Source organism: Amblyraja radiata, chromosome 12, assembly GCF_010909765.2.
Source record: "Amblyraja radiata isolate CabotCenter1 chromosome 12, sAmbRad1.1.pri, whole genome shotgun sequence".
Taxonomy (NCBI): Eukaryota; Metazoa; Chordata; class Chondrichthyes; order Rajiformes; family Rajidae; genus Amblyraja; species Amblyraja radiata.
This window is the reverse complement of record NC_045967.1, coordinates 33,921,072-34,065,250: the sequence shown is the minus strand read 5'-3', so window position 1 is coordinate 34,065,250 and position 144,179 is coordinate 33,921,072. Positions and strand designations below refer to the sequence as shown.

At 42.6% G+C, this 144,179-nt stretch overlaps 5 protein-coding genes across 7 annotated transcripts; 2 read left to right on the top strand and 3 right to left on the bottom strand.

The window, feature by feature from the left end:
* Positions 1–31,634: 31,634 nt before the first annotated feature.
* LOC116979295 (type-2 ice-structuring protein-like) lies at positions 31,635–56,960 on the bottom strand. The gene is made up of 8 exons (XM_033030905.1): positions 56,930–56,960; positions 54,728–54,841; positions 52,780–52,893; positions 50,833–50,946; positions 38,118–38,281; positions 35,031–35,168; positions 34,804–34,921; positions 31,635–33,020 (listed from the first exon to the last, which is right to left on the bottom strand). The coding sequence occupies exons 1-8, from the start codon at positions 56,958–56,960 to the stop codon at positions 32,944–32,946; spliced, it is 870 nt and encodes a 289-aa protein (XP_032886796.1). The 3' UTR covers positions 31,635–32,943.
* Positions 56,961–72,543: 15,583 nt separating this feature from the next.
* LOC116979392 (probable G-protein coupled receptor 34) lies at positions 72,544–77,518 on the top strand. Its single transcript, XM_033030968.1, has 2 exons — positions 72,544–72,634; positions 75,511–77,518. Exon 2 carries the CDS (start codon positions 75,511–75,513, stop codon positions 76,561–76,563), a length of 1,053 nt encoding a protein of 350 aa, XP_032886859.1. The 5' UTR covers positions 72,544–72,634; the 3' UTR covers positions 76,564–77,518.
* Positions 77,519–80,547: 3,029 nt separating this feature from the next.
* Positions 80,548–118,652, bottom strand: LOC116979050 (amine oxidase [flavin-containing]-like). Its single transcript, XM_033030462.1, has 16 exons — positions 118,518–118,652; positions 112,703–112,797; positions 110,442–110,579; positions 106,579–106,683; positions 104,915–105,006; positions 104,181–104,322; positions 103,010–103,159; positions 100,904–101,063; positions 98,529–98,625; positions 96,462–96,515; positions 92,175–92,232; positions 90,577–90,674; positions 89,051–89,162; positions 88,270–88,332; positions 87,019–87,161; positions 80,548–80,839 (listed from the first exon to the last, which is right to left on the bottom strand). The coding sequence occupies exons 1-16, from the start codon at positions 118,564–118,566 to the stop codon at positions 80,836–80,838; spliced, it is 1,560 nt and encodes a 519-aa protein (XP_032886353.1). The 5' UTR covers positions 118,567–118,652; the 3' UTR covers positions 80,548–80,835.
* Positions 118,653–124,784: 6,132 nt separating this feature from the next.
* Positions 124,785–138,006, bottom strand: brcc3 (BRCA1/BRCA2-containing complex subunit 3). Its single transcript, XM_033030456.1, has 8 exons — positions 137,762–138,006; positions 134,674–134,793; positions 133,779–133,866; positions 131,427–131,515; positions 130,283–130,338; positions 129,788–129,919; positions 127,915–127,958; positions 124,785–125,373 (listed from the first exon to the last, which is right to left on the bottom strand). The coding sequence occupies exons 1-8, from the start codon at positions 137,864–137,866 to the stop codon at positions 125,222–125,224; spliced, it is 786 nt and encodes a 261-aa protein (XP_032886347.1). The 5' UTR covers positions 137,867–138,006; the 3' UTR covers positions 124,785–125,221.
* cmc4 (C-X9-C motif containing 4) lies at positions 137,991–143,911 on the top strand. 3 transcript variants are annotated; one of them, XM_033030460.1, is made up of 3 exons: positions 137,991–138,222; positions 140,549–140,613; positions 143,477–143,911. In XM_033030460.1, exons 2-3 carry the CDS (start codon positions 140,556–140,558, stop codon positions 143,587–143,589), a joined length of 171 nt encoding a protein of 56 aa, XP_032886351.1. In that variant the 5' UTR covers positions 137,991–138,222; positions 140,549–140,555; the 3' UTR covers positions 143,590–143,911. The 3 variants fall into 3 exon arrangements, with proteins under 3 accessions (XP_032886351.1, XP_032886352.1, XP_032886350.1); XM_033030461.1 differs by having other exon boundaries at positions 138,050–138,178; XM_033030459.1 differs by having other exon boundaries at positions 138,054–138,162.
* The last annotated feature ends 268 nt before the right edge of the window (positions 143,912–144,179 follow it).

Below are 144,179 nucleotides of genomic sequence, written 5' to 3'. Positions count from 1 at the left end.
TCTCCCTGTGACCACATGGAATTCCTCCCACATGCCAAAAATATGGTGGATTATAGATTTATTGTTAACTGTAATGTCATTCAGTGGCAGGAAAATATGGGGATGGAATTTAAAGGGAATATGAGAGAAAAATTGGGATTCGTGTTCATGGGTGTGTTATCACCATCCAGATTAACACCCATTAACACCCATATCGAGGGGCCTGTTTCCATCCTGTCTGCCTCAATGCCCTTTTCCAGCTTTCTCCCTCCATACTGCAATCAGTCTGAAGTCAGTTCCGATCCAAAATGTTATCTATCCATTCCCTACACAGATGCTCTCTGACCCGTTGACTTGCTCCATCACTTTGTGTTTTATGCCTCAATAACTTTATTATTTAATTGTAGCTACACGTATTCAATCCTCTGCCTAACACTCAAACATTTACGTTATTAATTCAACAGCAACGTAACACATCTCTGCAAACCCCAGGCCACATGAAATGGGAAATTCACGCCCAGTGATGAGGCATTTGCTCTCCTCTGCACCGTGGGATGAAGAGTAGTAAATAATGTACAGGCAGAATTGAAAAACTGGTGACACCACACAGGGGTGAGGGGAGCCTTATTCTTCAGCAGTCATTTTGGAAAATTACAGGAAATGTACAGCTCTCACTGTTGAAGTAAAGTAGATGTCAGCACTTTCATCATGTTTGTTCCGTCTCCAATCATTCTGCAGTGCAGCACACCCATTTGGTTAATGATTACGTTAATTTAATTAATCAAATGGCCACATCACGCAGTAGAATGATCTGAGAAGCAACAAACATACAGTAAAAGTGCTGACACTGATATTACCTCAACACAGAAAGGGCAACAACTGTCATGAGTCCTGCCTGTCGCAAATCACTGTGTTCACAATATCTGCAGTTATCTTCCACTCTGGTAGGGAAGAAACCTAATCCCATAATTGGCTGTAATACATCAGAGAGACAAGTAAAATACATTTGTATGATGATTCGTTCTCCTAACTGAATTAAGTGCCATGTCTTGTCACACTAAAACTATTACAAGTGGGTGAGGGGAGGTAACGTGGCATTAGAATGGTGCTGTGGCAAGCTACTTCAAATTGGATCATTGAAGGAAGTATGTGACCTGTGCTCACCCTCCAGTCTCCAGTGATTAAAGATTTGCCTGTTGGTTCCTGCAGGGGGCAAACTCGCAACATAGACTAGCGGCATCAAAAATAAAAGTATTTTCTTTGAACCCTTCCAGTTATTGCATTTGTAAATAAGGCTGTTTGGCCTGTGCAGCTGGAGATGAAACCTCCCCAGATAAATCCATTGAGTGTTGACGACCGTAGTCTGGGGCTGAAACTTGTTTGTAGAAGTTCATCCATGGTCAGTAGTCAATTGAGCCAAACATCAGAAGCAGAGTAGGTTTTGTTGCTGCTATTGGTGCTGTGTGTTCAGTGCTACCACCTGGAGGTGAACCCTTCATAGTTCTCAGCATTTAAAAAAACAGCCTTGTCCTTCTTCCCATCCTTGACATAAATGTAGTTAAATGCTCAACATAAGGTGTTTTAAATAAAGATGCATTGAGGTAGTGTTTCAGGCTGAAGTGTCATGGAATCTCCCGTGTTCACAATATGCCTGTTTTTTGCTCAGTCCATTGATGGAACACACCAAGTTCCGTTGAGAGAAACAGGTCGAGCAGTGAGAAAGAAAAATATAGAGGTGGAGGTAGGAGAGGAGGGGAAGTTGACTCGGAAACACATCACTGCAATGCTTAGGTGAGGACATTCCAGGGGAGATGCCCAGTGCGGCTGCATGGGCAAAATTTAGAAAAAGAACGGGGTGATCACTTCATGGGGTGATCACAGTCAGCATGAATTGAAGAAGCAACTACAATACCATACAATAATACTTTATTAGCCAAGTATGTTTTGCAACATTTTGAGGAATTATGAGAAATATGAGGATATGCAACATACGAGGAACATACTACATAGGGAAACCATACATCCTACATCCATTAAGGAATAATAGGGTCCTAACGAGATGTGGTTTTAACTTCCTTAATATTTATTTGGACTGCCCTAGTGTTGAGGGATTAGATGGGGCAGAATTAGTAAGAGTGTCCAGGAACGATTCCTGATGAAATATATAAGTGGCCTAACCCTAGAAGGGACTACACTCAACCTCCTCGTGAGAACCGTGGCTGAGCAAGTGGCTGATGTGTCAATAGGGAAACATTTTGGGACCAGGGACTATAATTGTATTAATTTAAAAATAGTTAAGGAAAGAAGTAGAACTGGTCTACGTTAAATTCCTAAAGGAGAAGTAATTTTGATGGTATAAATCAGGAACATGGAGCTGCACGGTGGCACAGCAGTAGAATTACTACCTTACAGCGCCAGAGACCTGGATTCGATCCTGACTACGGGTGCTGTCTGTACGGAGTTTGCATGTTCTTCCTGAGTGTGTGGGTTTTCCCCAGGAGCACTGGTTTCCTCCCACACTCCAAAGACATGTAGGTTTTTAGGTTAATTGGCTTTGGTAAAGATGGTAAATTGCTCCTAGTGTGTAGGATATTGCTAGTGTAAAGGGATCGCTGATCGGCGCGGACTCAGTGGGCCAAAGGCCTGGCTTCCATGCTGTATCTCTAAACTAAACTATAAACTAAACTTTCAAAGGTTGATTCGGAGAGGTGTTCACAGTTGAAGGGACGTCAGGGATAAGTGGAAGGTTTTCGAAAGAGAAGAGAGCAGGGCAGAACATTATCAACATGGACTTTAACAAAGCCATTGACAAGGTCCTGCATGGAAGGTTCATCCACAGAAGCTGAGATCTAGAAGAGTGAGCTAGCCGACTTGGTGGTTTTAGGCAGAGGGTGGTAGAAAAATATTGTTTTTCAGATCAGAATCCTGTGACCAATGGTGTGCCACAGGGATTGGTGCTAGTTGTTTGTCATATATATTTGTGATTTAGATAATAATATAGGTGTAATTATAAATACATTTGCAGATAGTGCCAAAATTAGTGGTGTAATTTTAGAAGTTAAAGACGGGCAGGACATACACTGAAAGAAAAGACTCAAGGAGGGGGGTTGCTGAATAGGCTTAGGGGCACAAGTACATAGTTCCCAGTAAGTGGCAACACAAGTAGTCAGGGTGGTGGAGGAGGCCTCCCTTGGTCATGACATTGAGTACAACAGTGGGAACATCATGTTATAGTTGTATAAAATGTTAGTTAGAACTGACTTGTATTATTGTGTGTGCAGTTCTGGTCACTATGCGAAAGGATGTAATTAACCTGTTCACTGCCAAGTTTTGTTTTCACTATTGACCATGACACAAGTGTACTTGGAGGTGGCACTGAACAGGTTAAGTTAGAGGGGGTGCAGAAAACGTACAACAGATGGTGCCTGGATTGAAGAGTTTGTGTAACAAGGAAAGATTTGATAGGGTGGGAGTGTTTTCCCTGGAGCAAAGTATGCTGAGGGGTGACTTTATAGAGGTTTATAAAATCATGAGAAACATAGATAATGCGAACAGTTGCAGTCTTGTTCCTCAGGGCAAGAGGATCTGGTGAGCCATGGTGAGAGGGGAAAGATTTAAGGGGATCTAAGGGGCAAGTTTTTACACAGAGGGTAGGGAGTACGTGGAATGCATGTGGAAGTGGTAAAAGCAGGCACAATACAATGTTTGGAAGCCATTTCTAGCGGTATATGGATCGGAAAGGTTTAGAGGGATATCGGCCAAATACAGGCAAATAGCTTGGAAAGGCATCTTGGTTGGCATGGGCTGAAGGGCCTATTTCCATGCTGCATAAGTATAACTCTCTCAGTGACTATGACTCCATGTGTAGTCTTGGCTTCCTTTATATAGATCTTATGTAATTTTATATAGATTTTGGATCTTAAGGGATCCAAATTCTTAAGGGATTGGACAGGCTAGATACAGGAAAAATATTCCCGATGTTGGGGTAGTCCAGAATCAGGGGTCACAGTTTAAGAATATGGGGTAGGCCATTTAGGACTGAGATGAGGAAAAACCTTTTTACCCAGAGAGTTGTGAATCTGTGGAACTCTCAGCCACAGAAGGCAGTGAGCTATTTTCTGTGTTTCTATGTGTAGCGCTTCTTTGCCCTCTACATGAGATGCGCCCCAGGTTCGTAAACTTTAATTCCATTATAGGTGTTTTACTGGTGTTTCTCACACAGATATTCAAAAAAAAACAACACTCAATAAATCAATCTTTTATAGTACAGGTGCACAACCTTTTATCCGAAAGCCTTGGGACCAGACACTTCTCGGATTTCGGAATTTTTCGGATTTCCGAATGGAAGATTTTTAGCGTAGATTAGGTAGGAAGCGCGGGCGGCTTGAAAAGTCTGGAGTGGCTGCCTCCTCCCCGGAGACCGGGGAATCATTGTAAATCATTGCTTAAATGTTAGTCAGTTAGCTTGGAGGGATTTTATGTGGTGGTGGGGGGGGGGGGGGGGGGGGGGGTGAGGGGGGAAACTTTAATTCTTAGTCCCCTACCTGGTCGGAGAGGCGGGGAGCAGGCAATGCCTTACCGGGTCGCCGTGCAGTAAGCTCCGGAGCGCTGTGGCCGCCGACTCCCAACATCGCGGAGCCGGGGGGAGCTCCAACCCCGGCAACTCTACCCCGGACGTCCGCAGCCCCAGCTCCGCGATGTTGGGAGTCGGCGGTGTCGCAGCGCTGGGATACCAGCGGGGAGCGGGCAATGCCTTACCGGGTCGCCGTGCGGTAAGCCCCGGAGCGCTGTGGCTGCCGACACACAACATCGCGGAGCTGGGGCTGCAGGCGTCCGGCCGCGGGCGGCGCTGGATTTGGAGCGCCGCGCAGCCAGGGGTAGAGTTGCGGGGTCGGAGCTACAACCGGCACCGCCCGCGGCCGGACGCCCGCAGCCCCAGCTCCGCGATGTTGGGAGTCGGCGGCCACAGCGCTCCGGAGCTAACTGCACGGCGACCCGGTAAGGCATTGCCCGCTCCCCGCCTCTCCGACCAGGTAGGGGACTAAGAATTAAAGTTTCCCCCTTCACTCCCCACCCCCCATTCACATAAATGCCCTCCAAACTAACTGACTAACATTTAAGCAATGATTTACAGATGTTTAAGAGTCTCCCCGGTCTCCGGGGAGGAGGCAGCCGCTACAGTAGTACAGACCTGGGTTGACAGTGGGTCGTTTCGGGTCAAGTTTGGCGCCAAACGCGAGCTTTGGTGTGCAGACGACATCCTGGAAAAAATGTCCGGTTTTCGGAGCTTTTCGGTTTCCGGAACTCCGGATAAAAGGTTATGCACCTGTATCTTTAAGTATTAATTACTATGTGGGCCCACACACTCACTCACACAAGCCGGCAACATTAAAAACAAAACAAGAATAACCCCACGTTGCAGGCCTGGTCGAAGCTGGAGAGCGTCGCGGCCAAATACAGTGGAAGCCGACAAGTGCACAGTGCAGAAGCTCACAAGATGGCGGGGAGTTGGCTGACCAGAGAGGACCCCATGTGGCAGAAATCTTCCTTCTCCCTCGTTGTCTCCAGGGCTCAGCTAACCGCTGCTCTCACTCTCCTCGTAATCACAAAGTCCAAACAGCGACAGTCTTTAATCCACCCCTCCGAGCTGAAGGGGTAGCAGTTAGCCTAGGCTTCTTCTGTCTTCTTCTGGACTTCTTCTCTCTCTCCCCTGGACTTCGATTACCCACAATTCCCAGCTCCCGCCCCCAAACCAATCACCACACAGGAAAAATGATCTAACTCATTATCAACAAATCAAAATGCAGAACACATATTCACAGCAAAACTTATATAAATCTCTTAATAAGAAAAACTAATATGAAGTTACACAGGGCTACACCCTCCCCCTGCTAAACGTCTGATGTCCCTATCAGGCTAACCTACTGTGCACTAAACACATCTGCTTACTTGGGCTCTTTAGATGGATTCTGAACTTAACGTTAATCTTGGTTCACTAGTGTCTGTGGTCTCTGTGTCACAGCATATTTGAATAATCAGGCCTCTATAAACTATCGTCACAGGTCTGTCAGTCGGCTGTCCAAGTTTGTCATAACTGAGGCGTAGGACAGGTTTCACAAGCCGTTTGGCACAGGGTGTCTGGGAGGACTCAGCAACCACAGCCGAGGTGCTAGGGGTAGGGACGTCTCCCTCCCCCAGCTCTGTGTCCACCACAGAGTCTTGGTGTGGCTGTAAGGGTTCTTCCAGAGCTTCTGTTGCTACTGGCAGTTCATCCACTTGATCCTCCTCTTCAGGTGAGTCATGATCATTGGAACAGACGCTGATAGCTGTATCTATCATGACCGGACCATGTCTGTGTTCAGCCTCCAGGCCTTGGGTTTGCGGACGTAGACAGAGCTTTAGCTGGGGTAAGTAGTAATTACTATCCTCTTCAGACTCTGAAGTCTGGTCCTCTTGACTCACATGTTCTGGGTTTTGGGCTTGACACTTTACTTTCTGTGCTCTGGTTACTGGTTTCTTTGGTTGTGTTTTCCTCTCTGCAGGAGTAGGCAGTCTTACCAAGTAACCAATGGGAAGCAAGTGATCTCTGTGCATTGTTTTCACTGTGCCTGTTCCTCTCTCTGGTTTCACACGATACACCGGAAGATTGGGCAACTGTGCTATCACCACATAGGGCAAGGGGTTCCATCTGTCCTGTAGATTGTGTTTTCCAGTGATGCCAAGATTGCGAACCAGGACACGGTCTCCTTCTTGCAGTGTCTGATTTCTCACTCTTGCATCATAGAGTCTTTTGTTCCGTTTATGGTTTTTGGAAGCTGCTTCAGCTGCCAGCTGGTAACCATCCCGCAACTCTTTTTTCATTTTGGCCACATATTGGTGATGCTTAAGACCATCCTCTTCCTCCCAACCAATGCCAAAACAAAGATCCACTGGTAGCCGCGCCTCTCTCCCGAACATTAAAAAGTAGGGTGAGTACCCTGTTGCATCATTTCGGGTGCTGTTATAAGCATGCACTAGCTGGCTTTAGAGCTGGATCAAGGGTGCCAAGCATGGACAGGAGAGTACGATTGAATCTCTCAGGTTGGGGGTCTCCCTGAGGGTGGTACGGAGAGGTTCTCGACTTGCGAATGCCCAGCATGGTCAGGAGCTCTTTGATAATTTTGCTCTCAAAGTCGCGACCCTGATCTGAGTGGATGCGTGCTGGCAGTCCATAGTGAACAAAGAACTTTTCAAAGAGGACTTTAGCCACGGTGAGGGCCTTTTGATCTTTGGTCGGGAATGCCTGAGCATACCTTGTGTAATGATCTGTGATGACCAGCACATTGGCAATGCCTTTGGAGTCGGGCTCAATAGAAAGGAAATCCATGCAGACCAAGTCCAACGGTCCATTACTCGTGATCTGTTGCATAGGGGCAGCTCTGTGTGGAAGGGACTTCCGGGCCACACATCTCCCACAGTTCTGGATGTAGGTTGCAATCTCAGAGGCCATTTTGGGCCAGTAAAATCGGTTTCTGACAAGCAGTGTGGTTCTTTCAATGCCGAGGTGACCAATGTCGTCGTGCATGGACTTCAGAACCATTGATTTGTACTGAGCAGGTAAGATAAGCTGACTCACCTCTCTTCCAGAGGGTCTCTTAATGACTCTGTACAGGAGGTCACACTTTATCCGAAGCTTGGAACTTTCTCGCTGCAGCAAGGCGACATCAGCATTTGGATGTTTAGGAGCTGGGTCACATTTGCCTAGCTTCACTTGAGACATTACCACACTGATGACAGGGTCTAATCTCTGGGCCTCTATCAGTTCTTTACGGCTCAACTGCTCAAGCTCATTTCCCTCCACTTGAGTGAGGTTGGAATAAACAGCAGGAATAGCATCGGGGGAAGCACCTAGTTGGTCGACACATCTAGTGGTGCTTTCGCCGGGACCACATGCAGTGATTCTTCGGCAGAGAGCTTTCATCCCAGAAGTAGGAACATCCACCCATCCATCCTCTGTCTCCTGATGATTTCTGGAAAGCAAGTCCGCATCAATGTTTTCACGACCAGGCTTATACTGAACGTTGAAGTCATAGGTGGAGAGGGCAGCTAGCCACCTGTGGCCTGTGGCGTTAAGCCTGGCAGTGGTTAAGACATACGTGAGCGGATTATTATCCGTTCTCACAGTGAATTTGGTGCCATACAAATAATCATGGAACTTATCGACTACCGCCCACTTCAAAGCTAGAAATTCTAGCTGGTGGATGGGATAATTCCGCTCTGACTGGCTGAGCTTGCGACTGGCAAAAGCAACTGGACGGAGTCCTTCAGGATGCTCTTGATTCAATACAGCTCCCAAGCCATTCAGGCTTGCGTCTACATGCAATATGTAGGGCCTTGTCGGGTCCGCGAAAGCCAACACAGGGGCATGCGTGAGCTTGTGGATGATGGTGTAAAAGGCGTCATCACAAGCTGAGGTCCAACGGTCGCTGAACGGCTCTGAGACTTTCAAGTAGTCTATCTTGTCCTTGAAGGTGGCTTTGTTTTTGCGTTGAGCTGGAGGGTACCCTTTAGTTAGGTCTGTGAGAGGGCGGACAGTGGCAGAGTAGTTCTCAATGAACCGCCGATAGTACCCACAAAATCCTAGAAACGACCTCAGGGACTTTAGGTCAATGGGTTTCTTCCAATTGGTGACGGCAATAACTTTCTCCCGGTCGGTTACGATGCCGGCGGCGGAGACAATGTGCCCCAGGAATTTCACTTTTGGTAGACAGAATTGGCATTTGTCAATGGAGATCTTGAGTCCACATTCCTCCAGCCGATCCAAAACTTTGAGGAGACGTTCTTCGTGTTCCTCTAGTGTTTTTCCAAACAATATGATATCATCAAGATACACAAGAACTTGGATCAGGTTCATGTCTCCTACAGCCTTCTCCATTAATCTTTGAAAGGTTGCAGGAGCACCTGTGATGCCTTGGGGCATCCGCTCAAACTGGAAAAAACCAAGAGGGCAAATAAAGGCTGTCTTTTCTTTGTCTGCCTCAGACATTTCCACTTGGTAATATCTGCTTCTCAAATCCAGCACAGAGAACCATTTACTGCCAGTCAGACAATCAAGTGCATCATCTATGCGCGGCATGGTGTACTGGTCTGGGATGGTTCTGGAGTTCAGCAGACGATAGTCAATGCACATTCTCACTTTGCCATTCCTCTTCCTCACTATGACAATGGGAGAGGCATACGGACTTCGGGATTCTTTGATTATTCCGGCTGCCAGCAGTTGTTGGAGATGGCGCCGAACATCCTCAATGTCTGCAGGTGCGATTCTGCGGGATCTCTCTCTGAATGGTCTAGAGTCTCTGAGTCTTATGTGGTGTGTCACACCTCTCGCTAGACCCACATCCCATTCCTCCAATGAGAATACATCAGCTCTCTCTGACAACTTGTTGGCTAACCTAGCTCTCCATGCTTCGGGAATGGGTGAATCCCCAAAATTGAAGAGCTCAGGATCAATTGACATTGTTTTCGGAGACTTCTTTGGCTCAATGACAGAGTCAACCAGGTACACTTGGGCTAGCACTGTACCCGCAGGAAGAGCAGTTTCTTTTTGAGATTCATTTCTCAGCATGAGTGTGAAGCCATTGGTATCCATAGCTGAGGGTGGCAGGACTACTGGCGGAACCAGCACACCAGCAGGAAGGTTGGTACTTTCATCAGCCTCCACCATTAGGATGCTTTTATCCATAGGTTGCTGCTTCTCCACTTCACAGACAGCATAGTGTGCTCCTCCAGGTGGGATTCTTAGAGTCCCAGGGCCCTGCCATTTCACTTGGCCGACCACATCCATTGGTGGATTACAAGGTGATGGGGATTGTTCAGAACGAACAGTGTTTATTCTCAGAGAGTGAACCTCATAGTTGCCTTTGAGTTCCTCACATTGGTACAGCAGGGAGCGCAATGTTGTTGTATTAGTGCCAATGACAACAGGAACTGGGTCAGGACTTGGCGAATCAGGGCATATTAGAGCCACCACGGGAACTATTTCTTCAACTCCCTTGGAATTAGGAGGCAGTCCCAGCTCAACTGCCACATAGCCTGTATATGGATAGCTAGTGTCACTCAGTCCCCATATGGCAAGGTCTTTGAGTGGGTGAATGGGCACATTGGGAAGGAATCTGGTGTGCCAACTCTCAAAGATGATAGTGACTCTGGAGCCGCTGTCTAAAATGGCTCTACAGGGTTGACCATCAATTTTCACATCAGCCATCATGGATGGGCCAACCAGTCCTTGTGGCAGGTTACGAGACTGCTGTGTGTAGACTGGACCAACCTGCTCCGACTCAGCAAACCTTTTGTGTGATGCTTTATCTTCCTTACTTTTGCGCAGAGCACCGAGTAATTTTTGGATTACTTTTGGGCTGTTCTCTGGGGCTGTGCAGTGTGTGGCAATATGACCATTTTCTCCGCATCTGTAACAGAAGAAGCTCTCTGAGTCTTTGGCATTATGTGGTTTAGCTGCTGGGCTGGGTCTGGCCTTCCCATCCCTCTTTTTAGGGTCTGCAGTCACAGGACTGTGAGATACAGACATCACAGTTAGCTGATGTTGTAGCTGCAGCACCTGTTGCCTCAACATTTGAACTTCGTTTTCTTTTTCAGTGTCTATAGTTTTCTTGGTGGGTTTGAATTTTGGCTCAGTGTGTGTGTCTTGCTGCTTTTCCCTTAGCTCACCAAGCTCTGCACGAAGCTCTTGAATCTCTGCCTTCAACTTTTGGTCTTCTGTAGCTTTGGTATTGGCTTGGTCTCTGACTTGTACTTGTCTTACTGTTGTAGTTAATTTTCGTCGAGCTGTCTCATATTCCTCCTCTTCACGAATCTCATTTAGGAGCTTTAAGAAGGTAGGAGGTTTCTCTTTTCTTTCTCTCAATCTCAACTGTAACAGCATCATATCAGAGTCAGTAGCACCTCTAATGAGTTGGTGAATTCGAGCATGATCGGCTCTGTGGCTGAGAAGGCCTCCTTTCTGCACTACTTTGATCAACGAGCGTTCCAGCCTCCTTAAAAAGTCAGAGAGCTTTTCACCAGACTGTTGGTGAAGGCTCCTGAAGGCAAAATATAAGTCTTCTCCTGACACAGGCGTGCCAAAGGCACTTTCCAAGGCCTTTACATAGCAGTCAGGGCCAGCATCTGGGTCGTTTAGTCGTACAGCCTGAATTATTTCCAGGGCTGGCCCCTTTAAGCTCTCGACTATTCTCTTTCGTTTCTCATGTTCAGAGCAGTCACATTCTTCAATCATTAGATAGGCTTGTTCGAGCCAATGGTCAAGGCTCTCCTCTCCTGGCGGTGTGGGAAGGTTTCCAGAGAACATCCGCAGACGTCGAAATGCATTGTTCTCACTGGTAGGTCTCATCGTTTTCCCCAACAGGTCTCCCACTGCTCGGATGATGGACTCTGGGGAGCTTCCTTGTGGAGTCTCTGTAGTCAGCGTGGCTTGAACATCATTTACTGATTTTCCTTCATCAGTCATTAGTTTGTTTAGCTTAGCTAAAAAATCTTCAGCTGGGCTCACAGGTTCATTGAAGAGGAACATTTTCCATTCTGAGCCTCCCTTCACTGGCTGCAGTTGGGGGGGAATGCGATCTGGCTGTACAACTTCATGGCATTCACAGAGTACCAGGTTGCTGCCAGTCTGAATGTCACTTTGGACGTCCCGTACCTTTACTCTCCCAAGTGCCTTTACTGTCTGAACAGTCTCTTCAATGTCTGCTTGGTCAGTATTAGTCAGCACGTCAAACAGGACATGGTTTGGGTCTAAGCATGCTTCACTACACCAGCTATGAAGCTTAGTTGCTAACTGAGAGTCTGCTTGAGTAGCCATTATACTACAACTGCTATAGGCACTTTAATACAAAAGTCGGGAAACAAAATCACTTCTTAAAGGCAAAAACTAACAGTAAATGAAATGGGAATTAATCTCAGCGGTGCCTCCATTTAGTGTAGCGCTTCTTTGCCCTCTACATGAGCTGCGCCCCAGGTTCGTAAACTTTAATTCCCTTATAGGTGTTTTACTGGTGTTTCTCACACAGATATTCAAAAAAAAAACAACACTCAATAAATCAATATTTTATAGTACCTTTAAGTATTAATTACTATGTGGGCCCACACACTCACTCACACAAGCCGGCAACATTAAAAACAAAACAAGAATAACCCCACGTTGCAGGCCTGGTCGAAGCTGGAGAGCGTCGCGGCCAAATACAGTGGAAGCCGACAAGTGCACAGTGCAGAAGCTCACAAGATGGCGGGGAGTTGGCTGACCAGAGAGGACCCCATGTGGCAGAAATCTTCCTTCTCCCTCGTTGTCTCCAGGGCTCAGCTAACCGCTGCTCTCACTCTCCTCGTAATCCCAAAGTCCAAACAGCGACAGTCTTTAATCCACACCTCCGAGCTGAAGGGGTAGCAGTTAGCCTAGGCTTCTTCTGTCTTCTTCTGGACTTCTTCTCTCTCTCTCCTGGACTTCGATTACCCACAATTCCCAGCTCCCACCCCCAAACCAATCACCACACAGGAAAAATGATCTAACTCATTAACAACAAATCAAAATGCAGAACACATAATCACAGCAAAACTTATATAAATCTCTTAATAAGAAAAACTAATATGAAGTTACACAGGGCTCCATATGTTTACTGCTAAATATGGATCTTCACGCCGCACTTACCTTGCAGCACAATATTTGAGCATCAGCCCAAGCTTCATGTGGCTAGATGAAAGCGGCAATGCTATTGCCTCTGCTGGGGTGTGCATACCACACCTGTTTTTTTTACCAGTATCCTTGGCATCACTGGCTGCCAATTTTTGAGCATTCAGCTTATCCGTAGGCTGGCAATGGTGTTTCATGCTTTCCGGCTCATTTTCATAGTTTTACTGGTCCGAATCCCTCAACCCGCTGCCCTGTTTGTTCCCCTTCCGCATTGAGTTGTATTCCAGCTCCAGTAAATGCCCTTACAGCAGAAAACAAGCTTGTGCATCTCTCATCATGAATATGGTGTCATAACTCACTTGTTCCTCAGGACTGTGACACTGCTGTGCCTATATAGAGCACAGTATCTGCAGCAGCACTGCATTCCTGGACAATTGTAAAGGAACAATTCTCTCTGTTATGCAACAGAAGCAATAGCAAAAAATTGATGGAGCCCCGATATGATGCCTTCATCATCAACAATAACAACATCTTGCATTTATGTTGTCTTTCACAGAGAAAACTAAATTTGGCATTAAACCAAATGTTTAGACTGGTCACCAAAAAAAAAGATCTATAGGATTTTTAAGGAACAAGTAAAAGGACCGAGAGGTAGTGTAGCAGAGAGTTTGCGGAGAGAATTTCCGAGGATAGGGTCAGGGCAGTTGAAGCCAGTGCTCGAATGATTAAAACTGGGGATGCATTGCAGGCCCATATGGAGGACCATAACTAACTCAGAGGGTTGTAGGACTGGAGGAGGTTGCAGAGTTAGAGAGATATGCCACAGAAAGCAAGGGTGAGAATTGAAAAAATAATACTTTGTCAAATCTATAGGTGGGGCAGCAAACTAGAGGTGAATGCATATAAGGGAGAAAATCGACAAGCAAGGCAAGCAGCATTACTGGCAGAGTAAAAAATAGCTACTTACATGAAACATATTAATTTGGATAGTTGTGAGCAAAATGTAGCCCACAGCCGCCCTGTAAACTGCAGCTTAGCTATAGAGCATCTCCTTTAACAAGGCTAATTATTCAGTCTCCAAATGACCTCCCCGTTCCCTTACAATGCACCATCTCAATAAACACTGTCATCAATCGACAAGGGGAGGGGTGGTGGAGGGTCAGATAAATTATTCACGCTGACAAAAATGGAGACACTGAGCAAGCAGCAAGCTGCTCCTCTGTGATAACAGACAAACTCCCTCCCTGGGAGTAGCTGAGTCAGCGCCACACATGCTCAGGAAGCACAGCATTGCACCAAGGCTGAGCTACTATCATTATGGCTGATCTGAAACACTGATCTATCTACACCAGGCATAAGCTTATCAACAGAGCCCAGGGGAAATGTAACCCTTCTATTGAGAGTGGGTGCAGAGTAACTAAGATTGAAACAGTAAATATTTTATCATAGTTATAATGAATTATGAACATATTAATTGTGTTAACAGCAACCTGGCACTAGAGAGCACGCACTCTGATTGGGGGGCAATTAGGGATTAGCTGGCAATCAATGCCAACTTTCACAGTGACATACATGTCCCAGGTCCTATTTAATACTACATTTCCTGTTTCTCTTCAACAATTACACGGCCAACAATTGATCGGTGCTTGATTTAAAAAATAAAATAATAAAGAGACTCAATGGTCCTGAAATTACCAGCACTCTCCCAGCACTGATCCTTCATACTCCACAGTTCACAATGATGTATTCTTCTTGGGTTCACACCATTCCAAGCCAACAATTGGCACATCAGGGAACCACCCTGCCTGAAGTCATCTGTTGCCGGCCCCGATTTGGCCTGGTCTTTTATTGCTCGCAGTTTCACCCCCCCCCCCCCCCCCCCCCCCCAACCCCCGAACTGACCCAAATCGTCACCTATCTATTTTCTCCAGTACCTGCCTTAACTCCCTCCTCTAGCAGTTTGTTCCATATACGTGCCATCTTCTGAGTGAAAAAAATGCCCCTCAGATTCCTATTAACTCTTGCCCTTCTCACCTTAAACCCTATGTCCTCTGGTTTTTGATTCCCCTTCTTTGGGTAAAATATTCTGTGCATTCACGCTATCCTGTCCGGGTTTGACTTCCCAGAACACAACACCTCACACTTATCCGTGTTAAGCTCCATTAGCTATTCCTCTGCCCACTTGCCCGGCTGATCAAGATCCCGCTGTAATTCCCAATAACCATCTTCGCTGTCGACCATACCAGCTACTTAGAGTCACAGATTCATAGAGTGATCCAGTGTGGAAACAGGCCCTTCGGTCCAACTTGCCCACACCACCCAATGTGTCCCAGCTACACTAGGCTCACCTGCCTGCGTTTGGTCCATATCCCTCCAAACCTGTCCTATCCATGTACCCACTTTAGTGCCAAATGCAGACTTCTAGTCATGCCTTGTACATTCTCATCCCAATCATTGATATAAACAACAGTGGGCCCTGCACTGATCGCTAAGGCGCACTACTAGTCACAGGAATTTGCGGAAAACAAAGACTGTCTTTTCGAAACATCAAAATAATTTCTTGAGGTATTTGGACTAACTGTCCAAAATTTCTTGGTGACACATACAAATGTTGAACTGTCTATTCCAAACCAGTCAGCTTTTGTTAAATTACTGCTATCACAACTGCCGAGACAAAATAGTATTTCTATTGGTGCCATGTCTTTTCATTTTTAAGTCAGTTGCAAAAAACCTCCATCTTGGCCTCCAATGTCCTACTATTCACAGATGGTAAAGTCGGTACTGTGAGTAATGATAGATTTGAATAGCTCCCTGTCCCATAGTAACTATCCCTCACTCTCTGTGTAAAGGTCCACAATTACCCAACTGACAAGTGAGCTGAATGAATGGTATGAAGCAAGCAGACAGCTTTGAACTTCAACTTCTAATTAATTACAATAATAGGGCTGATTCGGTGGCTTACTTTAACAATCCCAACATTGGCAGAGGATAGTGAGCTAAAAATGAATGAACGTTTTACAGCCCTTCCGTCCTGCACATCACTCATTGACTTCCACTTAAGAAACAACACAGTGGCGGAAGTTAGCAGAGCTTCTGCCTCACAGCTCCGGTCACCTGGGTTCAATCCTGGCCTGCAGTGGAATCTGCACGTTCTCCCTATGACTGCATGAATTTCCACTGCATGCTAGAGTTTGCTTCCACATCTCAAAAATGCAGGGATCGTAGGTCACTTGGCTGCTGTAAATTGCTCCTCATGTGGAGATGAGAGGGAAAATCTGGGGAGGAATGTGCGGAGGATAAAATTGGTTAATATAAAATCAATGTAAAAATGGGTAGTTGGTGGTCAGCACACTCTCAGAGGGCCAAAGGGCCTGTCTGTATTCTGTAACTCTATGACTCTATGAAATCTACATTTGTATAGAGGAGTGGTGAGGTTAACATCAGTTAACCCCTTAATCACTTCAGTTTGTTATTCCTGCTGCAATTTAATAATCTATTGGCATTGTCTGAAGCTGGGAATTATAGACCAGTAAGCCCAACATCTATGGTAGGAAAATTACTAAAGACGATTCCAAGGGATAAAATAGGCATGCATTTGGAAAGACTGGTGTTGATTACGGGTAGTCAGCATGGTTTTGTGCATGGGAGATGGTGTCTCATGAATTTGATTGAATTTTTTGAAGAAAAATAACCAAAAAGGTTGATGTGGGCCGGGCTGTAGGCAGAGTGTATAAGGATTTCAGCAAGGCTGATAAAGATACTTCTCTGGAAGGTTGGATCTCAAGGGATCCAGGGAGACTTAACTAACTGGATACAGAATTGGGTTTGTGGTAGAAAGCAAAGTGGTGGTGGAAAGTTGTTTATCGGACTAGAGGCCTGTGACTAGTGGAGGATCTTAGGGATCAGTGCTATTTATCATCTCTATCAACAATTGCAAGGCATGATCAGCAAGTTTGCAGATGACATTAAAATAGGTGGTTTCATAAACAAGAAATTGTAATCAAGAATTAGAGTGAAATCTTAATCAGCTTGGCAAATGGGCCGAGAAATAACTAGAAATAACATAGGGTAGGGGAATCAAGAACTAGAAGGCATATGCTTAGGGTGATGGGAGAAGGATTTAATGGAAAATTGAGGGACAGCTTTTTCACATCAAGGATGATAGCTATATGGAATGAGCTGCCAGATGAGATGGTTGAAGAAGGTACAATAATAACATTTGAAAAACATTGGACAGGTAAATGGATAGAAAAGGTTTAAGTGGATATGGGCCAAACATTGTCAAATAGGACTTGCTTAGATGGGGCCTCTTGGTTGGAATGGATGCGTTGGGCCCAAAGGCCTGTTTCTGTGTGGTAATGACTCCATGACTCATGTTGACTGTGGATCCAGCCCCTGGCGAGTTGCAATGCAAGATAGACCCACGTCTTCAGAACATAACAGAAACCAGAGGGAAGTGGACTGACCAGAGTCATCCTCATATCAGATGGACAGAAGTGCAGGCTACAGAAACAAAAGTGATGGATAACTCTGTTCATCCTCAGCTGAAGTTTGGCTGCCTGTCCCATTAATTCACATTAAGCCATGGAGTGAAGCAGTAATTTCCTGTTGGACTTATACCAGAATTTATTTAAAACATTTGCAAACCTAATGAAAGAGGGAGCATTGACTAGATTAGATAGGACAGATCATCGGGTGCTTTGGGACGGTTTCTGTATGAATGCAATTTGCTAAATTCTATTTTACTTCGGAGTCACGTGAGTGACTACGTGAAGAACCCCGCTAGGACGCATGCGTGTCATATCGCTACACGCATTGCAACGAATCACAGCAGGGGGAAGGACGTTCCAATTTAGCGACAGAATTTAAAAGCCGGGAACAGCAGGTAAGGAGACTGCGTTTTCCCACTTACCTTGCAGGTGGAAAGATGAACAGATCCACGAGACAGAAGGCTGAGAAAAAGCTGGCGGGGAGAACCGCGGAGTTGCGGACAGCCAGCAGCAACCGACGGCACGCCAATCTCCCGAAATGGGAACAGCTGTGCCAGACTTCGCTCCCGCACAGGCGAAGCCGGGCGGGAAAGCGAAGCAAAAAACGGACCGAATGCCAGACTCCGATGAGTCTGACTTTGAGCAGCCACGAGTGGCCAGTGCCCGTGAGCACCGGGGCCGGTTGGAGCGGCTGCAGGATGACGAGCAGCCGCAAGCGGCCAGTGCCCGTGAGCACCGGGGCCGGTTGGAGCGGCTGCAGGATGGGGAGCAGCCACGAGCGGCCAGTGCCCGTGAGCATTGGAGCCGGTTGGAGCGGCTGCAGGATCATGAGCAGCCGCGAATGGCCTATGCCCGAGAGCATAAGAGCCAGTTGGAGCAGCTGCTGGAGGAAATACTCCAGGCTCCGGGGAGATGGAGGCTAGCCACAGTGGGCAATTAGTAAGCCCCACAGCAGTACCCCTTGTGGGGCTGCACAGTGTCTCTCCCTTATCAGAGGAGAGCATGGAGGATCCATGAAGAGGACAGTGAACGACATACCCCCAGTATGCCTGGGGTGACAGAAAACATGCTGGACATGGTGTCCCAGTTTATCCAACCAGACCAAACTGGCCAAGACCTGGAGCCGAAAATAGCGGCAAGCATTGACTATATGTCATTTAACCAACTACAGGCACACGCACTATCAGACACCATGGCACGACATTTACCTCCAGGGAACTGCAAGTCGCTAAATGTTCCCAGTGTAAACCAGTGCATCTGGAAACATGTGGGGACATTAATTAGAACCAGGGACTTGAAAATTCAGAAAGTTCTAAAAGTCCTAACGGCAGGAATTACAGCTTTTGCCCACACATTGAAGGAGCAAAACATGACCCAAGACCACCAAGATGCACTGGCTTTACTCTGCAACTCACAATATGAGTTGAACAACATCAGGAAAAGTACTATCCAACCAGCTTTAGACCCCAAATTTGCCGGCCTCTGTAAACCTGGAACCTCCAAACTGCCAATACTACTATTTGGAGGGGATTTACCAAAACAAGTCAAAGAACTTGATGAAGAGGCAAAAACACTGGGGCTCATAAAACCAGCAACCAAAAGCTACTACGGCCAAAAATATCACCCCTACGGACCCCCCAGTCGGCCATTACAAACCGGAGCTAGCGCAAAAACCAGGAACACCCAACATCGGCATTTTTTTGGCCATAGCCCAGACCGACTGTCCTGGAAAATGTGCAAACCTTCAATACAAACCCAACAACAGACCCAGACAACGGCGCCTCAACGTCCACGGAGGATGCCGAAGAAATAACACACCTACCACTGGTAACCATGAAGGTAGGTGGGTCTGGTTCCTTAAGAATTAAAGGGAGCATGAAAGTTGGTGGGAGATTACGATATTATTTGGATGCATGGAATAAGATAACTACCGACACTTACATTCTAAGCAGTATCCAGGGTTATACCATAGAATTTATACAAAAACATAACCCTTCAGTACAGCATGTACCGAACCGAATGTTCGTGCTCACAGGTATAGAAAAATCTAAAGCACATGCTGAACTACAGCGGCTATATAAAAAAGGAGTAATTGAACACACCCAACACGAATCACAGGAATCCGTGTCCAATATCTTTATAAAAAACAAGAAAGATGGTGGTTGCTGCATCATCATCGATTTGACTACTTTAAATACCTTTGTACAATATATTCATTTCAAGATGGAAACCTTTGTTACTGCTAAGCAATTGATTTCCGAAGGCTACTACATGGCAAGCATCGATCTAAAAGATGCTTACTATACAGTACCCATAAGAGGTGACCACAGATGTTATTTAAAATTCAACTGGATGGGTCAGCTTTGGCAATACAGTGCACTACCTAATGGTCTGACATCAGCCCCCAGGTTATTCACAAAAATTTTGATACCAGCCCTAGCGTTACTGCGAAAACAAAAACACTTGGTAATGGCATATCTAGATGACATATTTATTATTGGCAAAATTTTGGAATTGACTGAACAAGCAGTAACAGCCACAAAACAATTGTTTGAAGAACTGGGCTTTATCATCCATCCAGTTAAGTCTAAATTAACACCTTCAACAAAAATGGATTAACTGGGGTTCACCATTAACTCAGTTCTCATGTCAGTGACTTTGCCGAAAGAAAAGGTAACAGCCTTAAAAGAGGCTTGCAGCGAAATCATTGACATCACCAAACCATCCATTAGACTGGTAGCTAGAATAATTGGGAAAATAGTGGCTGCATTTCCAGCCACACAATTTGGACCTTTACACTATCGAAATTTACAGAGAGCAAAAATAAGAGCACTCAAAATTAATGGTGGCCATTTTGACAGACCAATGAAGCTACCAATAGAGGCCATAATGGAACTAAAATGGTGGGAACACAACATCAAGTATTGTTCCAATCCACTAATTATCAGCAACCCGTCTATGGTACTACAAACTGATGCCAGTGCACTTGGTTGGGGAGCTACCAATTCCATCTCCAGCTGTGGAGGGAGTTGGAATGCACAGGAGGCATCATTATTAAAAACACTGGGCATAAACTACCTGGAAATGTTAAGTGCATTCCATGGCCTTAAGTCATATTGTTCTGGGTTAAATCACCAGCATGTTAGACTACAAATTGACAACACCACCGTGGTAGCATATATCAACCATATGGGTGGAAATAAATCGACATCATGTGACAATCTGGCCAACACAATTTGGCAATGGTGTATCCAGAGAAATATTTGGATATCAGCTACCTACTTACCAGGTAAACTAAATTTAGTGGCAGACACCAGGTCACGCAAATTCAATGAAAACACGGAATGGATGTTGGATAAAAATGTATTTGCTGAAATTACAGCACGGTATGGAACACCAGATATCGATCTTTTCGCATCCAGGCTCAATCACCAGTTCTCAAATTATGTTTCATGGGAACCAGACCCTGGGGCAGCAGCAACAGATGCATTTTCGCTGCATTGGGGGAAATTGTTTATTTATGCATTCCCTCCTTTCTGCCTCATCAGTCGGGTATTAAGGAAAATACAACAAGACTCTGCATCTAGTATTTAGATAGTACCCGATTGGCCTACTCAACCATGGTTCCCGGTGATACTAGACATGGTATTAGAACCATGCATCACCATCCATCATAGACCAAGTTTACTGGTCCATCCGGTAACACAGGAAAGTCACCCCTGTCATAAACATACAAACCTATTAATTTGTAGAATTTGAAAGCGCCACTACAACACCTGGGACTGACGGACCGAACAATGGATATGATTGCATCGGCCCACAGACAGTCCACCAAAAAACAATACTTGGTGCACATCAAGAAATGGGGGAAGTACTGTCACGACAACAACCTCAACCACAGATCAAACAACATTCCGTCTGTTCTGGAATTTCTGGCAAGCCTCCACTGTGATGAGGGCCTCAGCTATAGTGCCATCAACTGCGCCAGGAGTGCTCTGTCAAACTACCTGTGGCAAGGAACAGAGCGGCATTCTGTAGGGACACCCCCCCTGGTAACCAAACTCATGAGGGGCATTTTCAATACTAATCCCCCAAGAACCAGGTACACCCAAATTTGGGATGTGAGCATTGTATTGACCATGTTGAGGAACTGGTCTCCACCTACAGCTCTGTCCCTACAGACACTAACGATGAAAACGGTCATGCTGATGGCTTTGGTCACGACACAAAGGGTCCAGTCACTACAAAAACTAAGGCTGGACAACTTGACTATTTAATCTGGGAATTTGACTTTTCATATCCATGAATTAATTAAACAGAACAGACAGGGATCAGCAGGGCAAAAAATAGAGTTCCGGGCCTACCCGACGGACGATCGTCTCTGCATAGTAACTCACTTACTATTATATATGGAACATACAAGAATCATCAGAGGCAAAGAAATGGCACTGTTAATCAGCCACAAACAGCCACACAAAAAAGTGACAGTCCAGACCATCTCAAGATGGCTAAAACAGGTCCTAAAAAAGGCGGGAGTAGATACTAACATTTTTAAATCTCACTCTACCAGGGCTGCAGCTACATCAGCAGCAATACAGTTGGATGTTCCTATGGGCCAAATCCTCAAGACTGCAGGATGGTCAACGGAAAGAACGTTCCAACGATTTTATAATAAACCAGTTATTGAACCTGGAACATTTGCAGAAACACTTTTAAGTTCTGTAATATGATTTTACCCCATAAATAGGGACTATGATTTGGTGTTAATAAAATTTTGTTATTTTAATATCTTATTGATATCTAATGATGTTAACACTATTCTCCCCATAATCAAGGCAGATGTGATGCATGGACTCGTTTCCACGGCATGAAATCACAGAGCTTTAAAATCTTCACGTAGTCACTCACGTGACTCCGAAGTAAAATAGTAAGATTAAACGAGAACTTACCAGTTTGAAGTTTGATCTTTATTTTATGAGGAGTAACGTTGAGGGAATACGTGCCCTCCGCTCCCACCCTTGATCATATACTCAACTGGTATCTCTTCTCTAATCTTACTATGTTTAGTCATTACAGTTATCTGTGATTTCACACCGCTGCTTTGAAGAATGACACGCATGCGTCCTAGCGGGGTTCTTCACGTATTCCCTCAACGTTACTCCTCATAAAATAAAGATCAAACTTCAAACTGGTAAGTTCTCGTTTAATCTTACTATTGTCCAATTTAAGGTTTCCCTCCAATAGTGTCAAGAAGGTTGTATTGTCATATGACCTGAAGCAGGACAATGAAATTCTTACTTGCAGCAGCAGCATAACAAGTTTGTAAACACCGAGCTCAGTAGATTATATAATAAACTAACAATAAAAGAAGTTCAATAAATAATTAAAAAATATATAGTGTAAAAACAAATCACACCCCAAAGTCCTTCGTGCAGCCCAGGCAGTTTGTAGTTGGGAGTTTAGTTGTACTGTTCGATACAAAGTGTGCAATTAAATTTATCTTGGTGTCAGACCCCTATTAGATTTACATCCCAACCTAACCTACTGCTACTTTGTACAAATCATTGTTTCAGGACTGTTCAAAAGGGGACTGCAGATGCTGGAATATCGAAGGTACACACAATTGCTGGGGAAACTCAGCGGGTGCAGCAGCATCTATGGAGATCGCAGTGGAGTAGACAAAGTGTTCAAAAGGGGTGTTTCAGTTTCAGGACTGTTGTGAGGTTGCCTTCCTCCGTTAGTGGGACATTTACACTTGGCCTACTTCCAATGTGTACTCAAATGAACATTTATTTGGTCACTGGAGGTGGGTGTCACCAATTAGTTTGTATCTATTGCCCACCACTAATTGCTGTCTCACAGCATATTAAACTGCAAACCTGCCAGATTAGGTCAGAATGGTTTTTTATAGCATCATGCAGCACAGAAACAGCCCCTTCAGTCCACCATATTCTTACAGATATTCACGCACCCATACGAATCCCATTTACCCGCACATGGCCTTCTTTACGTAGGCAAGTCAAGAGCTCATCCAGATACTTTTAAAATGTTGTGAGAGATTCAGGTTCCACCATCTTTTTACCTCCGGGCACTCTGCAGAGGAGGAGGAGAAGTCACCTTGTTATTGGCCCTGACACCACAAACCCCAGACCAGATCGTGATACCTTGAGGGATGAACCATAGAAACATGTTTCACAGTGAATGGCACCTGCCCCAGAATGCAGCAGTTAGCCCTGGGAGAGGCGATTTCGCAGTCAGTCGGGGAAGAAACGGAGGGCTTTAACACGGAAACCTGAATCCAATTTCTAGGCAAATATTTTGCAGATCTTGATTACAACCCTTGACTTGGTACAGCTGGAATGTTCAGTATTCAATTCTGGTCACTATAGAAAAGATGGGAAACTTTTGGATAGGGCACAGGCAAGATTTACTAGGAAGAGGGATTCCAGATATAAAGCTAGACTGGGGAAGCTGGGGTCGATCTCTTTGGAAAAAGGAAAGCAGAGAGATTAGATAGATGAATAAATATGAGGATAGATTTATGAAAGCAAAAATTGAGGGAAACAGTTTCTGTTAGTAGAAGATCTAAAGACCAGAGGTATAGGTTTAACATTTTGAGCATTTTGAACAAGGGGGCATGAGGATAAGCTTTTTTACTCAGAAGTCACAGAGAGATGCATCATGGTAACTGGTCCTTCAGCCCACTGAGTTCCAGATGACCATCAACCACCCATTTACATCAATCCATTTTTAAGTCTTTCCACATCAATACCTCCAGATTCTGGAAGTGGCGGCGCTGTTGAACGGCTGCGGCTCGCCTGCAGTCCGTCTGTTTTTACTTTTTTGTGTTGTTTTTTTTGTCTTGTTTAGTTAAATTTTTGGTTATTAGGTTGTGTTATGTGTGGGGGGGGGGGGGAGGGGCTGAAACAGGGCTTTCTGTCTCTCCCTTCGGGGGAATGCAACTTTTTCTTGTCGTATCCCCCTTCTCTGCCTCCGTCTGCGCTGAGGCCTAATGGCGGAGCTGGCGGCCTCCAACCTGCGACCGACCTTGAGGCTACGGAGGTAGAGCCAGCCAGGACTCACCAACTGTGTCGTCTTCGAGCTGTGGCGGAGTTCGAGCAGCAGCACGACTCGGCGCTCCGGTGAGGGCGGCCCGGCGCGGGGCTGGAACGGCGCTCCGTGAGGGCGGCCCGGCTCGGGGCTGGAACGGCGCTCCGGTGGCTGTGGCGGCCCGGCTCGGGGCTGGAATGGAGCTCCCGTGAGGCGGCCCGGCTCGGGGCTGGAATGGAGCTCCCGTGAGGCGGCCCGGCTCGGGGTTGGAATGGAGCTCCCGTGAGGGCGGCCCGGCGCAGGGCTGAGACGGCGCTCCCGTGAGGGCGGCCCGGCACGGGGCGGAGACGGTGCTCCGGTGGCTGAGGCGGCATTCTGGCAGCGGCGACCTGAATCCGGGGCTCGGCCGCGGGCCAGTAGGCGACATCGTTGGGAGCTCGCAGGTCACAGGCTGGTGCCTGTTTTCCGGAGCTCCCGCGGCAACAGCTGCGTCCGCTGGACTGGAGGGCGGCAGCTTCGACCACCCCACGCCGTGGAGCTTGAACCGGCCCGTTCGCGGAGCTCGGTGAGCCGCGGGACTAACTTACCATCGCCCGGTGGGGTATCGCCTCAGCGCAGAGGGAGAAGAGGAGGGAAGAGACAGTAACCCTAAGATTTTTGCCTCCATCACAGTGAGGAGGTGCAATGTGAACTCACTGTGATGGATGTTAATTTGTGTTTATTGTGTGTTTTGTTGTTTATTATTACATGTATGTCTGCAGGCAATGACATTTCGTTCAGACCGAAAGGTCTGAATGACAAATAAAGGATCTAATTCTAAGTATCTAATCTAAGACTTAGACTTAGACTAAGATCTAAGTCTAAGATTCTACCACTCATCTGTACACAGGGGGGAATTTACAGTAGCCAGTTAACCAACAACCTGCGCACATTTGGGATGTGGGAGGAAACCGGAGCCGTGAAAGGAAACCCACTTAGTCTCAAGAAGAACGTGCAGAACGTGAGGTTAGGATTGAACCCAGATCTTGGGTGCCTTGAAGCAGCAGCTCTATTTACTGCACTACTGTAAGTTCATCACCTGCAGGGAGGTGGAAACAGAGTTAATCGGGGCTTTCAAGAGAGAATTAGATAGGAAATTTGCAGGGCTAAGGGAAGAAAATGGGGAATTTAATTGACTGAACTGCTCTGAAAAGAGACATCATGCACTAAATAAATCAAATATTATCCTCTCGTGCTGCCGTGATTCTATGACTTACATGTCTATATTTAATGAAGCATACATGACTACTGTATTTCTCAGTCTTTACTGCAATGCAGACATTTAGTGCTGTGACTATTTGGGGAGATAAATTAAGGGGGTTCAACTGTCTTGCAGCGCTGCTCGTTTTTTATGTCATCCGTGCATCATTGTACTGAAACGTCTCCATGCATTTTGCTCTCCAATACTTGTTGGATGATTTCTAGGTTTGGATGTGATCTGTATTAAATGATAGGAGGCCTGCCATGTAATTATACATAGTGCAAACTGAGAAGTGTGAAAGCTGCACATTTGAAATTGTAAGGAAGGGGATTCTGCAGAAGGTGTGTTCTCAGAGTGTCACTGCATTACAGTCTTGGCTGCAATCCAACTCTTGCCTCACTGATTTCTGATTTCAAGCCTTGTCCATTTACTCCGAGTCCTTGTTGCTGTTAGTGGCAGTGTGCTATTTCTAGTGTATTGTTAAAGACCCCAAAAAAACTGCAGTATGAAACATATATGAATATCTTTGAAGCAGGCAGCCATTTAAAATGTTATGATTTCAAGTGTCATTGCTGTAAAATAAAATTACTATAATCATACAGGGTGGATGACATTAAAGCTAAGTGTGTAAAACCAATCACCTGAATTCCAGTGTGATATTGACTGCCAAGTAAAGAATATTTAATTATTAAAGAACACCAAGAAAATAGATTCAAATTCCCATTCGTATCCATCTCCCTGAATTTCATATTTGCTTCTCCCCGCCTCCCCCCACCCCCTATCAGTCTGAAGAAGAATTTTGGCCCGAAACGTTGCCTATCTCCTTCGCTCCATAGATGCTGCTGCACCCGCTGAGTTTCTCCAGTATTTTTGTCTACCTAAAGAATATTTAAGTCTGAAAAAAAAAGGGAAGCTACACAAGTTCTGGGCATCATTTTGCACAATTCTGCATCTGGTCATAATCTTATTATTACAGTCCAGCAACAGAACCCACACATGGAGTATTGTAGACCGAAATGCATGGAGACTGTTCAGTGCAATGATGCATGGACGATATGAAAAACGAGCAGCGCTGCAACAAGACATTTGAACGCTTTTAATTCATCTCCTTTGTCACGGCACTAAATGTCTGCATTGCAGTGAAGACTGAGAAATACAGTAGTCATGCATGCTTCTATTTCAGCAGCACATTTATTAACGTAATATAATAGTAATTAAGTAATTACACAAATCAGTCATATAAAACAAGCAGGATTGTTCCTGTGGAATGAAATAGTGATGTGATCATTTGTTTCCCTCATTTTGCAGGTTTGGGTGTCACATTATTAAAGTCCATACCTTATAGTACCGAGGATGGAAGTGGAGAGGTGTGGAAAAGTTGGACAAAAGCATTCGATTCCTTGCACAAAGCAAGGTCAACGTTAGAACACCGAGGAAATAGATTCAAATTCCCATTCGTATACATTTCCCTGAATTTCATTACAATCCCACTCATCATTCAGCACATTTCAAATCTTCAAGAAACCCTGTTCACCCTGCAATCTCTAAGCCAAAGGTACACAAAATTGCTGGGGAAACTCAGCGGGTGCAGCAGCATCTATGGAGCGAAGGAAATAGGCGACGTTTCGGGCCGAAACCCTTCTTCAGACTGAGCCAAATCTTGCTTCTGGAAAAGCAAAACCCTGCAGATATAAGAAAAATGAAACAAAGTCTGAAAAAGCAGGAAGTAGAAGAAAATGTCAAATTTTGTATCCAAATAAAGGATACAAACAACAAATGGAGTTCTTCATGATTACAAAATCTATACTTGTTCATTATAAGAAACATAGAAAAGTACAGCATACGAACAGGCCTTCATGCCCACTAGGTTTGCTCTGAGCATGATACCAACCTAAGAACATCTGCATCCACGTGGTCCATATCCCTCTAACCCCTGCCTGTTTGATGTGTGCATCTAAATGCCTTTTAAATTTATTATCATATCCCTTTCTATCACCTTGCAACACATTCCAGGCACCAACCATTCTCTGGCTTTGCAAATCTTCTTTAAACTTTCCCATCTCATTTAAACAAATCCTCTCTAATATTTGACATTTCTATGCTGGGAAAGAAAAGATTTACCTGACTCATCCACTGTATATGTTCCCCAGATTATTATGAGGTCTAGGAATGGACAATAAATATTAGCATTGCCAGTGAAGTCCAAATGCTATACAAAAGAATTCCAATTGAATATTTCCTAAAACTTTGATATAAAGCAATTTTCTCTAGAATCCCCAAAATGGTCAGGATAGGTTATGAAAAGGAAATTTAGTTTCCCCGCAATCAATGCAAGATACCACTTGACTAATGCATTGAAGCACACCCTAGGAATGGATAATTATGGAGGTGGTTGGTATTTATTAAATTGCTGGTAAGCATTGATTAAGGAGGTGCTACAGCAATTTGATAATTAATTCTTATTCTTGGCTTTTTGAATCAGCAGATTGTTGATGAGGATTTTGACCACTAAATGTAGATCAATATTTCCAGTTCATGTTGGCTCCAACATTGCATTTGAAGTGTTTCAATTTACTTTGAGATATTTTGTCAAGACTGTCTCAGTCTGTCAATGCTTCTTTCAGAAATTTCCTCAGCAACTCATCAAGGTGTGGCACAGTGGAGCAGCAGTGGGTTTGCTGCCTTACAGCGCCAGACACCTGACTACGGGTGCTGTCTGTACGGCGTTTGTTCGTTCGCTCTGTGACCACGTGAGTTTTCATCAGGTGTGGTTTCCCCCCACACTCCAGGAAGTACAGGTTCGTAGGTTAATTGACTTTGGTAAAAATTGTAAATTGTCCCAAGGTTGTGTGTGTGTGTAGGATAGTGTCAGTGTGCAGGAATTGCTGGTCGGCGAGGACTTGGTGGGACGAAGAGCCTGTTTCCGCGCTGTACCTCTAAACTTAACTAAAAAGAGAGAGTGACTGTGTTGCTATTATATCTTATCTTATAGAGGTTACCAAAATGAAGGGCGTTTTCAGTTTTGGGTATCTTGCTTGGAGTTTGACACAAAATGCTGGAGTAACTCTGTGGGTCAGGTAGCATCTCTGGAGAAGAGGAATAAGTGATGTTTCAAGTCGCGACCCTTCTCCTTAAGTCTATTTTGGCTTCTCCATTGATGCTTCTTAAATCTCATCTAAACAACATACACACAGCTGCATACAATTGAGTGAGAATCCCACTTTTGTCATCAATCCCGCAGAGGGTCATGGGCTTTTCACCACAGCAGCTCAGAGCACCATCCATTCACTTGGGCCAGTAGAGAAGGTGAAGCTGGTGGGATTTATGAGGGGAGTGGGTAAAAGATCTCTGATACCATAACGATGGAAATAATTATACTTGATAAACTGTATCTAATAATAGGATTTTAGAACAATAGTGCAATGGGGAATGGGGAAACGGGAGGGCAGAATGGGGGAATCCTGGTGGAGAGCCTCATCATGAAACATTTCGACCGCACTGGACAATCTTACTGTCGACATGAGCAGATACAAACAGATACATGGCTGGCAATCCAAACGTGACAATACTGTAGAGGCCTTCCATTATGCATCTAATCCTGTATCCTGAACCAATGAGCAATTATTTCACAATGAAGGCTCATCGTTTAGCTCCAATTTTTCAAAAATGAACATCCTGAAAATCCAGCTTAACTTCCAGAAAATAGGTTCCTCTTCAGCTGGACATTATATTGACCTAGCAATCTCCTGTTGGACGCCAAGCACAAGCAACATTCAGATGAAGAAAAACAGAGAGCAGAGTCACTGAGTCAGTAGCCACAATTTTGATTGATCTTCCCCTTTCCAATGAATGGAGACTGATGCTAACTTCAGCTGCTTCAGCTCCTGTTCAACGAGAAACAGATACAAAATGGAAATCACTGCAAAATGTGTACAGGGTGTTAAGGAGACAAATCATATGTTAAACAATTATTGCTGGTATCATAGCATGATTATTGAAAACCCCTTTATTTCACCTCAGCTGAATAGACTGTGACAGCTTAGTATATTTTTTGTACATAGTGGGAGGACATCAGCAGCCTCTTTGCAAAACCATGTGACAGAATGACCTAGAATGGCAAAGACATCACAAATTCTTTATTTTCCTGTCAGCATTATCCAAAAGTGGGTTTTGTTTCAGCTGATGGAAATGGCGGCGGAAGAAAGAAGCAGAAATTTCTCACTAATAAACTTATATATTTTTATTGCAATCCACTTCATTCACACCAAAGATGGTTACCAGCCAATAGAGAGTCCAGTTACCACTGTCCACAATTGATAACATTGCATAAGAACTATGAACACAGATTGATGCTGAAGACCAAAATAGCTTGAGACAGTTCATTCTATGGTATCAGATTCAGTCTTTGCCTTTGCACAAGCCGCAAATAATTCCAGCTGACTTCCTGTAGGGCCGCAGTTCTAACTTATCCTTTCCACTTCTGTCCGGTCAGCCAAACATTCCATCCACTTCAACACCCCAATCCATGGACTGTCACCGACCTCTCTCTGTATTTGAGGTATTGTTGAGAACTCATTTATGAGATAGGAATTGTCCCTAAACTGCTTAAAAAAGGTACTGTTTTCAATTGAGCTCATTTCCAGCTGATTGCTTTAATTTGTTTGAATTACTTTTTAAATGCACCAGCCTAATGAAAGGCACAATTTCAAACGATGTCTGGATTTATAACATTGCCAAAAATATTGTAGATTTTAGCATAAATTGAAACCAGGAAAGAAGAAACTTGAAAATTGGATGTGATTGCAACGAGTCATATTTATTTTAATTGCAGTACAACGAAATTAACACATTTTTTAAATATATGGGAACGTGTATGAACATTGTGAGATTAATGCTTCGTGTTAACCCAGATGCTAAGATGTGTTTGGTTATGTCAGAAACTTACGTTCCACAGGCACCAGACTTGGCCTGGGTTTCTGTCAATAGCCACCCTTTCTTCCTTGTGTATAGTTGTAGCGCAGTGATAATGCTTGTGAACAAGAGATCAGCTTTCACAATACGCCAATACGACCATTGTGCTATTCAAAGCTTAATCAGACATCGTCAATGGCAAGGGTTTTCTTCCAATAATAATTGACCTTTTATTGACAAATTTGGACCAGTTTCTGAATTAAAGTGCTTTGAGGTGGGGCTTTCTCATAAGTCACCCGGGCTGTGTAAAGAGTTCTCATGACACTGACAAAAGGATGGATCTGAGCCAGTCCTGATAAGTTTGCTTAATGAAAGATTTTAGTGGCTGAGATTTAAGTTCATTCCAATTCAATTCCAGCCAAAAAAGTTCATTCTCCTGGGTGGTTACCCTGATGAAATCAAATCATTACTTCTGATTGAAAACATCCCTCTATTGGTCACTTTCCCACCTGACTCTGGGGAAAACAATTGTTTCATTATCCTCACCCTCCCACTTCCATATTACACTCACAGTATCCCACGTTACTCTCAACCAATTTTCAGCTAAAGTCTCTCTATTTTACTTATGAATCTCTGACTTGTCCGTAGATGCCAACCCAATAGCATACGGAATCCTTTGGCAGTTTACCAAGAAGGCTCATGCATCAAGATTCAGATTCAGATTCAATCTTTATTGTCATTGTGCAGTGTACAGTACAGAGACAACGAAATGCAGTTAGCATCTCACCCAGATGAGCGAACATAGAATAATGGAACAGTAAAATATATATGTACATACAGTAGCAGTAGTGCAGAGAGCAGTCCTTGACGATGCTGCGCGCCCTTCGCAGACAACGCTTGCTTTGGACAGACTCAATGGAGGGGAGTGAGGAACCGGTGATGCGTTGGGCAGTTTTCACCACCCTCTGCAGTGCTTTCCGGTCGGAGACAGAGCAGTTGCCATACCATACTGTGATACAGTTGGTAAGGATGCTCTCGATGGTGCAGAGGTAGAAGTTCACCAGAATCTGAGGAGACAGATGGACCTTCTTTAGTCTCCTCAGGAAGAAGAGAAGCTGGTGAGCCTTCTTGACCAGTGTTGAGGTATTGTGGGTCCAAGAGAGGTCATCAGAGATGTTGATCCCCAGAAACCTGAAGCTGGAAACACGTTCCACCTCCGTCTCGTTAATATAGATAGGGGTGTGCGTGCCACCCCTAGACCTTCTGTAGACCACAATGAGCTCCTTGGTCTTCTTGGAGTTAAGGACCAGGTTGTTGTCAGCGCACCATGCTGCTAGAAGCTGGATCTCCTCCCTATAGGTCGACTCATCGTTGTGCTGCAGGCATGTGCATATCCATTGCAACATGATTTGTCAACAGGGGATGCATGCACGGTGATCAAGAGGTTATTGTCCTGCCTCAACTACATCCTCTGGCAGTTTGTTTCATATATCCACTACCCTCTTTTGCCAACCAAAATGCTACATCTATGCAAATGCTACCTGTCCACACAGCCCATATCTCCCTGAACCTTTCCTGTCTACATACATGTCCAATTGTCTTTTATATGTTGTTATAGTATCCGCCTCAAATGCCTCCTCTGGGAGCTCACGTACCATGTGGGGCAACTTTTTCCTCACAGAGGGTAGCGGATATATGAAACAAACTGCCACAGGATGTAGTTGAGGCAGGACAATAACAACATTTAAAGGATAATTGAACAGGTACACGGAGAGGAAAAGTTTAGAGGGACATGGAGCAAATGCAGGCAAATGGGAGTAGCTTTGATTGGGTGTCTTGGTCAACATGGATGAGTTGGTCGAAGGGTCTGTTACTGTGCGGATGACTCCATGATTTTATGTGAATGCAAGAGCATCAACATGCATCATCTGTCTTTCTATGGTTTAATTCATGTTGTATTATACTCCATCAGGGCTCTCATCCTCTCACTGCCATTGACGGTCAGGATCTGAGATGAAAGGGCCTGTAGGGGTTTATCATCTACTTTCTGTTTGCTTCTGATTTTATTCAAAAATTGGAAGTAGCATATAATACGCTGTAGCATATAAGATCTCTGAAGCTGTGCAACAACATTGGACAGGTTTTGAAGCCTGACAGCAGAATAGTCCAAAACATGTTAGTACAATAAAAGCTCCTTATAAATGCAACGTGCTGTTATGGTATTGAAAGATCTTTAGCTTTCTCTTGAGTGTTGGTATCTGTCCTGCTCCTGGTTGATTATTGGAGTATTTTCACTGTCTGGTAGTGAAAGGGCAGGTGGATACAGCATTAACGTTTTGCAGCAGTCTAGTGAGTCGTGGCCTTGGAGCTTATGATTTCTGCACTGGCCTTGGCAGTAGTACATGACAAGAGTCATCCTTGCCTTAGCTGCTGTACATTTTGTTACTTCTGACCCAATCTTGTTTCAGATAGCAGAGTGCCTTTAAATGGTTCAGATTGTCCTGAGAGAGTCAACTACAACTGAAAAAACAGTGGCTAGTTTTTGTTCTGAGATTTGCTCGGCAAGCAGAGATTTGGTTTGTGATTAGAAAGGTAGACTAATCAAACTCCGGCTTGTACTCACAAACGGCTGCAAAGCCTTGTGAACAATCCGTATTGCTCATAGAATAGGCATCTAAATAAGGGCAAGAGTACAAAAGACATAGCATTAGTCAGTCTGTTTATGAACTTGCTTACTTATTTGGTATGTTGTTATCAACTAGACATCTATGCAAAGAAATGAGCGAGCATATTTGTGTAGGTACTGTATGTGTAAATGAAATGCTATAGAAACAGATGCAACCGCAGATAATATATGCAGGCACACTCAGGCAAAAGCATACACACTGACACATTGACAAAAGGGGAGAGCTGTATATAAGTGTGATTGAAAAGGTGGATTTTGCCAAGGATTGCGACGGTGAAGGAGGATAAAGAATGTCAAAACTTCAGGGATTTATGGGATGTAAAGGCAGCTGCCTGAAGAAGTGAAGAAATTCAGACCGGCTAACACAAAATCTCATTCAAAGGCCCAAAAACTGGAAGGAAATTCTCACTAGAAGATCCGAAGGGAATGGAAGAAATACATAGATAACTAGATGCTTTGGCATGGGATATTTGAGACAAGGGTTAAATAGTTTAAATATAAAAGGGATCTGAGGCAATAATGCAATAAGATAGAGAACCATAATCTCCCAGCATACTATAACGTATCATTCTGAGAGAATCTCTCTTTACTGAGGGTCTATGACTGGTGGGGATATGGTCTCTGAAGGTGGTGAACACCAAAGGATGGTGATGTGGATATTGTACAAATAGAGCAGGAAGATGTCATACCTATACTTGGAAGCAGCACAGTAGAACAGGTAGGAAAGATAAAGGTACTTCATGCTAGGTTTGTGAAGATTGTTTTCACTCAGTTAAGAGGTTCATTCACTCAGCTCAATGAGGAACTAGGAAACTGGAAGGGCAGAAAGATGTAGCTTGACAACTGGAAGACAGACATGTTATCAAGAGATGTCAAGGAAGTGCAACAATTTGTGTTGGAGACAATATCAAGATGAAGATCAGATTAGACAACCCCAGCCATGAAAGAGGACAAAAGCCAGTTCAGTGTGAGAACTGAACGTGAGACTAATATTAGCAACATTGTATTGCAAAACCAGATGAGGAAGGAGACAGAACCTGGGAATGTTCCACATTTCTCACAATGAGACAAACACAACTTAGATCCCAATGGTTCTCAGAGCAACATTATTTACGTGGAGGAAATGGATGAACTCGAAGGAGAAGTGAGTGGTTGTGGGCGGCTATGTGGGCTTCTTATCAAGAGAGAAGTGTAGTCCTCACAATCCAAGTGTAGAGGGATTGAGCTGTAGAAAATCTGTAAACACCATTGTTCTCTCTCTACTGATCCATAACTTCCTTGTTTCGCTACTCTTCCACACCTCTTTGGGCTTACTTTCAATCCAACAGATTTTCTAAATTGTGTTTGTCTCATTGAGAGAAATATGGAACATTCCCAGGTTCTGTCTCCTCCCTCATCTGGTTTTGCAATACAATGTTGCTAATATTAGTCTCACATCCTGTTCTCACACTGAACTGGCTTTTGACCTCTGTCATGGCTGGGGTTGTCTAATCTGATCTTCATCTTGATACTGTCTCCAACACAACTTGTTGTACTTCCTTGACATCTCTTGATAACATGTCTGTCTTCCAGTTGTCGTGCTACACCTTTCGGCCCTTCCAGCTGATGCAAGTTATTGTTCTGGCACATATTTTATGAATTAACACTACTTCCTATTATAGGTGGCAATTTGTGAGAGAATGACAACAATGCTTCCCACCAATGCTGAACATTCATAACTTGGACCTTACCACAACATCCAAGTTCTCATATTTCAAAAAAGAAAGCATACCTAGTCCAACACATTGGAGTAGAACACAATGGTGATTTAATAGTCCTACAGTAGGATAGTTACTTTGCCAGAGGAAATAATCCCACTGAGATCCATCTGTCCAGAAAAAGATCTCTGCCTAAATTAGGCGGAACAACAAGGAGAGAAAGATGTTAAGTATTACACATATGTATGAATTGAGAAACAAATGATTGTGCTGTATTAAGCCATGTAGTCATTACATTTACCTTGTACCTGTCAGAGGCACCAACCCAAACAATATTGGAATTCAATGTATTCAAAGATAGATCTGCAAGAAACTCACTCGTCTCCAAACTGTGAAGTGAGGCAAGATGACCACCTGGTACCATATTCTGACAATACACCTGAAAAAGGAGAGATATCAGCTTACCCTGAGGAATGTGTTGGGGGGTGGGGGGGGGGGGGGGGGGGGGGGGGGGGCAGGGGGAGAGATGGGTGGTGAAAAGAAGCCAGAACTATTCACTGGCTCCACTACTCACCAACAATTTGGGCAAACATAGAAACAGAAAAATAGGTGCAGGAGTAGGCCATTTAGCCATTCAGCCCTTCGAGCCAGCACCGCCATTCAATATGACCATGGCTGATCATCTAAAATCAGTACCCCGTTCCTGCTTTTTCCCCATATCCCTTGATTCCTTTAGCCCTAAGAGCTAAATCTAACTCTCTCTTGAAAACGTCCAGTGAATTGGCCTCCACTGCCTTCTGCGGCAGAGAATTCAACAGATTCACAACTCTCTGGGTGAAGTAATGTTTCCTCATCTTAATCCTAAATGGCCTGCCCCTTATTCATTCACTGTGACCCCTGGTTCTGGACTCCTCCAATATTGGGAATGTTTTTTCCTGCATCTAGCCTGTCCAATCCCTTAAGAATTGTATATGTTTCTATAGGATTCCCTCTCATCCATCTAAATTCCTGTGAATACAAGTCCAGTCGCCCCATTCTTTCAAGTATCTCAAGGTATTCGGTAATCTGCCAGGCTGATTTCCGTTGGACCCAGATCTCACATGGTAGTGTTTCTCCTTGGGAAAATACAGACCGCACATAATTGGACACCTTCTCAACACCATCAACACTGATCCTTGTGCAAAATGAAATACACTTTTCCTTAAATCCCACACCACCTGGTTCAGGAACAGCTACTTCTCTACACCCATCAGGTTCTTCAACTGACCTGTAGAACCCTACTCCTACCTCAGCAACCCTACTCATCCCTCACCATTGATTTATTTCCAAACAAGATACAAAGTGCTGGAGTAACTCAATGGGTCATGCAGCATCCCTGGAGACAATGGACAGCACAGGTGATGTTTCGGGTCAGGATCCTTCTATCCTTCTTCAGACAGATTGTGAGTGTGTGTGTGGGGGTGGGGGAGGGGAGGGGGAGGAGTGAGGGGTAGAAAGCTGGAAGATAGGAGGGCAGGACAAAGCATGATAGGTAATAGGGGAAGACAGATGAAGGGGGATTTTGATGGGCAGATGGTTGGACAAAGGGCAGAGATGATAAAAAAAAAGTGTGAGACAAGGTTTGAAGAATTGCAAATTGTGAAGCCGGAAGAAGGAATGCATTTGGAGGGAGAGGAGGAGAGAAATAGATGCAAGTCCAGGTGTAGTATAGTGAAGGGAGGAGGAGGAAGAAGGGGGGGGGGGGGGGGGTTAGAAAAGGCAGGGGGGTGGGTTTTATAGAGATTACCAAAAAATGGAGAATTCATTGATAATACCATTGGGTTATAAACTACCCAAGCTGAATATGAGGCACAGTTCCTTCAGCTTGTGTGTGGCCTCCCTCTGGCAATGGAGGAGGCCCAGGATAGATAGGTCAGTATGGGAATGGGAAGGGGAGTTAAAATCGTTAGCAACTGGCCTTATCTATATTACTAAAAGTCTGATCTTGACCGCTTTTGGCCCACTGTGCTGCGATTTCCAAGAGAACGCCGCCACCTACGGCCGTCATTTTTGACCACCTCGCTCAGAGCCCATGTCTGCCTTCCTGGACCAGAGGATTTTTCCCATCGATGAAAAATCAGAGACATATAATGTTTTTTTTTTAAATCACCATTCTCTCTGCTGCCCCTGCTGGAGGGAGGGGGAGGGACTATAAAACTAGGAAGTGGTGTGCCTCACTCAGTCTCTGTAAGATGGGGGTCATGTTTCTCTGAAATCTGAATAACACTGAACACATGTCTACTCAACTGTGAGTGCCCTTTATGTGGTTTGAAAATGATAAATATGGTTGGTTTGAAGTAAAAAGGCACTGCCTGCAAATGGTTGTTTGGGGTGGTTGGGTTGAAGTAAAAAGACACTCTCTCTCGTCGCCCCACTCCCCATCACCAATATACCTCTTTCGCGAGCGACACAGGGAGAGAAAAAGGGAGATAGCGCAGACAAGAGAGAGGACGAAGAGAGAAAAAGAGAGAGGCAAAAAACCAAGAGGAGCGAGAACAGAAAAAAAAGAGAGGGAGAAAAGAGGGCGAGAAAAGAGGGAGAAAACCCAGAACCCTAAACACACATCCTAGCCGAAAAACCCAAACATAAACACCCAGGAAACACCGTCCACCAACCTCACAACAAACCCTCTACTAACAAGCCCCCTCCTCTCGCCTCATACCTCCCCCACCTTACCCCCTCACCTACCCTTCCTCTTCTCGTCCCCTCCACCCCCCTCTCCCTCTTGCTCCCCTCTCTCTGTCTCTGCCTCTCTCTGTCTTGGCCCCTTCTCTCTCTGCCCTCACTCTCTACCCCGCCCCCCTCTCTAAATGCGACTGCAAGTTGGGGGCTATGCGTCAGTAGATAGGGTGGTTATGGGGTAAATGGAGCAAATTAATAATATTAATATAATATCAAGGGGGGTAATTAGCATGTGTGCGGGGGGGGGGATAGTTAGTGTGTGTGACGTGCATGCCGCCTCACCCCCCCCCCCCCACCCACACACAACCGCACGTTGGGGGAACAGACCCAACGGGTCTGCACTTGGTCTAGTTTCTATTGTATTTTTGCACTAATGTTTGTGAACAGCCTTTTTTCTTTTCACTGTTTTATGGAATGTTTTTGTTATCATGTTCTGTGCGTTACCTGAGTCCATGTGCTTCTGATGCTGCTGCAAGCAAGCTTCTCGTTGTACTTGTAACTTACATGAGTCATGACAATATACTTGACCTGACGTGACTTTACTTGAAATGTGGGTGGCTGTAAATTTTGCACTTCTCCTTGGCTAGAACTTGTTTCTACCTCATCCACACACCCCACTATCTTTGCTTATACAAGAGGACAATTGTAATTCTGCAGCCTGCCCTACCTCAGCGTCAACCCATGTACGAAGTCCGGGTAAAACTCGGTAACAGGTGTAATTGTACAGAGCCCAGTTTGGAAGACACCACACGTCACAGAACTGTTCTCGTTTTCGGCGTTTGTGCTCCCTCCGTTCCGTGATCTTCGACTCAGCCACATCTTCCTCAGCTGCTGTATAAACGAGTAAGAACATCTCTTTGAAGTTTCTTATAAATTTAACCGAGCATAGCAGAATAATCAAATGTACAATTTTCAATTATCTTTGACTTACTTCGATTATTTTGGTCAATTAATATTTAAACAACAGTAGTGAGTGTCACTTCTGATAATATCTGTTTTCAGAGTTTTAAGAAATGCAGTTGATTATGTACAATACTCCCGTGTAGAGCACAGTATCTTTGTGGCCATATTTTCAAATTTATGGAATATTTCCGGAGAAGGTCAAGGGTGAAATACTGAAGAGAAGTCATAGAACAGAAGAAAAAGGAGCAGTAAATTGCCCATTTGGTCCTTCAAGTCTGCTCCTTCGTTTTTCAAGATCATGGATGATTTTCAATCTCAACACCACTTTTCTCCACGATCCCTATGTCCCTTGATTTCTATAATTTCCAAAATGCTATCAATCTCTCTTTTAAATAAACTCAACGGCTGAGCCCTTGACAGACCTCTGGGTGAGAAGTCCAAAGATTCACCATCCTTTCTGGAAATAAATTTCTTCTTACCTCAGTTTGAAATGGTCTGCCCCTTACCAGAGTCTCTGACCCTGAGAGACACTACTCATTGAATCCTCAGCCAGGGTAAACATCCTCTCTCCATCCATTAAGCTGTATGAGACTTTTCAATGAGATTTCCTCTTATTTTCCTAAGTTCTAGAAAATTCAGGCCCATGTACTCAATATTCCCTCAAATGCTGACACTGGCATCTCTGGAACCAATATAGTGAACCGGCATTGCAATTCCACTCTGACAAATGTATTCCTTTTTGGGTGTTTTTGTGTTTCGAGAAGTACAATTGATTATGTGTAATATCCCCCGTTGTAAAATAATGTGACTTACAAAGCAGTGGCTCTCTCCACATATGCTGAAAAATATATGAAAAGATGCTCCCCCTCAATCTCTTTCACTTGTCTCTTTTTCAGAGAGGGAACGAAAGGAGAGCAATAAGAAAATCTACAGAATGGTAGAAGTGTGTGAACATAAAGCAATAAAAGTAAGTGTGTGTGTGTGTGTGTGTGTGTGTGTGTGTGTGTGTGTGTGTGTGTGTGTGTGTGTGTGTGTGTGTGTGTGTGTGTGTGTGTGTGTGTGTGTGTGTGTGTGTGTGCGTGGGGGGGGGGGGGGTGTTGGAGATGGAATAACGGTCAGAAGGGAATGAGAAAAGGGATGAAACAGTGAGTGTGAAAATAAGGTCAGTTTTGAATTGAAACTGTATGCGTACCTTGCAGATCACAGCAACAGAGTGCGGCAAAAAACAGCAAGAGTTTTGTTCCTAGGTCCATTGCAGAGAAAATGGTGCAGTTACAGGCCAGCAATTCGCACCCTCCAGGATGTTCCAGGCAAGTGCTTGTAATTGCATGCTGAGGGCATTTATATACAGTGAGGCTGATGAACAAACACCTCTTTGTGAGTAGTTGGAAATTGGTGAAAAGAGCTGTTATTTGCTCAAGAGATTAGTAAACGAAAATATAATTGAGAACTAATAGGAGATAATGTGGTCAGTATGCAGCTGCTTCTTGTGTTGTCCACACGCCCTGTATGGGAACAATCACAGTTCCCAATAGCTTACACATATGTGCTCCACCCCCCCCCCCCCAACACAGGGAACCTCAGTGGTTGTTCCACTGGGACTTCCCCTTCCCCCTCAAACCATGTGACCCCAGCTCTTCCCCACCCACACTATAGTCCTCATACCCCCCTCCACCCTGCCCACCCACCACCCCCCTACCAGACATCACCTCGGCCTCAGTCCACTCACCTGCCTTCCTCCGGCCCCAACCCCCATTCTTGCCATGTGTTCACCATCCCCCCTGACCTCCCCCTCTCGGATACCGAACGGTCTGTCCTCAACAGAGGCCTCACCTTTGTCCCCCTCCGTCCCCACCTAAATTAGTTCCGTGTCCGCCACGATGTGGACCTCTTCTCCCGTCACCTACACATCCAAGCGTTTCTCCATGGGAAGGCGTTCTCGCCCCCCCAGTGATGACCCCTTCTCCCATCTCCAATGGACCCCCTCCTCTTGGACCCCCCCCTCATGGCCATCTACCGGCTTTAGACCTTTTTATTTTAAACTGCCGGCGGGACATCAACCGCATCAACTTCTCCACTCCCCTTTCTAACTCTCTCCCCCCCTGAACATACAGTGCTTCACTCACTTAACAACCCAGACTAGGTGATCAAACCCGCCGACAAGGGAGGTGCCGTGGTAGTCTGGCGCGCTGATCTCTACAAGGCTGAGGCCACGCGCCAACTCTCAGACACCTCCTCATACTTATCCTTGGACAATGACCCCACAGACGAGCACCAGGCCATGATCTCTAACACTATCACTGACTTCATCACTTCCGGCTCCCTGCCCTCTCAAGCCTCCAACCTCATCATTCCCCAGCCCCGCACGGCCCGATTTTACCTTCTCCCCAAAATCCACAAACCTGACTGTCCTGGCAGACAAAATTGCTGGGGAAACTCAGCGGATGCAGCAGCATCTATGGAGCGAAGGAAATAGGCGACGTTTCGGGCCGAAACCCTTCTTCAGACTGTCCTGGCAGACCCATTGTTTCTGCCAGTTCGTGCCCCACCGAACTTATTTCCACATAGCTCAACTCCATCCTATCCCCCCCACCCCCGGTTAAATCCCTCCCTACCTATGTTCAAGACACCTCACACGCTCTTCGTCTACTCCATGACTTCCATTTTCTAGGCCCCCATTCCCTCATCTTCTCCATGGATGTCCAGCCACTCTACACCTCCATCCCCCACCAGGAGGGTCTTAAAGCCCTCCGTTTCTTCCTTGACTGCAGAACCAACCAATCCCCTACTGATACTCTCCTCCCGCCTAGCGGAGCTGATCCTTACCCTTAACAACTTTTCGTTTGACTCCTCCCATTTCCTCCAAATCCAAGGCGTAACTATGGGCACGCGCATGGGCCCCAGCTATGCCTGCCTCCTTGTAGGGTACGTCGAACAATCCTTGTTCGAGGCGTACTGTGGCCCTATCCCCGAACTCTACCTCAGCTACATCGATGACTGCATTGGTGCTACCTCCTGCACCCACACACAACTCACTGACTTCATCCATTTCACCAGTAACTTCCATCCAGCACTCAAATACACCTGGACCATTTCCGACATCTCCCAACCGTTTCTAGACCTCACTATCTCCGTCGCAGGTGACAGACTACTGACCGACATCTACTATAAACCCACTGATTCCCATGGCTATCTGGACTACACTTCTTCCCACCCTGCTTCCTGTAAGGACTCCATCCTCTACTCCCAATTCCTCCATCTGCGCCGCATCTGCACCCAGGATGAGGTGTTCCAAGCCAGGGCATCGGAGATGTCCTCATTCTTTAGGGAACGGGGGTTCCCCTCTTCTAGATGAGGCTCTCACCAGGGTCTCTTCTATACCCTGTAACTCTGCTCTCACTCCACATCCCCCCCACAAGTGTAACAAGAGTAGAGTCCCCCTTTTCCTCACCTTCCACCCTACCAGCCATCACATACAACAAATAATCCTCCGACATTTTCGCCACCTCCAACAGGATCCCACCACTAGCCACATCTTCCCATCTCCTCCCTTTTCGGCTTTCCGCAGAGACCACTCCCTCCGTAACTCCCTGATCAATTCGTCCCTTCCCACCCAAACCACCCCCTCTCCTGGCACTTTCCCTTGCAGGAAATGCTACACTTGTCGCTTTACCTCCCCCCTTGACTCCATCCAAGGACCCAAGCAGTCTTTCCAGGTGTGGCAGAGGTTCACCTGCACCTCCTCCAACCTCATCTATTGCATCCGCTGCTCTAGGTGTCAGCTGCTCTACATCGGTGAGACCAAGCGTAGGCTTGGCAATCGCTTCGCCCAACACCTCCGCTCGGTTCGTAATAACCAGCCTAATCTCCCGGTGGCTCAGTACTTCAACTCCCCCCCCCACCATTCCGAATCCGACCTTTCTTTCCTGGGCCTCCTCCATGGCCAGAGTGGGGCCCACTGTAAATTGGAGGAGCAGCACCTCATATTTTGCTTGGGTAGTTTACACCCCAGCGGTATGAACATTGACTTCCCCAATTTTAGGTAGTCACTGCTTTCTCCTTCTTTCCCCTCCCCTTCCCAACTCTCCCACAGCCCACTGTCTCCGCCTCGTCCTTTCTTCTTCCCTCCCCTCCCCCCCACCCCCACATCAGTCTGAAGAAGGGTCTCGACCCGAAACGTCGCCTATTTTCTTCGCTCCATAGATGCTCCCTCACCCGCTGAGTTTCTCCAGCATTTTTGTCTACCTTCGATTTTCCAGCATCTGCAGTTCCGTCTTAAACACCACACACTCAGTATATGTCATCTTCATTCATCTCTTTCTTCTGTAGTCTTTCAGTCTGGAATGTAGCTCTATTTAATTAAATACAAAACAGGTGGCCCTGCAGACCAGCTCTCTAACACATCATGAGATTTGCCAGTTACATTTGCACTTCATGGCACAAGGGGTTCGGACTGTTGAAGTGTTTGCACAAGTTCTGCAGTGTATTGAAGGCAAACCCACACCTTGAGGCATCTTATCATTGAAGGCATAAAGAACTGCAGATCTCTGGTGAACACAGATAGGCAATGCTTCAGAAATGTTGCATGCCCATGCTCTCTTCTTCTTCTTGCGTATGGCGCGCACAGCCTAAAATTGTAGGACAACTTGTTCTAAATGATCTTATTTGATTGTAGGCCATGCTCTCCAGAGATGCAGACTGACCCGCACTTATTCTAGCATTTGTGATGTTTGGCTCCTGATCATTAATGTGTCTCGAGTGCTTTTACATCATGATCCAAGACTTGTAACTAGAAATATAAACCTTGGGCAATTGTAACTTTTCCAGCCAAATCCTATTTATTATTAACCATCTTGGAACTTTATTTTTTCAGATTTCTACTTTATGATTGCAGTGATAATAATTGCTGGTAACATCTGGAAGAGCCTAAAAACTTCACATCAAAACTCGAGATACAGCGCTGAAACAGCCCTTTGACCCACCGAGCCGCGCTGATCAGAGATCACACTATCCTGCACACTCAGGACAATTTTACCAAAACCACTTAACCTACAAACCTGCCCGTATTTAGACTGTGGGAGGAAACCGAAGCACCCAGAGAAAGGATTTTCAGTCATATTTGTATCATGACAACAGACATGATGCATAGGAAACAGGGTCATGATCCAGTCAAAGAGAGCGCAGAAACTGGGACTGGTGAGCTGCAAGGGAGAGCAGGGAACAGCCCCAATAAGTTGGAAGGGTCCCCAGCAAACATCACCTGGTGTGGCAGTGTCGAGATATCATTGGGATTTCAGAATATTTGGTTCACACATCATCAGAGTTTTACTGCATTTAGGAAACTTTTCCCATTAGAAATAAGAGAATCAAGCATCATATGTTTGTCATAGCCATGTTACAAATGTGACTGAAAGCCCTTTCAACGCAATATATTTCAATGCACGCTTGTGCAAGTAAAATAATACCCAATCCATATTTATTTTATGCAGAAGAAAATAATGAACCGTTCAGTTGATATCAAGTGTGAAATTGAATTTTGCCAATTTTTGCAGTTTGGATTTAATGAAGAGTTTTCGTTGCTTTCCTTTGTGTCAATCACATTTCCTTAACCCAAGCACACAGTTCAGGAACTCCAAATTTAAAAAAAGCTCCAGTTCCAAATGTAAAAAAAGCTCTGGTTCCAAGTTTAAAAAAAGCCTCCATCTTCTACCTCGGATTCTTGTTCCGGTTCCAAATAATTTAAAAAAAAAACCCTCCATCTTCTACCTCAGGAATTCCAGCTCCAGTTCCAAAAAAAAAAAAGAACATTGACTTCTTTAACTTCAAATAGCCCTTGCTTTCCCTCTCTCTCCATCCCCTTCCCTTCCCAGTTCTCCCACCAGTCTTACTGTCTCCGACTACATTCTATCTCTGTCCCGCGCACTCCCCTGACATCAGTTTGAAGAAGGGCCTCGATCTGAAACATCACCCATTCCTTCTCTCCAGAGATGCTGCATGTCCAGCATTTTGTGTCTGCACACAGTACAGGAAACTGCATTTTGAACGGAGGAGAAAAGCTGCAAAAGTTAACCACATTAATAGCATCGGTTTATTCAGAGAAGAAAGGATGAGGTTAATTTATTTTTGTTTTCTTTTTACATTGTGGTTAAATTTAACAAAAAGCATTGACTTACTGGCAAATTCGACGCACCTTTTCTCCTGAAAAAGGGTTTTGAACAGGAAACATTGACTGCTTCTCTTTCCACAGATGCTATCTGACTTGCTGAGTATTTCCAGCATTTTCTATTTTTATCCCTCGTTCCAATTGACAACCTCGGATTGAACCCTGCAATCATTCCTTGCATACCAGTAATTTATTTTAATAATTTCTTTCAGCCATTTGATCTGTTCAGGTTAATTCCGACTTTCAGAAATTCCCATCAATGCCATTCTTCTGCATCTGCTCTTAAATCCCTATCAACTTCACCGTGTTTCTCCTACGAGCCATCTACATATGGATTATTGACTGTAGCCAATTTCCCAACCAATCAATATATCTATTGGATATGGAAAGAGCTAGAGCACTCATGGTAGACCCACATGATTACAGATGGAATTTAGTTTCACAAAGGCAGCACTGGAGGTTAGGATCAAATCTGGTGCACGCGAACTGGGGCAGCAGTGCAATCTGATGCATCATTGTGCTTTTGACAAATACAGTTCATTGGGACCGGTAGACACCAAGGCACGGGAAGAAAAAGTATAATGCAAGTAGGACGATTACTGATTAAATTCAAATTGCAAAGATACAAAGTAAAGCATAAGAATAGAAAATAACCTGATTGTAGTGGGGTGTCTCAGAACTAATTTCTATACGATTGACACCCAAGACAGAAGGGGATGGTGTATTTTTTGTGGAATGTCTCCAGGAAGACAAAAGGAAAATGTAGCCGGTGTTGGTTTATGAAGGATAAATGTGGAACAGTCTCAGGTGTCCTTGTAGATTTTATGGTAAATTTTCACAACCCATCAACAACGCTATTAGGATGTTGATCTTCAAAGTCAAAACTGTGGTATATCAGTGAGGTCAGTGATGGACGTCAATCTCTCTGGCGTTTACTGATCATGGTAAGCTTGATTATCACTTGAGACCTGCTCCTCCCAATCTTCTGAAGTTGTTCAAATGGACAGAAAACTTCCACGCCCAATGTGAACTGATTTTGACATACGGTTCAGTGAGGTCAAACCCTCGAATAACATCTCATTCTGGTTTCCAATAAACAAGATTCAACTTCAGAAGCAAATGCAGGGAAGACAGGTCAATAGACAATTGGCAATAGACAATAGACAATAGGTGCAGGAGTGGGCCATTCGGCCCTTCAAGCCAGCACCGCCATTCAATGTGATCATGGCTGATCATCCCCAATCAGTACCCCGTTCCTGCCTTCTCCCCATATCCCCTAACTCTGCTATTTTTAAGAGCCCTATCTAGCCCTCTCTTGAAAGCATCCAGAGAACCCACCGCCACTGCCCTCTGAGGCAGAGAATTCCACAGACTCACCACTCTCTGTGAGAAAAAGTGTTTCCTCGTCTCCGTTCTAAATGGCTTACTCCTTATTCTTAAACTGTGGTCCCTGGTTCTGGACTCCCCCAACATCGGGAACATGTTTCCTGCCTCTAGCGTGTCCAAGCCCTTAACAATCTTATATGTTTCAATGAGATATCCTCTCATCCTTCTAAACTCCAGAGTGTACAAGCCCAGCTGCTCCATTTTCTCAGCAAATGACAGTCCCGCCATCCCAGGTATTAACCTTGTAAACCTACGCTGCACTCCCTCAATAGCAAGAACGTCCTTCCTCAAATTAGGGGACGAAAACTGCACACAATACTCCAGGTGTGGTCTCACTAGGGCTCTGTACAACTGCAGAAGGACCTCTTTGCTCCTATATTCGATTCCTCTTGTTATAAAGGCCAACATGCCATTCACTTTCTTCACTGCCTGCTGTACAAATGGTCCAAATGACAGAAAGACTATTTTAGGACATATAGTATGAAAATCTAATTTGATTGGCCTTTGCAATACAAGGTTTGATTAGAATACAAAAAGACATGGGGAGTTCTAACAAGACCCATCATTGGTCACCGCAGGTTATCACAAAGTGCACCCCTTGTTAAAGAGGCAAGCACCAGTAATAACAATCTTGCTGCATAAGCAGCGCTTTTGATCCATCAGACTGCATCTGAACAGATTTTAACAATGGTAAATGAATTAAAAATCCCAATGTTAAATATGAAAAATCATAATTAAAATCTGAAAACAAGACTTTTGTGAATTGAATCCTGGGCGGCAGGTTACATATTGAAAGATCACTGCTTTAATTAGATCGTATATTGATGAAAGCTACTCCTTTAGGATCTGATTTGCTTTGAATTGATGAAAGTCAGTCGCTCTCAGATGATAATATTTCCCTTTTAATCATTGCACCATGATGTTCTGCATCACTGAATAGACTTCAATTGGAACCTAAGTTCAGCTAAACTTTATTTAACAAGAGCAAATAAAAGGAGATTGAGTCAGACTGATCAAACTAGCCCAAGCCAAACAACACACAGATATTAACTGCACTCAAAAGCATCAAATGAATGTTCTCCAGCCCCCAGCAGTGTGAATGCACAAAGCAACGAGATGCACTCCAGGCAACACTATGATTGGAAGGGTGAAATTGGAGAACTTTACAATAAAGAGGATGGCAACCAGGTTACAGCCTGACAGGAAAGATGAATTCTGGAAACAGAAAAAGTAAACCCTGGGAACAAGTGGAGAGGGAGCAGGAATTCTGGAACAGCTTGACAAAACCCAAGCATCAACCTAAAGGGAACAGGAACCCTGGAAACAGAGAGAATGAACCTTGAGGACCAGCCAGGTGGGGGGTCTTTGGAAACTGGCAGGTAGAGAGATAGCGAATGCTTGGAATATGTGTGCAGAGTGTAAATGTTAGAGAAAGCCTGATAGAGTGATCCCTGCAAACACACTCTGAAAGAAAAACATTAACCTTGGGGCCATTCTGACAGAGTGAGTGAACCTGGGTGGGAATGCAGTGGCCTTGATATTTATAGGAAATATCCTGCAGTCCAGGTATGTACCTTCTCTTAGAGCTACCAGCAGCAGTTTGGCTGCAGTGAGATCAGTTTAGTTTAGGTTATCAACATGTCTACCGAGCTACAGTGAAAAGCTTTAGTTGCGTGCTAACCAGTCAGTGGAAAGACAATACAGGATTACAATCGAGCCATTCACAGTGTATTGGCCACAGGCTGCACCGCAGGTCTCATTGAGCTGAGCATTTAGCGTCTCAAATAATGATGATGTGGTCTGTAATAACTCATCGTATTACAACCCATGTTTTCTTTATGATTATGAAAGTGCAAGAAGTTGGAGAAGGTTGATAACAGCTAATTGGATTGCAAATATGTAAAGGGGGAAAAGAGGAAAGGTTCGATCTACAATTAGATATTAGAAGTGATTCTTTCGAGGCTTGTCAGCACTGGAGTCAGGACCTGTCAGTGGAATTACAAGAACAAAGTGTAGTAGAGACATAGGCAGTATTAAGACTATCACAAGGTTAACAGCAGGAAAGAGGACAGTGATGATACAAGATAAAAGGAGTGAATTGAGACTGTTAAATAGCTGTGGAAGGTTTGGGTTTAGTTTATTGTCACGTGTACCGAGGTACAGTGAAAAGCTTTTGTGGCGGGCTAACCAGTCAGCGGAAAGACAATGGTCGACACAAAATGCTGGAGTAACTCAGCGGGACAGGCGCCATCTCTGGAGAGAAGGAATGGGTGACATTTCGGGTCTCGATACGAAAGGTCGCCCATTCCTTCTCTCCAGAGATGCTGCCTGTCCCGCTGAGTTACTCCAGCATTTTGTGTCTACCTTCCATTTAAACCAGCATCTGCAGTTCTTTCCTACATGTGATTACATGTATTGGATGATGTTTCTGGTCAAACCCTGCAGAAATATTTTAAATGATCTAACTTGTCTCAGTGGTTTTCAGCACAAGCTTCATGTCACATCAAAGTGGTTTTGACGTGAGGTGTGACGTGCTGGACCTTGATCTGATGTCAGATGAGTCCTCAGGAAAAGGGTATTGCCATGGGGTGGTTCACAGGTAGAGTGAGCCACGTCTGTCTTGTGTTGACAAGGCACCTGTAAGGTTGTAGGAGCAGCAAGGTAATAATCCCAACTCAGACATGGTCGAGAGGAAGGAGAGACGAGCAGTGTTTCCAACAGCAGTAAGTAGGGACACAGTTAGGTTCTGCAAGGTGGACAACTTTGAGGTTAGAATTAAAGGAACAGTGACATGAATATCCTGTTAACCAAAGATCTGGTGAAATTTGCTTAAGAGTAAAGAAGCCATAATGACAAAGCCCTGGTCAAGCAGGACATTTGGGTCAATTGGTAAAAGATTATTGTTTGCAAGAACTGCAAGCAGAAGGGCCGCCAGACCTGTGTGAGGAAGCTGGCCATCTCTACAGAGCCTGTTCTAAACACACCATACTTACACGGGGACAAAACACGAGGAGCAGCCAAAAACCCTCCCAGGAATACAAACACCTTCCTCTCCCGCTGAGACTCAATCAGAGAATGAGGGGAAAATCCGACCACCTGCAGTTTACACACCTCAGCTGGCATTGCGGGGCTGTGATGAGCAGTCTCCCTGCTCACTGGTTAAGAGGATCATGACAAATTAGTGACTTTCATCCTCACCTGCCATTAAACCATTGACTGAACGTCATAGTCAAACCAAATGAAACTTCTCTACATACGAAGGAACTGCAGATGCTGGTTTACACTGAAGATAGACACAAAATGCTGGAGTAAGTGTCTCAACCAGAAATGTCACCCATTCCTTCTATCCGGATATGCTGCCAGTCCCGTTGTGTTACTCCAGATAATTCTCTACTCTGGCTATTCAATGCACAGCAAGCGGCTGTCTGGTCTTCAGTAGCTCCTATGTAGTGCAGTTTAGTTTATTTTAGTTTAGTTTAGGTATACAGCGCAGAAACAGGCTCTTCAGCCCACCGAGTCCATGACAACCAACAATCACCATACACTAACGCTATCCTACACACTAGGGACAATTTACAATCTTTACCGAAGCTAATTAACCTATAAATCTGTATGAGTTTGGAATGTGAGGAAGGGCCACAACATAAGATTCTGCCACTCTTAGGGATTGTTAACGTAAGATATCCTTCAGGAATTATGTGGAGAACAGGCATAAATAAAAATGAGAGCTTGGCTTAAAACAAACACATTCAAATGAAAAAATATAAGCGTTAATAAGCATTTGTAAGCTATCAGTGTTGGCTGCGGAGCAATGTCTATTCACCCACAGCATCAGGCCACTTAATAGATGCGGTTTGCAATCATATTCTCGATCACATCCGTTATACTAATTGGACTACATTGAACCAGATATCAGATATCTTCGGTTAAGCTGTTTTCCGCCATTGCGATAGAGATATGTATAAAATGATGAGGGAATTGATAGGGTGAACCCACAGTCTTATTACCCAGGGTAGAGGAATCAAGAACTAGAGGTCGTTGGTTTAAGGTGAGAGGGGAAACATTTAATAGGAACTTAAGGGGCAACCTTTTCACTCAGAGAGTGGTGGGTGGGTATATGTAAAGTGTTGCCAGAAGAAGTAGTTGAGGAAAGTACAATATTTGTGTCACTGGAGAGTCAGACCTCACCGGCTGAGGGCACCAGTGTACCTTTGGGTATCTTGGAATTCTGTCCTCAAAAGCTTTGAGAATATTTATGTGAATTACTTTGCAACCAAGATGTTTGAATATTCAGAGGTGTCTTGTCAGTTACAATGTGCTCCCATTGTAAGTATGTAATTTAATGGAATCTTTTGCTGCATTCAAAAGTAAGAGAGCCATGATGGACAAGTGCAAAAGGAGAATATTCAGTGGAGATATCAAAGCATCACATGCAAAGTAAACTGAAAGACCCGGCAAGGGGAAACCATATTACATAATGGGTATGGTCTGGTGTGGTTGTGTCTAAAGCATTGAGCAATCAAACATAGATATGGTAGCCAGTCGGAACCTTTTTCCTCAGGGCAAAAATATCAAAGACTGGAGAGCAAAATTTTAAGGTGAGAGGGGCAACTTTAAAGGAGATGGGCATGGCAACTTTTTTGTTTGCACAGCGGGGGGGGGGGGGGGGGGGGGGGGGTGGTTAGGGGAGTAGAAAGGAGAAAGGAAGAGGAGGAGCCCGAGGGCTGAGGGAGAGCTGAGAAATTCTTTGTGTTGGTGACCAAAAGATCAATGAGAATTCTGCAACATCTTCAGCTGCCCCATGTTAAATGATTTAGATTTATGAAGGAGTTTTAGAAACTTTCAAAGATTTCCATCGGGGTGCCGCAAAGAATTTTGGAAGGAAACAGCAGGCTAACAAAATACCACTGAAACCAAGAGTTCAACTGACCTGATGGGATAGTGATGAGAATGGGCAGGAGATGGATGATAGAGAAGGCATTTGGGGGAATGATAATCACCTCCATCTCCTGCAGCAGCTTCCCAGACACGTAGGCTTGATGATCTGGAAGACAAGGCGCAAAGGGATCATCTCTTGGAGTTTGATTCAAACTCTGGGAATGTCCGTAGCGACTCCGTAGGAGTCCGTAGCTGGTCCGTAGGATTCCGTAGATATTTCGTAGCGGCTCGTAATGTCAGTCGTAGGTACTCGGGGCATCAGGTAAGTCGGGACATTTTTTTCAGAATGTTGAAAAATGTCCACGAGTAACAAAAATAGCCCCGAGTACCTACTGCTGGCTATTACCATAATTCTCAGAGTTTGAATCAAGGGGAAAACTCGGGAGAATTTGTGAGAAACTTGGAAAAGTGGGACAGGGGCTTAACTCATCAGGTCAGGCTGCATCTCTGGAGAACACGGATCGGTGACTTTTCGGGTTAGGAACCTGTTTTGGGATTCAGGATCCCATTTTGGATTCTCAATCTGTAACATTACCTATCCTTGTTCTCCAGAGCTACTGCCTGACCCGCTGAGTTACTTCAGCACTTTGTGTGTTTTTGAATTAAAGGGATGTGTGAAGTGAATAGGTCATAGGAAAATAAAGTTGGTGAATGTGATTACATAGGATTGTTCTGAAAGCTGGCAGAGACTCAATGGGCTGAATGGGCTTCTTTATCATAAGGAAAATGGAAACCCTGTCTAAAGAGTGAGTCTTTTTTATGGATGGATCAATGTATAATTGTAGAAAAAAAGGTCAGAATGTGAAATAATTGATCCACAAGAAGGAGTAAGGTTGTGTTTACGTCTGCCAATTCCTACGAATACCAAAGAGGCTGATCCAGCAATGGTAACGTATACTGTTCCACGCATAAGTGAATTTTATTCCCTGCTTCTGTGTTGCAATTCTTGCACTGAATATCTAATTTAATGGTCGTGTAGGGAATTGAAATCAGAAGACAGGAAGTCCTTAGTAATTACTCATATTTTGCGAAAAAATATCATGAGATGCAAGAAATGTTGTGGACAGTTTATTTATAATGTTGAGATCTTTCAAAAGCTGGACCAAGGTGGTGAAAGGAAGAAAATAATGCAGATGAATGAACTAAAAATGGAGCAAAGGAAGTAGTCCCTTGAATCCTCTCATGGAGCTCAAGTAATATATTATTCTGCTAGTTTTTACTTTACCTGAGGATTTGAAGGAAGATTTGACCAAAAGATCTAGTGGTTAGGATGGCTATTAAGTGTAAAAAGATTGGGGAAACAATTGGAAGGACCTCTTAATAAACCTGCATTGGAACAGCTAAAAGCATGATATTTAGGCCAATAGTGTTTAAGAAGGAACTGCAGATGGTAGACAAAAGTGTTGGAGAAACTCAGCGGGTGCAGAAGAATCTATGGAGCGAAGGAAATAGGCAACGTTTCGGGCCGAAACTCTTCTTTAGACTGATGGAGGGGGAGGTGGGGGGGGGGGGGGGTTCGGGGAGAAGAAAGGAGAAAGGAAGAGGAGGAGCCCGAGGGCTGAGGGAGAGCTGAGAAATTCTTTGTGTTGGTGACCAAAAGATCAATGAGAATTCTGCAACATCTTCAGCTGCCCCATGTTAAATGATTTAGATTTATGAAGGAGTTTTAGAAACTTTCAAAGATTTCCATCGGGGCGCCGCAAAGAATTCTGGAAGGAAACAGCAGGCTAACAAAATACCACTGAAACCAAGAGTGGTGCAAGAATGGGAAATTAGAGAGCAAGTGTGTAATAATGCCAGGAGTTGGTGTGCTCAAAAAGTCAGTCCAATGTTCACTTATTGTTCAAAAGGTCAGTCCTATGGCCTGTACGCGACCATTGCTTGAGTAAGTGGCATCATATTAATCAGATAACGTGTATAAACCTGGTTCAACACTGACCTGATGGGATAGTGATGAGAATGGGCAGGAGATGGATGATAGAGAAGGCATTTGGTGGAATGATAATCACCTCCATCTCCTGCAGCAGCTTCCCAGACACGTAGGCTTGATGATCTGGAAGACAAGGCGCAAAGGGATCATCTCTTGGAGTTTAATTCAAACTCTGGGAATGTCCGTAGCGACTCCGTAGGAGTCCGTAGCTGGTCCGTAGGATTCCGTAGATATTTCGTAGCGGCTCGTAATGTCAGCCGTAGGTACTCGGGGCATCAGGTAAGTCGGGACATTTTTTTCAGAATGTTGAAAAATGTCCACGAGTAACAAAAATAGCCCCGAGTACCTACTGCTGGCTATTACCATAATTCTCAGAGTTTGAATCAAGGGGAAAACTCGGGAGAATTTGTGAGAAACTTGGAAAAGTGGGACAGGGGCTTAACTCATCAGGTCAGGCTGCATCTCTGGAGAACACGGATCGGTGACTTTTCGGGTTAGGAACCTGTTTTGGGATTCAGGATCCCATTTTGGATTCTCAATCTGTAACATTACCTATCCTTGTTCTCCAGAGCTACTGCCTGACCTGCTGAGTTACTTCAGCACTTTGTGTGTTTTTGAATTAAAGGGATGTGTGAAGTGAATAGGTCATAGGAAAATAAAGTTGGTGAATGTGATTACATAGGATTGTTCTGAAAGCTGGCAGAGACTCAATGGGCTGAATGGGCTTCTTTATCATAAGGAAAATGGAAACCCTGTCTAAAGAGTGAGTCTTTTTTATGGATGGATCAATGTATAATTGTAGAAAAAAAGGTCAGAATGTGAAATAATTGAACCACAAGAAGGAGTAAGGTTGTGTTTACGTCTGCCAATTCCTACGAATACCAAAGAGGCTGATCCAGCAATGGTAACGTATACTGTTCCACGCATAAGTGAATTTTATTCCCTGCTTCTGTGTTGCAATTCTTGCACTGAATATCTAATTTAATGGTCGTGTAGGGAATTGAAATCAGAAGACAGGAAGTCCTTAGTAATTACTCATATTTTGCGAAAAAATATCATGAGATGCAAGAAATGTTGTGGACAGTTTATTTATAATGTTGAGATCTTTCAAAAGCTGGACCAAGGTGGTGAAAGGAAGAAAATAATGCAGATGAATGAACTAAAAATGGAGCAAAGGAAGTAGTCCCTTGAATCCTCTCATGGAGCTCAAGTAATATATTATTCTGCTAGTTTTTACTTTACCTGAGGATTTGAAGGAAGATTTGACCAAAAGATCTAGTGGTTAGGATGGCTATTAAGTGTAAAAAGATTGGGGAAACAATTGGAAGGACCTCTTAATAAACCTGCATTGGAACAGCTAAAAGCATGATATTTAGGCCAATAGTGTTTAAGAAGGAACTGCAGATGGTAGACAAAAGTGTTGGAGAAACTCAGCGGGTGCAGAAGGATCTATGGAGCGAAGGAAATAGGCAACGTTTCGGGCCGAAACTCTTCTTCAGACTGATGGAGGGGGAGGTGGGGGGGGGGGGGGGGTTCGGGGAGAAGAAAGGAGAAAGGAAGAGGAGGAGCCCGAGGGCTGAGGGAGAGCTGAGAAATTCTTTGTGTTGGTGACCAAAAGATCAATGAGAATTCTGCAACATCTTCAGCTGCCCCATGTTAAATGATTTAGATTTATGAAGGAGTTTTAGAAACTTTCAAAAATTTCCATCGGGGCGCCGCAAAAAATTTTGGAAGGAATCAGCAGGCTAACAAAATACCACTGAAACCAAGAGTGGTGCAAGAATGGGAAATTAGAGAGCAAATGTGTAATAATGCCAGGAGTTGGTATGCTCAAAAAGTCAGTCCAATGTTCACTTATTGTTCAAAAGGTCAGTCCTATGGCCTGTACGCGACCATTGCTTGAGTAAGTGGCATCATATTAATCAGATAACGTGTATAAACCTGGTTCAACACTGACCTGATGGGATAGTGATGAGAATGGGCAGGAGATGGATGATAGAGAAGGCATTTGGGGGAATGATAATCACCTCCATCTCCTGCAGCAGCTTCCCAGACACGTAGGCTTGATGATCTGGAAGACAAGGCGCAAAGGGATCATCTCCTGGAGGTGGCACAGGATCTCAGCCATTTACATCTATCATCAGAAAGATATTTCATGTCTGAAATAGTTGTGCAAGTAACATCGCCCCAAGGCCTGCTCACAGAATGGAAATCATATAGTGACTGTAGAACCACACTTACGATGTACTTTGCGGATATCGTCTCCCCATGGTAACACTCTTGCTCTGCGGTAGCCTGTGTTGCTTTGATGAACCAGCAGCTAATGCCAACACTCCACGCTACGCTTCATCACTGCAAAAGATTTGAAACTGATGAGTTCAACCAATCTTGCACAATGTCCGTGCCTGCACCACAACAAAGCAAACCAATGTATGGAACTGAGGAAGGAAGTTAGGTACCAACTTTAAACAAGGTGCTTGAACATTGGACCTGTGCAAGGCAATATTTCACCCAAGTCTGTAGGATCTACAATTGAATTAAATAAATAAAATCAAGAGGTAGAAACAAAGAACTGCAGATGCTGGATTACAAAAAGGACACAAAGTGCTGGAGTAACTCATCGGGACAGGCAGCATCTCTGGAGATAGACACAAAAACCTGGAATAACTCAGCGGGCCAGACAGCATCTTGTTTAAAGAAGGAATGGGTGACGTTTCGGGTCGAGACCCTTCTTGGGACTGGTTAGGAATAAGGAAAACGAGAGATATAGACGGTGGTGTGGAGAGATAAAGAACAATGATGAAAGATAGGCAAAAAAGTAAAGATTATACAGGAAACAGGCCATTGTTAGCAGTTTGTAGGGTGAATATGAGAAGCTAGTGCGACTTGGGTGGGGGAGGGATAGAGAAATAGGGAATGTCGGGGCAACCTGAAGCGAGAGAAGTCAATATTCATACCACTGGGCTGTAAGCTAACCAAGTGAAATATGAAATGCTGTTCCTCCAATTTGCGTTTAACCTCCATCTCTCTGGAGAACAGGGATAGATGACGTTTCGGATCAGGACCCTTGGTTGAGGTGCTGAGTTACTCCAGCACTTTGTGGATAAATAAAATCAATCCTATTTAAAAGCATTTTGAAGAATTGCTTTCTCATTCGCAGCAATTATTTAATTCCACAACCAGCAGGGCACAACAATAATCCTGCTGTCAAATATGTGAGAACGGGGATTGGTCAGGTGTTATTTTCTATATTTAAATGCAAAGGCAGGTTATCTCATTTAGCAAAGCTCTCTCTGACTTTTGTCAAGCCAGGCCAGAGCCAGTGATGGCTGCAGCAGATGGAGACGTGGATCATACAGAGAATATAGGGTGGTGTATAGTTATGCATGAAGGCAGAGAATCAGTCTTCGGTCTGGTGTAGCATTCAGCAGTTAGCTAAACTGCACTGCAGCGCTGTTCTGCAGCAAAGCCTCACCACTTCCACAACAGCAGCAGCTTATTTTACTGTTTACCGACACACATGTTTGACTTTGTAACTTCTTAATGGCAGAGTGATAGGAAGTAGTTTGTATCTGAAATATTTCTGCAAGTTTCAATTCTGTCCTATGAAGAAGGTAGAGTTTCCAGACAAAAGAAACATTTTGATTTTGTAAAACTTATAGACCATTATCAATATGGCAGAAAAGATAGATCAATTAGTAATAATCTAAATGGGAGAGGAGTAATCAAGCTGGGTAGTAGGCGTTGTCTACTGTATATGGATTTTAGTAAGGCAATTGGCCAGATCCCACAGGGTGAGCTGGGGAAGTTTTATTTTACACAGAGAGAAGTTAGTGTTTGCAACTCATTGCCAGAGGATGTGGTGGTCAGACACAATCACTACATTCAAGAGACATTTGGCCAGGCACTTAGTTTGGCAAGGCATAAATAAATGCATGTGTAGTGTAGGGAAATGGAATTAGTGCAGGTGGGCAAAAAGGCTGGCACAGACATGGTGGGTGAAGTGGCTCTTGATACATCTATGATGGGCAGCATAAGCTCAGTGGGCTGAATGGCCTGTTTCCATACTGTACTACACCACAACCTCTGCCTCAGAGCTCCTCCATAGTCTTTGCCTCTGTGCTCTCCCGTGGTCTCCGCCTCAGAGCTCCCCTGTTACCTCCGCCTTGGAGATTCCAGGTGGTCTTCATCTCGGTCTCTTAAATAGGAAGAGGTTGTACAAACATGGATTGTTTTCTTTGATGTGTTGGGGGCTGAGGGGGTGAACTGATGGAGATTTATGAAATTATGAAAGGCACAGAAAGTATAGACAGTCAGAATCGTAGTCCCATGTTGCAAATGTTAAAGACTGGAGGGCATAGCTTTAAGGTGAGAGAGGGCAAGTTTGAGGGAGAAGTGCAAGGCAATTATTTGTTATACAGAGTGGTAGGTGCCTGGAACAAGCTTGGTGCAGTGTTGTTCTAGAAGCTGAAGGTTGATGGTAAGAAGCTGTTCTGCAACCTGGAGATCACAGTTCTCAGCCTCCAGTACATTCTTCCCAGTGGTAGTAGTAAGATGAGAGCATAGCCAGGTCGGCGTGAGTCTTTGATGATATTTGATGATATGAGACAGCAATTCCAGTAGAATCTGCTACCAAGGGTTGTGCTGGAAGCAGATACAATTGTAACATTTGACCCTGTCCCACTTAGGAAACCTGAATGGAAACCTCTGGAGACTTTGCGCCCCACCCAAGTATCCGTGCGGTTCCCGGAGGTTTTTGTCAGGGGAGACCATTAGGGAGACTGACAAAAACCTCCGGTGGGGTGCAAAGTCTCCAGAGGTTTCCGTTCAGGTTTCCTAAGTGGGACAGGGGCTTTAAGAAGCTTTCAGATAGGCACATGAATATGCAGAGAATGGAAGGCTAACGGCCATGTGCAGAGATGGGATTATTTTTAATTAGCATCAAGGCTGGCATGGACTTTTAGCTTACTTAGTGGTCGGTGTGGGCTGGAAACAGTGTGGAAACAGGCCCTTCAGCCCATTGATTCCGCACCGACCAGCGATCACTCATACACTAACTCTGTCCTACACACTAGGGCCAATTAAAAGACACCAATTAACCTATAAATCTGCACGTCTTTGGAAAGTGGGAGGAAACCGGTGAGCACCCAAAGGAATCCCACATGGTCACAGGGAGAACATGCAAACTCTGTACAGACAGCACCCATAGTCAGAATCGAACCCGGGTCTCTGGCACTGTAAGGCACTGCGCCACTGTGCCACCCCAGCGTGGGCCAAAGGGCCTGCTCTGTGCGGTACAGTTCTATGCTCTATATTCTATGTTCTAGAATTAGTGGGTAAATGAGGAATGCATAATGTGGTGGAAGCTGATTTAACAGCGAAAAATAACCCAGGTAAATATTTCAAAAATACCCAGGGTTATAGAAAATCAGAAGAGGCGGGGGATTTATTGGAAAGCATTTAAAATTAGTTAGAAGAAGATGGTATGGTTGTTCTGTACAATACCTGATTCTAATCCTAAATTACCAATGAGTCACAACTTCTCCAAGTGGCTAAAAATAAAATTAACCACACGATCACAGGGAAAATGCACAAAATCCATACAGACTGCACCTGTAGCCAGGATTGAACCTGGGTTTCTGGTGCTGTAAGGAACCAGCTCCACTGCTATGCCACTGTCCCGCCCAACGTGTTCTTATGTTCTTGTTACATTCTTATTATCCAAGTGGTCCAGTGCAGAGCCTGTGCAATCGCATCCACTGTTGATCTGTGGTAGAGGTAGAATTGTAGTGGGTCCAGGTCCTCACTCAGGCAGTTGATATGGTTTCTAACCAACCTCTCAAAGCACTTGAGCGTCTGAAGAAGGGTTTCGGCCCGAAGCGTTACCTATTTCCTTCGCTCCATAGATGCTGCTGCACCCGCTGAGTTTCTCCAGCATTTTTGTGTACTCTCAAAGCACTTCATCTCCATGACTTCAGTGTCATTGGTCAGTAGTCATTGAGGCACATCACCTTGCTCCTCATGGACACTGGTAGTATGGATGTCCAATTATAGCAGGTGGGGACTTCAGAACGTCGAAGTGAAAGTTTGAAGATGCCCGCAAAAGACTCCAGACTGTAGTTCCACACAGATTTTAGGAACGTATTAGGTACATCAACAGAACTGCACACTTTCCTAGGGCTCTCCCTCATGAAGGAACCTTCAGAGGATCGGTCAGAAGAACCTTCTGCCTTATATCATCCTTGCCGGAATACAGAAAGAAGCAAAGATTTGTGAATTGACTGCTCGAGTAACAAATGCAACAAATTCCTTTATTTGAAATCGTTACTGCAGAATTCAGGTTGGCAAGAGTCATGCCCTTGAATAAGATGGATGCCTTCAATTTTAACCTTAAACTGTATTCTGTGGGGATTCTGATGAAATTGTCAGGAATAGAGAAAAATGCTCTGTAATAATTTCCGCACCATCAGTTCTGTGCTATATTACCATCTGGGGAATGCAAACTTGAACTGCTTTTAGAGAGGCACTTCATTATGACTTTCATTATGAAGCTGCATGTGTATAAGTGTGTACTTATATGTTTAACAATGATTAGGGGGAGTCTCTACTGGCCTGCTTCTGTCCCATGGCATGTACCACTGAAGCTCCTTGCTCTTTTACATTCTCCTCACATCCAATTCAAAGTGGACAATACATACGTTGCAGACATCTTTCCTCTGGGATCAACATACCAATTCCACATCTACTGAATGAATGGGAAGACCTTCCTTTTCGAGGGGCTTTATATGGACATTAAATGAATGAGGTTTGGAAAATGTTCTGTCAGCTCCTAACAAGTATGGCCCATAACCCTTAAACTTAGTGTGTAGGAAGAAACTGCAGATATTGGTTTAAACCGAAGATAGACACAAAATGCTGGAGTAACTCAGCGGGACAGTCGACATCTCTGGAGAGAAGGAATGGGTGACATTTCGGGTCGAACCCTTCTTCAGACTGGTTAGGGATAAGGGAAATGAGATATACAGACGATAATGCAGAGAGATGCAAAGAAAGTAATGATGATAAAGGAAACAGGCAATAGTTAGCTGTTTGATGGGTCTTCAACTTAGTTGTTTGATGAAAATTTCACGAAGAAGCACAGGCATATTTTCTCTAGATTCAGTCCATATTTCCACCCTTCCAAAACTGATGAAGCTAAATGAGAATAATATTCAGTTCACTCAAATTCAACACCGACATCTCTAAATAAAAAACTCCCTGCAAAACAAGAGAGCCGTGAATATTTCCTAAAGGGGATTCTACTGTCTTGGGAAATACCAGTGGTTTGACCCTTACTATGTGTCCAGTAATGGCAGGTCCTTACCATCAACCCAGAGAAGTACCTGGGTCAGATAAGAAGTGAAATCATTCATTAAAGTTCTCACTTCCCAATTTCTCGGGAACGAATTCTGAAAGTTTCATTTCAATTGTGCGGCATTCAAAGCCGAGGACCATAAGAAGGATTTGGTTACTGAGAAACAAAATTAATTTTGGAGAAGTTTCTTAATTTAGTGTCATGGGACTGTGAAACTAGTCATTGCAAGAGGAAGATAAAAGCACTTCAGGAATAGAGAAGTGAATGAACACATAAATAAGTGAGAGACTAGGAGCCTCACATCAAGCATAAGAATTACTTTAGTTTAGTTTAGAGATTCAGCATGGAAACAGGCCCTTCGGCCCACCGGGACCGCGGCAACCAGCAATTCCCGCACATTAACACTATCATACACACACTAGGGACAATATTTACATTTACCAAGCCAATTAACCTACAAACCTGTATGTCTTTGGAGTGTGGAAGGAAACTGAAGATCTCGGAGAAAACGCACACGGTCACGGGGAGAACGTACAAACTCCATACAGACAGCACCCGTAGTCGGGATTGACCCCGCGTCTCTGACTCTGCAATCGCTGTAAGGCAGCAACTCTACCGTTGCGCCATCGTGTTGCCCGGATGTTCTCAGATGTTGACTCTGGATCCCATCATGTCTGAAACCTCCCTTTGATTATTGTTCTCCACTAAATGAGTGAATACATTGTCATCTCTACCTGACATGCCCGAAAATGAGGTGCGAACCTGGTGAAGCTACATACTAAATGTTCACATGCTGAACCGGAAAAAAATGGTATGCTGTTGGTAACATTTCAATAATCAACGTGTATGAGAAAACTTTCACAGAAGTGTCGCATATGGTGCGAAACACAGACAGTTAAACCACTACGAGCAAGAGGTTTCATCAAGCCAAGTCGCCAAATTTATTATCAAATGCACAAGGATGGTGAGTTGCAGAATCAAATGCAAATTTTGCTTGCAGCAGCATCACAAGCACATAGAATCAGACAACACACGAAAAAGTATAAACGATCCATACATTTCACAGAAATTATGGAAGGCAGTAAAAAAAAGTGTGCATGAAACAAGATATTAGTGCAAACCACAAATAGAAAAATATACATCCATGGTAGTATAAGAGGTGGTCTGTAGTGTAACTGTGCCCTGGCTGGATTAGGGATGTATAGGTCGGTTCAAGAAGCTGACACTTGTAGGATTGCAGCTGTTTCTGAACCTGGTGGCACTTCAGGTATCTGCACCTCCTGCTCAACACACTGGTGCACTCTAGTAACTAGGCACCAAAGACAGTGTGGTGTTTGGTGTTTGCACCCACCTTTAGTCAGAATTACAGCACAGGTGATGTTCAGAGGGATTGAGATGATCTTTGGACTTTGGTGATACAGCGCGGAATAGGTCGTTCAGCCAACGGAGTCCCTGCCGACCAGCAATCACCCCATCACTCGCACTATCCTACACACTAGGGACAATTTACAATTTCCAGAAGGCAGTTAACCTACAAACCTGTAAGTCTTTGGAGTGTGGGAGGAAACCGGAGCATCTGGAGAAAACCCACGTGCTCACAGGGAGATTGTGCAAACTCCATACAGACAGCACATATAGTCAGGATTGAAACCGGGTCTCTGGTGCTGTAAGGCAGCAACCCTACCGCTGTGCCACTGTGCCGCCCTAGTGATGTGTCTTGGCCACATTCTGAGGTGTTTCCCATTGCAGAAACTGATCTTCAACCATTTTGATTCATTCCAAGCAATGCCAAGAGGCAGCCAAATGAACCAGACGCAGCAAAGAATATGAGTCCCAACAACATCCCAGATATAGTGCTGAAAACTTGCACCTTGTACTTCAGACAGGCCACCAGTTCTGCAACATGAAGCAGTTGCCTGCAACACCAAATATTTCTACAACTGTGGCAAAGATCCAGAAAAAAAGAGCAAATTAACCACCAACTGATCTGTGAGCCATTGATGACCCTCTTATATGGTACTGCTATATATGCGTTCAGTTGCGTGTTTAATTATGCTGGACAGCTGAGTTCCAAAATTAGTGTTACTCATGGAGTTGCCTGTTTACTTGTTTTCTGTGGGTGCCGTAACTTCCTGTTGGAATTATGCACATCTATCCTGAAGGACTGATAACTAAACAATGACATTTTTACTTGCTCCAGCTTAACAAGCCCATAAAATGCAACAGGGCACGGATAACATATCATATCATATCTTATCTATCTATTATATAAAAGTCTGTGCCTGTCGCCTGCCGTCCGTCTGGCTGCCTTTCTGCCTTTTGATTAGTTTCCATCGTGTGATGTCACAATGCCCAATGCTCGCAGATGTCTAATCACAATGCCCAATGCTCGCAGATGTCCAATCGGAATGGATCCATTTACATGTACGGCTTCCGGCTGCATTTCTTCCTTTGATTCACTGCAACTCCGAAACCAGACGCAGAATCGTCGACATCTTTTCCATTTCGGTAGAGATTTCACTTTTCTTTCTAAGTATCCGCTCCTCATTACATTTCGTCGTGTTTAAGTACACGTTTTTAATCAAATCCTTCCCCCCCCCCCCCCCCAATATTTCAAAAATAAACTGGCTTCACACCCATAGAATCAGCACCAGCCCCAGCCCCTAATGAACGTTCCATCGTGTGATGTCACAATGCCCGATGCTCACAGATGTCCAATCGGAATGGATTCATTTACATATGCCTTTGCAGGAGCCCCAGCCCCTGGTGAACGTTCCATCGTGTGATGTCACAATGCCCAATGCTCAAATACATTGTTGCCATAGAGGGAGTACAGAGAAGGTTCACCAGACTGATTCCTGGAATGTCAGGATTTTCATATGAAGAAAGACTGGATAGACTCGCCTTGTACTCGCTAGATTTTAGAAGATTGAGGGGGTATCTTATAGAAACGTATAAAATTCTTAAGGGGTTGGACAGGCTAGATGCAGGAAGATTGTTCCGGATGTTGGGGAAGACCAGAACAAGGGGTCACAGTTTAAGGATAAGGGGGAAATCCTTTAGTACTGAGATGAGGAAAACATTTTTCACACAGAGAGTGAAATTCTGGAATTTTCCCCCTCTCCCCCTCCCTCCTCCCTCCCCTCTCTTCCACTTCTCTCTCCCCCCACCCCTCTCCCCCTACAATCCCACTCTCCCCCTCCCTCCACACTCTTCCCCCTCTCCCTCCTCATTCCCTTACCGTGCACAGTCTCTGTCTTTAAGAAGGAACTACAGATGCTGGAAAATCGAAGGCAGACATAAAAAAAGCTGGATAAACTCAGCGGGTGCGGCAGCATCTATGGAGCGAATTGAATGGTCAACGTTTTTGGCCGAAACCCGGAAGAAGGGTTTCGGCCAAATACGTTGCCCTTTTCCTTCGGTCCATAGATGCTGCTGCACCCGCTGAGTTTATCCAGCTTTTTTGTTGTTGTACCAGCCTCTCTCTCTCTCTCTCTGCCCTTTTCTCTTCTCTCGACTGATGCACGCCCGCTCCAACCCCTCCCCCCCCCCCCTTCACCTCTCTCCCCATCCTAATCGCCTTATCTGAAAATTTCATGCATTATTTCCCGAGTTATTTATGAAAAAGTTCAAAAAATTCAAATAACTTGGAAAATAAACGAGATGGTCTCGCTGTCAATGTCATAAGGAATAGTAGAATTAAGGCATTCGGCCCATCAAGTCATGGCTGATCTATCTCTTCCTTCTCACCCCATTCTCCTGCCTTCTCCCCTGAACCTCTGACCTATACTAATGTCTGCAAGCAATATCAAAACCAGCCAGTCAGTGAACAACATTGCTGTCATTATGAAACTCAGTTCACCGGCTCAGATCTTCTCAAAGTTGCACAACTGAACACGAGTTGTTTATCAAGTGATATGATCAGAAGTCATATCACATGGTGCACATGTTTATTCCAGCTACATGCGATTTGAATCTTAGATTCATTTATCTGATATAACTAAACATCATAGTCAAAATTATTTAAAGTTTGGCACCATCCTGTAGCCCGTAAGAACTATATGTGGAAGCTGAATATCAGCATCTGCCAGATTGGTGCTCTGTTACTCTCCTGGGAGATGGTCAGAGAATGCAAACAAGGCAATTGACTGGGCATCTCCTGCAGCTAACATGTTTACAATGCTAAGGAATGAAACTAAATCTTGCCATTTTACAAGTTGATCTTTTGGGCCTTATAAAGCAATCAGCAATTATTTTACTCTTAAGGTGCCTTACATACATGGATATTTCTCTATAAATTAGGATCAACAGCTAACAAGGAGAGGTTTATGGAGTTTAGTTTAGTTTAGTTTAAAGATACAGCGCAGAAACAGGCCCTTTCGGCCCACCTGGTCCGTGCCGACAAGCGATCCCCGCACATTAGCCCACTAGGGACATTTTTTACTTTTACCAAGCCAATTATCCTACAAACCTGTATGTCTGGAGTGTGGGAGTAAACCGAAGATCTCGGAGAAAACCCACGCAAGTCACGGGGAGAATGTACAAACTCCGTACAGACAGCACCCATAGTCAGGATCGAACCCGGGTCACCGACGTTGCATTCGCTGTAGTGCAGCAACTCTACCACTGCACCACTGTGTGCAGTGGAATGCAATGAGATCTCAAATAACATCACAACTATAATATCCTAATATGGCAGTTTAATGATTCAAGCAACAAGTATACATGGTGTGTCAAAGGTCATGTCACTGGTACGCATATTTCTTTAACGTCCTTGCTTCCCGTTGAAACCATTAATAAATCTACTATAGTAACAACTGTCTGCATGTATTAATTAATACTATCACTTCACTGTTTACATTTATATAAGACCACCTTCGGTGGCTTCATCACTCTCAATGCATCCACTCAACAATAATTCAGAGAAATTACCTTACTCTCCACCTCCAACCACCATGGGATGTGTGTTATCTACTTAAGGCTGTGTCTCTAGGTCCTCCTGACTGTCCTGTCCAGTAATGGTTGCCTCATAGAACCAGTTCTATATTCAACCCCAAGGTTCATTCTGTTAATCATGTTCTCAATCACCATCCTCGCAGGCATCAAATGTGTGATTAACATCCACGTGTAACTCCTTTCACTTCCTTCACCTTATCATTCCTGCATTCTAATACTTTGGCAATCTCCAATGTCTCCATCTAGACAATTCTCCATGGATTGGTGGTCAGATCACTCCCACTGTGTCCCGTACCTGAAGCTGTCCTGTGTCTAGGCCCACCCTGTGTCTAGGGGCACCTCTTCTGACTTCTGTCTGTGAACCGATTTCTACAGTCAGAAACATTTGTTTTCCATAATTATTCATATCCTGAATCTTCACATACACTTCCTATAATTATTTTATTTCATCGAATTTCTTCTATGTTCACTCGAACACTACCCAGAATTAAATCAAAGGTGTGTGAACAGCATCCAGTTGTTAACAAATAGCACAAATCATTTGATTATTATTATTGCCAGCTTGGAAAACTTCTTTAAAAATGAATGGGAGAATTTACATGAAGTTGGGTTTTCATAGGTCAGGTCTTCCATAAGCCAGGGAGTCGCTGTATCTTATCAGAAACAATACCCGCTGTTTTGTTCACCATGCCTATGAGATGCTATGCGGTATAAGGATGTTAAAATGTGTTGGCTTCCATCTGAACAGGGCATTGTGACAAACTAAGTCAACTGGAGCCACTGACCAATATTCCCAGGTAGGCAAGGGATATCTTTTTTATATCGTTTGCATATCTTTCATTCATTGTTCTTTATTTTCTATATCTCTCGTTTCCCTTTCCCATGACATTCAGTCTGATGAAGGGCCTCGACCCGAAACGTCACCCATTCCTACATAGAACTAGTGTGAACGGGCGATTGATGGTCAGTATCGACTTGGTGGGCCGAAGGGCCTGTTTTCATGCTGTATCTCTAAACTAAGAGTCCACTGTCCTTAGGTCATGGGTTGTTTACATTACATAGATCATGACTCTACCCTCACCCCATAGCTGGGGGTAATACTTGACTCCTGCAAAGATCTCCATAAATTGTAATAGACTCAGGTGGATCCACTATTAAGCTTTGCTCTACACAACTGATGAACCCAATGGTGCTCTTTGTCTTACAGCCAAAGCTCTTATTTGTGTAACAAATTGCGAAGGGACTCAATGTGTTTGAAAAACCTTGTAAAAAATTGAGTAGTACTGTGGCATTACGAGGAAAGATTAGATTAGATTAGTTATTGTCATATACACCAGGGTGCAATGAAATTCCTGTTTGCTTGAAGTTCATATAGTAAATAGTATAAGGTAATGATAAATACTACAATAATTACATACAACAAGTGCAAAACAATGGAATGGTGCCAAGATTGTAGTGCAATCTGACGTAGTGCAAAATGAAAACCCACAGTGCAAGAACAAAAGAACCAAATGTGATAGAGTTAAGAGTTATTGTATGTGGCAGCACTTTCAATGGGTTGTGAAAGGGGCAAATGGTTCAGGAATCTGATAGCTATGGGGAAGAAGTTGGATGTCTGTGCTTTCAAGCTCCTGTACCTTCTCCCAGTAGGAAAGCTTTCTAATATTAGTCAGTTCTCTAGAATCTATATGGCTGCCAACTAGTCTTGGCCAAGTTCAAATGGAAAAAAAACAACTCTTGAAGCACTTAATAGTCAGGTAGTTGCAGTTCCTGAAATCCATTCAACTATCCATAGACATGAAGCAAGTCTAACATTGAGGTATTGAGAACCTAACAACTCCGTTACAATATCTTGGGATGTTGGCCATGGATGCAGCTCATTATCAACAGTTCTGTTCAGTTCCATCTGCATTGGGGATGACCAGCATTGTAATTACCCAGTCACTGCGCCTGCCCTCCTACAGCATTACTCTTCCATCTTCAGCTACCAATCCACCTATGGTTTAAGGGTCCGAGGAGTTGGTAGTAGCTGGCAGTCAATGGGGTTGACTGGTGGACAAGTGCAAAGATGGTCTTGTATTCCACAATACACTACACTTATCAGTGAAAAGTTGCTCTCATGCACAGATGATTCAGCAGACTCATGGTTGCCTTTACAACACTACTGATTTCCACCCACGCAAGATGCCGTGGTTGGAGCAAGCATTTGCCCATCAGTACAGGGTGGCTTGTTTAATTGGCCACAGTTATTCTAGGCATCCTCAGCATGTTTTCTTCCTGGATAGTGCACAATAAATCTCTGCAGGACCTTCCTGGAGAACCACATAAAGTGGTGCTGCAGCTTCCCACTGAAGTCATGATGAAAAACTGCTTCAACTCACTTATCTGTAATCTGCACCATCTTAATCATCATCCACCTCGAACAACAACTCATAATTTCCATTAAGGCCGTGCAGCTCCTTCCCACCACATCGTTTAAGATTTTTTTGCCAAAGACACTTTCAGTGAACCCAGGTTTGCAGTTCTGGTCTCACTCACCATTACAGGAAATATGTAGAGGCTTTAGAGAGGGTACAGAGGAGGTTTACTAGAATGATGCCTGTATTAGAGGGGTTCAAAGACAGGGAGAGGTTGGAGAGACAAATTATTTTCTTTGCACTGTTGACCTAATATATAAAATTATGAGAGGCATTGATAGTCAGAACCCTTTTCCGAGGGTGGAAATGTGCAACAGTATAGGGTATAGCTAAAATGGTAAGAGGGTGAAAGTTCATTGGAGGTGTGTGGGACAAGTTTTTTTTTTTTTTACACACAGTGTGGTGGGGGCCTGAAACACATGGTGGCAGTGGTGATGGAGGCAGATATGATAGTGGTGTTTCAGAGGCTTTTAGATAGACATACAGATGTTGAGGAAATGGAAGGATATGGATCATGTACGGGCAGATGAGATCAGTTTCACTAGGCATCATATTTGGCACAAACATTGTGAAAAAGGCCCATCCCTGTGCTGTACTGTTCTATGTTCTATGTTCTATGAAGGAGCCTCCTGCTTTTCAATGTCATTCCAGGTCAGAAACTATATCCAGTGTCCCTTCAAACATTGAATCCTTTGTCCAACCAGATCCAGTTAAATCCTGCTTTTGATCAGACCATCGGCCTCATCTACAAAAATATTTCTATAGAGACACTGCAGAGATACTCTAACGCAATGCGTCAAGGGTAAGAACTTTAACATGGGAAAGGCAGAACAAACTGGTGACTACAAGCCCAGGGTAGCGAGATAAAGGTGCAGTTTCAAGAGCTTTTTAGATTGTGGTTTGCGGTTTCAGCAAGCTCCCATACATAGCTCATGTCTGTCTCTGCCACCACTAGTAACATTTCCTTCCTCTTTCCACAGGTAACTACGTATCTCTGTTCTGAGTTCTACCCTGGGACTTTTATGATATTGTTTCCTCTTAATGAACAAATTAACTTGCTCCATTCAGAAAGCAACTAAACTAAACAGCACCTTGATGCAAACACAATGAGAGCTCACTTATGCCTCTACTAACTCAGAAATTTGAGGAGATTTGACATGTCACCAAACACTCTATCAAAATCTACAAGTATATGGTGGAGAGCATATAGATTGGTTGCATCATGGCCTGATTTGGAAATTTGAACAATTGAGAATGAAGGTCTGCACTGAACATTGTACTGGACATTGCTTCGTTCATCATAGACACTGACTGTCCCACCATCAAAGGGATTTACATGAAGGGATGCCTCAAGAAGGCAGCGAATAACATCAGTCCCACGGCACCTTGGCCTCGTTCCCTTCTCACTGATGCCAGAAAGAAGGTAAAGGAGCCTGATAGCTATTGCCTCCAGGTTTAAGAACAGCTTCTTCCCATCGATCATCAAGTTCTTGAACCACCCTGCATAACCCTAACCACAACCCTACCTGAACTACCTTAATCCTACCAAACCATAATGGACTTTGAAGTGGACAGAGTCTGAAGAAGGGATCTGACCCGAAACATCACCTAATCCTTTTCTCCAGAGATGCTGCCTGACCCATTGAGTTACTCACAGCATTTTGTCTCTATGTTAACTATGGACTTTGCTCTAATATGGTTGCTCTGCATACTTTGGTTTTTGCACTATCGTGGTCTAGTTAGTTTAGAATAACTGCTAACTTATTGTACATTCATTGATGTTATGAACACCTTGAGATTGCAAATCCTCTAATTTGTCAGATTTAACACGCAACAAAACAGGTTGCACAAAATCAGCAATGTGGCAGTTACACAGGAGGTGTGGACATAATTCCTCATCCGCAGAAAAAAAGTAACATTGGTTGCTAAATTGTAGAATTAACTGGAGAGTAAGTTCTTGAATATTAATCCTTATGGGGTAATTTCCTCGCTGTTCTCTATCTGATTGGAATAAGGCACATTAAAAAATATTTTTCATGATGTATTGGAACACTGATTTGATTCATTTGATTTTGACTAAAAATGTTGAAGCAACAACTTATATTTATTCAGGATCTTCAATGACAACCAATACTAAATTCCTTCACTACCAACCTCACGAAGGTAACCAATGATCTAGCTGACAAACAACATAGAAAGACAATGAGGCAAGAGGTGGGATTAGGAGGTGGGGAGTAGAGGGTAATAAGCTTGGTTTTTGGATGGAAGGAGATTTCAGACAGTACAAATAGATGTAGAAAATGAAAACCCGATCAATCAATATACTGTAACTGGAAGCAATTGAAACTGCAAATTCCTAAATATCTCTGGGACAATTTCTTCTGCAACTTGCGATGCTTCCACTTGGCATTGAACCAACATCACTACACAGGCTGAAGGCTTCAACGTACAGGGAGCCCTTTTGAAGTCTATTAAGTGATAATGAACACAACTGTTCTGGTAATTTTTCAAAACTCTTTAGATTCTGGAGTAGTTCCTGAGGATTGGAGGGTAGCTAATGTAACCCCACTTTTTAAGAAGGGAGGGAGAGAGAAAACGGGGAATTACAGACCAGTTAGTCTAACAATGGTAGTGGGGAAACTGCTAGAGTCAGTTATTAAAGATGGGATAGCAGCACATTTGGAAAGTGGTGAAATCATTGGACAAAGTCAGCATGGATTTATGAAAGGTAAATCATGTCTGACGAATCTTATAGAATTTTTCGAGGATGTAACTAGTAGAGTGGATAAGGGAGAACCAGTGGATGTGTTATATCTGGACTTTCAGAAGGCTTTCGACAAGGTCCCACATAAGAGATTTGTATACAAACTTAAAGCACACGGTATTGGGAGTTCAGTATTGATGTGGATAGAGAACTGGCTGCAGACATGAAGCAAAGAGTAGGAGTAAACGGGTCCTTTTCACAATGACAGGCAGTGACTAGTGGGGTACCGCAAGGCTCAGTGCTGGGACCCCAGCTATTTATAATATATATTAATGATTTGGACAAGGGAATTGAATGCAACATCTCCAAGTTTGCGGATGACACGAAGCTGGGGGGCAGTGTTAGCTGTGAGGAGGATGCTAGGAGGCTGCAAGGTGACTTGGATAGGCTGGGTGAGTGGGCAAATGCATGGCAGATGCAGTATAATATGGATAAATGTGAGGTTATACACTTTGGTGGCAAAAACAGGAAAGTAGACTATTATCTGAATGGTGGCCGATTAGGAAAAGGGGAGATGCAACGAGACCTGGGTGTCATGGTACACCAGTCATTGAAAGTAGGCATGCAGGTGCAGCAGGCAGTGAAGAAAGCCAATGGTATATTAGCATTCATAGCAAAAGGATTTGAGTGTAGGAGCAGGGAGGTTCTACTGCAGTTGTACAGGGTCTTGGTGAGACCACACCTGGAGTATTGCGTACAGTTTTGGTCTCCTAATCTGATAAAATACATTCTTGCCATAGAGGGAGTACAGAGAAGGTTCACCAGACTGATTCCTGGGATGTCAGGACTTTCATATGAAGAAAGACTGGATAGACTCGGCTTGTACTCGCTAGAATTTAGAAGATTGAGGGGGGATCTTATAGAAACTTACAAAATTCTTAAGGGATTGGACAGGCTAGATGCAGAAAGATTGTTCCCGATGTTGGGGAAGTCCAGAACAAGGGGTCACAGTTTTCGGATAAGGGGGAAATCTTTTAGGACCGAGATGAGAAAAACATTTTTCACACAGAGAGTGGTGAAACTGTGGAATTCTCTGCCACAGAAGGTAGTTGAGGCCAGTTCATTGGCTATATTTAAGAGGGAGTTAGATGTGGCCCTTGTGGTTAAAGGGATCAGGGGGTATGGAGAGAAGGCAGGTACAGGATACTGAGTTGGATGATCAGCCATGATCATATTGAATGGCGGTGCAGGCTCAAAGGGCCAAATGGCCTACTCCTGCACTTAATTTCTATGTTTCTATGATGGGACAATTTTGTGTCGCAGACCAGCAAGAGAAAGCTTTCCATGTTTGCGATGTCTTCACGAACTTTTATATGTAAAGTCATAAATGATGCGATTTCTACTCTTTCCCTATCATAAGGCAGGCCTTGTGCTGCTGAGTAAAAATGCAACTGAACAAAACCCAGCCACATGTTGATGATGTGTAATAGCCAGACTCTGAGACTTAAAGGCCAGCACATGGCTTTGCTAGAATGCAGAAGTGTTTAAGAGGGAACTGCAGATGCTGGAAAATCGAAGGTAGACAAAAGTGCTGGGGAAACTCAGCGGGTGCAGCAGCATCTATGGAGCGAAGGAAATAGGCTGAGTTTCCGCAGAGTTTCTCCAGCACTTTTGTCTACCTTAGTAATGCAGAAGGCTGGGCTCAAATTACACAATGGTAGCTGAAGGTTTGAATTCTGCTAAGAAGCAACTAACTTTAGAGCAAAACTATTAGATTGTTTTAAAAACACACTCAATTCACTAATGTTGATATGAAATACAAACTGCCGAAAAAATTAAATAAAAATAAAAAGTCTGGAAATATTTAGCAGATCAGGCAGTTCCTGTGGAAAAGATTTTTGACCAGCTGAGTGTACTATTTGGATCATATACTGGCCATTTTTATTGAAAGGCCAGACACAGTAACATAACATATGTGGCACCGGACCAGCCTGTCAAGCCATTTAGTCATGAGGCAACAGAGGGATTGTCTAATGACTATGATCGCCCATAAACTGAAATATAAACAGAGTAAAGGAGAATAATCTGAATATTTTGTCAGCATTTTCTGTGTGTATAAAATATTTTCAATTGTTGATATCAGAAGCAAATGCCTGGTCTGACTCCTGAGTGTTATTAGTATGGTCTATTGAGTCTTTCCTTCTTGTTTTATTTTGACGTAATGAGTTGAGGAAGTAGGCGTATGCTTGAAACCACTGATCAGAAAACATGTCATAGAAATTATATCAGGAGGCTCAAATCCATGAGCAAAAGAGCAAAGCAAAACCTACGTAGTCCTCTCAATGGAAATTCCACCGACAGAGGAATATAAAGTGTCTCTCAGTGAACCAGCAGCATTTTCAGTGAGACAGAGGCAGAAACAACTCAAAGCAGGTAAGAGTCTATGAAATTATAACTCATGTCTTCACCCACAGTCCAGTTGCTTCTTAATTCTTTATGATTATTGAGTAGCTGCCCAGGTGAGAGATTTAAAGTGAAGTACACAGAACCGCTGACAAACTCCACCCTTCATTGAGTTTTATTATGTAAAACCTTTGTAGTGAAATCACCAGATATTTGGGAGAGTTTGAAGAGTTTGGTTGTTCGACATCATGGTTGGGGGGGGGGGGGGGGGTCATTTGTTGTGTTTTGATTGTTTATTATAAACTAATGTTAGTGTGAACAAATGTACTGCAATTGAGCATGGGATGGTATTCAGATGGTGAGAGATCAAAGGTATAGACAGCAAATGTGCAGTTAATGTGGCAGGCAGAGGCAGACAGTGTGTATGTAAAGATCTGCGAAGTTACTGCATGCGTTAGCAGTGAGTGAGTGCAATTATTGTGTTTAGTTTGCAATATTATGTAATGTATTGTTGTCATATAAAAGATAATCAGCAGAGGATGCGTGAGTACTGACTGTTGGAGGTATAGTTTAATTTTTCTCTTAGGTATAGTTTAAATTTACTCTTACTTCACGTAGGTAATGTTAAGCATCTTAAGTATCGTTGCAGCTAGTGGGGGATATCTCATTGTACTGTAGATTTTCAGCTTGTGGGTGGTCAGAAGGCTTTGAGAGATCAGACAGTGAGTCACTCACCACAGAATATCCAGAACCTTTTCCAGGGACAGTAATTGCGTGGTTGTCCAGAAACATTTCTGAGTAGTGACTACCTCAGAAGATTGATGATGGGGAATTTAACAATAGTTAAGCTATTGAGTGTCAAAGGAGAATGGTTAGACACTCTCTAATCTATAACTGAATATTATTTAGTTTAGCATAGTTTAACTTAGTTTATTGTCATATATACCGAAGTATAGTGCAAAGCCTTTGTTGCATGGTATCCAGTCAGTTGGATAGACTGGGAAAGACTGTTTTGCTTCTTGTGTCAATAGAATAGTATTAGCTGATAGATTGGATAGCATGCAAAACAAATCTTTTCATTGTACCTTGGTACATGTGATAATAACAAACCTAACCTAAGCTAATTACAAGGACCGCTCATACCCGTTTATTCTCACATAATCTCGATCATCGGGAAAAAGATACAAAAACCATGAAAGCACATTAAACCAGTCTCAAGTCCAGCTTCTTCCCCGCTGTCAGCATACTCTTGAACGGACCCCTCCCTAATGACATCAGGGATGAATTTATTGATATTCCAAACTACCTCATAATGGCCCTTGCACTTCTTTTATCTGTACTTTCTCTGTCGCTGTAATACTATATTTTGCACTGTTTATTTTTCTCTTTTGCAGTACCTGATATACTCACGTGTATTATGGTTTGCTGGGATTGTGCATAAAACAATGTTTTTCACTGTTTCTTGGTACAGGTGATAATAATAATCAATACCAATAGATTACTGCCCCAATGTATTAAATGTCTGCATTTGATAGTAGAATCCACAGTATTTTGTCCAACATACATCAACTTTCAAGCTGCGCTCTTGAATTCTATTTCCCTTCAAGCTACATATTACCTGCAAGTTTCACCGTTTCTGAATCCGTATTTTTAATTTTAATATAAATAAGAAATCTGTTGGAGTCCCATAAACAAACACTTATGCACGACATATAAAACTGCCTGACGCCTCCTCATCTCAATACAATTCCTCAAAAAGCAACCATTGCAATTAATCTATAATTCAATGAACTTTCCCTACTCAAAATTTAGACTGAACTTTAACCTTAGCCAATCACAATTCGTGTCATATGCTGCATGGAATTTGAATTAAACCACCTGGTACAATTTTCCATTTGAGTTGTCACAACATCAAATTTTTGTGTAAGTTCAACAGATGTGATTTTCCATTTTTAAAGGTATTTTTCACATCTATAAAAACGGGCAATAAATAGATTCAATGATGATAATAATACAATTCAATTTCACATAATGGCAATATGAGCTGAGTTTTATAATTTAATTCTCCTGTTTCTTGTTGGCAACATATTTTTAGTGCTTCCCACAGCCTAACAGCTCACGTTTTGATGCATTAAACTGAACATTCATTGAGGCCATTTACTGCTGCAATATTATAGTATAAGGACTTGACTGTCATTAAGTTTACTGGATTGAACAAAGGCTTTGAAGTGTTCAGTGGCCACCACAAGCCTATTAACCACAATTGCTCAACTGAACAGCAGGCTAATGGGGAAACAGGGTGTGAGAAAAGTCTTCAAAATGTCACTATGTGTGAAGAACTGATTTCTTCATGACAGAACGTGTTAGGGTTTGGGATGGAAATGAGGATGTGGGTACTAGTTTGAGCCAGAAAACTAATTTAGGGGCAACTTATTTGACTCAAATACAACTAATACCCTAAATATTGGAAACATTGAGTTTCCTGATTGTCTAGTTAACTAGCTTTAGACAAATTTTCATTAATTTGCTTGCATTCTGATATGAAAATGCTCAACGATTAAGCCATTTTGTGTCCCTTTTCATTGTACCTGTACCTTACCACGTTGCGTATACACGAATGAACTCAATGTTTAACTTTAAACTTAACTTTAAAATATATATTAATATCTGAAAAAAATCAATAATTGCTGCAAGAGTTTAAAAAAGATAACATTCCACAAATGAAGAATTACCCAAAATAATTACAAACAATTACTATACCTCAGATAAGATAAGTGTTCAGTCTAAAATGTCTTGCTCCTGGATTGAAAAAAATGGGCCTGCTTCAATTAAGCTAACTTTTAACGTAATGGAATATTTTTGCTTACAAATTGAATCTTATGTTTTCTTTTCTCCCCATGATTTAGATGACAACCATGACTAACATGTCTTTGTTGGTGGTATACCATGACAACATCACCCACCCCACAATGAGCTCCAGTGCATCAGTCAATATATCGGACTGTGCAATTGAAGATGGCTTCCTTTCAATCATGTTGCCTATTTTCTACACTATTATCTGTGTGATTGGGCTGCTGAGCAACCTGTTGGCTTTGTGGGTGTTTTACTTCAACCAGAAGAAGGCAACGTCAATCTCTACATACATGAAGCACCTGGCCCTGGCTGACCTCCTCTTGTTGCTCTGCCTTCCTTTCAGGATCTCCTACCACATCGGACAGTATGCTTGGCTGGCTAAGTGCTACTTCTGCAAGATCATTGGGGCTTTCTTCTACATCAACATGTATGTCAGCATTGCATTCCTTGTGCTGATCAGCTTGGACCGCTATTTAAAGATCACCAGGCCTCTCCGCAAGTTCAGGATCCACAACATGAAATGGAGTTCGTGTATCTCCATGGGCGTGTGGGTCTTCACAATTCTGCTCATGCTACCCTTTATTGTGTTGAGCACCTTGAAATCAAAAGGCCCGCAATGCTTCAACTACAAGAAGCAAGATTTACCAGCCGGTTCAATGAACCTGGTCGCAGTCATTTTTATTTTCATACTCTCGTTGCTTTTCATAGTATCCTACACCAAGATTGCTGTCAAGCTTTACAGAATCTCCCTGGGGAAAAAAAGGGAGCAGATCAGGAAAGTGAGGACCAGAGCCATTTTGAAGACTTTTATCGTTCTTGCGATCTACATTATGTGTTTCATGCCGTATCACATTGTCCGAATCCCGTACGTTCTGTCACAGATAGACATAATCTCCAGCTGCCAATCGACGCATATCCTGCATGTAGCCAACGAACTGGTGCTGTGTCTCTCTGCCCTCAACAGCTGCCTTGATCCAATCATCTATTTCTTCCTTTCCAATTCTTTTCGCCGGACTATAATGTATGCCGTTCATGGAAAGTTCAACAAGAATTTTCCCAAAACCAACGGAACGATGAACAGTTTTAAATCCATCACAGAGATCTGAGAGTCAGAGCTGCAAACACCTGAGTAGATGATACAGAAGCAGAAAGTGTGGTCTTCAGGGTAGCATAGTCACAGGAGTCTTCTTGCTCGAGGGTGATGTATCAGGAAAGGCTTGGCATCGTTAATTTCCTGCGGATTTAAGCAGCCTTACCAGGTGGAGCACAAATAGCCACTTATGGATTCATCCTGTAACCAGACTGGCAAATACATAGGATGCTTCATTTAAAAACATGATCACAATAAGGAAAATCCAGTTACTATGGGACGAGGGCAGCTACAGTTATGTGGAGTCTGATGAATGCTGGAACTCCTGGAAATAGAAATATCAATGCAGGAAACCTTTGATGTAATCATACACGTATTTCCACTGTGGCTTTATCACAACAGAAACTTAGTGTTTTTGCAAAGATGCAAGACCTACATTATATCCAATTTATGGCCCTGGTAAAAGGGCACGAGGAATGCTCACTGTCATTTCACATGCTTATAACATGGCATCGTTTTAAAGTGCAATAAGGTATATTCCTCCTTGCATAGCCTCAAGGTCAGTTGTTGCAAACCTTCAGCTTTCAACTTCTCCTTTCCAAGCTATGTGGACACCAGGACGTGTGGACTATCTGGAGAGAAGCAGAAGAAACTTCGCAAAGTTTTTCACTCGCCTCCCAGAGCACAAGTTTTATGGAAAAGCAAATTCCACGGGGACATTTCTTAAAGAGAATAATTATTGTTTTAATGAGAACCCACCTTATCTGCACTAAAGACACCTTTTGTCCTGCTGGATGAAATAGAAATGAACCACAGGGAAGAGAACAATAGGCTGTGAATTCATTTTCTAGTGCAATAAGCAAAATGGAGTAGTCAATACATGAACTGACTAAATATATTGTGGCTTAAAGCAGTCTTATTTTATTAATAATTGTCTTTAAATGGAGCTAAACTTAAACCATTAAAGTTATTAAACTGTAAATAAATGCAATGTGCAAATGGAAATTGTATATAAAAATCCACAAATTATGCTCAGTGTTACATCAAAATTTAGTCAAAAGGTAATTTTGTACAATTTAGCTTTACTCAAATAAAATATTTTATTTTTACAATTAATTTTGGTTTTGAATTTTTAAACAGAATTATTTGCAGAGACTGGGTGATAGTGTTGCTGTCTCCTACATTTGCTGGATCTCTCCTTTGCTAACCATTTTAACTCCCCTTCCCACATTGACTGTCTATCCTTGGCTAAAATGAAATCACGTGCAGCACCTCGTGTTCCGCTTGGGAGCTTGCACCCAATGGTATGAACATTAAATTCTCCAGTTTCAAGTAATACTCATACCTCCTCTCTTTTGCACTGCACCCCACACCCTCTTCCTCGCCTACCACCCTCCTCCTTTCCCCACCTCTGTAGGCTCATCTCCCATTCCCGAGTCTCCATTTCCACATATCCTCCCCCTCACCCCCTTCTGTCTGCTTTTCACTAATAGCCTTTGTCACTTACTCCACCCATCTGCCAGTCATTCCTCACATTCAACTGCATCCACCCACTTGCCAGACTTAGCTCCATCCTCAACTCTCATTCCAGTTTTCTTCCTGCTACTCCATCAGCCTGAAGAAGGATCCCAATCCAAAACAGTCTGTCCATACACCCTCCACAGATGCTGCCTGACCTTCTGAGTTCCTCCAGCACTTTGTTTTTTTGCTGTAATAACATTACAGATTGAAGCATTCTCTTTTCAGATGTTGCCCGACCAGCATTTTTAGGCTTTATTAATGACAATATGCACTACATATTTCCTCGCTCTAACTCACTGCGGACACTACCTCTTCTCAAGATGTACAGAAGTGTGAAAATGCACACCTCCAGATTAAAGGACTGTTTCTTCTCAGCTGTTATCAGGCAACTGGCCCATCCTATCACCTACTAGAGAGCGGTCGAGTTACATTTACCTAATTGGAGATCCTCGGACTATCTTTAATCAGACTTGACTGAACTTTATCTTGGACTAAACATTATTCCCTTTATCCTGTATCTGTACAGTGAGGACAGCTTAATTGTAATCATGTATAGTCCTTCTGCTGACTGGATAGCACACAACAAAAAGCTGTTCACTGTACCGCAGTACACGTGACAATAAACTAAACTAGATAAATATTATAAGCTGTTCAAGAAGGAACTGCAGATGCTGGAAAATCGAAGGTACACAAAAATGCTGGAGAAACTCAGCGAGTGCAGCAGCATCTATGGAGCGAAGAAAATAGGCAACGTTTCGGACCGAAACTCTTCTTCAGACTGATGGGGGGTGGGGGGGAAGAAAGGAAAAAGGAGGAGCCCGAGGGCTGAGGGATGGGAGCAAAGTCCCGTGTTTCCTTCACTTCCACGCAGCTGTTCTGTGGTGGCCATGGGGAGAGCACTTTAACATCCACTGCTCCTCTCAATGTTGCAGCAGCTACATGTTTTTTAAGCAGCTTTTAGAGATTGTCTGCATAAATCTTGTTTCAGCACATGATTTATATTCAAAATATCATATAACTAATTTAATGAACGCTGTTCCAATTTCATAGGTCCGCAGAGGACCGAGTGAGCGTTAGCTTTGTACATAGCTCACGCTTGGTGCACCAAAAGAGGGTGACATTCAATTCTGAAGCAATTGCGTCACTATTTCATGAACCACTGATTCTCCTTCCAGCATTTCATTTATCTGTTGAATTGTCACTTGGCTCCCTCCCCTGGCTCAACATTCTATTACAACTGCAGATATCCTTTCTACACAACCATGCAGACTTTTAACTCTTACATTTTTCACTGGGTTTGGGAATCCTCACTGGTTGCAACGGATAATCCAACAAGCTGAGTGGAATCAGCACAAATTGTGAACAGCAAAGGTCATATGGTTCATGGTCTGAAGAAGGGTTTCGGCCCGAAACGTCGCCTATTTCCTTCGCTCCATAGATGCTGCTGCACCCGCTGAGTTTCCCCAGCAATTTTGTGTACCTGTCATATGGTTCATGTCAGCTTACCTGTCCTGAATCCTAACTCGAGTAGGCACCTTACTGCAATATTTCATCATCTGTGTTAAACTTGGAATCAGTGGTAGAGAAACACTTGCAATGTGATTCATACTGCTATTACTTACAACAAAATTTGCCAATGGCTTGCAGCTAAAGAGGCATCCATATTTTCTGGGAGCATTATTTACATAACTATTGGTGAAAGCATTGAAATAAAACATGTAAAAGAGACACAATCTACTAGGGCAGTCGAGTTTGACCTTTCAAAGATTCTCTTGAGTAAGTGCTTTTCAACAATGCTCTGAGACAAAAACAAATCAAAAGGGAACATCTCCACTCTTCTACTTCTCCCCTCTATTATTTCATAACAGTTGGGATAGAATTACCATCTGCTATCTGTACCAAGGGGGTGGCTTGCCCAGAAGAATAATTCAGAACTGCAGAGACGAGGGCTCTGTTGCAAATAAAAAACAGAAAAAACACAGATGCCAAAGTTCTGAAATAAAAAATGAAAATGCAAGAAATAGTCAGATCAGGCAGCAACTGTGGAAGGAGAAACAAAGTCAAAGTTTCAGGCCTGGGACTCTTCTGAGGACCTGAAGCATCAACTCTGTTTTTCTTTCCATATCGGGTGCCTTATCTGCTGAGAGTATTGTAAGAAACCCTTGTGCCCCTCCACAGCAAGTTAGAAGTCAGGAGGAGGATTTTCCTCAGTGTGTTCCACAATTTCTGAGACTGCTCCTCGGAACCAAGTGACACCAAGATCTGGTGGCAATTCTCTCATTGCAGAGACTGCAAACCAGAGCTATAAATTACATTGCTGAGTGATTTCAAAGAACTTAATCCTCAGAGTGGAGTTGCACGTGGAAGGATAATTGCAGAGTCCCTGGATCCAGGGGTGGGTTGCCTACTGGTGAACGAATACAAACCAGATCACCTTCTGAATGTGGCGAGTCACATTACAGACACAATAGATTGAAACATTATCTTTATTTTTTACATTCAACAAAGATACAACAATTTATCATTTTTGGAAAGGCAACAGGGATCATATATATATATACATATATATATATATTATTTTTTTTAAACATGAACCATCTATAAAGATCTTAAGTGGAGAGTTACTGTTGAATGCGTTGGGGAGACATCATTCACTGTGGCACAATTTAACCCAATGTTGAGAGTGAATTCACAGGGCTCGTCACCATCTTTACCCTTTTCACTTTGCACTCAAAACTAGTTTAAGTCACATGTAGATAGAGTCCAATTACCTGAGTGGAGAAAATAGCTATCAGAAAATCAGAAGGAAAAAGGAAACAGCTCACAGCAAAGCATTTCGACTATTAACATAGGACCAATTTTTACTTTTTCCAAAAAGGTATCCTTACTAGCTTTTCTTGTTATTTCCCAGTTAACCACTGAGATATCCACTACGATTCTCAGCCTCAAATTCATGTTGACATTCTCCACATGGTCCTAGACAATGAACAGCCTGATGCAGAACTCATCTGAAGCCCAGACTCGTACATACATTCCAGCTACTGCCACTGGAGAACACAAATCTGAGCAGCTGAGAGGAAGAGCAGTGTGGTAATGTACAGCCATTAGCAACCTGCAGTGACTGCTCCCAGGGCTGCACAGCGGAAGACAAGCACTACCAGACCAGTGTCTTGGGAGTAGCCATGATGGGGGAGGCTGTGTTAACGTGCATGTGCTTTGTTGAGGGTAAGTGCTGAGGCTTCGACTCATGAAGCTTTGGCAAGGAGGCGGGGTGGAGGGTGACAAGAAGATAAGGTCCGAGTTTTTTTTAATTGAAGAGATTGGTTGAAGACGACTTTTGGCAAGCTGGCCTTCATCAGTCAGGGAATAAGTGTAGAAGTTGGAACATTATGTTATAGTTGCATAAGTCACTATTAAGACCACATTTGCGGTATTGCGTTGTGTTTTTGTCACCCTGTTATAGAAAAGATTATGCTAAGTTAGAAAGAATGCAGAGACGATTTACAAGGATGTTGCAGGGCATGAAGGCCTGTGCTATAGTAAGAGGTTGGGCAGGAGAGGACTTCATTTCCTGGAGCACATGAGACTGTGGTGTGATCTTATAAATGCCTGTTAGATTATGAGGGGGAATAGATATTGTAAATGCAGTCTTTTATCCAGGTTTGGAAATCAAGAACTAGAGGGCATAGGTTTAAGGTGAGAGGGGAATGAATTCTATACTATACTCATGACTGCGTAGCCGGTCCCAGTGCGAACTCCATCATCAAGTTCACTGACGACACCACTGTTGTGGGATGTATCACTGATGGGGATGAGTCAGAGTATAGAAGAGAGATCGAGCAACTGTCCATATGGTGCCAGCACAATAACCTGGCCCTCAACACCAGCATAACCAAGGAACTGATTGTGGACTTTGAAAGGAGTAGGATGGGGACCCACAGCCCCGTTTATATCAACGGGTCGATGGTTGAAAGGGTCAAGAGTTTCAAATTCCTGGGCGTGCACATCTCTGAAGATCTTTCCTGGTCCGAGAACACTAATGCAATTATCAAGAAAGCTCATCAGCGCCTCTACTTCCTGAGAAGATTACGGAGAGTCGGATTGTCAAGGAAGACTCTCTCTAACTTCTACAGGTGCACAGTCGAGAGCATGCTGACCGGTTGCATCGTGGCTTGGTTCGGCAACTTGAGCGCCCTGGAGAGGAAAAGACTACAAAAAGTAGTAAACACTGCCCAGTCCATCATCGGCTCTGACCTTCCTTCCATTGAGGGGATTTATCGCAGTCGCTGCCTCAAAAAGGCTGGCAGTATCATCAAAGACCCACACCATCCCGGCCACACACTCATCTCCCTGCTACCTTCAGGTAGAAGGTACAGGAGCCTGAAGACTGCAACAACCAGGTTCAGGAATAGTTACTTCCCCTCAGCCATCAGGCTATTAAACCTGGCTCGGACAAAACTCTGATTATTACCAACCACTTTCTGTTATTTGCACTATTAGTTTATTTATTCATGTGTGTATATATTTATATCATGGTATATGGACACATTTATCTGTTTTGTAGTAAATGCCTACTATTTTCTGTGTGCTTAAGCAAAGCAAGAATTTCATTGTCCTATACAGGGACACATGACAATAAACTCACTTGAACTTGAACTTGAACTATTTATTCATATGTGTATATATTTATATTACGGTATATAGACACATTGATCTGTTTTGTAGTAAATGCCTACTATGTTCTGTGTGCTGAAGCAAAGCAAGAATTTCATTGTCCTCTCAGGGACACATGACAATAAACTCACTTGAACTTAATAAGAACTTGCTGGACAACATTCTCACATATAGGGTGGTGGGTATATGTATCAAGCTGCAGAGGAAGTAGTTGCAGCAGGCACAATAACATAAAAAAAAACATTTTACTGGTATATGGATAAGAAAGGTTTCGGGAGATATGGACCACATGCAAGAAAATGGGACTAGCTAAGATTGGCCATCTTTATCAGCATGGCGAACTTGGGCCAAAGGGCGCATTTCCGTGCTCTCTGACTATGACTAAATCTTAACTAACCTCCTTCCACCTAGACGAAGGATGCATGAGACCCAGTCTGTCCAATGATGGACTGACAGTCAATGCATTGTCTGGTGAAGACAAATTTCTATCTGAAATGTCCTCGCTCTTCAGGGAACGGGGATTCCCCTCCTCCACCATAGATGAGGCTCGCACCAGGGTCTCTTCCATACCCCGCAACACTGCTCTCTCTCCCCATCCCCGCACTCGCAACAAGGGCAGAGTCCCCCTAGTCCTCACCTTTCACCCCACCAGCCGGCAAATACAACAAATAATCCTCCGCCATTTCTGCCACCTCCAACGTGACCCCACCACTCGCCACATCTTCCCATCTCCCCCCATGTCTGCCTTCCGCAAAGACCGCTCCCTTGTCAATTCTTCCCTTCCCTCCCGTACCACCTCCTCCCCGGGCACTTTCCGTTGCAACCGCAAGAAATGCAACACCTGTCCCTTCACCTCCCCCCTCGACTCCATTCAAGGACCCAAGCAGTCGTTCCAGGTGCGACAAAGGTTCACCTGTATCTCCTCCAACCTCATCTACTGCATCCGTTGCTCTAGATGTCAGCTGATTTACATCGGTGAGACTAAGCAGAGGTTGGGCGATCGTTTCGCCGAACACCTCCGCTCAGTCCGCAATAACCTACCTGAACTCCCGGTGGCTGAGCACTTCAACTCCCCCTCCCATTCCCATCCGACCTCTCTGTCCTGGTTCTCCTCCATTGCCAGAGTGAGCAACACCGGAAATTGGAGGAACAGCACCTCATATTCCGCCTGGATAGCTTGCGTCCGGATGGCATGAACATTGAATTCTCCCAATTTTGCTAGCCCTTGCTGTCTCCTCCCCTTCCTTAACCCGCGAGCTGTCTCCTCCCATCCCCCCGCCCTCGGGCTCCTCCTCCTCCCTTCCTTCTCCCCCCCACCAGTCTGAAGAAGGGTTTCGGCCCAAAACGTCACCCATTTCCTTCGCTCCATAGATGCTGCTGCACCCGCTGAGTTTCTCCAGCATTTTTGTGTACCTAAGACAAATTTCTAACTGGGAGTATGGGGCATTGTGATCAGGAGAGGCAAAGAGGCCTGCTGTTGGATGCACCGCACTTGGATCATGCTAGAGAGGTTAACTGAAAGACCAGGCTGCTGTAGAGGAACAACAAGGAGAGGAGAAATGTGGGGCAACCACTGTGTTAAGGGGTTGTCCCAACTCCCTTACCATTTATCCTGACTTTCCCCTCCACAAAATGAACTGAGCATTTTCAAAATAGTGAAACCATTGACGTGAAGGTCAAAAGCAACTTGGGGATTCTTGTGCATAGATCAATTTTTTTAAATGGGCATACAGAAAATAATCAACAAAAGTCCAGTGCAGATCTAGCCTTAAGATTACATGAAGACAGTAGTTATATATGCAAAATGTTGGTTAAACTACAGTGAGCTTTCAAAACATCATCTCAGAGGAAAAAAGCATTGGTTTAGTTTTGCTTAGAAGTACAGCACAGCCCTTTGGCCCACCGCGTCCGCACTGATCAGCGATCCCCGCACATTAACACTATTCTACATACACAAGGGACAATTTACATTTATACCAAGCCAATTATTCTACTAACCTGTACATCTTTGGAGTGTGGGAGGAAATCGATCTCAAAGAAAACCCACACGGTTCACGGGAAGAACATACAAACTCCGTACAGACACCACCCGTAGTCACGATCGAACCTGGGTCTCTGGCGCTGTAAGGCAGCAACTCTACTGCTGCACCACTGTGGTCTGGGAGGGAATCCTGCATTGATTTGCAAGATTGATAGCGATGAACTCCAAACAAACTGGGATTGTATTCCTCAGAATTCAGAGGGATAAGGGATAAGGGGGATTGGAGATTGTAACATTAACGTGGACCGCTCCAGTTTAAACAAATGCAATCAACCTGGCGTGCACAATCAAATAAGATCAAATAGAACAAGTTGTCCTACAACTTTAGGCTGTGCACGCCATACGCAAGAATAATAATAATAATAATAAATACTTTATTGATCCCCTCAGGGAAATTCAGACGAAGACGAAGAAGACGAAGACGAAGAAGCATGACGACAGATGGCACAATGGGCTGAGTGTTCGGCTGGCAACCGGAAGGTAGCTGGTTCGAATCCCGCTTGGAGTGCATACTGTCGTTGTGTCCTTGGGCAAGACACTTCACCCACCTTTGCCTGTGTGTGTCCTTGGGCAAGACACTTCACCCACCTTTGCCTGTGTGTGTGGATGTAATTATGTGAAGCACTTTGGGGTCAATGCAAGTTGACTAAAAATGTGCTATATAAATAAAGACATTTAATTTTAATTTTAATTTTAAGGATGATTTGATTGAAATTATGAGAAGGGAAAAATAACATTGTTCAGAAAAAAATAAATCAAAGTGCTGGAGTAACTCAACAGGTCAGGCAACATTTCTGGAAGACATGATAGGTGATGTTCCTGGAGGGATCCTCTATCGGGCTAATTGTAGTAGTGAGGAGAAAGCTGGAAAAGAGATGGGGGGGGGGCTAGAATAATTTGTAGTGTTGAGAGCTTGGACTTAAACCCATATTCAAAATATTAGAGCCAGTCAATCAGAAGAAAAATTCTCAAAAGCTTCCGCAAAACAAATGCTGGTCGAATCAATGTGTAGGAAGGAACTGCAGATGCTGATTTAAACTTAAGATAGACGCAAAAAGCTGGAGTAACTCAGTGGGTCAGACAGCATGTCTGGAGAAAAGGAATAGGTGGCATTTCACAGTCGAGACCCTTCTTCAGACTGAATCTCTCTTGTATTAGCAAAATAACCCAGCTGCTAACAGGCAACTGAATCATCCTACAGTGATCAGAGAGCAGTGCTGAACTATCTACCTCTAATGTCCCACAGATTATCTTTGACCTGACTTTGCTGGCTTTACCTTGCACTAAAAGTTATTCACTTATCTTATACCTTTACACTGTAAATGGATTGATTGTCTGAATAGGATAGGAATAGGAATACTTTGTCACACGTGACTAGGCACAGTGAGATTCTTTGCTTGCATGTACAATGTATACAAATAGCAGCCACCTACAGCGCTGACAAAGTTACGAAGCACGTTGACTCCCCCTTTTGTTCTCCCCCCACACCTACCTACCTCCCCCCCCCTCACACACAGCGGTCCCTCCATGCCAAGTCCTCCATTGTTCTTCCCCTCCCCCTTCACAGCGGTCTCCCCATTGACCGTGGGTCGACCTGTGAGGCATCGCCGCCACCGCGAGGCTTCACCACCACCCGAGGCTCCATCGTCACGAGGGGTCACTGCTGTCGACACCCCACTTCACGCCTCCATGAGACTCAACTGACCCAGACTCTGACCCGCGAGGCCCCGGCCAGGCTCCGACCCAGGCTTCTACATGGCGATCCGGGAGGCATGGAGACCGCGGCACCTCGATAAAGACCTCCGGCTGCGTTCCCAGTCCACAGCCATCGCCTGTGGAGATGGACTGGATGGAAGGAGGTAACGAGCCTGTGATCAACTGGGCTGCAGGTTCAGGCGGTTAAGAGCAGAGCAGATGCCAAATCAGGAATGTATTGTCTTCCTGCTGACTGGTTAGCACGCAACAAAGAGCTTTTATCTATACCGTGGCACATGTGACTATAAACTATACTGAACTGAACTGATGCCAAATCAACTGTTAATGTTAACTCTTGCATTCAGTTCGCCAGGTGCATTAAAAAGGCAGCTAATAACAGATGGTCAAGTTTAATCACCTACTTCTGTTCCCATGGCTCCCCTCGAGGACATCCACACTTGGCGTCATTGATAGATTTTATCAGGTGACTTAGTAGCAACAGGTTTCCTTTCACTGGACAATAATAAGGTTACTTCTCACCCTCTGTATGAACAGGTTTTCCTGGTCATGGCCACAATAACCACACTCAGGCAAGTGGACAAGCCCAGCAGCTGCAGGAATGTTGGAACAGAGGGCAGGTGTCGCATCCAGAAAGTCATGGTCATCGGCTGAGTTGGAATTTCCTGAATGTAGACAATGAATAAGCTTTAATCCTTCCTGTTCAGCAACTCCATTTAATGGTTATTTTGTACAAATAATTGCTTTTATTATGTGTTATCATTGCCCCGTCTTCTACAGGTGCACAGTAGAGAGCATACCGACTGCTTGCATCGTGGCCTGGTTCGGCAACTTGAACGTCCAGGAGCGGAAAAGACTGCAAAAAGTTGTGACCACTGCCCAGTCCATCACCAGCTCTGACCTCCCCACCATCAAAGGGATCTAAAGTAGTTGCTGCCTCAGAATGACAGTCAACATCATCAAAGATGCACACCATCCTGGCCACACACTCATTTCACCATTACCATCGGAAAGAAGGTACAGGAGCCTGAAAACTGTAACGTCCAGGTTCAGGAACAGCTTCTTCCCTACAGCCAACACGACAACAAATACTGAAATACAACAGACTATTATTATTATTGTACTATATCTGTTTATTTATTGAGTATGTGTGCATGTGTATATACACACACTCAACTTTTTTTCTCCCGTTATGTACTATGTTTACATATTCTGTTGTGCTGCAGCAGGGAGAAATGCCATTGTCCTATCTGGGACATATGACAATAAAACACTTGACTTTCTTGACTCTTGACTCTCTTGTAGGTAGAGGTCAAAGATTAGTTTATTTGAGAGAAACAGCATGGGAAAAGGCACACCGTGTCCACACTGACCATCGATCACTGATTCACACTCGTTCTATGTTATCCCACTTTCACTTCAACTCCCTACACACTCGAGGTAATTTACAGCAACTAATTAACCTACAAATCCGCACATCTTTGGGATGTGGGAATAAACTGGAGCATCCAAAGGAAACCCATGTAGTCACAAGGGGAAGGTGCAAACTCTCCACAGACAGCACCGAACGTCAGGATCACTGTGTATATTTACAGTTGGGAATATGTCCTTATGTCCCACAAGCTAAAGCACAGTTCATTCCTACTCTCCAGATATACTAACGCTTATCACAGAAACCAGTCACTCAACTTCAAGTCTGTTTTATTACTCAATCACCAGGCTGATTTAGTAACAGGTGGCTTACAGTTTTAGTTTAGGTTTCTCAGCACTTACTTGAACCTCAGGCTCGAGACTCCATATTGCTGCCTCTGGAATGATTCCCACTGCACACATTACCTGCAGATGGAACACGGGCTGAATGACAACATTGCTCAGCAATTATTCTCACACACAGATATTTCAAACTGAACCAAACTTGAACTCGGATTCTATCTGTTCAGTGTCATCTCAGGGGAGAGTATAATGACTAACCCATGCTGAAATTACCACCACTGCATACAGTTGTTCAGATGTGTTTGTTAGTGGGGAAATACACGATTTTTCAAGTTTAAAGCAGGATATAATTCTAATGAAAAACAACATTTGGACAATACTTTGACAAAACGGAACAATATATTGATAAATATATACAAATAGAACATGCTGCAAATAATCAACATATCTATGGACCTTTCACTGCTGTTTCCGCTTCTCCGCTTCTCACTTCACAGAAGGCCTGCCACATTGCTCCAGCTTTTTCTTTTAAGTTTTAGGTCACCAGAATTTACAGTATTTGCCTATTACTCTGGTGACAATTCAAAACCAGTGCCCACAAGCACACTGATGCCACTCGCTCCTATCCTCTGTCAGCATTGATTTAGCCGATCCCAACAGCATGATCATCTTTAACATCCCCAAATGCCCTTCCTCCTCTAAATAAGAAGTTAGTGTGGGCAGGCTATTCCAGTATGTTCTAATACATATTTAATTTGCCAGAGAAATATACAGAGGCTTGACTGAAGTGATCAATGGTTGGTGGGGGAGTCATTGCATTTAGGTCTCATTCCTGGTTTACCTCTCTGGCAGCACGTTCCCCAGCCCGTACCGCTCCATCCATGTACCCACTCCACTTGGTAGCCGTTTCGGTGCCAGCAAAGTAGAGTCTCCCAAAAGGCTCTCGTAGAACTCTGCACATTGAAAGCAATGTGTATCAGTTAATTCATCAAACCAAGTCAGTTTATCTAATACTGAGTAGTCATCTCCTGTTTAGATCAGAATCTGAATACGTTGTCCCTCATTGAATTTTGTGCAACATGTGCTGTCCAAGTGTTTGACCTCACAGGCCACTGTGGAGCCTTGGGTCCTAAATAGAAAACACTAATGTTCATTAGTTTGTTTATATCGCCATCTGATGATATCAACAAATCTCAGTTATGGATGCAGGAGTTGTCCACTGGGGAGGCAGCAGTGCTATGAAAAGTCCTTTTCAAAATCCACTTGCCGGATCTCCTATTTGCCTCTGAGATTTGTAAGAGATATAGCCGGTAGAAACATAGAAACAAGGTGCAGGAGTAGGCCATTCGGCCCTTCGAGCCTGCACCGCCATTCATTATGATCATGGCTGATCATCCAACTCAGTATCCTGTACCTGCCTTCAAGGCACCTACTACAAGGCCTTAAAGATACCACCAAAAATGTCTTCCATTTTCACTGGAAGAATGTGAAGAAAGGTCGGTGTCCACTCCCAGCTCGACATCCCACACATGAGCCTCTAGTTACACTCAGTCATATTAGCAGGCCCAGCACCAGACTCCCAATCCAGGCACTCTGTCCTCATCTCCATAACTGGAAGAGTTATCCAACAGACAAACAAAAAGATTCAAGGACGCACATAAAGTCTACTTAAAAAATACAAACTCCTCCTAGAATCCCAGGCTCATAACCATTATTCCAGATGGAATGGAAAGCCTAGTGTCCATGTATTGGGAGCTCATTGAAGTCCAACATAGTGATGGAAAGTGTGCACCACCACACAAATTATCCACCTGCGCTTGTCATCAGTGGAAGAGTCTGTGGCTCCTACAATAGTCACCTCAGAACCCCAAAACTGGAGTGGAACCATTCATCCTTGAGTCTGAGGGATTGCTTAATAAAATAGGCCAGCAAGCACCATGGGGATGGATGCACAACTGTTAGTATGGTTTAGGACATGTGCAGCAGAGTTTTAGATGATCTAAAGTTGAGATAAACTAGTTCGAGGGAGTTCAGGTGCATTTGTATTGGAATTATTATATCTTATGGCAACAAGGGAGGAAATAAAATTGTTCAATTGTAGATTACTAGAAGGAAAGCTGGAGTTAGGCAATGTTATAGAGGCAGAAATAGATGGCATGGATAAGTAGTGCAATACATAACTCTGAGACAAACATGAGTCCGAGCTTGTGAATAGTCTAGCTCTGTTTCAGAAGAATTACAACAGATACTATTCATCTGCAGAGGTCCATCTTGGTTGTAAGCATAATGTTGATCCCATTTACTTGACAGAAGGGACATTCTGTTCTATGTTGCAGCTATCAAGAGCAAATATTGTGACGTGCGTACCTGCCAAACTGAACAAATGTTCCGGGTGGGAAATATGCAGTGTAGCAGCCACCTGAATACTGCTCTGCACACCAGTCCTTCTCTTCATAATGAACAGCCTGGCAGAAATAAAAGTTAATCTTGTCATTACCTGTAATCAGAGACAGCCTTAAGCCGATTGGACCGATTGCTCCCAATTGTCCCCGCGATTAAGGGGACCCCGCGCCAGAGTTATCTAATCTCGGCTAGGGTAGATCTACCCCGGGTGGAGGGGGGAGAGAGGGGCGGAGAGAGAGTAGAGGGGTGTGAGGGGGAATGGAGAAGGAGGAGATGGGTCGTTCGCTCACGGCAGCGCTCCCGCCCCTCCAGTCGCCGTGCTTCACACACACAGCCCCGGCTCCACCCTCTCTCTCCCCATGGAGATGCGGTGAACAATACATGGAGGGCCAGCCCGGGGTTTGGAGCAACGTTTACAAACATCGGCCTCAGCTCACACCCGTCCGCCCAGACCCTGGCATCTGCTCCCGCCGCCGGCCCTCTCCCTCCCTTCTCTCCTTCCCTCCCTCCTTCCTCTCTCTTTTCCCTTCTCTCATTCGCTCCATCCCTTCTTTCTCTCCTTCCCTCCCTCCTTTCTCTACTTTCCTCCCTCCCGTCCTTCCTCCCTTCTCTCCCTCCCTTCCCTCCCACACACACATAACGCACAGACAACTAACACACACAACTAAGTTAGGATGGGGTAGAAGCCCAAAGGGTAGGATGGGGCTGAAGCCCAAAATTTAATGCCTGGACTGTTTTTCACCAATGGTTATTGGTTTTCCAGGATCTATTTAATTAAATTACTTTTTTTTTCATTTCAGTCACTAAAACAAGACGTATTGTAACTATATACTTTTCAGAGGTGATCTACACATTTTGCTTGTTACTTGTAGGCTTACATGTATGCAATTTTATATTAAAATGTAGCTTAGATCTGTTTGGTCCACTAAGTCGCATGCACTTTTTAAGCGCACATTTTGATTATTTTCCATTCTACCATAGAGATATAAAGTCTATTATAGACTTTAATTATATTTCTATTAATCTACAGACCTTGGCTGGGAACCTGGGGCTCACCAAAATTGTTCCCAATTGGGCCCCGCACCTCCTAAGGCCGGCCCTGCATGTAATAATAACAACAGATGTATGTGGGCACTCAATTTCTGTGTAGGCACACAATTAATTTTCTGAGCGCATAATATGAACATAATTTTTGAATATTCTTTGAACAATAGTCATTGTAAGGCATGAACCAACTGGAGAAAATGGTGACCATATTACCGAGGGAAGGACAAACAAGAATAAAATTACCATTTTTATAATGGGACTGCTGTTGGGCCTTTGTCATGGAGTCATAAGAGTCGAAAAGGTACCCCTCAGGTTCCTATTAAATCTTTTCCCCTTCACCTTAAACCTATGTCCTCTTGTTCTCCATTCGCCTCTGGGGGAGACCCTGTGCACTTGCCCAAGAATCAATGGCAAGTGACAAGCAGATCAATATTTGTTTTTGGCCCGTGGATGTACGAGTGGCATTTTCAGAAGTGAATCCCAACCCCTCTCACCCTTCTTTAGAGAGTGCTTACATACAGGGCTTCCTCTGTTCCCAGAACTTTTGCATAAATCTGGCAAATTCTTTTCTTCCTGAAAAAGAAACAAGACCTTGTGCCAAAAATCTCAACTAAAAAAATCACTAGGTTAAAACCGTGGCATAAAATATCACAGCCATTGGAAATCTGATATAAATCAAAGGATGGTAGAAAGAGAAAGACAGGCAGCTTCTGTGGAGAGAGAATTACTGTTTCATCAGCAAAGTTTTTAAGATGGAGCAGATGGGGCGGGAAATGGCAGGGAGAGCAAAAGGAACACCAGTGTCGGGATATGGGAGGAAAAGTAGGGGAGAATAAATAACAAAAATGGCTATAAAGTGAATTAAAGGAGCATAGTAAAGACATATATTGAATAATAAGTGGGTTTTGAGATGATGAAATTAGGAGGAGGAATACAACATTTGAAGTGACCAGAAGGAGGGAAATAAAAACTGTGAATGTAGGAAATATAATATACAAAGGTAGAAATAGGGGTAATAATCTGAAATTGTTGAATTCAGTGTTGTCCTAAGAACTGTAATGAGCCTGGTGAAAAGATGAGGATGGATATCAGAGTGGATTTGGGAGAGTGAAGTGAAATATTAAAGTGACACGAGTCTTGAAACTCAGGGAAGTCCTTGCGCATTGCAAAGAAGTGTTCTGAAAAGTTGTCACCTTATCCATGTTTGTTTCTTTTTAGTGCAAACACAGCATTAACAACAAATGAAGATCATATAGGTGAGCATGCCATGAAGATTTTGGAATGCCAAGAAATGAAGGGATATGGTGCAGGAAAGTGGTGCTGAGGGAGGGTTACACGGGAACAGGTTCAAGGATCTGACTAGTAGAACGGGAAAAGGCTCACTGGTCTGTTTAGTTGCAAATCAGTTTTATTGGCAAGAGAGGACAAAAACAATCTCTCTCCTCTCCCCCCCCCTAAATATAGCTCTACCGGCCAAAGCCCAGTGGGCTTTAAACATAGGTTAATTAAACATACAAGGTTAATTCCTGGGATGACTGAGATATTCATATGCTGAGAGAATGGTGCAGCTGGGCTTGTACACTCTGGGGTTTAGAAGGATGAGAGGGTACCTCATTGAAACATATAAGATTGTTAAGGGCTTGGACATGCTAGAGGCAGGAAACATGTTCCCGATATTGGGGGAGTCCAGAAGCAGGGGTCACAGTTTAAGAATAAGGAGTAAGCCATTTAGAACGGAGACGAGGAAACACTTTTTCTCACAAAGAGTGGTGAGTCTGGAATTCTCTGCCTCAGAGGGCAGGGGAGGCAGGTTCTCTGGATGTTTTCAAGAGAGAGCTAGATAGGGCTCTTAAAAATAGCAGAGTCGGGGGATATGGGGAGTGGGCAGGAACGGGGTACTGATTGGGGATGATCAGCCATGTTCACATTGAATGGCGGTGCTGGCTCGATGGGCTGAATGGCCTACTCCTGCACCTATTGTCTATTGACCACAATGCTATGGGTCACAGACTGTTCTGGAAATTTCTCGTATAACAGGGAGAAGGTAGGCCAGGTTGTTATTGAACAGTGAAGCAAACACAATAAGGCTGAATGTCTAACTCCTGCTTCCAATTTTTTTTCTCTAATGCTTTAAGCACAAATAAATTTGCACTGCATGTGGAGAGATGTTTTGAACCATGGAATTGGTTCCTCGAAATTGGAACTGCTTCCCTTCCAATTTAAGTTGGAAGGGAGGAGGTTAACAGACATTAGTTGCAAATCCTCCGATTGCATGGTACTGGATGTTGGTGCAGCTGGTAAAAGTGGAGCAGATTCCTGGTCCTCGTGAAATGCTTAAAATGGGGGCATTGGTGCACGGTAGATTATGGCCCAAGGGTGAGGACTCCAGAAATGATGATGATTTATCAACGTGCATCTTGGTTTGGTGGATGGTGAGGAGAAGAGCTCATGAGAGCATGAGAAATGCAGACAATGAAACAGGCACGGGTGATGGCCCACTTAACCCAAGATTGAAGAGAAAGCAAGATACAACAGAAGCGGTATTGTGGAAGGTGGCATTGTCAGAGCAAATGTGGTGGAGAAGAACATTTGCAGAATGACATGGAGTCCTTATAGAAACAGGGCAGAAAGAAATGTAATGTTAAATGTTGTGTCGCAAAGCTGTCACTTTAATTTTCCATCCCACTGGCCTCTCCATTTGTAGCTTCCTACACCATCTCAACAAAGCTCAAAGCTCATTGGGGGTTCAGTATTGATGTGGATAGAGAACTGGCTGGCAAACAGGAAGCAAAGAGTAGGAGCAAACGGGTCCTTTTCACAATGGCAGGCAGTGACTAGTGGGGTACCGCAAGGCTCAGTGCTGGGACCCCAGCTATTTACAATATATATTAATGATCTGGATGAGGGAATTGAAGGCAATATCTCCAAGTTTGCAGATGACACTAAGCTGGGGGGCAGTGTTAGCTGTGAGGAGGATGCTAGGAGACTGCAAGGTGACTTGGATAGGCTGGGTGAGTGGGCAAATGTTTGGCAGATGCAGTATAATGTGGATAAATGTGAGGTTATCCATTTTGGTGGCAAAAACAGGAAAGCAGACTATTATCTAAATGGTGGCCGACTAGGAAAAGGGGAGATGCAGCGAGACCTGGGTGTCATGGTACACCAGTCATTGAAAGTAGGCATGCAGGTGCAGCAGGCAGTGAAGAAAGCGAATGGTATGTTAGCTTTCATAGCAAAAGGATTTGAGTATAGGAGCAGGGAGGTTCTACTGCAGTTGTACAGGGTCTTGGTGAGACCACACCAGGAGTATTGCGTACAGTTTTGGTCTCCAAATCTGAGGAAGGACATTATTGCCATAGAGGGAGTGCAGAGAAGGTTCACCAGATTGATTCCTGGGATGTCAGGACTGTCTTATGAAGAAAGACTGGATAGACTTGGTTTATACTCTCTAGAATTTAGGAGATTGAGAGGGGATCTTATAGAAACTTATAAAATTCTTAAGGGGTTGGACAGGCTAGATGCAGGAAGATTGCTCCCGATGTTGGGGAAGTCCAGGACAAGGGGTCACAGCTTAAGGATAAGGGGGAAATCCTTTAAAACCGAGATGAGAAGAACTTTTTTCACACAGAGAGTGGTGAATCTCTGGAACTCTCTGCCACAGAGGGTAGTCGAGGCCAGTTCATTGGATATATTTAAGAGGGAGTTAGATGTGGCCCTTGTGGCTAAGGGGATCAGACGGTATGGAGAGAAGGCAGGTACGGGATACTGAGTTGGATGATCAGCCATGATCATATTGAATGGCCGAATGGGCTACTCCTGCACCTAATTTCTATGTTTCTATGTAAGCTTTGCACTCCTGTCTGGGCACGTTTATAACTCTTGTGACAAGGTCGAATTCAACTTTTTAGAAAACCGGCTATTTCATTTTGTAATGAAAAAAAATCATTTACCTGCAATATTGCCTGCCACATATATCTGTTGAAGCAGTTAATGGAGGACCAAAGCACACACGGGGGATGATGAAGTGAGGGGACTGGGTAGAAAGTAGAAGAGTGGGAAAAATTAATGTGGGAAAATTAAAGTAATTTAAAGTTGTGGATTCCATGGATTTCATTAAAGGCTCCGTGGTTTCCTCTAACTGATTAATTTTTTTTAAAGGTTTGCTCAATATTTTAATTTTTAACGTTAAGCTCATATTATAGGAGTGAAGGTCAAACTGGGCAGTATCTGACCTGGAACAGTAGTCTGGAATACTTAAGGTAAAACTGAAAGCTATTTTCATACCTCTCCTGATAAACTTTACAACCACAATCCCAGTGGATAATAGGGGTCGAGGAAAGAGCATTGACGTCGCGGCCCTGTTTCCACCACTAACAAGAAACACAAGCAGTGCAAGACGCCATTGTATACAGATGTCGAGAAGTGTGTCAGCTCTGGCTGAACAATGTCTAATCTTGTGATCTGGACTCGATAAGAAGTGGATAATATGCTATTTGCACTAATATGTGAAGAATCACTCAGTTAATTGCTCTTTAATTTACAGAACCATTGTGGAATAAAGCCATTTATAATGCTCACAATTTTAATAAAAGATGGAAGCACATGGAATGTTGTTGCACGCTCTCATTCCTTTTTCTAAACAGTGTTCTACAGGGGAATTTTGCCAACACTACTGAAAACGGTTGAGATCACCCTCATTAAACACTGGAGAACATTTGTAAAGCCTTTCTTTACACGTCAGTTGATTTAAAACAAAATTATATAAGGTGACACAATATCAGATCAAATATTACAACACCCACCTCTCTGCTTTGGTGAGATCAAGCAAGAGTCGAGCCTTCCTCGCCAGTATAAACCTAGAAATAAATAGCAGTGTTCATATACAACCTAATAATCCAGCTCTTGATCAATGGGAGGCAACTGATATCTGGCATCTGACATCAAGATAAACGGCAGATGCAGGAATCTGATTTTTGCATCTGGGTTTGCTAAATTTCAGGAATTGGTTCCTCTTTTTCTTAGAGTTTAACAATATAAGAGTCAATTTCATTAACACAAATAATTTGACAGGGATTGACAGAATAGATACTGTTTCTATTAGCCAGAGCATCTAATTCTGGGGTGGGGATGGTGGTGGGTGAGGCGTGGCTGTCTCAGGACAAAGAAAACCAGTTAGAAGAGAGACACAAGGGACTTCTGGAATCTGGAGTTTAAAAAAAAAACAATCTGCTGGATAGCAATCAGTGAGTTGAGCAGCATCTGTGGGTGGAAAGGAATGTTTGACACTTCGGGTCGAAACCCTGCATCAGGACTGAGAGTGGAGATGGCCAGTACTGAGAGAGGGAGATGTGTGGCCCCTTTGTTTGTACCCCACAGATTTGCTCGATGCATTGATTTCCTCTAACAGATTTGTGAATGCTAAAGAGGGATCATGTCTTTTGTGTAAATTATGTTAAATGTTTGGGTTGTGAAATGCTCAGTGAATGCATTAATTCATGCTGAGACGTTCAGATTTATGGACACAAAATGAATCAAGGGAATAGAATAGGGGAGGAAAGTGATCAAGCATACAGTAGAATTATCCATCATTGTAAATAGTGACAGGGTCATCTCAATACTCCTTTTCCTATTTCTTATATTTTTAAAAGTTGTAGAGTAAATGGTTATGTTAATGGTTTGTATATAGCAAAGTACATTCAACAAATTTGAAACTAAATGTGGTTAAAATGTTAGGTGCAAGATATGACAATGCTTCAAAGGCTAGAATAATAAAGAATTCATTAATTTTTATGTGTTTTACAGGATTTGGAGTCCACGGTTCCCCTTGAAAATTTACATATGTGGGAAAGTATCAGGATAGTAGAGATCCAGATACACTGGCTAAAACATTTTTTGACAAGCCCACACTCAACCTACCCTCACGTAATTTAATGCATATCCGTATGAAAAGGGATGTCAGAACAGACGTACTGTTCTTGTCCACATTTAATGTCCAGTGACTTAAAATTACCCTCTCACATTTTATTTTCTTTCAGCTATCTACGCGCTCTGGAATTCCCTTCCTATAACAGGCCCTTCGGTCCAACTTGCCCAGGCCGAACAAGATGCCCCATCTATACTACTCCCACCTATCCATGTTTGGCCCTTATCCCGAAAACCTTAAACCTTTCCTATTCATGTACCTGTCCAAATGTCTTTTAAATGTTGTTATAGTACCTGCCTCAATTACCTCTTCTGGCAGCTCTTTCCATCAACCCACCACCCTCTGTGTTAAAGAGTTCCTCTTCAGTTGATCCTATCTTTCACCTCTCACCTTAAACTTATGTCCCCAGGTTCTTGATTCCCTACTTTGGGTAAAAGATCATTTATTTTCCTCATGATCTTATCCACCTCACCCTCCTGTGTTCCATGGTATAACATCCTAGCCTGCTCATCCTTTCCCTATAACTCATGCCCTCAAGTCTGGACAACATCCTTGTAAGTCCCATCTGCCCTCTTACCAGTTTAATGACATCCTTCCTAGAGCAGGGTGACCAAAGCTGAACACGATACTCCAAATGCAGCCTCACCAACATCCCGTACAAAAATATATATATTTTAGATTGATTATTAAAAATAAAAATGCATGCCATGACTTGCAATTGACAACATTTCAGGAAACCCCCTACTCATAATAAACTCCACAGCCTTGGCTACATTTGCAGTCATCTATTTGTTACTCAATGACTTCTCTGCATTAGCTAGTAATCGGTATAGTTACTACATTGTTCCCATGTACGCTTTGAGAATTTGCTGCACTAAATTCAATCCCTTTAAGATAAAAAAACGATATATTGCATTGTGCATTTCCTCAGCTCTGTGAACTATACCCCATAATTGCAGGGTGTGAACCATCAGGCTTGGTGTCATCCAGTGTCATGGAAATAGGTGACTCCTCATCTTCGATCATCATGGTTCCACAGAAACCTGTCACAAAAATCATGGTTTATTGTAGGCCATTAGGAAATATTTTGTGGTAGAATACAACCACTTTAGAATGCAGGCCTGATAAATACTGCAGTCTGTTTCCTTAGAATCACAGATTCTGTTCAGCACTGGGCTGAAGAGAACTAATGAAACAGACTGCATAAGGTTACGTTGTTACTGGATCATTTACTGATGCTCAGTGAAGTATTGACTTCACTCAGGGTTGAAAGGATGAACAAAGAATGTTTCCAAAGCATCTATCTATTGAGACTTAAGAACAAACAAAAACTGCAGAGGCAGAAAATGTGAAAGAAAATAATTCTGGAAAGAAATTTCCCAGTAAACTGGGAAAAGTAAAACATCAAGCATGCTTTAATTGCAGAGAACAGGGAAGGGTGGAATGAACAAAATGTCTTTGATAGAATGGAGACTAATGATATAAGGCATGCAGCACTATTTGAGAGAGGGTGGTGAAGACGCTTTAATCCCCACTGAACTATATGGAGGAAATGCAAATAATAATTGAATAAAACAGAAGCAAAACTTTTGGAGCAAATCTTTTACATGAAATCTGAAATAATAGAAATCCTGGAAGTACTCAGAATATCCAAGGGAAAATGTAAAGAGAAGCATTAATGTTACAAGTTTTCATAGAAGTGGCCAGTTCTGATAAAAACTGGTAAAGCCAGTTATCAGAAATAGTTCAATTCAGTTTTGAGTTACAAAAGATATAAAGTGCATTTCCAACATCTTTTGTCATTAACTTAAATTCAAAGAGCCCAACACAATACATGGATACACACATGCAAGAAAATACTTTATTGTGGTAAAATACCCTCAAGCACTTAAAAGGATCAAAGTCAATCGACAATGTCGAGTCACATTAGGGGTTATTAGATCAAATAAGTTGTAGAATATTCAAAATATACATACATTAAAAACAAGGGTAATCAGGGAGGTAGGGAATTTGTGCTTTGAGTCAGATGATGTGAGTTTGTACTAAACAAGTACGTTGCATCTGTATTCACCAAGAAGGGCATTGAGGACAGTAAGATCAGTGTGGACAATACTGACATGCAAGGGCAGTTTGAAATCAAGGTGTTTGAGCTCCTGAAGAACATTAAGGTAGATAAACCCTTGATGATAGGATCTATCCCAGATTATTAAGTGAGGCAAGAGGGAAGAATGCAGGAGCCTTGTCAACAATCTTTGCATTCTCAAGCACAGGTCTCTGAGGGCTGGTGAGCATCTAATGCTCCTTTGTTTAAGAAGGGAGGTAGGGGGAATCCAGGCAATTATAGGCCGGTGAGCCTCACGTCAGAGGTAGAGAAGCTATTGGAGAGCATCTTCAGGAGAGGATTTACTCCCATTTGAAAGAGAATACTACTGAAGGCCAGTCAGCATGGCTTTGTACAAAGCAGGCCGTGTATTACTAACGATATAAATTTTTGAGTAGGTGACAAAGATGATCAGTGAGAATAGGGCAGTGAATGTTGTTTACATGGATTTTTAATAAGGCTTTTAATAAAGTTTCCCCTTTGTAGGCTGATCCAGTAGATTAAGATACACGATTCATACTGGTTTGGCCACACGGATTCAGAACTGGCTTACTAATTGAAGAGCAGTGATGGTTTGGCAATTATATTCCTGTTCAATTTTTATTGCAAACAAAATATTGCAGAGAGCAAAACTTAAAGTTATTAATTTTTCATACACCTGATTTATGCAAAGATATAATTTAAATCAATGGGCAATGATAAATATTTTATGTGTAGGAAGGAACTGCAGATGCTGGTTTATAAAGATAAGACACAAAATGCTGGAGTAACTCAGCGGGACAGGCATCTCTGTATAGAAGGAATGGGTGATGTTTCGGGTCGAGAAGAAGGGCCTCGACCCGAAACATCATCCTTTCCTTCTATCCAGAGATAAATACTTTATACTAGTTACGTACCATATATAAAAGCCCCTATTACCTGCTGTAGTGAACCTAAAAGGCTCCATAGCATTACTTCAACAAGATTAGTGAGCTTTCTCTTGTCCAGCCACATCTTACAGTGCCCATAGCTGATTATCTGGTTAGCTATTTGTGGAAACCACAGCAATCTATATTTCAAAAGTAATCTATTATCTGTGAATATTTGAGATGTTCCATGGACTTAACAGTACTAAATAATGGCTGTTTATTTTTCTTAATCAGCATTTTTTCCCCCATCTTTTTGTGGGTTTTGGACTGTGCCCATTTCTAATTAGTCTGCATCACTCGACCCATACAGACCTTTCTCCTTCCAGAATGGCTGGTTGTAGTAGACCATGCATTTAATGATGGAGCCCATCGGCACCCGCTGGATCAACTGGTTACGAAGCGGAGGCACTGGAGGACTGAAGTGGATTTGCTGGGTGAGGGCAGGAGGAATAGCACAGATGACATAATCTGCCTGAATAAACCAGACAAAGAATTAACCAGAGAGTAATTGGTGCCATTCTGTACAAGACAAATATATCTCAAAAAATCGAAGCATTGCAGAATGAGAAGTTATAATAAAAGGTGTACCCGGAAGTGGCGTACACATGCAGGCGTGTGTCCAATTTCATCCACGACAAACATTATTTATACTCATTCAAATTGATTTTCAATTGCATGATGCTGAAAACCTAGTCTTGGGAGATGTATGAAGGCTGCAACCTACAACATGAACATACACGGTTAAGCCACGATGTATAAAATGGTTCTGTTGCAGAATTTACTGCACTACTACCAAAGTTATTGTAACGTGGGATTTTCCTGAACTACATTGATGGTACGCTGTGTGTCGTCAGGGATGATGCAGGGTTCGGCGGTGACCACACCGACACTCACAGCAGGATGAACTTGTGATTTATTCTATTTACAGTGGTAAAAATGCCCCTCACTGTCAGAGTGCACGTGCCATGATGCTGACGATCTGAGGCTTGACCCAGCATCTTAGTCCTGGTCTTCGAAAGAGGAGGTTTGGCGAGCTAAGGCTTCTTCCTGCAGTTCACACTTGTCTCAAGAGATGGTGCTGACAGTCTAGGTTTCTTAATGGCGGCTCAGCTTTGGGCTTGAAGAGGCAACTCTGGATTATCCTGGTGGCCAGTCTTTGCCCCTGTGCGTGTGTGGGTGCAGTCCCTCACGGTCTGTGGGCATGAAGAGGTTCTGACACCTCAGGGTTGCTGTGGCCTCAGCTTTAGCCTCAGTAGAGGCATTGGCTGTTTGAGCATCTTCCCGGCAGTCCAGTCTTGACCACAAGGTGGCGGTGGTGGTCTTAGGTTTGTCCCAGTGGATCAGTCTTCCTCGAACCTGTGACAGGGAAACACAGGGAGGTGCTCCACTTTGCTTCCCTTCCCTCTTTCTTCCTTCCTTCCTCTTTGCTGTTTGTTCCCTTGTCCTCTCCCTTCTCCCAGTCTGTCTCTCTGGCTAGAATTTTATAGGGAGTAGGCTGACAAGGTTTAAGTGGCCAGTCAATATCAGATAATGGACTCAGCTAAACCAATGCTGCCGAGCCTGTCCTGGCCTGTCAGCCCTTTACAGGGATCAGGGCGGCATCCAAGGGGGAGGATAATGTCACAGCTGATAGACCAGAACTTTACCGTCACCAGCAGCCTACAACTAATGTAACTTCTCGTGTTGCTTCACAAGTAGACAAATGTCAACTGGAGACAGAGAAGTTAGTTTGGGGAGATTTGTGAAGGAGCTGAGATCTGAAAAGACAGGCTTTGGGGGGAAATTATAGAGTGGATCCATCGTTACCAATGATAAAGCAAAGTGATAATAGACTAGACTCAGAGTAAGAGAATTTGGAGGAAAATGTAAATTGGTTGAACCTAAAATCAACAAGAAATGTAGTAATAATAATGGCTTAAATTTAAGCAGTGGGTTGGAGTGCAAGTGTGGGCCTAAAATGCCTGAAGTGATGGGCATGGAGGATTAAGTGTGGGACAGGAAATGAGCACCTGAGTTTTTGATGTTGGATCTCACACTGGGGATTGGATAGTGGTGATGAATGGGATGTCAGAATGTTGAGTGTTGGAGTAGTAGATCTAGAGTGACTAGTTTGTGCATATGACTTTTGGCGTGGAGAGCCAAGTTAAGGAGAGCAATGTTGTGGAGATGGAATGAAGGAAAGTGATGGAGGAAGTACGACATCTAAAACACAACATAGTTGCACAACTACATGCTGAAATAGGATTTGGTTTTAAAGAGTTTGAATACACAAATCGTAATTTTAATGCAGTACCTTTCATTAGTAAGTTGAGCGTGGAAACGGTATTATTTTGTAGCATAACCAGAGGCTACTGGGGTTGCTACCTACAATTGTTGTTGTGCAGCCAAGAACTGGTGTATGACCACATGCTCACATACCTTGTACCTCTCTCCATGCAGCGTCTCCACGTCAACAGTACCCTCCGCTTGTTTAACTCCCACCACCGGTCTGCTCAATCTCACACTGTCCTTCATTCTTTCAGCCAGACGCTCACTTATTTGTCCTGAGCCGCCAATAAATTTCCTTTCCTGAGAAAAGAAGCATTAACATCAATATGTCGCATCTTCAAAGAAAAACCAGTGGAGGAAACAGCATTTAAAATATCTTTATAACATTTCAAAATATTCTAGGAAAAGGTTTTTTTGGAAACAAGGGAAAGTGTGGCTGGGGAATGCATTGTTAGAGTAAGTGATTGAAGGATTAATCAGATGAGCATTTAGTAATAATTTCGATAAGAGGATAAAGAATCTGAAAATTTGGATGGGATTAGGATGATTTATTTTGTTCAGTATGGACTGATTTGTCCAAAAGGTCCATAATTCTCTGTAATTGTTCATATAAAGAGATCTGAATATTATGATACTCCAGCACCGTGTCTTTGTGTGTAAATTAGCACCTGCAGATTTTTATTTCTATATTGTGATACTCAGTTTCATGCAGAGGTGGGCGTCTGCAGAATTTACGGGTTGAACCTGCTGGTGTAAAATGGGTGACAGCTATTCAACAGTTCAATTCACAAGTTCCTGATTTATATTTCCATTGGCTTCAAAGTCATGAGCCACCGCTCACTGTGTCAGTGCCTTTCAAACTGTCAACAATTTACAATCTATTTCCTGATTGCATTATAGCAACAAGGATTTTGTTCCAGGTGGTCCTGAAATTTTGCAACACAAACGCAATCTTTCCTTTATTGTCAAGTTCAGAAATTCCTGCTGATAATATAAATAGACAAAAACCTTAATATTTTTTAAAGCAGGATAAAACTTATTTAAATATGAATGTTACGCATAACAACATCACCACCAGTTAATGCAGTTAAAGACCCGAAGCAGAGCTATAAGGATATATTTTTATTCTATCTTGAAAAATAACTTCTGGCTTTAGCTTAAGTTTTCATAAGTGCAATTGCAAAAGCAATTCAAGTATTGTTCCTGAGTTGAAGGTATTAGTGCAAAATTAATGATATTAATCCGACAGAATTCCTGAACCATATTAACTATCTCACTTGTCAGTTGAAATTGTAAGTATGTGAATATTAGGCTCTCAAACCTGGCCTCCATTAGTGGTAGAAAATATTCGTCTCGTCCCTCCACATTGTTTCACATACCACAGAAACCAAAGTGCAGAGACTTCATGAGGCTCTGAAGTGACATTCACATTGACAAAGAGTGTGGCAAATTCCCTCGCCGTTCTGCAATTAAACATACAGGGTCAATATTTAAAAGTATTTAATGATCTCCATTCTATGATCACCTTAAAAGAGCCTAAACGATTTAAAAAGGGATTTTGAACCACTACTTCCCGAGAGAAGTTTATTATCATAATGTGACATGGCACCCACCTAGGTACTGGCATTTTGATCCAAATGAAAGGCTCGCTTCCAGTTTGTTGATGGAACAGCGTGAAATGCCAAGAGAAAATAGACGGGTGTCTTTCTCCTTCCTCTCTGGGGAACGATTGGCATTCTAACCTGGGAATATTTGCAATTTGACTTATTTTGAGGAAAGTCTAATTTGGATGAAACCTATGCCTATGCAGTTGAACCTGATTTGAAAACTGATATCCTTGGTATTGATAGGTACAGAGCTCATCAATAAGATCCATCTATTCAAGGTGCGAGGTTTCTGAAGTAGGCTGTTGCATTTGCTCTCATGGTGGCAAGACAGAGCTCATGTTCGTAAACAGCAGAACATTGCTGTTGTGGGAAAGATTTTCTTTACAGAATATTACCTTCTGTTGAGAATACCATCACAAACAGAATTGAGCGGTCAGTAGCAGCCCACCTGGTCCAGCAAAGTTTGTCAATTAACTGTTTCATGGTCATGTTATCCCACTCTTCTCCACGTTGAGTGCTCCATGGTGCATCTGCAGGAATCTAAAAATATCAAATGAACAATTCTGATCAATTAATGATAATGAAAAAGGCTGGCAATGAAAAAGGCCCCCCCCCCCATTGCAAATACTTATTTAGAAATTCTATCCAGATGGAAAATAAACAAAGTCTCCTTACGATGGTAATTTATCAAAAATTATATTCTCCAGTTCCAGGGATAAAATTCCTGACAAAACAAATTAATTGGATCCAAAATTTCCAGGTTGATCGAGGGCATGGCTAAACAATTGCACTTCTGAGAGGCCCTATAATTCCTGGTAGGGGCAGATATTTGGCAGATGAATTGACTGGCCTAAGCGCAGTTCAGTTCACTCCCCAGCAGATGCTAGTTTATAAAAAAAGGCCAAGTCTTTTTGGAGTAACCCAGCAGATTAGGCAGTATCTCCAGAGGATGTGGATAGGTGATGTTTCAGGTCGGGAACTTTCTTCATGTTAAGTTCCAACCTGAAACATCACCTATCCATGTTCTCCGGAGATGCTGCCTGACCCACTGAGACACTCCAACAATAGAAACAATAGACAATAGACAATAAGTGCAGGAGTAGGCCATTTGGCCCTTCGATCCAGCACCACCATTCAATGTGCGCTGATCATCCCCAATCAGTACCTCGTTCCTGCCTTCTCCCCATATCCCCTGACTCCGTTATTTTTACGAGCCCTATCTTTCTCTTTTTCAGTTAAATCCTTGTCCTTACAATGATCACTGTATGCAAGTAACAGAGTGAGAAGATTGTGTGAACACTGCAAATCCTGTTCCTTTGAAAATGTAGCAACAATTTAAAATGTACTGTTTGCCAAGATCCATTCATCAACGCAATTCTACTTGGTTCAAGGGAAGCTATGCAATTGTTGGTGGCCATATCTTGGATCCATAGCCAGTCTGCTACTTACGTTGTATTCAGAAAACTTTTATTATTTTTGGAACTGAACTATTTCAACACAATTAACAAACTAATCTGAAGGCTCCACAATGGGTTTCCGAGAATACTGGAGGAGGAGATAACACCAACAAATAATCTAAATCCTGCTCTTCCAGCCAGAACTACTTGTTACATTTAGATTTTCCAAGGCATTTGCCAGGGTTATGTCTCCAGAAGTGGTGCCTCAATCGACTTTCCTTGTAGGCCAGGCTTACTTCACTGAGCCACAGGTGAGCATTTTATCACTTCAGTACTTTACAACAGTCTTTGATAACATATTTGCCTTGGCATCTTAGTCTATAACATTTGAGTGTTTCCACCCAGATGACAGTGTGGGCCATTGAATGTTTCAGAATTATTAGAATTGCTAAGGGCTGTTAGATTTGTTGAATACTTCCTTGAGTTACTGGGTTCTTGAAATGTAGGGCCTCAGATTTATTACAACTAGAAACATTTTGATCAGTCAGCAGATGTCTTTTAGTAAACCTGGTGTCTGGTTCATGGTCAGCACAGATTATAAGATTCACTGACTTCCTATAAAAACTATGATAATAAGGATAAAAACATTTAAAATAAATGTTGGGCTCTTTCAAACACTCAATAACGTGTTCCAGGAAAGAAGCATGCCTGTCACCTCATTTCCCATGTCATCCAAAGTTCTCCAGAAGTTGTTGTAGTCCATATAAGCAATCGGGTTCCACACAGGAGGGAATGGCCCATTAAATGGGTAAGATTTCCCCTGCAAAACAAGATAACGAAGGCTATTCACCTGAAAAAAATCCATATGCATCCACGGGCTTTGTGCCCATGGTTACTTGATGGAGCACTTGGCATATATCCATTTCTCAAAGATGAATGGTTAAATGTTAGTTTTGTACCCATTGCACACGCAATAGTCAGATGTCTTCTCTCGTTCTCACCTTCCACCCCCACCATGTCCAGTCCAAAGCAAGTGTTGTCTGCGAAGGGCGCTCAGCATCGCCAAGGACTGCTCTCACCCCAACCATGGACTGTTTACCCTCTTACCATCCGGGAGGCGCTACAGGTCTCTCCGTTGCCGGACCAGCAGGTCCAGGAACAGCTTCTTCCCTGCGGCTGTCACACTACTTAACAAGATGGGACTAGGGGAGATTATGTGTTCGGCACGGACTAGAAGGGTCGAGATGGCCTGTTTCCGTGCTGTAATTGTTATATGGTTATATGGTTACCTCGGTGACTGCCAATCACCCCCTCCCCCCCCCCCCCGGACACTCCTCCCACAGGAAAAACACTATGACTGTATGCATGTAAATAGATTTATTTATTGAAATCATATTCTATGTCACTCTTCCAGGGAGATGCTAACTGCATTTCGTTGTCTCTGTACTGTACACTGACAATGACAATTAAAGTTGAATCTGAATCTGAATCCATGTTCAATGGATCATCACACAAGATTTACATTAGCTCAAACAGCAGACACATACCCGTCTCCTTTCACATTGCAGCATTTCCAAAGGGAATGGTAATTCTGGTCCATTCTTCCTCCCGAACCAAGTATTCTCTGTGTTATGACCTCCTTTCCAAACCCAGAGAAGGTACAACACCTTGGCCACAGGGAGAACGTGTAAATTACACACAGTCAGCACCCAAGGCAAGATTGAAACTGGGTTTCTGGCAGTGAGGCAGTGGCTCTGCTCTAATGACCATTGAAATGTCATGTCAGGTCATGCATTACCCAGAAGATCACACCTCACCCTAGTTGATGTAGAAACAAAATAATTGAAATCTTTCTGGGTCTCTCTTCAATTATATTTTAAATGCAGAATGATAAATAATTCTGCTCTTAAATTATTCATCAAACCAAAAAAGGTGAGGAAATCCAAGAGGGACATTTATTGTCTGTGGGTGATGGGAATACTTGATAGCATTGGAACACTTGTCAAATGAGCCTTCATATATATATGTATTCCCTCAGTAAGAAACAATAGCTGAATCCAAAGGCAACAGGATACAGACCCGAATCAATCAAATATTTCAACAATGCTATCATCAGAAGTGTCTCCGCTTTTGGCGTGGCATTATCTACAGCATCTTATCGGTGGATGCAGTAAGCGGGAAGTCTCCGGCTCCTTGCCCAGCAATCTCCGATTCATAAGCTTGCCTGGAAACAAGATACTCTAAGCAGACACCAAGGAAACAACACCGCTGGGGGGGGGGAAGAGAGAAGGAGAGACAGAGCACGCTCTATGTTTATTACTGTGATAACTTTGCCTCTAATTGTAATTGCTGTCCATGGTTTGTGTCAGAATCGTACATCATGGAAATTCTTTAAAGTTGTCTGTACTAACTTGACCTTTGCAATAATTATGCACTGAAATATACAAACAAGATTTAACTGATGCTACATTATCATGGTTGCTAGGCACATGGTGACAGAATCACACCATTGTAGATGTAGTCGATCGTGTTGTATAATTCAATGTCACACCACAAAGCCATTCAGAAAGATGGTTTGGTCAGTCAATTATACGAAGACCGGGCTTAGACAGATTGTTACATGACATGGTTTTTGTGGGGATCAGATAGCCAGTGGCAGAATATTGGGGACTGCCATTAAACTAATATCAACAACCAAGTAATTAAATAAAATTGAATAAACTAACCATAGCATTTGAAAAAGTGTCAATCCAAAACATATTTATATGTCAAAAACTGTATATAGTGACAATGCTATTCTTAACAAAACTCAAAGTTTGCATACACAGTCAGTACTATTCCCAGTCAGAATGAAAGTTATAGACAATTCCCTTGTCAATCACACATTGTGTAATTATGTAATTAAAACAAGCTTTATAACTCAATTAAGAGTTACTCTCTCATAACAGGGAATAAAAAATAAGATGTCAGTGTCTGTGGGCTCTTTGGGACTGCTGCTTGATAAGGCACATTACAATAAACTTAAGTATCTAATATTAAAAACATTCAACTCTTAACTAATCCCAATGGCTGGATTTCCTGTCTTTTTTTTTTGACTGTCTCTCGTTTTCTCATCGAACCACACATCAGTAAACTCAAACAGATAAATTAAAAATGACAGCCTCACTTCAGGGCCTTTCATTTTTATTCTGTATCCATAACAACAGAAGCAAAATACAAGCACAAAAGAGCAATTTGTCTCTGGGAAACAGTGATAGAGGCACATTTCCATGTATATCAAAGGAGAAACAACTAGACTTTTTATCTCCAGTTATAATGAAAGGATGCGCATAATATAATGCACAAAAATTTCCATGTGGAGCTTTGTGATAATTGCTATCACTTTACAATCATGAGTCTTTTTACTTCTTTTGATGTAGGTAACCAGGTGCATCCGTCACTAACAAATAATAATTTTGTTTTATTTTTAGCAAAGTTTAAATGCTTAAAGTGTCGTCGACTTGTTGAATCGTCACCAAACCCAGCACAAAGAAAGTGGTAAGAGGTGGCAGGTATGATTTGAATATCAATCCTTTTTTCTTCCTTTGACAATTCATCAATTACCACATGAATTATTGCTTCAACATCACAAGATAGAGAAATAAGTGGGAAAAATGTACTCCCTCTAAAACTGGATATTTGCCATCAGATTTGCAGTTTAGAAATGTCTGCATTGTGCAGATATAAAACAACATTGACAGGTACTTTTACTAAGAAAAGGAGTGTTAAATACACCAAAGATATTCTCAAAGCACCTTTAAAAACAATTGCCTCTGTATTTGATCTTTATTCCTAATAACGTGCTGATGAAGAAAATGTTTTCTAGGCTATGAATATTTATATTCATTTTAATAAAGCCATTGAGATTTCTCAAAATGAAGATCATTTTCAACATTCCATTTCCATGTGAGCCTTGGTACAACTGGCCTCAAATGTGGAACTAAACAGCAATATTAGGCAGATTTGAATTATAAGGAATCAGACTAAAATATTTCATTAAATTTGATATAATGAACCCTCTGTTAGCCATCAATTTAAACTTCCATTGGAAAAGTAAATGAAGAAAATTTACAAGATTCCTCTGTCATTTTTATTGGTCTTCCCCTGCAATAATAACAGGACATTTTAACATCCTTCTATGGAAATTCAAGCCTAATATATATTTTTATATTTAATGAGGTATTATAAAGACTGACAGCCAAAGAGTAATGGTAGTTATTTGATAATTGAATACCAGTCAGTCCAAATGAAGTAACATTTGAATGCAGTTTTGAATCTTTTTTGAAAGTCTCAAGATTGTTGCCATGTGACACACAGCCAGGGAATGTAATTTTATTTCAAAAGAAAGTGATTCATGTGAGGCAGTTTGATATTCCATTTTGAAGATGATACAAGGAAGGTCCGGCCATGTCCGTCATCTGCTCAATTGATCATCCACAAAACGACAAATATCAGCAACAATGATAACAATGAGCGCTTCATTCTCTAGAATTACATCCTTTAACTCCAATATTATTAGAAAATGAAAGAATATTTTACCTTTACAAAGTGAATCAGTTTCTCTTTCTCATTTACTTTGTAAGTCTCTATTTCCAGCTCCTTGGCCAAACGCAAAATCCGATTTTGAGTCGGTCCAATATATGCTCCCCCTAAGTCAACGTACTGGAACTCTGGACCCTACAAGGAATAATTGCATCAATGAATAACCATTTTTCTTTTTAATTTCTTGCCTGTTCCTTTAACAACAATGACTTCTGCCGGTTCACAGTTCTCTTGGTGGTGGTATCCTTTCTGCTTCCTGAAATACTATTTATGATGGGCACATCTTGGCTATCATTGTGGATGCGCTATTCAACAGTGTGTGAAAGGCAAGGCAAATTCTTGTATTATATAACATAGAACAGTACAGCATAGGAATGGCCCTTCAGCCCACAACGTTAGTGCCGAACAGGATGCCAAGTTGACGTGATTTCATCTGCCTGTAGATAACCCAAAACCCTCTATTCCCTGCACTTCCAAGCACCTGTCTGAAATCCTCCCAAATGCCACTATCGTATTTGATGCCACCACCACCATTGGCAATGTGTTCCAAGCCCTCACTACTCTGTGTAAATGAAATTCATGCATGCACATTAACCAGCAGGAATCACTTAACAGTAATTGGCAACAGTGATTATTTTTCAATATAAAATTTAATATTTTTCATGCATATTTTTAATACAAAAGCCAATTCTGCCAATAGCATCTTGTTATACATTTCCTGATGTAAAGACTCATTCTTGATATACTTCTTCAGTACAAAGAAAACAAACTTTACATTGGAGAAAAAAAAAAAAAATTGTAATTGACCTTAGCATGCAAGATAAAAGGAAAATAAGGAATTTGAGCAGAAAGGTTTGTTACTGCTGGAGTTGAAGGGCGGGGAAAGAGGAGGGATGACAATGGAGAACCAAGGAGGATTTTGGTTGCGCTGAGCATGGAAGAGATCAACCAGGGTAGGGGGTGGGAATGGGAAATTAGCTCCATAGCCATGTGTTGGGAGAAGGGAAGTTTTCAGCAAGTGGACAAACCATTCCTTTATCATTTTCACAGGTGGATTCTACTGCTTTGTGGGGGGAGCCAAATAACACGTTGCAATCATATACTTGTGATAGGTTTGCAGTCAGCAAATATTATAGATAGACACACGCTGGGTGCTGAAATAATTCCTTGTGCATTATTATAACATTAAACTCAGGTGTACAAAGTATAGCAGTACTTCAAGAATAACAGATCAGATTATTAATCCCATTGGGGAGTCTGCATCCTGGGGGCATGAACATTGAATTCTCCCAATTTTGTTAGCCCTTGCTGTCTCCTCCCCTTCCTATCTCTCCCTCAGCCCTCGGGCTCCTCCTCCTCCTTTTTCCTTTCTTCTCCCCCCCCCCCCACCCCCACCCCAACCCCATCAGTCTGAAGAAGGGTTTCGGCCAGTAACGTTGCCTATTTCCTTCGCTCCATAGATGCTGCTGCACCCGCTGAGTTTCTCCAGCATTTTTGTGTACCTTCGATTTTCCAGCATCTGCAGTTCCTTCTTAAACACTATTAATCCCATTTGATCAGAACATAGTTTTTTTCTATGAGATGTGGTTATAAACAAAAACTCCTTTACTTTCAGACTGGCCAATGAGCAGGGAGACAAGCTACAGTATACTTCAAAAGGTGCAAGTGAGTTAATTCACAGGTATAGGGATGGCATTGTGGCACAGCTGGTAGAGCTGCTGCCTCAACGCTAAAGATCCAGGCTTAAACTCTACCTAGTGGAGGTTTGCACATTCTCCTTGTGATCGTGTGGGTTTCCTGCAGGTGCTCTGGTTTCCTCCCACGTCCCAAAGGTGTGCAGATTTGTTGTTTTAATTGGCTGCTGTGTATTGCCCCTAGTGTGCAGGCAGCCAATGCAAAAGTGGGATAATGTAGAAGTAACGTGAATGGGTGATCAACGGTTGGCATGGTCTTGGTGGGCAAAAGACCCGTTTCCATGCTGCATCTTCCAGTCAAATCAATAGCAAGTATCAGGGCATTCACTTCCCTCTACTGCCAGTGTGCAATAATGGCAGTGTTGTCAGCCCTCTTTGTGGACTAGTAATCACAAGTACTCCTCATGGATTTAACCTGCAGACCAAATATCCTTCACATGCTCCATGGAAACAGGCTAGGACACCATGGAATACATTCTGCTGGTAATCCAAATCCCAAGCTTGCCGTTTCGGGAACCTATTCTTCCCCAGAATGTAGAGATCATGATTATTTTCATTTCTTACTCGAATTGTGTATGTCCTTCCACCAACACGATCTTGCGCTTCTAACACCAGCACTTTCAGGCCTTCCTCTATCAGCAGCTTGGCAGCTGACAGACCTGTAAAATACAAACAATATGTGTTGGGTAGCAACCAGGATGCTCTATATACCAAGAGAGAACCTGGACTCAGGCCAGAAAATAAGGTTGCACAAAACAAATAAATTTAGCATTACAAATAATTCATTAGGTTTTCAACTCTTCTGTCAATATTGAATCAGAGCAAAACAAATAAAATCTTAATCAAAGATGGCTGAGTTTAAATCAGGCACAGCATAGTTGTGCTTCTCCACAGTGAATCTAGGACACTTTGAATGAGAACTTGTGGAAGTCAACCAGGATATCTGATCAATGTTCACAATTTATTGAATGAAATCAGTTTCCAACAGTTATGAATGTGGTCTGAAAATGATGCCACAATTTACATTTAGTCTTTGTAGATTGGTTATTGCATGTGAACCAATCATAGTAGTAGCATCATTAACCCCACCTTACTGTATGCTTTATATTAACACCCACTTCATACATTAGGTAGTCTTGGAAGCGGTAGTGATGAACTAACAACCTGCTGTACCGCTATGCTATGTGTTACAATTAAAGATGACTTTAAACTCTAGACATGTGTAACATCAATCATTTACAGTCTTCTCAAGAACAAATAGTGCATTGCTTCTTGCCTTTAGCCACTGATTCTTCCATCATTTGCTCCCTTGGTTTAAATATATATGGTAATATTTTTCTATTTCAAAACACAGTTCCAGAAATTATGAGATAAACCTGTCAGCACTGCAGGAAGCTTCTACTTCCATTACCAGTTAAACAAAGTTTAATGGTCTTTTGCAGATATTAATCAATATAAACTCATTGGTCTGCATTCAGAGTCATGCTTGCCTCCCACTCATTTCCGACACGCTGTCAGTGTAATAAAGGTTTCTGAGATGATTTATTCAGCCAATCAATACATGTTAAAGTACAGCAGCAAAGCAGGAAATTACACATCTCACCGTGAAGGTGGTAAACAACCAAACAAGAACGATTTCAGAACACCAGCTGTTGTTACGCAGCTCGTATGCTATAAAACTCTAATTTAAGGACACAATATCCTGTTGATGATACTAGGCTTTAAATGAAAACAGTAAAAACGCAAGCCTTATGATTTATTCCTGTTTTGTCTAAAATTCGAGCTGACGGCATACGAGGCGAAATTAACAATATTAAAATATTCGGCACAAAATTTCTATGCAGATTAAGTTATATCTGTGTTCGATTCTAAAGGGTTACTGCTATGCTGCAGATTTGCAAGCTATTCTCAGATATTACAACATAGTCTTCTGTTTGTCCATACTGTCACATTTATGGCAAAAAAAAAACCAATCCAACAAAATATCTATATATACTGAATGATAATCTCGAGGTGACCATTATCTGCTAATCCCCTGTATTAGCCCACATCTCCAAGCTACCATCATCTATTGTCAATAACTGGTACATATATAGTACTTTGCAAAACATGGAAGGAGATATTAAAGATGATCAACCATTTCCTAATGAAACAGATTATTAAACAGCTTTTAAAAAAGAAAGTGATGTTTCAGAAATTAAGGCTCTGGAGCGACACCTTGTGATGGCTCAGTTATTATCGAACCCTCGTGATTGGCTGGAGAAGTCACATGAGCGCCGGAGTTATTTGCGGACTGTTTCTGTAATGGTTCATTGTAGCGCCTCGCGAGTAGAACAAACATCGTTGTTATTTGGCCACAGGTGTGGTTTTCCCAGGCACAGGGTGGTGCATCATATCCCCACTGTGGGACCGCCAGTGCACGCTCGGGCACGCTGGCTCCGGCCCGACAAGCTGCGCATCGCCAGAGAGGAGTACCAGATGATGGAGGACATGGGGATCGTGCGGCAATTGGATTGCTAGGTTTGGGATTCCGGCAGACATTTCTACCGACCGGGGGGCACAGTTCACGTCCTCGTTGTGGGCTTTGCTGGCAAAATTATACGGGGCACAATTGCACCACACCACCGCCTATCACCCCCAGGAAAACGGGCTCATGGAGCAGTTCCATCGCCACCTCAAAGCGGCACTGAAGGCATGGCTCATGGGTCCGGACTGGGTCGGCCAGTTGCATTGGGTGTTATTAGATATCCGCACGGCGCCCAAAGCGGACTTAGATGCGTCGTCTGCCGAGTTAGTGTACGGCTCAGCTTTGCGGGTGCCCGGGGATTTTCTCCCTTCGGTTCGAGGGCAGCTGGAATCTGCCTCGGCGATGTTGGCGAGTCTCCGGGAGCGAGTGAGCGGCCTGGCTCCCGTGCCTACCTTGCGGCATGGGACAACCCCGGTCCACATGCCGCCGGTCCTTAAGAACTGCTCATTTGTTTTTGTTCACAGGGAGTCGAACCGGTCCCCGCTGCAGCGTGTCTACGAAGGTCCATTCCGGGTGTTGCGCCCTGGCGTCGTGACCTTGACCTTGGACGTTGGGGGCCGAGTGGAGATTGTCTCAGTCACCCGGCTCAAGCCAGCTCTCCTGGACGTTGACAGCCCGGTGGTGGTGGCACAGCCTCGATATAGGGGCCGTCCGGCGGCACCTGTTGTGCCCATTTCCCCCGCACCGGCTACTTCTGTTACTCCCACCCTGTTACGGTCCCCTGGCTTTGTTCCGCAAGCCCCCCCTGTAACACCCGCCCCGTCTCTTGTTACCACTTGTTCCAGTCGCCGTTTCCGTACCTCAGGTTCTGGGGGGGGGGGGGGGGGGGGGGGGGTGACCCTGTAGCGACATCTTGTGGTCGCTCTGTTATTATCGAACCCTCGTGATTGGCTGGAGAACGCCGGTGTTTATTCGCGGGCTTTTTCTGTAACGGTTCTTCTAGCGCCACGCGAGTAGAATAAACATCGTTGCTATTTGGATGTCTTTCACGACTCGGGTGATTTCTTTATTTTCATTCCAAAGTAAAGAATTTTTGCTCACCCAAACGTCTCGACTCGCCAAAGCTCCAGCAATTTGTCAAAGAAGTTATGTTGTCATTTTGTGGATTAAAGTTTTCCATATTTAATGTCCTTGTCCATGTAAGCTCATCAAAACCACAAATACTATCCTCCAATTCAGGGTAAAACTTCAGACCATTTCAAACTCGCCATCTTGGTAATAGCAGTTACATAAATATCTGGCTGGTTCCTTCGAAGAGTAGCTGTGCACAGACATCCTTTCTTTTCAACCCCATCCCACAATTATCCCATTCCCCCCCCCCCCTCCATCCCCATCCCCACTGGGTGTTCTCCCTGCATTGTTCCCTTTTGCCCAAAGTCTCTTATTTAATTCCATACTACCTTCCTTTCCGACTAGGTTTCATCATTTGCAACCCTTAGTTGCCTCTATCATCACCTCACACCCTCTGTTACTATTCCTTCTCTTCTCTACCAACTCCATCTGCCAAACAACCACCCCTCATCTGGATCCACCGATTGCTTGCCTCCACTTCACCTCTTCATACTGACTACATCGCCTCTATTCAGTCCGAATGAAGAGTCACAACCCAAAATGCTGACAGTCCATTTATCTCCACAGATGCTGCCTGATCCAGTGGGAGGTTTTTCGTGCGCCCTTAATCCAGTGGCTCCAAGGTGATCAATGCCATCTTCTCTCATAATAGTTAATCCTGGGTGCATTTTTGGAAATCTCTACCCTCTCCAAGGCTTGTACTTCATTCACATATTGTGTTGCCCAACAGTGGGCACAACACTGCAGTAATTCAGAAGAATTCAACATAATTTTAATGTTTATAAATTGTCTTTTTAACAATTTTATCAACAACAAGACAGGCCTCTACTGCCGCAGAAGGCAGTGGAGGCCGATTCTCTGGATGCTTTCAAGAGAGAGTTGGATAGAGCTCTTAAAGATAGCGGAGTCAAGGGATATGGGGAGAAGGCAGGAACGGGGTACTAATTGTGGATGATCAGCCATGATCACAGTTGATGGTAGTGCTGGCTCGAAAAACCGAATGGCCTACTACTGCACCTATTGTCTAAGATTGACCTGAGCATACATTGCATGTGTAACATCAACATAGCAAGAATAACTTGAGGCATTTATTTGCTATCTAATATGGCAACTGTGCAGCTTCACCAATATCTACTGCCGATACGTGCTCCCTATCAGTAATATCCTCCCATGACACATCGTTTGAACGGGTACTAACGTTCAAGGGAATCACAAATAAATTCTGCAATCTCAACTCTAACGACAGAATACTTTCAAAATATTAACCTGGTAAACCCTCCTGGAAAACAAATGATTTGATTATGATCCACACTGTTACAAATGGATTTGTTTGTGATGGACAAATCTGTCATCACAAAGAAGTATTGGAGAGATAGACCATCAGTGCAAGTCTCCTACATCACAAAAATGGCATCTTGCCTGATTGCTGCAGGATTTTCACATCCTCAAAACTGTTACTTTTTGCAATGAGTTTATATTTAATGGCTTTGGGACTGCATAGTATTAATAATTACAACCCCAATGTCATTGAATCTTTTTGGACAAGAAACAAAAAGTTAACAATTTAAACACTGTATTCTCTTTCCAACAAGGTGCAAACTCAAATATATATTATGTTATACTTTTTGTCTTTTTCCCACCATTCCCTCACTTTGTAAATTCAGTTTCTATATTTAGTTAAATCACAAACTTTTTCCTTTCTCGATCTCTGATAGTTGCTGGTTAAAAAAAACAACCTTATTCGCCTACATCATCCTAAAAGCCAAGAGGCTCTACAACACGTGCACTGCAATAGTCATTAATGCCTCTAATAAATTACAAAAATAATTGATTTTAAAATAATTTCAAACAGGAGACTGCATCTCTGTTACACACCGTTGGATGCCTTGCTGTGGCAAGGTTTTGTCCGTGATATTTTACATTTGTTCACTTCCAGACTAAAAAAAAGCGAGTAGACGAATGAGATTGGTTCAAAGAAGAAATTAGCCTGAAGCACTGCACACTCATCGATAATGCTCATTGTTAATGGTTTTACGACTACCAAAGTAACTATAACTTAAAAGGCTAAACCCATCATAACATATGTTAAGTTCCGTTCAAGGATACAGCGTCTAGATATCATTTTCGGCCCACCGAGTCCACGGTAATAAGATTTTGTTTTAAATCACAGCGTGCTTTTAACAGAGGATAGCAGTCGTGAAACGCCCAGAGACTTCGTCTTAAATAAAAATCTACCTGAATGTCACAGAAAACAATTGGTTTTGTTTCGACTTTTTGGATAAATTAGAAACAAAATAAGGGCGGCACGGTGTTAGATACAGAGTTGCTGCCTGAAAGCGCTTCCAACCCGGGTTCGATCGCGACTACAGGTGTTGTCTGTACGATGTTTGTACGTTTCTCTGCGGGGTCTTTGACCTACCGGGATCTCAGGTTTCCTCCCACACTCCAAAGACATGTAGGTTTGTGGGTTAGTTGGCATGGTAAAATTGTCCCTAGTGTGTGTAGGATAGTGTTAATGTTAATGTCACGGACAATATCTTGCCACAGTCAGCAAGGCATCTCATGGTCGGTGTGCGAGGATCGCTGGGCGGCGCCGTCTGGGTGGGCCGAATGGCCTGTTTCCGCGCTGTATATCTAACCTAAAAAATATTCGTTTTAATAATATTTTCGATCTTAGCCAATTTAGGTCAAATAAAAGGCGACAGCGATTGAAACTGTTTATTCCTGATATATTGTGGGGAAAAGCACGAATCCGAAAAAAAAGCAAAGAGACTCACTCACCAGACAAGCCCCCACCAATGATAATCACGTCTTGTTTTCCAGTGGACATTTTCTCAATTTTCTTTTAAACCCCCCTCGCTACCTTTTTCATTCTTTGCTGTAGTTTATGAGCAATTTCTTTGCAGTTAGTTTGTCTACAGCAAGGAGGAGGAGTGGGATGAGAGCTGGCGACGGATAGGTGGTTACAGGTGAAGAGTTGATTGGTAGATAACGGAAGGGTGGAGAGAGCAGCAAAAGGTATTGACAAGATTGTCAAGGGCTGGGCATTTAATGTTTCAAGTTAAGAAATAAAGCTGGGAATCTAATGCAGTTATAGACTGATAATACGTTTAAAAACAGAGGAACAGCCCACACATAAAACACATACTATTATGTCTGTAGGTTTCATTAAAGGAATATATGTGGGTCCACGTTGACATAAATAAGCTGCTTAGACTACATTTCCTCCCATCCTGTCTCTTTGAAGGAAGCCATTCTGCTCCTTCATTTTCTTTGTCTCCATCACATCCGTTCTCAAAATGAGGCTTTTACCCAGGGACATTTGAAATGTCCTTTTTTCAGGACATTTGTCCCCCTCCCACCCACAGCTCACCCCGCCCAACCCACTGTTGATGCAACAACCACCAACATCACTCTCACATTACCTCTCCACAGACAGAACCAGGGTAGAGTTCCTTTAGATCTTACCTTTCACCTCACCAGTCTCTTCATCTATCATATAATTTTACGACATTGCCACCAAATTGGACCACGGATGACATCTTCTGTTTTCCACAGGGACCATACTTCCATGACGATTTGGTTTACTTATCCCTCCCCACCACATGCTTACCCACACCAATACATTGGCCTGGAACCAAAGGAAGTGTAGCACATTTCCTCACATCTGCTCAGCCAAGATCATATTGCATGGTGGTGCTGGCTCAAAGGGCCAAATGGCCTACTCCTGCACCTATTTTCTATCTCCATCCAGGGATCTAAACCACCCTTCCAGGTAAGACAGGGATTAACTGTACCTCATCCAACCTCACCTATAGCGCTCAGTGTACTCAGTGTAGCCTCCTCTACATTGGCAAGACCAAACACAAGTAGGCAACTGCTTTGCCAAGTATCTGTATTTTGTCCACTCCAGCCATCCAGATTTTCCAGATTCCAACCATTTTTATTCCACTTTACATTTCTACAGCAACCTGTCTGTCTACAATCAAACAGCATGAATAATTAATTCTATAATTTCAGATAACGCACATCATCCCTTTCTCCCATCTTCCCTAGTCCTCTATCCATCCACCCCCCCCCTTCCTTTCCACCTTAACCCTTCATCTCCCTATCAGTTTTTATTTATATCTTTCCCTGCCTCCTCCCACTGGATTCCCTTCCATTACTCACCCCCTCTTCTCTTTATATTGTTTCCATCCGCCACCATACCTCATTCAATTTTTTTTCACCTCCCTATCCTTATCACATCTTTCCAGAATCTGCAGACAATTGTTCTCCACTTAACACCTTCTGGTCTCTGCTGCAGTGTTCATCCTTACATTCCCCACCTGACCATTATCAGCCAACCAACTTCACTTGTATCTACCAATTGCTTGCTCGCTCGTACGTACGGTTCCCTTCCCTGACCTCTTTATACTAGCTAATTCCCCTCTACTCTAGGTGATGCACCATGACCAGAAATGTCAACTATCCAATTTCCTCCTCAGATGTTGCCTGACCTGCTGAGTTTCTCCAACTGGTCTTTTTTTTTTGCTTCAGATTCCATGCATTTTCTGTGTGCCTATTTTGAGATAATTGTTTCTGTGTCATTGCTATCTAAATCACTAGGGTGGAAAATATTGCCTATTCGTTACTGATCATTTTGCACAAGAATAAAGGGGAGGTCATTTATGACTGAGGTGAGAAAAAACTTTTTCACCCAGAGTTGTGAATTTATGGAATTCCCTGCCACAGAGGGCAGTGGAGGCCAAGTCACTGGATGGATTTAAGAGAGTGTTAAATAGAGCTCCAGGGGCTAGTGGAGTCAAGGGATAAGGGGAGAAGGCAGGCACGGGTTATTGATAGGGGATGATCAGCCATGATCACAATGAATGGCGGTGCTGGCTCAAAGGGTCGAATGGCCGCCTCCTGCACCTATTTTCTATGTTTCTATGTAATCTCAAAGGCTTGTTCCATCGTACAGACTAACTTTTGTCAGTAGTGTTTCTGAAATCATTTAGAGATAAATTGTATTTTGGATTCGTTGGGAGGTACACAGAATGCACTCTAGATGGGGAACTTCAATATCCATCAACGGTGACTTGGTAGCAGCACCACAAAATGAGTAAGCTGAGACCTGAAGATCCAAAACCAGGTGATCTCTGGTCGTTATCCAAATATAGGTGCAACAATGGCCTCTACTCGACAATATGGAAAATTCCCCATTATGTCCTGTTCACAAAAAGCGACAAATCCAATCCAGCTAATGATCATCCAATTAATCTGCTCTCAATCATCAGCAAAGTGATGGACGTCTTTGTTAACAAAGGTACCAATGGCACTTACTCATCAATAACCTTATCATCAATGCCCAATTTTGGGTTTTAGCAGAACTACTAAGTTCATCACACCCTCGGCCCAAGCAAGGCCAAAGAGCTAAATTCCAGAGTTGAGCCAAAATTGACTGTCCCTGACATCAACATTTGGCCAAGTGTGGCATCACAGAATGCTGGTAAATCTGATTCCAATGGACATTAAGGCTGTGACTCTCCAATTGTTTGTATAGAAAAAACATAATGCAAACACCATGGCTACAAGAGCAAGTCTGAGGTTGAGCATCCTGCAGATAATGACTCGCCTCCTAATACTCCAAAGTATTTCCACCATTTATTAGTTACAATTTGTGTGTGTAAAGTGTAATGAAAAACTACTTTTTCAGATGAGTTCAAAGTTAACAACTCTCAACAAGCCCAATTCCATTGAAGATTTAATACTTATGATGGTTGATGGCATACCAATCAAGTAGGCTTGATTAGTAACACATCAACCTATTCGTGTGCTGCAATGGCAAGTCAAATTTCACTACACCAATTGGTGTGTGTGATAATAAATGTCCTTTGTATCCTATGTATAATATTCAATCCCTCCAGCACAGATGTACAGAAGTGGCAGTGTACCATCTATAAAATGTAAGGAATCAATAACCACATGAGAATTGAACATTTCATGTAACTTGTAGTATATTCTATTTCATGATTTCTGTCGTAAATTAAGTGTGCAGCATAGAAAACAGGATTGTTTAAAAGTAATACTTTCATATAATTCGACAGGTTGGGCAACCGGGCACAACTGATGAAATCTAGGCAGTTATTTTAATGCACTAGCAAGAGAATACTGGATTGTATGTGGTCTTGTATTTTGGATGAGCGATAAGACTAACTCTTTTTTTCCCTTCCGTTTCACTTTAAAGACCCTAGGAGGGGCAGATGCTCCTCAAACTGCGGAGTATCTTTGACAATAAAGCTCACCCCCTCCAATGAAACACTGGTCAACCTGAGGAGTACCTTCAACAACAGACTAGTTCCACCAAGATGCAGTACAGAACACCACAGGAGATCCTTCTTCCCTGTGGCTTTCAAACTATACAACTCTGCCGTGGGGTAGACTAACTCCCCTCCCCAATCTTAGCACACCCCAAACCTTTCCACTCATCACTTTAATTTCATATTTGATGTATCTTGTATTTTATGACTGTTGGCAGATCAATTTCCCTTTGGGATAAATAAAGTTCTATTGTATCGTATAGTAAAAAGCAGGCAAATTTTCATTGTGTTCTGGCCAAGATTTGCAATCAAGCATTTGAGAAAATGATCCAATAATTTACATCAATGCACAGTGGATTGGGCGGTTCACCAACAATACCAAAATTATACTTAACTTCAAAGGGATTTCATTGAATGGCCTGAGATGATATTTTCACACATAGAAAAATCCAACAATATTTTATCCATTGCCAATTGTCTGCCCACTAACTCAGAATAGAAACTGCAGATACAAAAAACAGAGGACCATCATATACAATTTGGATTCCTTCCCCAACTAACATAGTCAAGAGGGATTTTCATACATTCACTGTTTCTCCAAATCTAATGTGTCCAAAGATTTGGCTATATTGTATTTGTATTTTAAAACCAATTGGCTAATTGTAAAATATTTTGGAATGTGGTAACTTAAGTAAATAATAATCTTTGTCCTTTTCATTATTTACAAAAATGAGTTGATTCAATACATGTAAAGACATAAAGCCATTGTATAAATAATGCTAAATTCAATATCTTTCCACAACATGAAGTTACTCTTTCCCGCCTTGATGATAGATTTCTGGTTTTCTCTTTTCACAATTTTATTCACTTTCCATCACCATAACAGAAACAAGAAAGATGAACAGATGAAGAATACATCAAGTCTGGGTACATGTTATTATTATCAATTATAGTATCATTTCTGCATCACCTTAGACGTCTACACTCCAAAGTGTGACGATATTAATGGAGAAGAGAAAGTAAATTCAGAGACATACATTACACAGAATAAGTGCATAACAGGGAAAAAAATGCGTGAAAAAAAAAAGCAGTGAAAGATGCTGTCCAGAGGATCTTCTCAGAATAACACTGCTGCTTTGTTGAAATTGCTCCGGTTTCAAGCTTGGAGAACCGTGTTGAAATCAAAGCCTAACCTTTCCAGAAATGAAAAAGGGATGAAAATATTGAAATATTTCAAAATATATTTTCTACTTCTGATTGATATTTTACTACGTCTGTGAAATTTGTTACATTTATGTTTAAAATGGAGCTGTAAATGAGACAAGAATTTAAACAATTGACGCAAGATTTCTGAATTAATAGCACACTTCCTTTAACTAAGAAAAAGGTGTTTGTTGCTCTATGAAGATGTTACCAATTAAAACATTTATCTGCTGACATTTCTATTAAGGCTGCGAAATCTAATTCACATTAAGTAAGAAAGATCATTTGCTACTGAAGCTGGAATCAGAATTCTAGCTTAGTACGTGAGAAGGTTAAGTAAAATGTATCATCCATTGTAGCTTTGTTATTTCCTATTCCAGATTTTCTATTCACTACAAAATTATTGCTTTACTTGCATGTTTATGAGGTGCAACATATTTGGTGGATACTGAATAAGATGTGTATGCCTATATTAAAAAAACAACAACAAATATCCAGTGCTACTGCTGACAGTGGACGGTTTAAAACAATAATCAAGGCAAGAGATATATGAATTAATTATTTTTTGCTTGAACATCCCTAAGTTAATATCTTTTTAATATTATAAACATATACAAACATAAAATATTTAAGGCAGAACATTCTGATGTTACTATAGAAGTAGAAATTGGATTTTGTTCTTAATACTGTTTATGTTTAATCTCTACAGCTGTTTAGGTTCAATCTCTATAGCTTTATTACAATTCATTAGATTTCCTATTTATCTTTAAAGATCATCAGTATGAAATCTCTTATTAAGTTACAAGGAACTGCAGATGCTGATTTACAAATAAACTCAGTGATCAGGCAGCATCTCCGGAGGACATTGGTATGCAACTCTTCAGACTCTGGAGAAGGGTCTCAACCTAAAACATCACCTATCCACGTCCTCCAGAAAGGCTGCCTGACCCACTGAGTTACGCCAGCACATTGGAAAAAAGTTTGTAAATCACTTTCCATGGAGGTCCAATAATTATGTGAAAATGATCAATTCCTGGAAAATATATTCAATTCTTACTGAAGTTCTGATGAGTTACTCCAGCACTTTGTTTTTTCTTTTGGAAACCAGCATCTGCAATTCCTTGTGTCTACATTCCAAGATATAGTGTTTGGCTAAGTTAATATTCCATTCAAATATCACTAAAAGGTTCCAAAGTGCAGAGATGAATCAATGCCATGCACACAGATGATACCCTGACACTTTAAATGGCAATGCATCCTAAATATTTCTGAAGTTGGGAACAGAATTATTCACATAGACTTTTGTCTAGTCACCAAATTCATTCACGGGATGAAATATTACAAATAAATAGTTTCACTTTATAAGTATAACATATGTCTTATGCCTTTTGAGTTTTTGAAAGATGTGTTCTACATTATGCACAAGCTCTTGAATTTGGCATATTATTTTTAGATATTTATATTTAAATAAATCATAGTATCAAATAGATGCCTCAAATTTCAGTTTTATAATGTAAATAACAAATAAAAACACAAGTAGACATTTCTTTTTTTTAACAATTTATCAAGTACTCAACAAATTCCTTGGTCTCAAGAGGTAACATTAATTAAACCAACTTCTATTTCCACGTGGTTCAAATGAAAGAATAATTATTTTATATTGTCAGCAAACTAGTCCAAACAATAACTTGATATAAATAGAGCTATTGATCCCAGTGCTGGTTTCCAGAAATGTGGACGCATATCCAGCAATAACTGGAAACATTTCCTTTTGGTGTAAAAGCCAACCAAAACCAATGTGTGCTTCCTTCCATTTGTTGGACAGGCTTGAATAAAGGTAATACATTGAGTGAGATCTCAAACTTGATACAAAAGCTTTGCTACACAGCTTGTTGCAGTCAAATGGCTTCTTTGCTCATCAGAAAAAGATAATCTGGTTACACTTTTCCGTTTATCTTCCCTCATCACCTACAATCCCTTTCATTTTAGGACTGCTAGTTCCTGGAGGAGTTGTTCTTTCTCCCGCTGAAGTTCCAGGATGTGCTGTTTGTTCTGATCTAAACGATCCTCCAGCCACTGTAGCAGAGGACCACTAATAGATGACATCTGGCTGCACAGATTCTTTGTGAAAACTGGGGAAAATCAAATCAAAATTAACTTATTTGCAGTGAAGGAACCTAAAAGAAAAATATATATTTAAAGCAAAGAATTCCCCATCAGTGCACAATTTGCATCTAAAGCATGAAACTGTAGGTTCCTAAGAAACACATTATTTCTTTAGTGCAACGGTGCAACACCTGAAACTGGGATAAAGTACACCAAACTCATAATCTATCCAACCCAATGAAGTGTGTACAGAATTACACCCATAGTACTTCTCGCATAGCTAGAGATATGTATAAGAGCCAAATCTTTTATTCCCATTAATTCCTTGTTAATCATTCATTTTCAATTGTGATTAACAATCTTACACCACAGCGAGGTTATTACAGAATATAAATTGTCTCTATTTTAGTATTAGATGTTTCCTCTCTGTATTTTATTGATTCAAGAATTTATTTTTCTGTGCATCTGAATTCTTGTTTCAGAACTTATACAGTGGGACAGTGAGAGATGAGAGAAGGGTGAGAAGCTGAGAGAAGCCAAAATATTTGGCTGTAGTTTTAATATTTTACACTAACATAAAGTGAATCCATATAAAATTAACCTTTAAAAAAAATCAATTATCTATTGAGTTAATTGCATGGAGAGAAAAATATTTCACGTTACAGATAACATTTTCCGCATGGTGTACAGTTTTTGCATGCGGAAAATGTTATCTGTAACGTGAAATATTTTTCTCTCCATGCAATTAACTCAATAGATAATTGATTACATTCCAATTTAGTCCTTCAACAAAATCAATTAATTCCTCACACATAACATCACTTACTTTGCTCTATTTCATCCCTCTTAGGTTCTCTTGGCTCAACTTCTCCAACACTACACAACCTCCAAAAATTCCAACATACTGCACTGTATTCCTTCCAAATAAAGACCCCCATCCCTATGCATGTGTTGTGGGACTGGGATCCATGGGGATAATATTGTTTGAATTTTTGAAACTACCTAAAACAAATCATCCTTTCTTCTTTTCAGAGACACTATTGGTGCCTTCCCTCCAATATAAAGGCATTTTCCACCTCTCTAGACTGAAGGGCTCATTTCATCACTCCATAATCCAGTCCCTATGAAAATAATGAGCATTCAAGGAATGTTCATGAAATCATGTTACATCAATAACTGCATTCAGATAAGAAGTTAACCAACAGTAAAGAAAATATACACAATAATGCTGGACAGGCGCTGTCTCCACAGTTCAGATATAAATTAATGTGCTAACTGGAATTTGAAATAACAAGAATTCTAGAGATATTCAACAGGCCAAGCAGCTGGATAGAGAAACAAAGTCAATGTTTAAAATCAATGATTTATTTCATTAACCTCTGAAAAAATAATTCCCCTTTCTGCGTATGCAGAGGGAAAGTACTTCAATCATTTCCTCTCCTTAGTTAACAATATACACTAGTTTGGATAAGTAATTTTCACAGAATTTGCCAGCATATTTCAATTATGCCACAAGTTCTATCATCTATAATGTGGTACCTATGTATCTGTGGTATAGCTACAATGATGCTCGCATTACATTGCAGGCAAAAATATAGATTTCATTACAAATCACTCAAGTACATTGTACTACCTTCTTCAATTGAAAAAAAAATGTTTTATGGCTATAGTACTCAAGGTGCATCTGAATATGGCATAGTACATGTTTGTGAACACTACACATAGGAATGCAAAAATAATACCAATAGTAAAAATGTTAAACCACAGTAAACGTTCATCCTCTGTTGCCTAAGACAACCATGCCAGATAGTAACACCAGCACTAAAGTTGCATGTTGAACTTTGCTACTAAAATTTCCATTATTAGAATGGAACTGAATTTATTGAGGCTTAGTATAGTACACAGTATCAAAGAAACGTAAGATGTGAAGACTTTGGAAGGGTGCAGAGGAGGTTCACCAGCACATTGGCTGGATTGGAGTATATTAGTTATGAAGAGATTTGGACAAATTTGAAGATAGGCACAAAATGCTGGAGTAACTCAGTGGGACAGGCAGCATCTCTGGAGAGAAGGAATGGGTGATGTTTCTGGTCGAGACACTTCTTCAGACTTTAGACAAACTTGGATTCTTTCCTCAGGAGCATGCCACAAGTCTCTGACAGTACTTTAGTTTAGTTTAGTTTAGTTTTGAGATACAGTGCGGAAACAGGCCCTTTGGCCCCCCGAGTCCACGCCGCCCAGCAATCCTCGCACATTAACACTATCCCACACACACTAGGGGCAATTTTTACATTCATCAAGTCGATTAAGCTACAAACCTGTACGTCTTTGGAGTCTGGGAGGAAACCGAAGATCTCGGAGAAAACTCACGCAGGTCATGGGGAGAAAGTACAAACTCTGTACAGACAGCACCCGTAGTCTGGATCAAACCAGGTCTTGGCGCTGCATTCGCTGTAAGGCAGCAACTCTACCGCTGCGCCACTGTGCCGCCCCCGTGCCGCCAACTCTTCCATTATACCATTCAATGTTAATTTCTTTCATTTTAAACACATTAAATCATTATCTACCTGATCCATTATGAATCTTGGTTATTGGATCCAGATGTGTCAGACTGAAAAAAATATATAGAATTACAACTCCATAGAGAATTTCATCTTCAAATTAAGAATTTATTGAGAACATAAATAAATAAACCTAAATAAATAAACTTCAAACAGACAATAAAATGCTGTCCTAGTTATAAATATAATCAGCTATCAACATTCTAAACTTATTTCCAAACATGATTAACAAATTGTAACCAAAGAGTAACAGCATTTCCCGAACAATGCAAAACTTTCCATCTTGGAACCATGAGTTTGATAAAAAATGAAGCAGGAAAATAGAACGTGATCTCAAAAGCAATTATTCACAAAATGGTGTGTTCATTATCTTTTTTTTACGTGACTAATAGAAGCATCATGTAAACCACTTCTAACACATAAGAGCTTTAAATTTATGTCCTTTACTCTATACAGGACTGACCAGTACTATAAACAGAACTTCTAAATTGAAGATAGGTTGTATACAGGTTACATAATTACAGATGTATATATGTAATCTATATATTACTGAAACTCTCATCGTGTTTGTTTGTATGCGTGCGTGTGTGTGTGCGCGCGTGTGAGTGTGTGTGATCCCGAAACTACGACAAAACGCTCCACGATAGCGTTGCAATTTTTGGCCCACCTTACTCACCATTGTCCTGTGGTGCGCTGTGCAAGATCCGTTCAGATTGATGGTATAATTTACAAGTTAGTCACGTTTTAAACTTTACAAAAACCACTTTGACAAAAATCACTTCCACTTGCAGTGCTCGTTAGCAGCGTATGACGTCATAATGGAATCCTGAATCTCACTTACAAAAAAATCGCAATTTTCAAAAAAAATGTGTTTATTCAAATTCTTCCGTTTTCATTCACAATGATATCACAATGGGATCCCGATACTCATTAAAAAAATCGCGATTTTCCATAAAAACTTACTTTTTATCAAATCCTTGGGGGGAGGATTAATTTACAAAAAAAGACTGCAATTATCATTGTGGGGGGGGGGGGGGGGGGTTGGTGAGATAGGGGAGAGGTTTCATTTACAAAAAAAACATTGCGATTTTCATTGTGTGGGTGGGTGGGGGTGGGATAGGAGGGGGGAGTGGGGGAGGTAGGGAGTGGGGGGGATAGAGGGAGAGGAGGGCAGTGGGGGGGTGAGGAGGGAGAGTGGTGGAGTGGGATAGGGGAGAGGTGAGGAGTGGGGGAGCAGGGGGATAGAGAGAGAGGAGGGGGTAGGGAGGTGGGTAGGGAGGGGAGAGGGAGGGGAAAGTGGGGGAGGTGAGGCGGGAGAGTGGGGAGGAGGGGGGATAGAGGGAGAGGAGAACTATACATCAGAAGGTGCAACTCCAACATGATCATGGGAGATCCCTTCCACCCCAGCAATGGAATGTTCCAGCTGCTATGGTCAGGCAAACGCCTCAATTGACATGCTGTGAGAACGGAGAGGATGAGAAGGAGTTTCTTCCCAGAGGCCATTAGGGCTGTAAACTCCTATCACTCCAGGGACTAACTTTACTGTACCATTTTACTGTTGTGTGGTGTCTTTTTAAAATTGCTGTTTTTTTTCCTTTTTCTTCCCTCCCACAAATATGTAATATGTGAATTCTGTTCCATTCTGTTTGTAGTTTGTTTGTTTGATTTTTTGCACAATCCGCAAGCATTGCCACTTTTCATTTCACTGCACATCTAGTATGTGTATGTGACGAATAAACTTGATTTGACTTGACTTGAAATAGTTATGTTACAATTAAGAAATGTATGAATAATGTTTTCAACCATGAACATGGCAGAGTACATACAGATGGCGTGTGTGTGTAGTATTAAGCTTGGTTGTATTTCATTTGCACCCTACCTGTGAATTCTTCTATAAGCATCCTGCTCTTCCTGACAAAGAATTTTTGGAAGTTCCACTGCAGATTCCAGGCATACCTTGCCAATAGTTTCATGTGGCACGACATGAATAGGGATTTCAATTCGTTCATACCTGATATAAAATGATTAAAAACATTAATAGGGTTCTTATGCTTTCCTGGTCCTCAGATTAGCTCGTGATTTATGATATTTGTATACTAAAGATTAAAGCAGAGCCCTAACATCATCAATATATTTTGAGAACAAGTCTTCTGCTATACATTGCTTATTTCATTCTCCAGTTCAATACCTGTCAGAGAAAGCAAGTCATCAATTCCAGACTGAGTTACTGTAAAATGAGTGCAAGAACATATCATTGTTTCCATTCACTCACCGAGCGTTCCCTCATGTTACTAACATTCATTAGAATACATCAAGAACCACGACCGTTAATAAATATTGTTTAACATAATGACATATATTTGATTATACTCACTCAGAACCTTTTTGCGCTTGAATTGACTGGAAACAGGTGTAAAGAACTCGACCAGTCTGAAACAAGCAAGGAGAAAGACAAAATGTATTCTTTATACATGTTACATACATTTTCAATAAGCTATTAAACATAGGTTTTATTTAGAAAAATTAATTATTTTAATAAATAAAAATAAAAATGTTTGGAGCTTAATCATTAACTGTTAAAATAAACATGCTACTTATTGGTATGGTATTAATCATGAAGGAAAGCAGCTAGGGATTGTTCAACTTTGCTTTGGAGTAGAACATAATGACAAAAAAAATTCTGTTCATACTTCCTTTTTCAAATCCACAGGGGATTAAGTGATGAAAGTGCCCCATCTTCCGATAGCTGAAAATGCTTGGAATAATATCAAGCCCAAGACTGTTCAAGTTCTTACTAATTAGCAGTCACATTATTCAGGCAATGAGGAAAGTTGATCTGGGAAATTAAGTTTGGAATGAAGGTTTCCTTCTTAGGAAAACTTGCAGAGAACTTTTTTATCTGTGAAATAGTTGCTGCAACCACATTTGATACTGCCAGGGGGTGCCAACATGTTTCTTTCTATTTCTCTGATGTCTCTCAAATAGAAAATGCATTGCATGTCAAGCAAGATTTGAAAAAAAGGAAGCAACATGCTTTTAGATGGTTTGTCATGTCCATGGGACATTCCACATGTTTTAGTCACTGACTGCTGAGATGGATTTTGTGTTGTCGCTAGCAAACACAAGAAGTTTAAATAGATTGATCAATTAACTTGCTTTTGTAGATTGACTAAATGTTGGCCAGATAACTTGTTCTTCTTTAAATTATATTATACAATCATATATTAAAACTAATAAAACATTCTCAAATGATTAAAAGCAGGAGAGGTCTTTCAACATTTCTTTTTTTTTTGTATTTCTGATTTCCAAAATTTGTGTTAGTTTTATCAATCACAATTGTACATATATAATTTGTGCTTTTTCACTTTTAGTCTATCATTAACAGTTACACCAATATCATTATATAGCCAGACAGTTAAACCAACAATAAACACAATGGCTTTCTCTCCATCTCTTTGGGGAAGCAATGAACATTGATGTCTGGATCAGCACACAAAAGAATAAAAACTTATATAAACCTTAGTGTTCTTGTCTTCAATGAAACAAGAAAAGATAAGCCCTACAAAACCCTGGTCCATCATCTGGTACATGGCCTGAGTTCGGACATCTGATAGAGAGAAATAGAGCAAATAAATGTTGTTTCATGAGCAAATTTTACAACAGGTACAACACATGGTAACCAAGCTAAAAGCTCAAGATATTGCAGGTAAAGTTTTTCAATATAATTTAGCAATTATAGACCTGTTAGTTTGACGTCAGTGGTGGGCAAATTAATGGAAAGGATACTTAGAGATAATATATATTTGATTAGGAACAGTCAACATAGATTTGTGCCTGGAAGGTTATGTTTGACTAATCTTCTTGAGTTTTTTGAAGAGGTTACTAGGGAAATTGATGAGGGTAAAGTGGTGGGTGTTGTCTATATGGACTTCAGTAAGGCCTTTGGAAAGGTTCCACATGGAAGGTTGGTTAAGAAGGTTCAATGGTTGGGTATTAATAGTGGAGTAGCAAGATGGATTCAACAGTGGCTGAATGGGAGATACCAGAGAGTAATGGTGGATAATGGTGGATGTTTGTCAGGTTGGAGGCTGGTGACTAGTGGGGTGCCTCAGGGATCTGTGTTGGGTCCACTGTTGTTTGTCATATACATCAATGATCTGGATGATGGTGTGGTAAATTGGATTAGTAAGTATGCAGATGATACTAAGATAGGTGGTGTTGTGGATAATGAAGTAGATTTTCAAAGTCAACAGAGAGATTTAGGCCATTTGGAAGAATGGGCTGAAAGATGGCAGATGGAGTTTAATGCTGATGTGTGAGGTGCTACATCTTGGTAGGACAAATCAAAATAGGACGTACATGGTAAATGGTAGCGAATTGAGGAATTCAGGAGAACAGAGGGATCTAGGAATAACTGCGCATAGTTCCCTGAAGGTGGAATCTCATGTAGATAGGGTGGTAAAGAAAGCTTTTGGTGTGCTGGCCTTTATAAATCAGAGCATTGAGTATAGAAGTTGGAATGTAATGTTAAAATTGTACAGGGCATTGGTGAGGCCAATTCTGGAATATGGTGTACAATTTTGGCCGATAAATTATAGGAAAGATGTCAACAAAATAGAGAGAGTACAGAGGAGATTTACTAGAATGTTGCCTGGGTTTCAGCACCTAAGTTACAGAGAAAGGTTGAACAAGATAGATCTTTATTCTTTGGAGCGCAGAAGGTTAACGGGGGACTTGATAGAGGTCTTTAAAATGATGAGAGGGATAGACAGAGTTGACGTGGATAAGCTTTTTCCATTGAGAGTAGGGAAGATTCAAACAAGAGGACATGATTTGAGAATGAAGGGACAGAGGTTTAGGGGTAACATGAGGGGGAACTTCTTTACTCAGAGAGTGGTAGCTGTGTGGAATGAGCTTCCAGTGGAAGTGGTGGAGGCAGGTTCGATTTTATCATTTAAAAATAAATCGGATAAGTATATGGACGGGAAAGGAATGGAGGGTTCTGGTCTGAGTGCAGGTAGATGGGACTAGGTGAGGGTAAGTGTTCGACACGGACTAGAAGGGCCGAGATGGCCTGTTTCCGTGCTGTAATTGTTATATGGTTATAATTTGAATCTGAAGCAGTATTGTAGGAGGATAACAGATAATTTACTGGCAAAGTTTAATCTGGCCTAATCTCCAGCATTGGTATAACAAAGTCCTGTGTAAGGCTGATGACCAGCACCTCATCTTCCATCTAAGCATCCTTTTAGAGTCAATATCAAATTATACTTCTTTAGTTAACTTGCTTACTGGGTGCATTAGAACTGACCTCTCCATTTGTGATATGGACTCTGCTTGTTTTTCTCTATTAGCAAAGCATGTCCCACAGCTCCACATTTTGCAACTTTTGTATTCACTCCCACTCTCATTTCATTACTTCTATGTTCCTTTGTTCAAATTATTTCGCTAACTGCCCACGTTAAACCATACATCTGATGAGTTGGTTTACAACTCATCTCCACCGCACCAGTGGATTCACCTGATCAGAGAAATTCTCTTTGTACCATTCATCTCTTCCCCACCCTCTTTGTTACTTAAAGGCAAACTGTTTGCCCTTCCTTGTTCTGATAAAAGGTCTTTGTCCTGAAATATTAGCTCGGTTTTTATTTGCAAAGATGCTGCCTGACCTGCTGAATGTTTCCAGGATATATAATGAACAAATGTTAAGTTTATCATCCAGTGAAAGTTAAAATCCATACGAGGGAGCTGTTAACATGAATGAAATTGGATGTCAGTGAGGTGCAAAAAATAATTACAATTTTTTTTTTAATGTTCACAGTGCACATTAGCTCATATTTACTCAATGCTCACTTCCTTCATTTACTTACCTACATGAGAAGGCCATACGGTGATATGTGGATGAGAATGGTACCATCCCACCACTCTCATTGGGTGGCCAGTCATATCAGCTAATCTGTGCAACTGGTCAAAGATTATAAATTAAAGTAGAATCACTTATGTTTCTGAGAGATTCTTCTCTAGAAAGCCTGAACACTGCAATCTCCAAGTAGGAAAAACATTCTCGGATCCCTCTCATAGTAACACCTTAATGCACACAAAATACCTTCAGAGATTTACAAAGAAAATAAAGTTGTGAATGATTTTCTCTCCAGAAATAAAACATTAATAATTGTCTGCATCATATTTTGCTATTGTAGCCTGAATCCTTTGGAAATTTAATTCAGTAAATATCTCCATTTGTGATATGTTTAGGTCTGCAATCCTTGTCTTTTGTTTACACATATCAAATGCATGTATTCAATCTGGGGCTATCTAATAAAGATTCTGGATTCAAAGTTACTTACCTTGTGGAAACATGAACAAATTAGTTTAGTTCAGTTTATTATTATCATATGTACTAAGGTACAATGAAAAAGCTTTTTGTTGCGGGCTATCCAGTCAGTAGATAAGACTATATACATGATTACATTCAAGCCATCCACAGTGTACAGATACAGGATGAAGAGAATAACGTTTAGAGCAAGATAAAGAACAGTAACGTCCGATTAAAGAGGGTCTCCAATGAGGAAGATGGTAGGTCAGGACCACTCTCCAGTTGGTGATAAGATGGTTCAGTTGCCTGATAACAGATGGGAAAAAACATTATCTGATAATATTTGCAGCGAGAAATGTTGGACACTCTAAACAAAAATAATAAGAAGCTTTATAAATGCAGAACCCTTCACCATAGCAATCTCCATTGTGTGATCACTGAAAGGATATCTCAGCTTCAGTAGAGGCTGCAGATAGTTGCTCTGGCGAAATTTCCACCCGATCTTTGCGCTTATCTGAGCGACGGAGGATAATAACTGAATGAATGTGAACAATCCTGCTTGTGTCAACCTAAGAAAATATAAAGGGATTCACCAATTATATTTTGATTTAATTCTGAGCCTTTCAAATTTATACAACATTCTCTCATTTCTGGAAACTGGCCTCACAATTAATCAGAGAAACAAATAATGAATTTTCATTTAATAATCTGACACATTATGGTTGTTACACAAAATGAGAAATCTACAGTCATAGATCGCTGATTTGCATGGATAAAATGTTTAAGAAAGAACTGCAGATGCTGGAAAAATCGAAGGTAGACAAAAATGCTGGAGAAACTCAGCGGGTGAGGCAGCATCCATGGAGCAAAGGAATAGTTGACGTTTCAGGTCGAGACCCTTCTTCAGACTGATGTGGGGGTGGGGGGGGGGACTGGAAGAAGAAAGGAAGCGGCAGAGACGGTGGGCTGTGGGAAAGCTAGGAAAGGGAGGGGAAGGAGAAAGCAAGAGCTACCTGAAATTGGAGCATACCACTGGGGTGTAAACCACCCAAGCGAAATATGAGGTGCTGCTCCTCTATGCATGGATAAAATGGTTAAAGGGCATGAAAAAATAAACCTGGGATTAATTAATCACTTTCAATTGTAAGGTTTTACTCATGGATTTTGAAAAGGATCAGTACTGGGGCGTCAGCTATTATTAATGACATACTGGGGGGAAACAACCTTTTATGTCATGTGCTTCAACTTTGATACTAGGCCTAATGTGTGTTTTCTGGAAGTCCATGTACACCACATTAGCTGCATTACCCACATTGATGAGGTAAATGTTAACTCCTTACTTCATTTTTTGAACAAGGGAATGTTACAGGTAATTGCTACTCCCCAGTTCTTTGGAAACAACCCTCTATCCAAAGAGCCCTGGAAGATTAAATTGATCAAAGAAAATTTTATGTTTCCCAGATTAAATAACAAAAGGAATGGGTGTGTAGGTGAAAGAGTGTGATGATGAGTTAAGAGGCAAAAAGAGGTCCATATGTGGATTGCAGATATTAGGAAAAAAATTGAGCCCGGAAAGCTGTTATATAATACAAAAAACACATCAAGCGTTACTGGATCAGCAGAGGAGCCTAACATAGGAAGGTCAGGCTACTAAGACTGAAAGTTAAAGGTATTATTGGTTATCAGAAGCTCAAGGTCACACAAATGAGCTGAGTTATAGTATTCCACTGTGGTCATCTATTCTGCAATTGGTCTCCCCAATGTAAATCATTGATTATATAATTAGCTTTGAATATAATACAGTAAATTAAGATGAATCAATTGAATTGTCTTTTCACTGTAAACACAGTGGTGCAGCTGATAGTCACTGCCTCAGAGTGCCAGAGACCTGGGTTCAATCCTGACTTCAGATGCTGTCTGTGTGGAATGTACATCTACTCCTGTGATTACATGGGGTTCCTCACAGTGCTCTGGTTTCCCCACATATCAACAAGACATGCAGGCTTGTAGGTTAATTGACCAGTGGAAATAGCCTCTATTGCATAGGTGACTGGTAGAATTTTGTGGCATTAATAATAATCTGGATGGCTAAAATTAGATTAGATTAGTATAGGATTAATGTAAATGGGTGATTGATGGTCAACGTGACCTCGATGAACCAAAAGGTTTGTTTCTACGATGTATCTCTCTACCTATCATACATGTTTAGGGACTCTGAACAGCAGCAAAAGGTAAAAGGTGCACTGGTTGCACAACTCTCACACGGCAGGGAAGGCAAGATGGTAATTCACCAGAGATGCAAGAAATGGCTGAAATAGTGTTCTATTGTATAGAAACTAGAAAGCAAGAACCAGGACACCTATCATCATTCTGGGATGGAAGGAATGAAGGAAGATCAGATATGTTGGAAATTGATTTGTTACTTTTATGAATCCTGTAAATTACAGGAAACTCTCGTTACAATGAAAGATATATCCTTTGTAAGGTGTATGGAAGATGGCATTGTCAATGACATGACAAGGACATAAGAAAATGGAAAGGGGTCATCAAAGGAACTGAGGTAAATGAAGGTACACAAAAATGCTGGAGAAACTCAGCGGGTGCAGCAGCATCTATGGAGCGAAGGAAATAGGTAACGTTTCGGGCTGAAACCCTTCTTCAGACTGAGGTAAATGAAGTGTAGTCAAAGTAGCGGTGATCACAAACCTGTCGCAAGAATTGGAGATAGATGGAAAAGGATGTGAAGGGAGGATTCCAGAAATTAACTATATCAATATGAGAGAAATGTGGAAAGTTATAGCAAAGTTGATGAGATTGATTAAAAATAAAGATCCATCTTATTCTCCTTCTACCATCCAAGACTATGATGATGCGACAATGGAGTTTTGATATAATCGAAGCAATTACTCTGTACTTATTGGTTTACAATGACGTACATTGAAAATTCATATGGGGAAATATTTTGGAAATGATTAGTCTATAGTAGCCTGCTTCTGCTAAGAAAGCGTCACCTGCTTCTGCCATACATCGAGCGTCATCTTATTCCTGTACTGTTTTCAAAATGTTATTTTCTTCATCTAATCTATTAAATTTACAATCAAATTGAGTCAATAAGGACGGTCAGTACTATTTCTCCAGGGAGCTCATGAAATGGATTGTCTACTCGCCCCCTGTTTTATCGGCCTCGGCTGGGTTAAGATTACTTGCTCATTAACTGGGGGGAACTTTTTTCCTGACGCCAGCACAGGATGGGGGCAAGTGGTCTCCCTTTTGTCGCCCATTGATGGAGATATTGCAGTGGGAATCAGGCCATGACTGCTGCCTCGGCCTTTGCAATAGCCCCAGGCCTGGTTCCAAGGGCACTGCCTCCGTACCGAAGGCGATGGTTTGTATTGTTCTGCCCGAGGCCGGGTACCAGACGCCGACGCCGGGGTGAGCGGCCCCGGCCCCGTTGCCAAGGTGAGGCCTTGGTTAGTCTGAGGGGCGCGCGGTTGCTAAGGTGACGGCCGCCGGGCCTGGTTGCTAAGGGATCTGTACCTCTCCAATACAGAGTCCCATCACTTCCTCCTTTTCCGTGGACAGAGCGTGATTCAAACAGACAAGGAAAGCATCAGAATCCAGGTGGACCCCGCACACCGCCATGTCCTCCCGGTAACTGCTGCAAATCAAATCTAAACTCGATTTATTGAAACCGGATATTCTTCATCCCCGGCAACGGAGGAATCGGCCGACGTCGGCTGGAAAACGCGGCCCGCCACCAGGTTCCGGGACAATCTCCCACTGAAGCTGCGGCTGGGACACCAACAACAAGTGGCAATGCACGGCCTTTACTTTCTACGGAGCGAACACAGTGTTCCTCGTGGTATCAGATGTTTGAGAAGATTGTAATTTTAACTTCTCATCGATTCCTTCATGGACGAACACGAGCCGAGTTTTATGTGACACTATCTCCGGGTCTGGTTGGTGCAAAATGTATCGCAGCTGAAATGCAAGTTAAGGTAAATGTAATGGATCTATGGATCTTTTATTAATACGACAAAATCAGCTAGTGATTAACTTTTGCGACTTTTGCAATTAGAGACCCTAAGAAGCTGCAAAAATGCTGTATTTTCCAGTATTATTCATTTTAATAAGTATACATACAGCAGATTGTAGATCAGAAACGATTGTTAACATTTTCTTTGTAGCATATTGTAAATTCTTTGGCAATGTTTGTGACATTAGCGGCGAGAGGTGGTTCAGTCCGATTTAGGAGTACACTAAAAGTTTTGAATTGTGCTCCAAAAATGACATCTCTTTCCTTCCCCCGATTGTTCACAGGCAATGCCATCTTTACATATATTTTTGCCATTTGTATTTCCTGACTGGAACCTCAGTTCTTTTCTTCCCTACTATGATCTATAATATCTAAATTTCCTGACAATAGGCTGGGTTTGCCATGGAGCAGAGGACTCTGAGGGAAGGGACTGATAGGGATAATAATATAAACAAAATGATAGGGCTGGGGCATAGATAGGATGGTTGCAATCACTGATGGACTGGGCAATATCCACCACTTTCTGCAACCTACTTTGTTCCAGTGATTTTGAATTTCCAAACCAGGCTGTGAGGCATTCAGTCAGTCTACTCTCCATCGTACACTAGAAGTTCAATAGAGTATCTGACAAGATGCCAAATCTCCTCAAAATCTGAGCAAGTAGTGCGTTCATGAGCTCATTTGTGATGGCATCTAGGGGCTGGGCCCAGGACAGATCAGAGATATGTTCACCCAGAAGCGTGAAGCTGTTGACCTCCACCACCATCCTGCCAGTGAAGCCCAGTACACGGTCCCTCGGCCTTCCCTTCCTGAAATCATCAATTTGCTCTTTGGTCTTGCTAACATTGATTATTGTTCAGGCACCACTCAACCAGATTGTCGATCTCCCTTCTGTAATTTGACATCATTAAACATTATTCATCCAAAAAGATTACTATCAACAGAGAATTTAAAGATGGTGTTGGAGATGTGTCTGGCTACACAATCATGAATATAGATAAAGTAAGGCAGAGCACTGAGCACACAATGCTGAGATGCTAACAATCATCAAAGAGGCATTGCCAATCCATACTGAGGTCTGCCAATGAAGAATTCAATGACTTAGTTGCATAGGGAGGACCAGAGGCCCAGTTTGATGGCGAGTTTAGAAGGGATGATGGTGTTGAACAACAACAAATAACAGCCTCACTCATGTCTTCCTGTTGGCCAAGTGGTCCAGTGAGATCACATCCGTTGCCCATCTACTGAGGTAGTTGATTTGTGTGATAACCAATCTCTCAAAGCAGTACATCACAATAGACATGAGTGCCACCAGTCAGTAGCCATTGAAGCATATTATCTTGTTCTTCTTGGGCACCGTGTACCTGAGGGGTAATAAATTGTTCTCTAAATATTTGGAATTTTTGTATTAGATATACATGCAGCATAACTTGGCACAGTGGCAGGATTTGGATGAATGATTTGGAGGATTGACTATTTCCACAGCTCAAAGGTAAATTTGCATATCACGAGTTCCCACTTTCTTGCTGCTTTAATACTTCTTGGTGTTAGAGGCCTTGAGTTTGAGAGATGCTATCGATCCCCCTCCTATTCCGAATCTGACCTTTCTGTCCTGGGCCTCCTCCATGGCCAGAGTGAGGACCACCGTATATTGTAGGAGCAGCACCTCGTATTTCGCTTGGGCAGTCTGCACCCCAGCAGTAAGAACATTGACTTCTCTAATTTCAGATAGTCCCTACCTTCTCCTCCCCTTCTCAGCTCTCCCTCAGCCCACTGGCTCCTCTCCTTCCTTTCTTCTTCCCGCCCCCCACCCCACCCTCACATCAGTCTGAAGGGTATCGACCCGAAACGTTGCCTATTTCCTTCGCTCCATAGATGCTGCCTCACCCGCTGAGTTTCTCCAGCATTTTTGTCTACCTATAATAGTATGGAGTAATGTGTAACTTTTGATGCTGGGAGTGTGATTATGTAAGGCAGTTGCAAACTTGTGACTCCCAATTCAATCAACTATCCCTAAATTTTGTGGGGAGAATTTGTTATACTGGAACAAGCTGGAAACAACTTTGCCGTGTCTGAATCAGGTGCTTATGTTAATGATGTCAGGTGGTTTATCTAGCTTTACTTTCACTGTTTCAACATATGATTCTTGATATCGCCAAATGTGTAAAAGGTGTTTAAATTGCTTTGGATAGAAGAGGATCAGCCCTCCAGAAGTAACGACAGAAGTGAGATAATTGTATTAAAATTGGAAAAAGTTACAAATGGCTTTTTTTCTCTTGCTTTCTCAGGCACACAATGCCCGTCAAAGATCCCTGCAAAAAACAAGCCTGTGAAATACAGAAATGTCTAAAAGGTGAGTCTCTTCCCATTTCTTTTAATACGCTTTGCTCTTGCTAGTTGGACATTCATCTTGTATTCTATATCTTCTATCATGAATTACTTTATTACACAACTGTTTCATCTCATTGAGATCTCGACTAATGTAATTTGTTTTTATTGAACAGCATCACGCAGTTATTGCAAAATTAGCAGCTTTAAGTACAGCTTGTAAATCACAGGACACAAAATTTCAGTTGAACAATGCCCCTTGGTCAGGTGTGGTTTACCTTTCAAACCTGATATAGAAATATTAGAAACATGGAAACATTCAAGATTCAAGAGTTTATTGTCATTTGTCCCAGATAGGACAATGAAATTCTTGCTTTGCTTCAGCACAACAGAATATAGTAGGCATGAATAATACAGAACAGATCAGTGTGTCCATATACCATTATATAAATATATACACACATGAATAAATAAACAGATAAAGTGCAAATAAACAGATAATGGGCTATGAATGTTCAGAGTTTTGTAAGAGTTGAGTTTAATAGCCTGATGGCTGTGGGGAAGTAGCTATTCCTGAACCTGGACTTTGCAGTCTTCAGGCTCCTGTATCTTCTACCTGAAGGTAGCGGGGAGATGAGTGTGTGGCCAGGATGGTGTGGGTCTTTGATGATGCTGCCAGCCTTTTTGAAGCAGCGACTGCGATAGATCCCCTCGATTGTAGGGAGGTCATAGAAACATAGAAATTAGGTGCAGGAGTAGGCCATTCGGCCCTTCGAGCCTGCACTGCCATTCAATATGATCATGGCTGATCATCCAACTCAGTATCCCGTACCTGCCTTCTCTCCATACCCCCTGATCCCTTTAGCCACAAGGGCCACATCTAACTCCCTCTTAAATATAGCCAATGAACTGGCCTCAACTACCCTCTGTGGCAGAGAGTTCCAGAGATTCACCACTCTCTGTGTGAAAAAAGTTTTTCTCATCTCGGTTTTAAAGGATTACCCCCTTATCCTTAAGCTGTGACCCCTTGTCCTGGACTTCCCCAACATCGGGAACAATCTTCCTGCATCTAGCCTGTCCAACCCCTTAAGAATTTTGTAAGTTTCTATAAGATCCCCTCTCAATCTCCTAAATTCTAGAGAGTATAAACCAAGTCTATCCAGACTTTCTTCATAAGACAGTCCTGACATCCCAGGAATCAGTCTGGTGAACCTTCTCTGCACTCCCTCTATGGCAATAATGTCCTTCCTCAGATTTGGAGACCAAAACTGTACGCAATACTCCAGGTGTGGTCTCACCAAGACCCTGTACAACTGCAGTAGAACCTCCCTGCTTCTATACTCAAATCCTTTTGCTATGAAATCTAACATACCATTCGCTTTCTTCACTGCCTGCTGCACCTGCATGCCTACTTTCAATGACTGGTGTACCATGACACCCAGGTCTCGCTGCATCTCCCCTTTTCCTAATCGGCCACCATTTAGATAATGGTCTGCTTTCCTGTTTTTGCCACCAAAATGGATAACCTCACATCAGGTCAGAGCCAATGATGGACTGGGCAGTGTTTACTACTGTTTGTAGTCTTTTCCGCTCCTGGGCACTCAAGTTGCTGAACCAAGCCACGATGAAACCGGTCAGCATGCTCTCTACTGTGCACCTGTAGAAGTTAGAGAGAGTCCTCCTTGACATACCGACTCTCCGTAATCTTCTCAGGAAGTAGAGGCCCTGATGTGCTTTCTTAATAATTGCATCAGTGTTCTCGGACCAGGAGAGATCTTCAGAGATGTGCACACCCAGGAATTTGAAGCTCTTGACCCTTTCCACCATCGACCCGTTGGTATAAACGGGACTGTGGGTCCCCATCCTACCCCTTCCAAAGTCCACAATCAGTTCCTTGGTTTTGCTGGTGTTGAGGGCCAGGTTATTGTGCTGGCACTATTTGGTCAGTCGGTCGATCTCTCTTCTATACTCTGACTCGTCCCCATCAGTGATACGTCCCACAACAGTGGTGTCGTCAGCGAACTTGATGATGATGTTCGCACTATGACCGGCTACGCAGTCATGAGTATAGAGTGAGTACAGCAGGGGCTGAGCACGCGGCCTTGAGGTGCTCCCGTGCTGGTTGTTATCGAGGCTGACACCTTTCCACCAATTCGAACAGTCTGAATGAGGAAATCGAAAATAGGTGTAGGATTAGACCATTCGGCCCTTTGAGCCAGCACCGCCATTCCATATGATCATGGCTTATCATCTAAAATCAGTAGGAAAGAACTGCAGATGCTGGTTTAAATCAAAGGTAGACACAAAATGCTGGACTAACTCCAGCAGGACAGGCAGCATCTCTGGAGAGAAGGAATAGGTAATGTTCTGGCCGTGACCCTTCCTCAGGCTTTTGTGTGTATCTAAAATCAGTACCCCGTTCCTGATGATGTTGTAGCATTATTCATTATCCTTTCAAAAGTGATTACCAAAATAATTCATTAATTAGAAACCTCATAACTAGATGCATTGGTCCTTCACAATGGGATTTCTGGTTTGGTAACATTGTAATAATTAGATTTTCTACAGACCCAATTGGATCATCACTTATTTCAACAATCCCTTTTCCAGATTGATGGCCTTTCCAGACTCAGTTTAATGTTTAAAGAGTAAACCGTCACACAATATCTTGACTCAAGTAAGAAGGCTGGCTACTTGACTGTCAAAGCCATTGTGACCAAAAGGCAAGTTTAGAGCCTCAGCATCATCCAGTCACTTCAGTGGCATTATACCAGTAATTAATAGAAAATTTGGTTAACCCCTCCCCCTTCACAAAGAGCAGTAGTTGAGATGAATGATGGGGAGCTAAATGTATGCTTCGGATCACATTTAATTTGTTTCTTTTACAGCTCACCACTATCAAGAAAGCAAATGTCAACACGTGATCCAAGATATGTATAGGTGCTGTAAGATACATGCAAAAGCGTCAGTGTGCTGTTCGGGTTTTTTGAAAAAGAGCTGATGGCTATTCACTGGCTGTAAACCCTGGTTTCAGCCACGCCGTGTCAGATTATCCCAGGACAGCAGGAAACTATAAATCAGAATAACATGACAATCCAGGATCGGCAATTGGGGATCACGAGTGCAGTGATGTCTTGAAATTTGTTTCCAGTCAAATATTAAATCATAATATGTTGCCATTTTGTATGTTTATTCCATTATGTATTAAAATTGTAGATGGCCATCAACAATGCATTAATTCTTGGTAAGCTTTACTGAATGGATTGAGTGTTTTATTGCCACATATTCTGAAATGGAACAATTAAATTCTTACTTGCAACAGACATGTAAACGTAGTACTCTGTAAACACAATAAACAACAAAATTCTGTCCAGTAAACCCTCGTTATAACAGACCATGGGAGGGGGGGCGGAGTGTTCGTTATTGCCGATTGTCCGCGATAACCAAGTATGGATTTCCCCCCCAATTGACATCACTGCCCAGACGCTGGGTCAGAATCTTGAAATCCCGTCACTGAGAGCCCAGTGGGACCTCCCTCACCACAAGGAGTGCAGGTAGTTGGGAACTTATTTGGAGGTTGTAGTGTTTAAT

Bases quoted from the DNA above. Each gene is read 5' to 3' on its own strand.
- cmc4 (XM_033030459.1), top strand. From the start codon at position 138,137: ATGGACGAACACGAGCCGAGTTTTAT. The intron at 138,163-140,548 runs GTGACACTATCT...TTGCTTTCTCAG, and splicing joins GAACACGAGCCGAGTTTTAT to GCACACAATGCCCGTCAAAG. The intron at 140,614-143,476 runs GTGAGTCTCTTC...TTTCTTTTACAG, and splicing joins AATACAGAAATGTCTAAAAG to CTCACCACTATCAAGAAAGC.
- LOC116979050 (XM_033030462.1), bottom strand. From the start codon at position 118,566: ATGTCCACTGGAAAACAAGACGTGATTATCATTGGTGGGGGCTTGTCT. The intron at 105,007-106,578 runs GTGACAGGCATG...TGATATTTTTAG, and splicing joins TGGATGACATGGGAAATGAG to ATTCCTGCAGATGCACCATG. The intron at 88,333-89,050 runs GTAAACCAGGAA...TTCCATCTGCAG, and splicing joins GGGAACGTGCTGCCAGAGAG to GTAATGTGTGCAGTGGGAAT.
- LOC116979295 (XM_033030905.1), bottom strand. From the start codon at position 56,960: ATGAAGACCACCTGGAATCTCCAAGGCGGAG. The intron at 50,947-52,779 runs GTCAGTGTTGAA...CTTGTCTTCCAG, and splicing joins TCTCATCACTATCCCATCAG to ATCATCAAGCCTACGTGTCT. The intron at 34,922-35,030 runs GTAAATGTAATG...CGCCTAATTTAG, and splicing joins GTGCCTCTGACAGGTACAAG to GCAGAGATCTTTTTCTGGAC.
- brcc3 (XM_033030456.1), bottom strand. From the start codon at position 137,866: ATGGCGGTGTGCGGGGTCCACCTGGATTCTGATGCTTTCCTTGTCTGT. The intron at 134,794-137,761 runs GTACAGATCCCT...ATATTTTCTTAG, and splicing joins TGGGACTCTGTATTGGAGAG to GTTGACACAAGCAGGATTGT. The intron at 125,374-127,914 runs GTAGATAATGAT...GATTTTCCCCAG, and splicing joins CAAGATTCATAATGGATCAG to TTTTCACAAAGAATCTGTGC.
- LOC116979392 (XM_033030968.1), top strand. From the start codon at position 75,511: ATGACAACCATGACTAACATGTCTTTGTTGGTGGTATACCATGACAAC.